The following is a 122,106-nucleotide window of genomic DNA, read 5'->3' as shown; positions in this document are numbered from 1 at the left end:
TTTCTCTGAGAACAAGTTTCAGCTCACCAGGTGAAGTCTCAAGTCCTTGGACTGAAATTTTTTAACTGGAAAAGAGAGTGGTATAATTTCTTTTCACTAAAGTCCAATGATAAGAGATTTTAACAGAAGGCTTTGTGATATTTTAATGATTAATGCAACACAGTTTGTAACTTTAAAAGGTTTCACCATGTCTTTTGATGATCCTGTCAGAAGGAAGTAACTAATTATGATGATTACCCAATATTTTTGTTGACATTAGAAGCTGAAGGGTTTAAATAAAACAGGATGCTTAAAAGATCCTTGTTGCTTTTCAAAGATACATAGCTATAAAGTGTGGAGCATATTAGGAAGATCATTGACTTTACAGAATCTTGACTTCACATGTAAGTTCATTCTGGGATACTATTTTTAAAGCAGATCTTATGAGGCATTAAAAACATGATTTAAGATTACTGCAGTAACAATTTATCCTTATTTGTTGGCCATCACTAGTTAAAAGATTATCTTTGAAAATACAGTGCTTTCTGCTGTGTGTGTTTGTGTGTTTTAATTGGCTGTTACTCCAAGACCAGAATCAGATATTCAGAAATAACTGTAAGTAAATATGCAGAGATATCTTTTGTTTGGTTTGGTTCTTATAATAGAGATTTGGTTAATGCCCCTAACCAGAAAAGTTTGGTTTTAGGAAAAATAACTTACTGAATTTGGAGACTGCAAAATCAGAAAGTTTATATTGACCACCTAACTGGTAAGTACTACTGCTTCTAGTTCTCTTAGGTGCCATTTAAAAATTCGATATGCATTGTGATAACTTTGTAAAGTCACCTTTATTCTATTACTCTAGTGAAAACTTTCAGAAGTTTTTGTCTGTGTCATGGCGAAGGTTTATCTGAATCTGGTGTAGGACCCGTGCAAAACTTGACCGACCGGGTCTTTTGATGGTTGGCTTCGTTTTTCTAGCTTATCCAGGACTTCTTTGTTATATGGCCTGTAGATTTTTGAGAACTGCTATATGGTTATTCACAATACATATAACTTTCAGGAAGGCATAAGGAAAGGCTTGTAAACAGCAAAATGGACAATACCTAGTCTTCATTGTGAGAGACATTATAAATTGGAGTAACTCTTTAACCACTACACTATTTAAGAGAGTCCAGAGAAGCACTAATCCAAGTGCACATCGCATGGCAGAGTTGTGCTGCCACCTAGTGGAAGTGAGATCTAATTGTTTTTATCAAGTTCACATTGGACCTGTGGCTTATTTCTGTGGTGCTCAGGTTCTAATTTTGAAAGCTAAGGAGATACAGACTTCTGCTTCTCAGATTCATTAGCTTAGTGTCACACCACCACACACATATTCTGACTCTTTGCACCTTTCATGCCTTTTATGCTCTTGGAAGAAGACCTAGGAATGTGGAGGTCAGGGTATAGTAGGTGAGCAAAAAGGTGGAAAGAATGTAAGATTGCAACAATAGTAAAGTGTTGACTTAGCAAGAAATTTAGATCACTGTCTCCAAACCTGATACTGTTTCTTTGTGAAAATATTTTTGAGCACGTATGTGTGATTATACCTGTATAGTAAACTATATACAGGTAACACTATATTAGGGCTTCCCAGGTGGTGCTAGTGGTGAAGAACCCACCTGCCATTGCGGGAGACACAAGAGACATGAATTTGATCCCTGGATAGGGAAGATACCCTGGAGAAGAAAGTAGCGATCCACTCTAGTATTCTTGCCTGGGAAAGCCCATAGACAGAGAAGACTGGCAGCCTGTGGTCCATGAGGTTACAAAGAGTTGGACACAACTGAAGCAAAGCAAGCAAGCACCATGTTAATATGAACATTATGAAACAATTTTTAAAACTCAAAAGTTTAGCGCTCTCCCCAAGCCCCAGTAAATTATCTAATATACTCTACTTTGGAAGCCCTTGCTTTAATATGGTAGTCGGCAGTATGTAGATCATTAATATTACTGTTGTATCCCTAAGGAAGTCCTGCCGTGGTATCCTACTTGATGTAAAAGGAAAAATTATTGTCTGTCTGGTAAATTGAAATCCTTTCTAATAGCTTGCAAATAAAAACAAAAGTTTGTGTACTTCATTCAGGATATTTACCCTACCCCAGACAGTCAACTAAATAGTTTGTGTACATTATCTTCATTTAATCCTTAATAGATATCAGTGTCATCCTTTCCATAGATGTGGAAACAGCTTTGGCGGCGGTTAGTGTGACTTATCCAGTAGAGGGGTGGTAACTGGTGAAGCTGGAATGTGAACTGGTCTTGGCAACAGCAGGACCTGTGTGCTTCAGTCTTACGCCATATGACCACCTGATGTGTGTGCCAGAAAACACTAAACACACTGACTAATCACCTCGCTTCAAACCCCTTCTGTGTAAATTAGGAATGTTACTTTTTGTTTCTGAATATTTGTTTCTTCAGCCCTAAAGTAAGGCTGAGATGCTGATTGCAGCCAGGAAATTAAAAGACGCTTACTCCTTGGAAGGAAAGTTGTGATAGCATATTAAAAAGCAGAGACATTGCTTTGCTGCCAACCAAGGTCAATCTAGTCAAGGCTATGTTTTTTCCCGTGGTCATGTATGGATGTGAGAGTTGGACTGTGAAGAAAGCTGATCGCCGAAGAATTGATGCTTTTGAACTGTGGTGCTGGAGAAGACTCTTGAGAGTCCCTTGGACTGCAAGGAGTTCCAACCAGTCCATTCTAGAGGAGATCAATCCTGGGTGTTCATTGGAAGGACTGATGCTAAAGCTGAAACTGCAATACTTTGGCCACCTCATGCGACGAGTTGACTCACTGGTAAAGAGTCTGATGCTGGAAGGGATTGGGGGTGGGAGGAGACGAGGATGACAGAGAATGAGATGGCTGGATGGCATCACCGACTCGATGGACATGAGTTTGAGTGAACTCCGGGAGTTGGTGATGGACAGGGAGGCCTGGCGTGCTGTGATTCATGGGGTCGCAAAGAGATGGACACGACTGAGCGACTGAACTGAAAGTAAGGCCCATACCTCCCTTGCTAATTCAGAGTGCCGATTACATTGTGACTGCACACGTGAAGGTGCCTGGACCTTGAGAGATTTTTCTTGAATTTTAAGAAATTCAGTGTAACTGAAAAACAGTTCAACACTTTCCTCTCCTCTCCTCCCAGAATGTTGATGGATGTGGTGATGCCAGGGTCATGACAAACCAAGAATATTGTTTTTTCCTACTTTTAGGTAAGTTTGCATGGAGCCGTGCTAAGCCTCCAGACGTGCTTCTTTGTACACAGATCCTTTTTGGAATTCCTAAATGAAGTATGTTTCAACAGTAGGGTACACCATAGAGATAAGCTGATTTTAGTTAAGAGCAGGTTTTCTACAGTGCTAGTAACAAGAGTTAAAAAATATGTCCTTCTTAGTAATGCTGAGCTGTTTTATCAGTATCATCTCTGATGAAAATATTGTTGCTTTTCAAGTGAACTTGGTTCCCATGATTTGGGATTAACGCATAGAATGTTCAGAGTTTACTGTCAGCCATTTTCAACAAAAAATAGGGACTGACAGTTTCCTGTGTTCTTTAGAAGAATTTGAAAGCTTCACAGGAAGAATGAAGACTATTCTTGGCCTGAACAATTTGCCCCATGGGGTGTTGGGCCCAGCCAAACAGCATTGTATTAGCAAAGGAGGGTCAAGTGAAAGGAGACCTTGTTCTGTGCCAGGCTCTCAAAGGGTAGCCTGAAACCACACTGGCCACCCAGACCCAGTTTTAGATGCAGTGTTTGTGGACCTGCTGAATCCTCATGCCATTCAGGCTTTTTAAAATCCTTTGGGATGGAGAGAGGGAGTAGTGGTTGACACCTCTGAGAACAAGGATCCGTGAGAACTTGGCAGAAGGGGAGACGCTAATTGGGGAAATGGTAAGACTCTGCCAACAAGTGTCTGTTTTTTGTTCTCTTCCTCTTCAAAATGAGTCCTTCATAGCTTACAGGTGTGTTGCAGGGAATAATGTCTCACCCTGGATGTTTATAAGGAAACAGCAGACCACGGAGGCCCCATGAGCTGGCTCTCATCCAAGTGTGGAGTACTGAACTAGGTCTAGCAAGGGCTTACAACTTTTTTTCCCCTCATTTAGTTCCATTGTATTTGAATTTCACTGTGGAGTCTTTCATATTTAAATGTATGCTCCAGGCCCAGAAAAGGTCTGTTTGGGATAAGCTAGTTATTTAAGCAACTTGGCAAATGGTAAGTGAAGTGATGGGTGCCATGACACAGACCCTGGGATTAATGTGAGTTTTCTTCCCTTGCTTTTTAGAAGTAAAGAGTATATATTTTGTCTGATTGGCAGTGGGGGAGCTGTTATTTTTTTTTGCTAGGAATAAGTCTCGTGATTATACAAATGTATAGCTTAACGTGGTTTGCTTTTCAGACAAAAAATGTAATTAATGGAACACAGTTCTTTCACTCAGACACCAAAATAAAATTCTCCTTAGACCTTTAGGTTGCTGGGTACAGGGATAAGAAACTCAAATTTGCACTTTCTTTCCCAAACCTCTACTTCATTAGTTCTTAATTAGACCTCATCCCTTGTAGTCATACTTGGAAAAGGAGTAGAGGCCACTGAGCAAGCTCACTTCTGTGGTGTCTGCATTCAGATGGGGTTGGCCCAGGTATAATCCATGTCCAGAAGAGGAGTTGGGCTTTCTCTCTAACTTGTGCTCTGAGGACTGATGAACTCACCCTACCAAGTGGGAGCATTTCAACATTATTCAACTGGGAAGAATTCCTACTTACCACAGGAGAAAAAACTCACTTGGAAATTGAGGCAAGGGAACAAAAATCTGCAAAAGGTGAAGCAACAAATGTTTGTTGAGTACCAACTATGTGCCAGATACAGACTTCACATAAATATCAAAGATCGGTAGAATTCTATGACATGGCCATTTTAACCCCTCATTAAAAACAAGCATACTGGAATGGATTAAGAAGTGTGGTATATGTTTATTCAATGGAATATTAGCCATAAAAAGGAATGAAAATGCCATTTGTAGCCACGTGGATGGACCTGAAGACAATCATACCAAGTGAAGTAAGTCATACAGGGAAAGACAAATATATCAATTCTATGTGGAACCTAAAAAAAAATGATAGAAATGAACATATTTATAAACCAGATTCATAGACATAGAAAGCAAACTTATGGTTACTAAGGGGGAAAGAAGGGGAAGAAATAGGAGTTTGTGATTAACAGATACACACTATATATAAAATAACAAGGACCTACTGTGTAGCTATGTTGAACTATATGGAATATCTTGTAATAAGCTGTAAAGGAAGAGTCTGAGAAATATATATAAAACTGAATCACTTTGCTGTATTCCTGAAACAAGCACAACATTGTGAATCTGTGCTTCAATAAAAGAAGGAAAAGCAAAAGACTAAAATTTCATTGTAAAATCTTATGTTGGTATTGTCTATTTGCTGTATACAAAGCGATAACTACCTGCTAACCTTAGTAACGATAACATTTATCGTTTATTACAGTTTAATAATAACATTTCTTAGTTTCTGCAGGTCAGACATTAGTTGGGTGGTTCTGGCTGGGGTCTGTCATTTAGATGTCCAGAGGGCTGCCGTTCAGGATGGCTTAGTTGGATCACCGGTACGTGGGTTTTCAGGAGGCCTCAGTCCTTTACTACGTGGACTTCTCCATAGGTCTCCTTGAATGTCCCTGTGACATGGTGAGTGTTTTTTTTCCCAGAACAAATGATCCAAAAGAGAGCAAGGTGTAAGCCACGATGCCTTTTATGATCTAGCTTGAAGGTCACATAATGCCCTTTCTGCAGTATGCCATTTATTGCTGATGCAGCTCAGCCCTGTTCATTGTGGGAGGCATCTGTACAAAAGCTGAATGCCAGGAGGCCACTGCTACATTATGTCTTCTTTTGTTTAATAAGTATTTTTTTTCAAATTTTAGTTTAATAAAATTATTTAAATATTGTAATAAACACTTTTACAAATAATGCTGTGAACATTTCTGTACACATCTTGCCCAAATATGGGAGTTTCTATAGGCTTACGCACCATGAACAAAGCCAGCAAATCTGTGCCTTTAGGTTCACAAGCCTCTGTCAAGTTTTCTGTGAGTCATCATGTAAAATGTTCTATCCACTGCCCCCATCCCCACTCAGATGTCCCCATAGACCCAACCCAGGGCCTTAGTTAACTCCATCTTTACAGTTTGAACCAGAAAAGAGAGCAGGAGTTCTCCTCTTGCCTGAAAGTGTGAAAAAGGGAAGATCTACAGCAGAGCCAGTAGGGTGGGTGGCCGAGCAGTGGTTACAGAGATAACTGTGAGCCACACAGCACTGCTCCCCCCCCAGACTTCTCCTCCTAGGGGTTATGGGTAAATGAGGTATAGATTCTTCAGCCAGCCTGGGCATTTGTGCTCAACCCATGCATACCCACACTCCAGTTCTGGGTCTTTGCCTGTGTTGGCTGTTGTGGGAGCTCCACCTGGCCTACAATCTTCTGACTCATACCCAGGGAGCCCCTGAACTTTGGCCCTCATGAGACTTCAACTCCCTTCCTCCTTACTGCCCACGCTGGGCCAGGATTTACATTGGTCCCTCCTCGGGTCATAGATGCACCCAAAGCCCACATTTCAGCGCTCCCCGCCTCACAGGGTTGGCTTCCTACTGGTACCTCCAGCAGAATCTCAAATAATTCTTCCCCATTTCTAGATTTTCAAGGAATTTTTCCTGCTGATTTTCAGTTTGGGCAAAAAGTACTTTTTTCTGAACCATTTTTGTATCATTTGCAGTCCTGTGCCCTTTAAGTTGTTAGCTGTGTATTTCCTCAAAACAAATCCTCATAATAATTAAAACTTTATGAAATTTAATGAGCTTTTAATAAAACTTAAAAACATAGATCTTCTTTGTCAGATTAATGACAAGTTGATGTCAGGAGGCCCCAGTTCCTTGCTACATGGACCTGCTTGTGTGTCCTTATCTTCAAATATATATATTTTTGTGTTCATACTATGTCCACTGCACTTTTCTTGGATGGGATCAAGTGGCCAGGTTGACACCTAAGTCTAGGTGTCACTTCTCTCTGCCACGTGGGATGGACTCATCCTCATTCATTCATTCTCATTCTCTCCGTCCGATCTCTGAGCCCGGACCAGCCAAGATTTCTCCCGCCCTGCAGCAAGACTTCCAACACAGGAATCCCCTGCCACCTGGAAGATTAAAGCAGTGCAAGTTGGTAGCCCCTGCACAGTTCGCCAGTGCTGTGGAAGGCAGGCTCCCTGCTGCCCCCTGGCGGCCGCAGACACCTGCACAGGGCCTGGCTCCTCAAGGCAGCACCGAGTCGATGCAGCCTCTTCCCTCTTGGGGGCTACGGTCTGTGGGCACAGCCCCTGCCTTTCTTCTCCCATTTGAGCATCAGCGGTGGATGGGGGCTGTTGGGACAGAAGGTGGCCGCATGCCCATGCACGCTGAGACCCGTGCCAGGAGGTGGCTTTCCAGAGCGCCTGGCGCCCCTAATTCCACACCACTCAATTGTTGGATTTTATATTGTTTTCAGAAATACTTCAAGACCTTTTATTATTTTTATTTGTTTAATGGGAAGAGTTTTAAGAATGTTATAAAAGTAACTCAGACTCTTGAACAAAACATTACAACCAAACATAAAGCATGAACAGTTTAAAAGGTTCCTTAAAATGTTAAATACGGAATTACCATTTGACCCAGAAATTCCACTTCTGGGTATATACCCAGAAGAGGTAAAAGCCGGGATGAGAGCAGATACTTGCACATTTGTGTTCACAGCAGCGTTATTCACAATAGCCACAAGGAAGCAACCTGAGTGTCCGTGGACAGATGTAAGGATAAACAGAACATGGTGTATATCAACACATACAGTGGACTGTAATCATCTACCATAAAAAGAAAGGAAATTCTGACATGGGCTACAATAGGGATGAACATGCTATATGAAAAAAAAGACACCAAACAATGAGACAAGTGTAATCCCATTTATATGAAATATCTAGAATAGGCAAATTATAAGGATAGAAAGACCAGGTGTTATTGGGCCCTTGGGGGTGGGGATATGGGAGTTACTGGTTAACGGGTGCAGAGTTTTGGTTTGGAGTATGGAAAATTTTTGAAAATGGTAGTGATGGCTGCACATTGTCAATGTAATTCATGTCACTGAATTGTACACTTAAAAATGGCTTCAATGGAAGTTCTAATTATATACATATATGTATTTTATGATTTAAAAGATAGTTAAGAGAAAAAAGAAAACATTGAATTTACCTCTCTACTGTTCTACCACTCTGAAGCAGGAGCAGTCAAGTAACTTAACGAGTTTGGAGTCATGTAAATGGAAGGGCTAGGGTTTGAACTGATTGCAAACCATGCAAGATTACAATGGACCACCTGTCTCTAAGCATCCAGCAGCCATGATAGGGTGCCTTCCGAAGCCTTGCATCTCATCTCCCTGGGAGCACCAGTTGGTGAGTCAGCACCACTTCATTCTCCTCCCTTGCTTTCCAGGGGGACTGACCTTGACCTGGACTTTTAGCATACTGGCTCCAAGTTTCCCCAAGACATAGAATGACCGAGACTGTTCTTGAACACAGTGTAGCCCATTCAAAGCCCAGATTAGCACAATGGGCAGGAGAACTTGGTGGCCTCCCAGAGACCCCTCTGTCCTCCTCAGGCCCCATGACTGGGGCTACCATAGCCACCTCATCTCTAGAGACCTTCCCCTCTCCTGCAGCTCCCTCCTCATGCCCTGTCCCTCTGAAATTTCAACTTCCCTCTCCCCATCCCACCACTGTCTCCACCCACCCCTGTTCTTACCTTAGAGGCTCCACACTCTGCCTCACTTCCCTCTCTCCCCAACTCTGTGTGCACTGCCCAACAGGTATGGCAAACTTGTGCTTATGTCTCCAAAAAGTTGGGGAGGGGAAAATTTTGAAGTGATATTTTTAAAAAAGCCATCAAATTACTTTTCATGGGAAATCAAGATTTTTTCAGAATCCTAAATTTTGTTGCACTGTTTACAGTTTTAAATAGTTTTTATTTTGAATTAGATAGATGAGTGGGAAGGGGGGACCATTAGGCTTTAAGGGTTTACAACCTCTACGTATCTTGATTTGGCCCTGCCCAGTCTGCCTGGTGGTGGGTCTTCTTTCTCTTGCTTAGTCTTATGGGGACCTGAGCATCACAAAGAGGCCAGATCTGAGAAGAGCTGGGAGAGCAGGAGGTGGAAGGAACCTTCAGCCTGTACCAGAGGAGTTTTGCTATCTTTGCGATGTGGTGTGGGGCAACTCGAGTGCCCAGTGGAAATGCTTAGGAGGAATGGGACTGGGCCAGAGAGAAGCTAGGCTCAGGGTAGGGTGATCAACCTAGGGGTGCCTGTTTGGGGTAGTGGTCAAGGACAGTAGGGCATCAGCTTTCTGGTGGCTGGGGAAGGGGAGACATTGACCTCTATTTAGAGTATCAGCTTGGCCATGTCAGAATGGACACAGGACTAGGCATCCCCAGTGGCCTTACCATGTTCTTGGTAGATGGAGGACCTCTCTGGAAAAGGAGTTGGACACACACTCATGTGCTTCTCCTGGGGTTGTGGCAGCACATAGTGGGCCCTCACGGGGTTATTTTGGCCACTTGAAAAGCCTCCTGACATTGGCTAGCAAGTGGTGAATTTATAGGAATGGATGTGTGGGTAGAGTCTGGTCTGCCCTCATCCGGTGCCCTGCCCACTTCTCTGGAGAAGATGAAGTAGGGAGCAAGTACGCGCCAGGATCCCCATCTAGGGAAAGCTGGGAATACTCCCAGTAGGCACCAGGGGGCAGCACTGCTCCAGCATCAGGCTCCTACCGAGTAACCTTTCCTGACCTCAGCAGCTGCAGTGGCACTAAGTTCTTGGGGCTATAATTATTATTTTTGGATTTTAAGAAACAAAAGGCATTTTAAGGGTCATAAACTTGGTGAGAGTGCTTATAGTAGTAGGTGGAAAAACTTAGTCTGAGGAAAAAAATATGAAACAGGTTCTGCTCTCTAGGTTTGATGAGAAACAAGCCCTTTGTCCTCTCTTTGCCTCAGTTTCTCCATCTGTCAGTCTCTTCTGCACCTACAGCTTAAGAAACTGTTGTGCTAAAGGGTGCAGCTGATGAGAAACGATTTCGCCATGCTTGAGGTAGCTGGCACACAGTCATGGGCATTCCTACAGTGAAGAAATGTGCCAGTGTCACACCTTTATAAGTAGATTCATGAGTCTGTCCTTTGGAATTAATTTTCCATAGTTGGAAACATGTGGCAGATGAATGATGCTTCCTGCTTCTGCAGTTGACATAACTAAGGGGCCACGGGTGGGCTGGGAGAGCCACAGACTTATTTGGCCTTAAAAGAAGGGAGAATCCACAAGGTTAAGGTCATACTTGGCCAGTGGAGACCTCACAGCAAGTGGAAGCCTCTCTTTGGGATGTGTGTTTGAGGGTTTGTGGTACCCACTATTGGACATCCAACTATAAGATCTTCCTTTTGCTGTCTTGTTTTTCCCCAGATACAAACAATCCCCCTGAAAATGAGAAGAGGGAGAATGAGTTGGAGGTCAGTTTCCTTGTGGCTGAACTTTGTGAAAGAGCCTGGCCCAGCTCATCCCAGGAAGGCAGTGAAGCCAGGACAGCATAAGACATGACAGGATGAATTTCTGTAGCTGGCAGAGCCCTGGACGGGGCAGGCAGAATGCACAGAAGCCAGCAAGTCATCCTTACCATTAGATAAAGGAAGGCTTAGCAGATGGTATGCAGTTTTCTAAAAGGCATCGAGTTTAAAAGTCTATTCAGATCAAAGTATTAACACAAATCTCAACTGTGAGCATCAGGTAGGTGCCAGTCCTGACTCGGCTACCTGACCCTGAACAAGTTCCCTGACATTTTTTTTAAGTCTCACATTCATCATTTGGAGAACAGAGACTTGTTTCTTCCTTGCTGCATTGCTGTGCAGATTAAATGAGCTTTCTTTTCTCAGAAGAGCATCCAGTGTGCAGTAAGTGTTCAGTAAATATCAATGTAGTAGGATTTGGAGTGAGAGGTTGAGAAATTTCGTTGTTCAGTTTCGTGGATATTTTGTTTAAGTATTTCTGTTCATCTTTGTGGGGTGGGGACTGAGTGGGCTTATGTCTAATTAGGAAGAAATGAAAGCTATGTTTCTCCTTCCAGGAAGAGAACCAGACTTTGCTGTTCTTAGGATCTTGACCTCTCCTTCCATCCAGAAAACATTTGTGGTTTTAAGGCTGATGTCCTGTCATAGTGCAAAAGGGTAGAATGCAAGTAATTTGGAGATTTGAAAAGGGGACAGTGGCTTGAATCTGCCTTCTGTCTCCCAGGGTCTGGGAAGAAGCACCTTGCACTCACCTGTGAGGGGGAGCTGGGTGCAGGGCATGGTGGGCCCTTGTCGGGAGCCCTGAGCAGGCCAGCAGAGAGATCATGGGGTTGCCCTGGGGACCCCTTCCTTTCAGGGTCCTACCAGAGGAAGACAGGAGGCCAGTGGGTGTGCTGTGGGGTGAGACAGCAGCAGTACCCAGAGGTGGGAGCCACCCTCACCTGGACTCCTAGGGGACCTCTCTGGGGTTATGGAACCCCGCCCCAGCTCCACCCAGAATCGTTGTGGGACCCAAAGGAGAAACCTGACTTTAAATGTCTTCTAGTCTTAGAGGGTGGTTTACAGTAAATCAGGTGAGGGGAAATCTGATATTATTTGCCTCTTGAGATTAATTCCTTGTGAGTGAAATCCAAAGCTAAAATGGATAACATTTGCTTGGGTCTTGGAATCTCAGCAAGTCAGCATCAGACAGAACTGCTGAAAAGTGTATTTTTCATCTGCTGGTTTTGGTTTTCTTGACATCAAACTGATAGAGGCCCGAGGAACAACAAACCATACAGACACAGCAACAATACAGGGCAGAGGGAGAAATATAAGAAATAGAGTCGGGTCTCAAGCCCACTACTACTCCTATTAACTAAAATACATGTGAACACATAATGGCACCGCATGTGTCATACATTCAAGGGTATGTCTCACAGTGGTAAGGGAGGTGCATGTGGGGACAGAGGGAATCCCTAGGTAAAGAAAATACATCAATAGAGGGCTGCCTGCACTGGCAGCGATGCCTGGGTCATGAGGCTGGGAGGGTGATTAGGACAGCTCTGCAGGGGCCACCCGACAAGGTGAGAGACAGGCAAAAATGATGGGCTTGAGCCTTGGGCGTCCTGCCACAGTTGCCATCAAGCTACAGACAATGCCTTGAGGCCTCAGGGCATCTGCTCGGCACACAGGCAGCTTTCCAGACCTGTGTCTGCCCTTCTGTTCATGTTAAGTGTCCGGCGTTTACTCACTCAGACCCTGACACCTGGGTGAATTCATATGGGCTCAACCATCAGTTTCTCGGGTTTCCATAAACACTATACACAGCCTACGTCTAACAGGAACTTCCCGTTTAATTCCTTTCAGGATTGACATTAAAAGTAAACTAGTCTACTTAAAGCATAGAATCTTAACACACCCCATTGGGAAAACTCTCCTTCTGTAGGCCAAAGCCTATCAGGCTTTTTGGATTTTATAGAAGAACCCGAACTGAGAGCCAGGCCACACCTGTCTGCTGACCCTGAAGTGATGGGAGTTGTCTCTGGATCGTCTTGGTTAGGGAGACGGGGGAGCCTGTAGCGCTGGTGACATAGACCGATGGCAGTGATACACGGCTTCCTCCAGGGAGGTCTGTTAGGAGCCGAGTGCCTGTGCCCCCACAGAGGTCCCGGCATCTTTCTGGAATCAATGATTAAACTTCAATTACGATACAATCAAACAATGTAATTTTTTAAAATATATTTATTTATTCCTTTGCCTGCTCCAGGTCTCAGCTGTGGCACGTGGGATCTAGTTCCTTGGCCAGGGAAGGAACCTGGGCCCCCTGGATTATGAGTGTGAAGAATCTTCACCACTGGGCCACCGGGGAAGTCCCGGACATTGTGGTATTTTGCTTGGATACAAATGCTACTTTTGAACCATTCTTATTGACATGGGAAAATATTACTGTCGCATCCATTCAAATAATAGGTGACTAAACCACAACAACACCACCTCTGTGGCAAAAGTTCAGCTGATTAGAGAGAGGAGCAGAAGCGGGAACAGGCCGCATAGAAATCTACTGGAAATAACTCTCTTTGGCAGGAAAAAAAAAAAGCTGTTTTCCATCGCATAGCTAATTGGCTTGCTTTTCAGACCTCTTGAGCCCTGATCACCCCAGGGTCATAAATTTCAGTGTTGCAGATCACAGGCACAGAAGAACAGCTTCAGCCCTGCAAACCACCGAGTGTTCTGGGGTCCCAGTGGTGTCCTGCTCTGGGGACCACAGGTGTTTCCCCAGCAGGGTGTGCCTGAGGACTGTACCTTCCTGCCTCCTCTTGCTGTAGTCCTAATGCCCAGGTGCAGTCTCAGGACCCTCGCTTGTGGGAAAGAGAATCAGGAAAACTAGACATTTGGATAGATGAAGAAGCCAAAAAATCCAAGTGCCCCCCGCAACTCATACACTCTTTCATAAATGCCATCCCCAGGAAAAATGCCACATCCTCTCGAGTAGGAAATGGCAACCCACTCCAGTATTTTTGCTTGGAAAATTCCATGGACAGAGGAGTCTGGTGGGCTACAGTCAATGGAGTTGCAAAGAGTGGGACATGACTAAGCACACATGTGCTGTGCTCAGCTCCTGTCCTGTCCTAAGGAAAGGATTGCAGAAATTAGTGTGTATGTAAAGAATCTATTTCTAGTGATCTTTTCATTGTGACTCCTCAAGTTGGGTCCACACCCTTGAATCAGTCTTCCTCTCTGCCAAGCCTTAAACAGGTCATGGGGGCCTGGCTGAGCCCAGGGCCACTCAGAGTGTACTCAGACTGCAGTCCTGAGGAAAAGTGAAATCAGATGAAGGTCATGCATTGAGGACTTCCTAAACATTCATTCCACTCCTGGGCCACCCATTGCACCCTCCGGGACATTGACTGTAAGTTGCCCTGATCAAATAAACAACCAAACATGTTTGTACAGAGATGTAGGGAAGAAGTGAACCACTGGGTTCAGCCAACAAATTCATGGCCAAGAAGTGTTCTGTAAGGAAGAAGTAGGTCAAATATTTTGTATGATGATCCCGAGTGGCAGGGTAGGGGACAAACAATTGAGACCCCAAAATAATCACAGTCCCCTGGCTTATTAGCATATCTGCTCTGGAATGCAGGGCTCCTCACAAGTGTGGTTTTAGTTCCAAATAATAGGGGTCAAAAGGCACACCTTTACAATAGGCAAACTTCTGTTCCCCATTCTTAGGACTTGAGTGGGTTTTGCTTATTTATATTGTTTATTTAAGATTTATTTTTAATTGGAGGATAATTGCTTTACAGTGTTATGCTGGTTTCTGCTGTACATCAACTGAATCAGCCGTAGGTATACATATGTTCCTTCCCTCTTGAAACTCCCTCCCACCCCCCACCCCATCCCAACCCTCTAGGCTGTCTCAGAGCACCAGGTTGAGCTCCCTGTGGTATACAGCAACTTCCCATTAGCTATTTATTTTACTTATGGTGGGTTGGGAAGATACCCTGGAGAAGAGAATGGCTACCACTCCAGTATTCTTGCCTGGAGTATTCCATGGACAGAGGAGCCTAGTGGCTACAGTCCATGGGTTCACAAAGAGTTGGATTCAACTGAGTGACTAACACACACACACGTTTACATATGGTAGTGTATATATTTCAGTGCTGCTTTCTCAATTTGTCCCATCCTCTAGCATAATTGTTCATTTCTCCTTAAATTTAACTTCACATCTCTTCTTTAATGCTGCTTTGTTGGCAGTGCTTTTTCACAAGGCTGTATGTATTCACATCAAGCACACATATCTGATGCTCCATCCAGAGGGTGACTTTTCCATTAGTGCCTCTCCTGAGCACTGATGATTTCAGAATTGCACTTCAGAGAAGAAATGAAAGTCTAAATCCTAGATTGAACTGAATTCAGAATAAGACAGCATGACTAGTCTATCAGCATAATCAATGTTTTCTACACCTAAGAGTTTCAGTCAGTCAGTCAGTTCAGTCGCTCAGTCGTGTCCGACTCTTTGAGACCCTATGAATCGCAGCACGCCAGGTCTCCTCATCCATCACCAACTCCCAGAGTTCACTCAAACTCATGTCCATCGAGTCAGTTATGCTATCCAGCCATCTCATCCTCTGTTGTCCCCTTCTCCTCCTGCCCCCAATCCCTCCCGGCATCAGGGTCTTTTCCAATGAGTCAACTCTTCGCTTGAGGTGGCCAAAGTATTGTAGTTTCAGCTTCAGCATCAGTCCCTCCAATGAACACCCAGGACTGATCTCCTTTAGGATGGACTGGTGGGATCTCCTTGCAGTCCAAGGGACTCTCAAGAGTCTTCTCCAACACCACAGTTCAAAAGAATCAATTCTTCAGCAATGAGCTTTCTTCACAGTCCAACTCTCATATCCATACATGACCACTGGGAAAACCATAGCCTTGACTAGACCAACCTTTGTTGGCAAAGTAATATCTCTGCTTTATAATATGCTATCTAGGTTGTTCATAACTTTCCTTCCAAGGAGTAAGCGTCTTTTAATTTTATGGCTGCAGTCACCATCTGCAGTGATTTTGGAGCTCCCAAAAATAAAGTCTGACACTGTTTCCCCATCTATTTGCCATGAAGTGATGGGACCAGATGCCATGATCTTTGTTTTCTGAATGTTGAGCTTCAAGCCAACCTTTTCACTCTCCTCTTTCACTTTCATCAAGAGGCCTTTGAGTTCCTCTTCACTTTCTGCCATAAGGGTGGTGTCATCTGCATATCTGAGGTTATTGATACTTCTCCAGGCAATCTTGATTCCAGCTTGTGCTTCTTCCAGCCCATTGTTTCTCATGATGTTCTCTGCATATAAGTTAAATAAGCAGGGTGACAATATACAGCCTTGACATACTCCTTTCTTATTTGGAACCAGTCTGTTGTTCCATGTCGAGTTCTAACTGTTGCTTCCTGACCTGTATATAGGTTTCTCAAGAGGCAGGTCAGGTGGTCTGGTATTCCCATCGCTTTCAGAATTTTCCACAGTTTATTTAGGAAACCTGAATTCATAGACCCAAACCCCTGTGACCATTTGCTGGCAGTTTCCTCATCTGTAAAATGTGGATGACTGTACCTGCCCAGCCACCCTCACAGATTATGGGAGGATCAAATAATGTCATGAGTGTGGAAGCACTTTTTGAGTCACATAGACAGACCTGGAATTGAGGTTTATTTCTATCATTTATTGACGATGGGACCTTTGAAATGTTACTTCACCTCATTGAGTCTTCAATATCTGTAAGGAAGGACACTGGTATCTGCCCACAGATAATCTGTAAAGATTAAGTGGGATTCAATGTATTTAAAGAATGTATGCTAACTGCTAAATAAATGATAGCTATTATTATTGTGATTATACCTAAGCTTAGAGCGGTTGCATCAACATTATCATGTTTCATCAGCATCATCCATAGACATGAAACAAAGAAGGATATTTTTGGAGCTGAGGACAGGAAAGTTTGGAAGATGTGAGGGAGGAAACTGATGGGTACAGGGGAAAGTTAGGAGAAAATGGTCTTTCTGGAGTGAAGTCCTGTGACAGAGAACCATGAGAAACAGTCCACAAAACCAGCAGAAGTCAGACAGTGAAGTCCTCTCACAGCTAGAATAAGACCTTTGATCTTGGTCCTGAGAATGTCAGGCCCTGAACTCTGTATTTAGTGCTGGCCAGAGTGACTGGATTCTTTCCTCCTGACCCAGTGCCAGGACCTCACAGCAGCAGAACTTCTGAGCAAATAGGGCAGTAGGAGGGGCCCACAGCAGAGAGGGGCCCTGGTTGGGTCACTTTGCTGAGGGCCCCTGTGGTCAGCCCCAGGGTCATTGGCTCCCTGGCCATGGTGCCAGCTGCGCTCACTCTCCCATTTGTTTATCAGTGACCTCACCTGATGCTCTGGCCATCAGGTCTTCAGATGTCATCTAATACCTCGACTATGTATTTTTTTTTAATGTGTTTATTTTAAAACCAGTTTTTAAAAAAGAAATAAATTATTATTATTTTGGAATATTCTCCAAATTACAAAGAAGACAATAAAAACAGTAATTCCATTTTTAGACCTGATTAGTGTCATTTTACTTTCACTATGTAGTTGTATCTTTTTTTTTTTTTAAGACTTTTTAAAAGAGTTGTTTAAGGGTCATGGAAAAATTGGGGGAAGGTGCAGATTACCCAAATACTCCCTGCACCCAATACATGCAGAGTTTCCCATGTTATCAACATCCCACACCAGAATGGGACATTTGTTACAATGGATGAGCTTACTTTGACATACTGTTATTGCCCGAAGTCCATAGTTTGTTTATATTATGGCTCACTCTTGGTATCCTAATACTTACGATTTTGTATGGTGACCTGTGTCCATCAATATGGAATCATTTACAGTATTTTCACTGCCCTAAAAACCTTTGCCTTCCACTTGGCATCCCTTCCGACCAACCCCATATCCTCTGGCAATCAATCACTGATGTTTTTACCATTTTTATAGTTTTGCCTTTTTTAGAATGTCATATAGTTGGAATGATATAGTATGTAGCCTTTTCACATGGGCTTCTTTCACTTAGAAATATTCATTGAAGTTTCGTCTATGTCATTTCATGACTGCATAGCTCATTACTCTTTAGTCCTGAGTAATATTTCATTATTTGATGTACCACACTTTATTTACTCATTCATCTACAATAGGGCATCTTGGTCATTTCCACATTTTGGCAATTATGAATCAAACTGCTATAAACTTATAGTTTTTAAATATAATTTTGTAATATGCTTCTTTCATTCAACAATAGATCATGAATGGGGTTTCCCTGGTGGTCCGGTGGTTAAGACTCTATGCTTCCACTGCAGGGGGCATGTGTTTGATCTCTGGTCAGATCCTGCAGCTGCACAGCCAAAACAAAAAAAGATAAGTATTCTTTACCCATAGGTATTCCTGTGCAGTCTTATTTTAAGGATCACTGTGTAATCCGTCACATGGATTAAATGAGTTAACACCAGTAAAGCCCTTGAAGCGATGAGTGGCATTTGGTAAGCATTCAATATTATACTGAATTATTATATATATAATCTTAACAATTATTATAATCTGGATATGTGTGCAAACTATATATAACTTAACCATCCCTTTCTTATTGGATTGAAGTTTGTTTTCACTGATACAAATAATGCTCCAGTGTGCATTCTTGTGAACAAACATGCGCTCATGGCTCTGATGATTTCCTCAGGATGTATTCTTAGTTGTAGAATGGCTGAGTCACAGAATATGTAACTTCTTTCCATTTATCAACACAGATTCCTTTACCAGTTTACATATGCTTAAGGCTGCTAAAACTTTTTTTCTCTCCCAATGAGTCTGGGTTTGGAGCTAGAGTCTCCTCTGAGAGTGAGGGGGTGCTATGGCGGATAAAAACACAACCACCCCCATTTTATGACAGGAGCTGGAAGGGATGATCCCAGAGGCTAAACAAGAGTGCATGTAACCAGAAATGAAGTCATGAGTAAAGTGCCTGACTTGGCTGCATCTCAATTTCTTGACCTGTAAAATGGCTTCAGCATCACCTGCAGCTCTTAAAATTTATGACAAGATTAAATGAAATGGCTGTCTCTAGTGTTGAGCACATTCATGAAGGACTCATACATGGCAGCAGTCACTAGCAGATATAGAAGCAATAAAATTAGTAGTGCCACTGCAGAAGCATTGGAGGCACTGTAAAGATTTATGAATGCTAAACTAATGAGCATAGACATTATTCCACAGAACATGAGGATCCATTGAAGGTTTTGGTCCAGGGACCAATATGCCCACAACAGGGCTGTGGAGACTGGACCCAGTAGATTGATGGGTGGACTGAGGCAGTGGCGCCTGGAGGCAGAGGCCAGTCCAGAGGTCACTGGAACTGTCCAGAAGTAGCAGGTCACATCAGAGATTTTTGCCTTATGAATATTAAAAACAATTATTTCCAACATTTGTTCTATGAACAGGAGAGATGACAAGCTCTAAAGCCCAGCATTTCTGTGTTGTTTTTATTTAAAATCCACTGGTCACTTAAGAATAGTGTATGCTCTTGCCCAACATGGGAATGTACTTAATACTCCTGAGTCAGTGTGAAAGTCGCTCAGTGGTGTTTGACTCTTTGCGACCCCATGGACTCAGTCCATGGATTCTCCAGGCCAGAATACTGGAGTGGGCACCCTTTCCCTTCTCCAGGGGATCTTCCCAACCCAGAGATCGAACCCAGGTCTCCAGCACTGCAGGCAAATTCTGTACCAGCTGAGCCACAAGGGAATTCCTAAGACCACTGAACACTTAAAATGGTTAAGATGTTAAACTTTATGTTATGTGCATTTTACTACAATTTTAAATAATTAAAAAAAATAAGTTAAAAACTCAGAGGGATTCGTAGTTAGAAAAAGGGTCAGGGCAGCAGGGAAAAAAAATATGGACACTATCTGATGGTGGGGAGGGCACATTAAGCCCTCTTTCAAAGGGTCTGCCTGCAGTGCAGGAGCCCTGGGTTTGATCCCTAGCTCAAGAAGATCCCCTGAGAAGGGAATGGCTACCCATTCCAGTATTCTTGCCTGGAGAATTCCATGGACAAGAGGAGCCTGGCAGGCTACAGTTCCATGGAGTCAAAAAGAATCAGGCAAGACTGAGCGACTAACACTTTCACTTGGGACAATAGCAGAAGGGCCATGGACGTTAACAGTAGCCTTATAGTCACAAGTCTTGGATTTAAATCATGGTTCTGAATTTAGCCTGTGAACTTGAACTAATCACTGTAACCATTATAAGCTTCAGTAACTTTCTCTGTGGAAGGGAGATAACAGTACCAGATCTCCTTGTTTACAGAATGAAGCAAAGATCAAACCAGACAGAGAAATCAAATAAGTAATAAGCTGTGAAGTTTTCTCCATTTTGTAAACTTTCAGTTCTACACCCCAAGCAGATTCAAGATGCTGCTAAATTAAGCTCCTACCATGAACTTGAAAACAAGTCCCAGCTTGGATCCTACCATGGGATTTCATCTCAGGGCTTGGGACATTTTACATCAAATCGTGGTGGGAGGAGATGCAGACATGGAAGGAAACAGCATCTGTCTGCACATTCCCTTTTCCCCTCCAACTTCCAGGTATTCAGTAAAGGCATCTGTTCCAAAAGGCCACCCAGTCTTGTTCTATTATAGCAGATCATGTCAGAAGTGGTTGTTCCATGCAGCAGCTGATAAATTGACATTTAATGGTTTTCCATGTCTTTTAAGAGTTTTATAATGGAAATATTAAGTAAATGTAATATATGGAAGTATATATATATATAAAAGAATAGTGTGTGCCTCTTTTGGAAGTTAAGTTTAAGAACATGATTTCTGTTACTGCTGGGTTGATATCAATAATGCTCTGCTTAAATCACGGCATGTGGTTTAGAAATAAGCATAAGGGATCCTTGACACAGGACGGATGGCTCTTGGTTACTTGGTAGCTGGTCAGCCCGTTTCCAGGTGATTATTTTTCTGTCCTCCTTCCATCTCTTTTTCTCAGCCAGTTCTCTCAGTTAACATACCCATCAAAGTGTAGGAAGGGAGCAAAGATGAAAAATCCTATCATGTTACAAGCATTATCTCCAGTGAGGGTTATATGATAGATACTATCTATGAATGTCAACTGTTTGTATTGTTCAGAGCCCCCATTCAGGCAGAAAATGCTGAGGTAGCCTCGGTCTTGACCTTGGCAATCTGGAAGGATGATGTTTCTCACAGCACACACCAGGGATGGCTAATGGTTCATGTGAACAAGCCAGGAATTAGTCTATTGCTATATTAATGATTATGACTTAGTTTTGGCTCAAATTAATAATTCGTTTATTATTGCTTGACCGTTTGAATGTAGCCGGTTCTCCAAGATTTGGCTTGCATACAGGTGTCTATTGCAGGGAGTTCCAGGGCCTGCTCCTGCACTGTCAGAGCTTTCCAGGGGACTCAGAGACCCCTGATTCACACTCTGCCTTCAGAGAGCTGAGTTGGGACCTCACTTTGGTGACTGGTTTAGGCTTTTGGTGACTGATGGATTGAATCTTTGGTTCTTTGAGTTCTGTGGATTTTGGTGACCTCTCCGATACGAGTTGTGAGATTTTCTCTGTCAACTCTGGCTCCACAGCTTCCTTCCAGACTCAGCTAAGTTTCCACCACCTCCATTTTCCCCAGCATCTGATGTATTTATGAGAAAGCAGATGTCATCTCATTAATACTTCACAAAAAGCTATGCCAGGCAACTCCTCATTGGAAAGATGTAGGGTGTTTAATTCATATGGTCTGTGTCTATGTGTCTGCTCAGTCATGTCCAACTGTTTGTGACCCCATGGATTGTAGCCCACCAGGTTCCTCTATCCATGGAATTTTCCAGGCAGGAATACTGGAGTGGGTTACCGTTTCCTCCTCTAAAGGATCTTCCCAACCCAGGGATTGAACTCACCTCTCTTACATCTCCTGCATTGGCAGGCAGATTCTTTTCCACTGTACCTACCACCTGGGAAGCTTTTTAATTCATATAGTATAACCCAGATATCAACTATAGTCTCAGGATCTATAAGCTTAATTCGAACCTTTTCCTGTTGGGTGTAGAAGTCTAAAGCCTTGCAAGATGCTTCTGAATTCTTGACATTTTTTTCATGATCAACTTCCCACTGAATTAATTTCTTTGCCTGGTTTTGTTCTCCTCTCTGCATCTTGGGGCTGGCTGTTCTTCATTTGTGTCACTCTTTTGACCCAAACTAGAGGCACAACACTTTCTTCTGTTTTCTTAGTTCCCTTAACACAATGGTGAAAGCAAATCATTGCATGTAGCAGAACTTTGGCTGCAACCATTTGAAATCCATGTTTGTCCTAAGAAATTCTCACTGGCTGCAGCACCCATAGCACTCCTACTCCTTGTCTCTTTCTGACTCATCTCGCTCTAATCTTTCCTTTCCTTTCCCTCTTTTTTGCTTTCCCCCTCCTACTCAGGAACAAAAATAACATTTATAACATCACTCACTTTTTGTTTGTTTGTTTCTACATGTATCTTTATAGACTCGCTTTCTGCCCCCCAAACAGCTTTTCTGTGGGGAAGCAGAGCGCTGAAGGGAGCCGAACTGCTTGGGTTCCAATCCCTGTGCTACCTTGTTCTCTGGATATTGCTCTGGGCAAGTCATTTCAATTCTCTGTGCCTCAGCTTCCTGTTCTGAGTTAAAGAATGAACAGAAAGTCCTCATATGATTGTAGAGAGGATCAAACAAGTTAATGTGCCATCTATGCTCCCCGTCCCTGGGATTCTCCAGGCAAGAACACTGGAGTGGGTTGCCATTTCCTTTTCCAATGTGTGAAAGTGAAAAGTGAAAGTGAAGTCACTCAGTCGTGTCCGACCCCTAGCGACCCCACGGACTGCAGCCTACCAGGCTCCTCCATCCATGGGATTTTCTAGGCAAGAGTACTGGAGTGGCTTGCCATTGCCTATGGAGAAGTAGATAAACAAATTGTGGTATGGTCACACAGTGGAATACTATTCAGTCATGAAAAAGGATTGCAATACTGCTTATCTGCTGTAACTGACTAACTCTCAAAAACATTATACTAAGTGAAAGAAGCCAGACAAAAATGTTACATATCATATGATTTCTTTTTTTTTTTTTTATGCTGCAAAAAGCTTTATTGTTTCCATTTGGTCCAAGGCTTGAGAGAGGGCTCCAGGATGTTAAAAAGCTGCCTAGTGGCTGCTGAGAGGGGCTTCAGGCAGCCCTGATGTTAGGTGGGTTCTTCAAAGGCCACTGGTCTCCAGGAGCTCCTAGTCATGCTTGAGGGTGAGCGTTTGGAAGAGATACTCGCCCAACCCAGCTTGGGGACCAGCCAGCCTGCGGAGGGTGGTCAGGTGGTCACCCTTGATGAGTTTTACTTCCTCATCTAGGAAGTGGTTCTCCAGGAAGTCACAGATGTGGGGTTCTCCGCGGGCAGAAGCCAGGCCATGCAGGTCCAACAGGGCTTGATTCAGGTTCTTCTCTACGAGAAGGGCAGCTTCCATAGCGTCCTGGGTTTTACCCCACTCATCTTGAGATGGCTTCTGCATGTCCAGGAAGAAGGCGCGGCCGCCACGCTGGTTTTGCAATTTCAAGAGACGCTCTGCGCCCTCGCGCTTCTCCTTGGCCAATTCGCGAAAAAAGTGACCCACACCCTCCAGGGCCACATCGTCGTGGTCGAAATAGAAGCCCAGAGAGAGGTAGGTGTAGGAGGCCCGCAGTTGCATGTTACCCAGGCGGTTGATGGAGGCCTCCACCTCCGTAGAACAATTCTGACGAATCTGGGAGCTGATGATTGGTCAGTAATAAGGAGTTAAAAAATGGTGGCTGGTCCCGGTGATTGCGGACAGTTGAGTGGCTGACTCCGGAGGTTGCGACTGGAAAAAAGGTTGGAGAGTGGTTGGAGGCTGGAGCAAGGGGCGTCCCTGGGTCTGTTACGTCCAAGCACTGTTGAAGCGAGAGACAGATCCGCGGGGCCGCTCAGCGCACTTCCTGATTTCTTTTTAAAGATGTATCCAGAATAGGTAAATTCATAGAGACAGAAGACAGATTGATGGTTACCAGGAGACAGTAAGGGTGGGGAGGAGGCAACAGAGAAGAATGACTGCTTAGTGGTATAAAATGTTCTTCTGGGGTGATTAAAAAGTTTTGAAGCTAGAAAGAAGTACAACATTTGTGAATGCATTAAATGTAACTGAATTATATGTTTTAAAATGGTTGATAGCAATGATGTGCTTTAAAAGCTGATTGATCTCAGCTTTTAAATAAATGTAAAGCATTTTGTATATTTCCTGGCATACAGTAAATAATCAAAATATTATTACTACCTAGCGCCCCGTTCAGCCAGCATGCTGCTGCTGCTGCTGTTGCTAAATCAGCATAGATGATTATTAATCTCAGCTATTTTCAAAATAAGGAAAAAATCATTAAATAGCAAGCAGTATAAGGGAGTCTCAGGCCCCAGGGAGAGAATTTTCCTGAGGCATGCCCACCCTGCTAAGATAATGTTTCATCTTATTATAAGAACAAATGGGATCCTGGGTTGTAAAGTCAGTAGTTCTTGGAGTCTTTTGTCTCATTAATGTGGTTCCAGGAATTGGAAGTTGGGAAAATATTCTATTGTTTAAATATTTCTGGCATCTACAATTTTCCTTACATCTTCCTTAGTGTCTTAGCCACACAGACTTGCTCTGCCATGCTGCCTCTCCCAAATCAGGCTTGTTAGAAAGACTGGATTATGCCACGGGAAGGTCTTCAGACATCACCAAAATCTCACTGAGGCCCTTCTGTAAGGACTGCGTCTTGTTCAGGACGTTCAGACCAGCCAGTTATGTGCCCCAGCTGACTGCAATGGCAGTCTTTCTAATTGCTGTACTAACTATATAGGACACCCTGTATGATGCAAGTAACACATCTTCATCACCATGGTGACCAGGCAACTTCTGCCTCCAAACACATTCCTTTGCAGCATATGTCTACCAGGGACTGAAGAGAGCCAGTGAAGCTGTGGGCCTGGAAAAGGGGGATCCCAACTAATTTCTGGTTCTAAGAGCTGAGTGGCCTGTGCTCTGCTCTTCGACTATACGTGGCAATTTTTGGCAAAACCAAACTCACAAATTTCTATCACTTAAAACTGGTTCAGGAAAAAAGCATTCAAGAGAAGGAGACTCAACATGACAGCTGGGAATCGGCTACATCAGAGGATGCAGGATTCACCAGGTCATCCAGAAGATGCAGACTCAGTACTGACAGAACCAATCCCAGAAGCACCCACAGAAATCCCTTTTGGGGGAGAGTCTCTTCAAGGATGGAGCTAAAAAAAAAAAAAAAAAATTGGTGCCTCAAGGGAGCCTCTTCCTTCCAAGGACATTGTAAGAACCATTTACCCTCCACTTACAAATGGAGCAGGATCAGACAAAAGTGAGTGGGTGTAGGCAGTTGGCAGGGGCTATCCCACTTGGAATGACTGTAGCATCACATGCAGTCCCCTGATTTTTCACCTGAGTGCTTTTGGGCCTTTTTTTTAATGTGACCCCTGCACTTGTCTTAATGCTGCTCCCTCCCAGCCCTTCTTAAGCACCAGTCAGTGCTGTTCTGAGCTCATGGTGGAGATTCATCACCTCAACCTCATGCTCAGAAGTAAGGAGCTACCTTCAGAGTTTCCGACTTGCTGACAGAAACCCAGCTCAAAAACTGGAGCCATTTTCCTCAGGTTGCTCTCATGGGGCCACCTGGCACAGAAAGCCATTTAAAGACCTGCTCATGGGCTGAGTGAAATCATTTTGTTTATTGTGGGAAGAAAGCTTTGGAGGCCTCCTCTGATATTTACTCCCAAACTCTGGTTTCTTTTGGAAAATTCAGTGCTTGTTCTAAAGAGTCAGTTTCTTCAGTTGCAGTGAGGGTGTGGATCTGCTCACCCATTTCCCACCTCTGAGCTGTGCCTGTCGGTGCAATGATGCTGGCCTCCCACCTTCCCTCACTGGCCAGGTGAAGGAGGATGGACAGCACATGTATGCACTTGGATCTCTGAACTGTTGCTGCTGAGACGTATCCCAGGGACTCAGCTGCCTGTGGAGAAGGTGGCCACATGTCCCAGTTTGCCAGGGACAAGCCGTGTGTGTATATCTGCTGTCTTAGAATGATTTTAAAAGGCCCCTTTCACTCTCAGAAGTGTCCTGTCACTTGATAAGATAGGTGATAAGATCCTTTATGCAACAGAATCTTGTGTCTCACTGCTGACAGCCTGAGCATTTGCATTGTTTTCCTTCAGTTCTAGGATTTTTCAGATTTACTGGATTCTTAGAGAGGTTGGTGGAAAGCAGGGCAATTTTCATGGCCTCGTTATGAATCCTAACTGGTTCTCTTTTAAACTCAAAGTAGTTATAAATATTCTGTCCAATATATTTGGCCCTCAGTATATTGGCTCTAGAGTGGCTCTAGTGGCTCTCAGAGTGCGTCCAAAGGACAGTGCTAAAGTCTTGAAATTTGCATTGAATGACAACAGCTGTGTCCCACAAGGAACCTGTAAGTCAGCAGATAGAATGGATTCAGGTTCAAGTTTTTTCCAAGTTTTTGTACACCTTTGGTAGATGATCCTGCTTGTCAGCTGGCAGATAAACAAATGCACAAGTGCTGAGTATGAACTTTTAAATGTTCAGAAAGTATTTAATGACATATTTTAATGAGATAAGAATACCTGGAACATGGTCATATTTTCACTAGGTAAAATTCATTTATGCAATGGAATTTAATATGTCAACAAGTTATAGCACGTCAGTATTAAATTCATATCTAACATTTGTTGTTTTAAAATGTGCCAGACAAGTGCCGAATGAGTCACATGCATAACCTGTTTGATCCTTGCGGCGGTCCGTGAGGTAGGTATTGTGGTCACCTATGTATTGTAAAAGGGGAAACTGGGAAGAGACTCCAGGTCTCACAACTTCCAGGTGCTCTGTCACCTAAACTCTTTTGAAATGCACTTTGAAACTTCCTAGCTAGCCAATATACTAAAAAAGCATCTGTCATTTGATTTTTGCCCTTAGGCCATGATTCCATAGCAATTAGAGAAGTTTCCTGAAGCTACAGTGAGATCTGAATTTTCCTTTTGACCCTGAAGAGACCCTGAAAAACCTCTTCATTTGCTATAGGTTTCTTTTTTTTCTATTTCCTTTTAAGAGAAGAGCAATGAATCTGGAAAAACTGAGGTCGTGTCATATTAAATATGATGCTGCTGGTTTTGCTCAGCACTTTTTGCTGTAATGCTGTATTACTTCCAGGCCCCCAACTTGAGTCCATCTCTCTCCATTATTCCCCCATGTTGGCTGAGATGGTAAAGAATCTGCTTGCAATGCAGAAGATCCGGGTTTGATCTCTGGTTTGGGAAGATTCTTTGAAGAAGGGAGTGGCTACCCACTCCAGTATTCTTGCCTGGAGAATTCCATGGACAGAGGAGTCTGGCGGGCAAAGAGTCCATGGTTTTGCAAAGAGTCGGACACGACTGAGCAATTAACACTTCTACACTTTTCACTTCACAAGGAGGGCATGCTGGTAGTTTAACCTGGTACAAAATAGATGCTCAGTAAACATTGGTTTTAAGAATGAATGCATTTTAAGTGAACGAAGCAATGACTCAACACCACTTTCACAAAGATTATGAGATGGAATCCTGCAGAAACTGCTGCATTTTGCCAAATCCCCTTTCTTAAGTCTCTGGATGACTGCCAGGAAATTAAATCTCTGCATTTCCTGGTTAATTAAATGTAAGAGATTGACTAGTGATGTAAATGATTCCCCTCGATCCTATGGCTTCATCAAAACCTTTGGGAAGTGGGGAAGAGAAAGATTACCTGTCTGTGCCTTGTTGACTGAACATGCCCTTCAGTCTGGGCTCTTCTAAACTCACCAGGGAGCCTTTCACTGCTGTGCGAGGGCGGTCATGCTTCCTTTGCCTCCCTCTGTGCCTTAGCTTTACTTTGGGACCTGACATGTCACTGTCCCCCGTGAACAGAGCCCTCTTATCCCACCCGCCACCCACCTATGCAGTTCTCCTTTCCCACCAGGCAGCCAGACCATGTTTCTGCTGTTTTCTTTTCAGTGGTTGGCAATAGGCCACCTGAGCCTGGAAAACCTTCCCTGCCTCCTGACTGTCGGCGGGGAGGACCCAGAGAGGCAACTGACCCAGCGGAGATGCTTGTCTTGTTCAAGCAGGGAGTGCACTTACTGCCAAAAGTGCTGAAGGCTTTTGTGTCCCCCAGTGCTTTCAGAGCCCGAACAAGCTTTGCATTCTAATGCTGTCCTTTCCTGGAAAGCTCTCTGTCTTTTCTCCATGGCTTCATCTCATTTCTGCTCAGCACCAGACAGAATTACCATGGGTGTATCTTCTGGCCTCTGGGCTTTCTTGGGTCCATAGAGTGTGGGTCATTTTTTCTTCATATAACTTTTAAAACAATTATTACAAAGTTAGTAAATATATTCATGGAAGGAAATTGAGAAATGCAGGAAACAAAAGTAAAATTATCTATTATTATCTTGTGCTAACATCTATTAACATTTTGCTATTGATGTGTGTAGTCTTTTTAATTTCAGTCTGTTTTCTTGATTATTAGGGGCAAAACAAATAGAATTATGCCAGCTTGAATATTTGCTTAACTCTTGATACATTTTTATGCATTCCCCTTATTGATTTTTAAAAATTTTTTGATAATTTTAGATTACAAAGAAGTGGCAAAGATAGTACAGAGAGTTCCCACGTACCCTTAATCCAACTTCCCATCATGTTAAAATCTTATATAACCATGGTTATTTGTCAAAAATAAGAAAGTCACACTGGTCTGATATTATTAACTACAGATTTTTTTTTTTTTAAGGAGTTTACCAGTTTTTCCTTGCTTTTCATGACCTTGGTACTTTTGAAGGGAACTGGTCAGGTATTTTGTAGGATATCCCTCAGTTTGTCTAATGTTTTTCTCATGATTAGATTTGGATTATAGACTTTGGGAAAGAAGACCACGGAGGTGTCTTTTCACTTCCTTCAGTTCAGTTCAGTTGCTCAGTCATGTCCGACTCTGCATCCTGATGAACTGCAGCACAGCAGGCTTACCTGTCCACACACCAACTTCTGGAGCTTGCTGAAACTCATGTCCATTGAGTTGGTGATGCCATCCAACCGTCTCATCCTCTGTTGTCCCCTTCTCCTCCCACCTTCAACCTTTCCCGGCATCAGTGTCTTTTCCAATGAATCAGTTCTTTGCATCAGGTGGCCAAAGTGTTGGAGCTTCAGCATCAATCCTTCCAATGAGTATTCAGGGCTGATTTCCTTTAAGATTAACTGGTTTGATCTCCTTGCAGTCCAAGGGACTCTCAAGAGTCTTCTCCAATACCGCAGTTCAAAAGCATCAATTCATTTCCTTATGTTTCCTATGAAATACACACTCTCAAGGTGGCACAGCTAGTAGAGAACCTGTCTGCCAATTCATTAGACACAAGAGATGAGAGTTCAATCCCTGGGTCAGGAATATCCCCTGGAGAAGGAAATGACAACTTGCTCCAGTGTTCTTGCCTGGGAAATCCCATAGACAGAGGAGCCTGGCAGGCTGTAGTCCATGGGGTCACAAAGAGTTGGACATGACTGAACACGCATGTACTTACTTATGCACACCTCGCCTAGAACTTCTGGATAAAAGAAGCAGTTAAAACTGTGATTTATTAGGCAGCCTCATGAAGTGTATCTTCAACTATTTCATGCCCAGTGCCTGGCCTGGGGCTGCCCCAAGTAGGTGCTTCCTTGGTGTTTGTTTCATGGTTGGCATTAGGGTCCAGGCCAGGACACTTCCTTCTGGGGAAATGATGGACTAGATGGTAGCTGCTTCGTTCACCTTGAGAGACAACAGAGAAAGAAAGATCACAATTAGAAGCAGAGATCACTGCATCACTATTTACAATAGCTAGAACATGAAAACAACCTAGATGTCCATTGACAGATGAATGGATAAAGAAACTGTGGTACATATATGTGATGGAATATTACTCAGTCATAAAAAGGAATGCATTTGAGTCAGTTCTAATGAGATGGACAAACCTAGAACCTATTATACAGAGTGAAGTAAATCAGAAAGAGAAAAGTATCATGTACTAACGCATATATATGGAATCTAGAAAGAAGATGTTGATGAATTTATTTTCAGGGTAGCAATGGAGAAACAGAGAACAGACTTATGGACACAGGGCGGGGGGAGGGGAGGAGGGGAGGGTGAGATGTGTGGAAAGGGTAACACGGAAAGTTACATTGCCATATGTAAAATAGAGAGCCAATGGAAATTTGCTGTATGACTCAGGGAACTCCAACAGGGACTCTGTGACAATCTAGAAGGGTGGGATGGGGAGGGAGATGGAGGGAGGTTCAAGAGGGAGGGGACATTTGTATACCTGTGGCTGATTCTTGTTGTTTGACAGAAAACAAAATTCTGTAAAGCAATTATCCGTCAATTAAAAAAAAAAAAAGCAGAGACCAGTTTGTGTTTAGAAGAAATGTATCATTTCCTTGAAAATAAAGACATAGATGTGAAAATAGACACAAGAAAAGATGAAGCTATTGAGGGAAGAAAGATATTAGAGCACAAAGTTCTGGAGACAGTTGTGTGTCCCAATTATCCCCAGATACCCAGGACCCTCAAGAAGGCAGGAACTGTGGCATAGGAAATGGGGAGGAGGCTGACTCTTACACAGAACCCTGTGCAGGCCTCTGCCTGACCACCTTTGGGCACCTTTTTGCTCCCTCTCTGCCATTGTAGTCCCCTGGCTTGTTCTAGAATATTCACACGGCCTTTCTTTTAGTGTCACTGGTTTTACTGAAGGTTTGGAGACAATGGTAGGTGATTAAGGCACAGGCCATGCATCTCTGTTCTCCAAGCTCACCTCCTGTCCCACAGAGGAGAGTCTCAGACTAGCTGACCTGCCTTTTCAGCCCAGGCCCTCTGCCAGGGTACTGATCCCCACTCTTGAGTCCCCTCTTCCCCTTCTACCATCCCCAGCCAACCTCCTCCCCACAAAGTCTGAGAGAAATTGGGAATCTCCTCCTTTTGCTCCCAACTTCTCACTCAAACTCTTCTTGGTTTCAGCTTTCACAACCGAAAGGACAGCCAATACTTCTTTTTAAACAGAGAAGACCTACTCAGCAGTCACCATCTTTGGCCACACACACACACACTGGCTGGCAGAAGCTTCAAAACGCCCAGGGAAGAGAGGAAGGGGTGTGATATCATCTTCCAGAGCCTGTGGTGGGAACATGACTCAAGCCATGGGTCTCTGAGGGGACTGGAGGGGCCGAGAGAACTTCGGACGCTGGGGGTGGGGTGGGGTGGGGGTGGGGCTTCCCTGGGTGGCCCTGGATCCTTTGGTTTATGAAACTCCAGGGCCATGCTAGAGAAGATCATAAATATCTAAGTAGAAACTCATCTTTTTCTTTCCCCAGCATTTTTATAGAATAATAATTTTTTAAAAATACCTTGCATTACAGTTTTTAAAGTCTTCTTGTAAGAACTTTCCATTCAGTCACATCAAGAGTTTACAATTGACAGTCACACTCTGGTTGTTCTTTCTGAGGAGGACTCTGCTGTTGGTCTCAGAGTTGCTTTCCCATAAGGAAATCTCTACAGCATTCACTATGGGCCTATCCAAGGGTTGCCATCTCCTTAGACCTTCAAGGTTGGATCACCCTGACCATGGGTTTACAGAGTTGTAAGTGAGTGCTTTTCTTTTGATCTCAAGTAAGTAGTCATGTATGGATTTGAGAGTTGGTCCATAAGGAAAGTTGAGTGCTGAAGAATTGATGCTTTTGAACCATGGTGTTGGAGAAGACTCTTGAGAGTCCCTTGACTGCAAGGAGATCAAATCAGTTAATCCTAAAGGAAATCAGTCCTGAATATTCATTGGAAGGACTAAAGCTGAAGTTCTAATACTTTCGCCATCTGATGCGGAGAACTGACTCATTGGAAAAGACCCTTATGCTGGAAAAGATTGAAGGCAGGAGGAGAAGGGGATGACAGCAGATGAGATGGTTGGATGGCATCACTGACTCGATGAACATGTTTGAGCAAGCTCTGGGAGTTGGTGATGGACAGGGAAGCCTGGCGTGCTGCAGTTCATGGGGTCGCAAAGAGTTGGACATAACTGAGGAACTGAACTGAAGAATAAAAGCATGATAGAAAAATACAGACTGTACACTTGACTTTAAGAAAAATGGCACTCAGGTAACACTGGCTTCTTTTATTGATTTCCCAGAAAGCTTTCTTTTCATGTATTTTTCGTTTTTGAGTTCAGTTTACCTGAGGACAAAGCTAGTGCAGAATTGTCTTGTCTTTGTGTCTGGTTATCTTTCAGTTCAGATCAGTTCAGTTCAGTCTCTCAGTCATGTCTGACTCTTTGCGACCCCATGAATCGCAGCATGCCAGGCCTCCCTGTCCATCACCAACTCCCGGAGTTCACTCAAACTCATGTGCATCGAGTTGGTGATGCCATCCAGCCATCTCATTCTCTGTCGACCCCTTCTCCTCCTGCCCGCAATCCCTCCCAGCATCAGAGTCTTTTCAAGTGAGTCAACTCGTTGCATGAGGAGGCCAAAGTATTGGAGTTTCAGTTTTAGCATCAGTCCTTCCAATGAACACCCAGGATTGATCTCCTTTAGAATGGACTGGTTGTATCTCCTTGCAGTCCAAGGGACTCTCAAGAGTCTTCTCCAGCACCACAGTTCAAAAGCATCAATTCTTTGGCTATCAGCTTTCTTCACAGTCCAACTCTCACATCCATACATGACCACGGGAAAAACCGTAGCCTTGACTAGGCGGACCTTGGTTGGCAAAGTCTGCTTTTTAATATGCTATCTAGGTTGGTCATAACTTTCCTTCCAAGGAGTACTGCTACTGGTAAGTCACTTCAGTCGTGTCCAACTCTGTGTGACCCCATAGACGGAAGCCCACCAGGCTCCCCCGTCCCTGGGATTCTCCAGGCAAGAACACTGGAGTGGGTTGCCACTTCCTTCTCCAATGTGTGAAAGTGAAAGTGAAGTCGCTCAGTCGTGTCCGACCCACAGCGACCCCACGGACTGCAGCCTACCAGGCTCCTCCATCCATGGGATTTTTTAGGCAAGAGTACTGGAGTGGCTTGCCATTGCCTTCTCCGTCCAAGGAGTAAGCATCTTTTAATTTCCTGGCTGGTTATCTTTAATAGGCCCCAAAAGTGTCTGCTAGCTGCCTAGGAAGATGGATTACTTGTGCTTCTGCTGGTTCTCCTGTTTCTGCTAGCTTGCTCTTCAAGAAGTTGTTTTTATTTTTTACTGCTGTCAAAGGGAGGTTAAAGCAGTAACAGCTCTTCGCTCCTCTCCCCTCTACCAGGCAAGAATGACCAAGTTAGGGCATAAGATATTCAGATGGCCTGTAAGACCCCCATGAGACTGCATCCCCCAGGCTTCCCAGAGCTGTGGGGATGAGACTGACAGGAGAACCAACAGTGCTGAAGCACTGGGTTCAAGACACTGATGTCATTGCCTAGATCAAGGTTACTTTGGTTGTAGCTAAGAGAAAGTCATCTCAAAACAGCTTTGACCAAGGTGGACCTTTATTATTAAAGAAAGAGATTTCAGAGCACCCTGGATACTCTTTATTTGCAGGCCTCTTTATTGCTCCCTCTTTCTCCAATCTTTCCTTTTCTCTCTCAAACAGGTTTCCACTGACTCATTCAAGCTAATCAGCCCAGGCCAAGACCCCTGTGTTTTTCCCAGCTCCAGGCTCCAAAGAGAGAATTGGATTGTCTTCATTTAAATGAACTGTGTCTGGGAGTGGAGTGGGGGTGAGGGAGTCATTGCTATGTAATAGAAAGATGGCTAAAACGGAGGGCTGAAAATATATCCTTAAGGTTACCTATTATTGAGCTTGTCCCTTCAAATTTCAGCTTCCTTCATGGTGACATCACTGTGGCTGTAATGATGGAATGGCTCAGACAACAAGAAATGGTATTCAGGTATTTTCCCTAGCCACCAGGGTTCTAGCTGATTCAACCACAAGTTGAAACACCTAGTATATGTCATATACTATCCTAGGCTCTGAAGACAGGAGTGTAAACCAGATACATATTGAGGCTCAGTATGACTCAGTTTATGTACTGAAACACATTTAAAGCCACAGAGTCCAAAATTAATTACACTTGTCAAGCCAAATTATATATTTTTGTTTTCCAAAAGAATTAAGAAATATTAATGGGGAAAAAAGTTATAACTCCTCAAAGCCGTTTAAAATCTCTTTTATCTCTTTTTCCAGCATACTATAGATGCTCCAGAACATCTTCCTTGTCAAATTGCCTTTGAACTCCTTCTGATGCCTAGTTTCCTCCTACAGCTCAGGGCCTGTTTTTCTCCACCCATGTTTCCAGGGTCATCCAAGCATTTTATAACTTGGTTTGTAAAGACTAAATTCTTTTTCAGGGAGTAAGGAAAAAGGAAAATCTGAGTAGGTAAAGACAAAAGTATCTTTAGTTGGTTAGGGATGGGTGGAGAGAGAGAAAATACTGAAATCCTGTGTAATCATTAGTCAAATTCATTTCACCTGTGACCTGCCTTCACTAATCAAGGTTGTTTTAATTGTTGCTACAAAAGACCTGTGTATCCTTGAAGTGGCATGTAGTCTAATAAGATGTTTACCAGAGCTGTTTTCTAGGAACTTGGAGTCAGCTATGTCTAGTTTGAGCTGAGTGGGTTAAGACCACTGACTCTCCAACTGTGTGAGTGGCTTGTGTGTCAGCTCAGTGACCTTTTGATGTCAGAGGACCGAAAACTCCATCCTCAGATCGTGCTAAGCGCCTCCATTTTGAGCGTGCAGAGGCCTGTAGCTTAGCTGCACCTGTGCAGAATGATGATTACTGCACATTTCTTCGCTTTCCCGCATGCTCCCCATGCTCCCTGAACCCCAGACCGCCCTGCTGCTATATTCTTTATCATATAAATACACCACACCTTGCAGGTAAACCCTCTTTTTTGCACAAACCGGACACGACTGAGTGAACTGAACTGAACAGCATCTTGATATCTCAGCTTGCAACGTCGGGCAAAATGAGCCTGGTTTGGCCACAATGCCTCCATCATACAGGGACAAAAGGAACCAGGTACTTGCCCTATTTGGTAAAGAGTCTGAAAGGAAGGCAGATCAGAGGCCAGAACGGCTTCTCTTGGGGTTTGGGGGGTTGTATCTGGCAAGGTCACACAAATGTTTGAGGGTTATATCAAGATGAGTGGGACTTTAAGAAGGGGTAGAATTGAATTCAACACACGGTGAAAGCATAATGACTTTGAGAGGTAGCTTTATCATTTCTGATTACAGATGAAAAAAATTAACTCAAGATAAACTGTAACTTGCACACCCATGATCACGCTATTGGTAGGTGGCAGAAGTAGAGCTGGAGTCCTTTTTGACTTGACAGACCACATCTTTAACCTTGAACCACACTACTGATCTTAACTGAAATATCTTTCTCCAAATTTTACCAGCTACATCCAGATCTTGGGTCTCAGACCACAGGACCTCACAATGTCACGTGGTGACATTGACCGTACTCTCACTTCAGTATATTGCTAGTTTCCATCTTACACACCTGGCTGTGCAAAATAGTAGAGATGTCTATCTTTCTCAAAAAACTAAACTAGAATTTGAAAGAGATTCATAGTGACTTGACAAGGAAACCCAACTCTCTCCTCACAGGACAGTTTCTCTGCCTTGCTGCCCAGAAGCAGCCTTGCCCAGGGACGCTTTACACTCTTCCCGCCCTCCAGGGCTGCCCCGAGAGAACCCTCCTCTGAACTGAGCTGCTGAATGTTGCAGACTGCTTCTGGGAAAAGCGTGTTCTGATGAGTGGAGAAAGAATGGGACAAAGTACATTTGAAGAATAGCTGTCAAAAGGCGTCCATGCATCCATATGTTTGCTCATGAACTTTACAGCTTCTGATTTTTCTGATTAACAGCTAGGAAGCTTGCATGTCAATGCTGCAGTGGGCACTCTGTTCCATCTCCAGTCTATAAATAAAAGCAGAGCTCCATTCCCTGCCAACACATTGCCTGGGACAATGGCCAGGTGCCTGGGGGTGGTAATGTTATTAGAGGCTCAATAAATATTTGTTGAATCTTGAATAAATTCACCCCCTGAAACCCACTAAGAAGTGGTAAATAGTCAGAGGTGAGAAAAAGTACCCTTCTCCCAGGAGATTGATTTGGTTATTATATTAGAAATAGAGTCACAAATTAGCATGTGCTTAGAGCTAGTTGGAAATCTGTCCATTAATTCAGATAAAATTAAACTTATTACAAATCTCTTCTTGCTATCCTTGAGTTAGGTTTTTAGGGGTTTTAATATATGTATCTACAGGAATTCCCAGTCCAATGGTTAGGACTCACTCTTTCGCTACTGTGGACTAAGGTTCAGTCTCTGGCAGTGGAACTAAGTTCCCACAAGCATCCTAGCAAGGCAAAATAATAATAATAGTGTATCTACAAAATGGAAAGCTACAAGAACTCCAAAGTCATCTAAGATTGATCTGAACAAGGAGACATGATATTGACCCTCAAGAGGTGCATATGAGAAGTGCCAGATCATCCCCATATATTACTGTAATAAAGAAAACCAGGCCAATGGGAATTTGGAGGAATGAGATAATTTTGACCCGAGGTGGTAAGGGAAGAATATGTAGGGAGTGGTCATCATTCTTTTGGGGAGGGCACACCCCACAGCACGTGGGATTTTAGTTCCCTGACTGGGGATTGAGATTGAACCCATGCCCCCTCCAGTGGAAGCACAAAGTCTTGACTACTGGACCACCAGGGAAGTCCCTCATTCTTTTTTAAAGAAATATTTCTGAGCATCACCCAAGCTAGGCACTGGTACTGGGATGAGCAAGATTCAGTTCCTGCCTCCAAGGAGCTTGTGGTACTGGAAGAGCTGACTCAGCCAGTGGTTATGGTAATGGTTGATGCTTCTTTGTGTGGTGTGCAGGCAGACCAGGTGGACAGGGGGAGGGACCCCCAACTGAACTAGCTAGACCACAGAGAAGGCTTTCTAGGGAACATGTCTCTAGACCTGGACCTTGAAGAATGAGCCAGACAAAGGTGAAGATGGATAATTTCAGGCAAGAGGAATAGCATGAAACTGCTTTGAAAAGAGAGAGGTTTGGTTTCCCTGCAGCAAGAGAGATCAGAGACGAGGCCGTAGTACCTGGAAGGGTCCATCACAGAGGATTTTGCTGCCAGAAACACCACCCAGAGGCTGGAGGCACCTGGCATAAGTGGAAAGTAATGAGGAGCAACTTGGCTTTACCATTGGAAAGGAATGAGACCAAGGAGAGACCTATGGATATTTTGGGTGGAATTTTCCACATGTTCATGAGGGCAATAAGTAGGTTCCAGTAGCTGGAAGTGATGGTGACTGATGCTGGATGCCAAGGGCTGGGAGGGGGTTGAGATTTTCCCTGCTTGCACATGAATGAGTTGGTCTGCCACAGTGCGTGGATGCTGACAGAAGTCATGTGGCTCCTGAGTCAGGACCATGAGTTGGGATCAAGAACCCTATTACTTGTAGCAATAGCAGAATCCAGAATGTCAGAACAGTCACATTGGTTCCAAGCCCCCAGGGGCTACACAAGTGTGTCTAGGTAGATACCCACAGCCACAGTGGGTGACACCCAGGAAAGGGTCCCTGGGCCTGGGGAGCCCACCACCTTACAGCAGCCTGCTCTTTGAGAGAGACAGACATTATCTCATCCCCTGCTGGAGCTTGCTGAAAACACAACCTGAAGAAACAACCCAGGAACAGCTAAAGAGAGCCCAAGGCAAGAGGTGCAGAGTGCTAGAGATCCTTGTGTCTTCCAACAGGGGAAAGGATGCTTTGTGTCAAATGTTGAAGGGCTGTGCATCCAAAATAAGCAATTTGGAATTCATGCTGTAGGTAAAGGGAAACCACTGTAACTTTTTTGGAATAACCAGGGACTGTTAAATTGGGGGACTTCATCTGGAAATGGGTGCAAGTCTGGAGCAAATTAAAGATATCCATACTTTCCCAGACACTCCTTTCCCAGGGAGGTAAGATCTTTCTTGACACTGAGCAGGCTTTGTGACTGATTTGATGGGAGTAACACCCTGCACTAGGAAATTGGCAGCTTCTATCTCCTCAATCTTGGGTCTCTCTCTGGGAGCCCCAAGCCATGTAAGACTACTATGGGATTGCCATGCTAGAAAGGCTATATCTAGGCCCTCCAGCTTCGAGCCAGCTCTGCTTAGTGCCAGATCTGTGGGTGAGGCTGTCTTGGACCCTCCAGAGGGGCCTATCTGCCAGCTGTGAACTCCTGAGTGACTTCAGTGGACATCACATGGAGAAGAAGAGTCACCCAGCTGAATCCTATTCGAATGCAAACACAGCCTTAAATGTAAAAAAATGATTGTTTGAAAAACTGGGTTTTATAGAAGAGGCATGCCTTGTTTTATTTGTTGCATTTTGTCATGCTTCACAGATACTGATTTTTTTATTTTAATTGAAGCTTTGTGGTAACTCTGCATTGAGCAAGTCTATCAGCACCATTTTTCCAACAGCATTTGCTCTCTTCATGTCTCTGTCACATTTTGTTAGTTTTCACAGTATTTTAGACTTTTTCATTATTATGCTCTGTGATCAGTGATCTTTGTTACTATTGAGAAAAGATTATGACTCTCTGAAAGCTCAGATGATGGCATTTCTTAGCAATAAAGTGTTTTAAATCAAAGTTTGTATTTTTGTAAAGAACACAATGCTAGTCACACTTGACTACAGTATAGTGTAAACATAACTTTTGTATGCACTAGGAAATGAAAAAAATTCATGTGACTTGCTTTATTGCCATATTCTTCTTATTGCAGTGGTCTGGAACCGAACACACTATATCTCTGAGGCTATGCCTGTAGCTGTTAAGCTGCAGATGAGATTGGAGGCAAGGAGTCCAATAGAGTCTATACTAAACTGGAAGGAGATAAGCAGGGCTTGCTTTAGAAAGCCAGTGGAAGCAAAAGTCCTTAAAGAGACACAGTGGAGGTGCTTAGTTGAGTAAGTGCCAAAACCTTCAACAGAGCCACGTCAGAGCACTAATCGCTCCTCCAATGAGGGTGCGACACACGCATCCCTGGGCCTTTGTTAATCTGTGTCCTTGGGTTTGGCAACCTTCTCTCCAGCTGCATCTTTTAAGACTTAGGTTAAAAGTCAATTCCTTTTGTGCAGTCATTTCCTGAAAAGGTATTTGTTGCTTCCTCCTCTTTCCCCAGATTCCCCAGGTGTGCCCCTGGTGTGGGACTCGCTGGCCACGGGATGTGAGCATCTCCCCCATGGACTGGTGTTCCTTCAGGTAAAATTCTGTGCTCTCTCATTTCCGTGTCCTCAGATGCTGGTTTCCGGTCTCAAGGCCTGGGTGTTCGAGGCGCAGAGTAGGTGATGAACACATGATTTGCAAACAAAATGTTGGCTGAGTTTCCAGAATAGGATGTAAAGTTCTATGGTTCTCTTGTTTCACGTTCAAGTTGAAGTTTTTGTTTCTGGACACTGTTTTCTTGTGAAAAATACTGATGTCTGGATCCTACTCTCAGGCTTCTGATACGATTGGTCTGGGTTGCAGGTCTGGGCTGCAGCTTGGGGAGTTTTAAAAGTTGCTCAGATGATTCCAGCGTGCATTCAGGGCTGAAATCATGATTGTGGTTCAATCTCCATTCCCGAGATCGCTCTTCGATCTCTTGGTCTCTCCTCTCACCAGGATGAACTGTGTGTTCTTCATTAAACCAGCTGGGGGAGGGCCTGCCCCAAGGGCAAGGGTCCAGAGGGAAATGCCTACAAGAACTTAAGGATAAAGACCCTGAGAGTGAGCATGTGTGTGTGTGTGTACATGTATATACATATATATACATATAGTGTACTCTCATGATAACAGCTGTAGCCCTGCGGCAAGACTTGGCCATGGATGGCTGGGAGGAAGGAGGGAGCATGGAGAGTGAAAGTGACCAGCTCTGGAAACTGGGGAGGTTGCTTGAGGCCTCTGTTCATCCGTGCCACCACCTGAGACCCCTCTTGAAAACATGAGTTCGAACAAGCTCCAGAAGTTGGTGATGGATAGGGTAGCCTGGCGTGCTGCAGTCCATGGGGTCACAAAGAGTTGGACACGACTGAGCAACTGAACAACAACAACATAATAAAGCAAATGCACTGAATCCCTGCCTTAGGCTCGTGGAAGAGTTCGGGAGCATGGCCTGTGGCTGACAGTCTGCATAGTTCTCTATTGAGGCTTCTCCTCAGACACTGTCAAGCCTTCACTCCATGCTGTGCGGCCTGACAGGGAACCTTTACTCTCAGGCCAGGAGCCTGGGTCTCTGATATGGGAAGGGGAATCAGATTCCTGCTGGAACAGGAAAGGCATTTAAATAACACTCAAACCATAAAGCACTCAGATTTCCATCTGGCGTCTCCAGGTCATATGTGTGTGTCGCCTGTGACCCTCTCTGCCCTGTGGAGTTGCTGCTCTGGGCTTTGTTGCTCTGCCCTCCCACTGGGCTGTGAGCATCCATGGGACAGGAACTGCAGCTGAGTGGTTTCTGTACCCCCCAGCACTCAGCATGGGCCTGCGTACAGTAGGTGTTCGGTAAACATTTGAGGAATTTGGAATGAAAAACACCAAAGATCACCAAAGGAAGCAGACAGCAGGGACCCACCAAGAGTTGGGCCTGCCAGGTAAGATGGAAGATTCCCAAAAGAAGCAGCCGTTAATCCCCAGGCAGAGTTACAATGCTGCGAGCTCCCTATAGGCTCTCGTTTAGCTCTTAAACCTACTGTGGCACATTTTACCATCTCCATTTTACTGGTGAGGTCATTGAGACTCAGAAAAGTAAGTAACTTGACCAATATAAGGAGTGGTGGAGTCAGATTTCAAGCCCTTGTCTGGCTGTAGTCTTTCCGTGATCACAGGATCTGAAATGACATCCTGGAGTTGCTCTTCTGGGAATCTGTATCCCTACTCATGCTTGAGCTAGAAAGGCCCAGCTGATGGCTGAATTGGAGGCAGCCTGCTAAGGTGACTGGGTGGAGGTGGAGAGGGAGTTTGGATATGAATCCACTCTTTTACTAGGGAACCACAGAGTTAGGAGCATCGCAGCATGGCTCCAAGGAGTCAGGCTTCAGAGGCCAGGCTGCTGTGATGGACTGTCCAGAAAAGGGTCCCACCAGGCCAGATGCCCGATTTGCTCAGACCTCCTGGCTCTGGGCAGGAGGGAGCCCCAGGCACTGAGCTATGTGAGTCTCCCTGGGCTCCATTTCTCATCCATCAAGAGAACAGGGTGACTGGAAGTTTTCTTCCAGTTCCAAGTCCCCAATTCTCAATCAGTGAAAGGTCTGATGTTTCCCATCCCTCTTTGCTCCTCTCTGTGTAAATCCTGGGCTGCCAACCAGTGATCAAGTCCTTCAGCCCAGCCAAGGCGACAGAAAGCCTGACTTTCTCAGCCCTGAAAAGAGCTGACAGGCTGTTCTCCAGGCGCCCCTCCACAGGGAGCATTGACAAGAGCTGGAAGAGGAGACTGGCACGGGAGCCTTCTCGAGTTGTTCCACAAAGGACCTCTTCTCTTTCCCAGGCATGATGACAAATACTGCTGGTCCCTCTGGCTGTAAGGGCCTGGGGGTGTAGACAAGGTTCCCATGCCTGGGCTCTTAGGAAAATTGCAAGCAAAGGAAAAAACAAAAAACAAAACTGCATGGACTTTTGGCTGTGCTTCTTGACTTGATGCCAAATAACCACTGGGTTCAAAATTACATCACTATTGACTATCTGAGTAATTTCTGTTTGACCATCTTGCAAGAATAGCTACCTTGGCAACAGATTATTATCAGTTTCTTAATGACTTGTGCAGAGGAGCAGTTTCCTTTATGCTAAAAACCGGTGGCCTTAAAGCTGGATCTGGCCAGCTGCCCCATCCTGGGTCTCTGAGTGGATTGCATAGTATTGAGAAATGGAGCTGGGTTTGGCAGCCTGCTTTGTCTGTTAAGTGGCCAGTGGGGCTGGGATTACCAATGTTACCCCCCTCACCCTCGGCATTGGATTTGGCTGAACCTCTGGGATGCTCAGCTCTGATATGACACACCCCTCAACCTCGTGCTGGCCCATCCTTCTGAAGCCACTGGGGGTCCTGTTCCTCCTACTTCCACTCTCCTTTGCCTTTTCCTCGGCTCACCAGACACCACTTGTTGGCCTCTGTGCTTCAGATGAATTAAGCAGAAAGTGGGAAGGAAGCTGAAGATAAAGAAATGATGTTCAGAAAGTTGAAGTGACAACACAGCTGCTAAGTGGTGAGGCTGGGATTTGAACCTAAGTCTGTCTCCCTGACCCCCGACCTTCTACAGGGGTCAGTGAGGCTGTCTCAGTGAGAGTTAGTAGAGCCCAGAATGTGCCTTAAAAACAGAAAAGGTGTGTAATAGCAACTGTTCACACACTTTCAATCACACAAAGGATCAGAAATATTGTGGAAGGAATGAGTGATGTTTGGGCATGTATTGTGAGTCTGAGGCCCTCTGACTCCAACGCGAGCTTTGAGGAACAGAGCTGCCCTGCTCTCATTTCCTGACTTTGATCTTGGGCTTCAGGGAAGAAAAAGCTTTCTGACTCTGGCAGACCTTCCTACAGTCTCCCAAGTAGACTGAAGTCTACTACCAGTCTTCTTTCAGGTAGTAGAAAGGCTACCCAGGACAACTTCCCCATCATCTATCTTTGAACAAAAGGAGGTTAAATACAACCCTCTAAGTTCAGGGGAAGAAGGTCAAAGGGGATTAGAATTATTGGAGGCTAGCTCTTTTGAGGAGTGCTACACTTTATACACATAATCTCATTTCTAATTTACCATGTCACCCATTTTGCAAATCAGAACATGGAGGTTCAAAGAAGGCAAAGAATGTAGGTTAAAATAATTAAACTTTTATTGTTTATAGCAGGCACCATTTTTGCTTAGATACCTTTATAAACACTTTGGGTAAGAAGTAAGGCCAGAAGGGCAGGAGCCTCAGCTAGGACAGCCAAGCAGAGGCTGAGCTCCCCTCCCTGGGGTAGGGGGCAGGGACTGAGTGGAGAGGAGGATGGCAAGAGGGTCAGCAAGATGCCGAGAGAGCCCGGGGATAAGTGACTCCAAGTGCCCAGGAAAAATCTCCAGTTATGACTGACTTTGTGGTGCTGCCCAAACCTGCTTGAAACCTTGCTAGGGAATTCTTCTTATGAGCGGGGTTTGTTTGCAGGAACTGTAGAAAATGGTGTATCCTTGTCTGCTCCCATGTGGTAAGGAGCAGGTTCAACCAGTGTGGAATCAGGACGCTAGAGCCCAAGGTGGCCCTGGGAATGGGAGATTGAAGCCCCTCCACGTGCCATACTGACGTCGGCAGGAATCCTGCAGGGGGCATGGCCTTCTCTCGATGGCGGGAGCGATCTAAGCAGACCTCAGGCTGGTGGTGCGCTGGGTGGCCTCACCTCAGAACATCCCTTCCCAGAACCCCGTTCAGTGGTCCATCTTACCTTCACATCTGCCGCGGCAGGAGGACTTGCACCATGGAAAATGGCAAATACTATAAATCAGGGCTTTTTTCTCTTTCGATAGCTTATTGTTGAACATTTACCAGAATACTCCCACTTCATGCAGATCAGCAGAGGTTTTGATCTGTTTATGTTCTCTTGCCAGGTTGTTCAAATGTTGAAGGAAGGTTAGAGGTTGCAAGTTCTGAAGGCAAGATTTGTGGACTGTTCTCATTTCTGAATTATGAGGGAGTTCTGACCAGAGTGGGGCCCTAGAACGAGAGCTTGTAGGTTTAAAAGAAGAGGAGGGGGAAACACTACAAATATTAATAATTGCCTTTTGCATGTAAGACTGAAATACTCCTCAGCAATAAAACAGAGTAAACTACGGATACATGCTGTAATTATGCAGAGCAAAGGAAGCCGGACAAAACATGACTGTACTCATATGAAATTCTAGAAAATGAAAGTAAATCTGTAGTGACAGAAAACAGATCAGAGGTTGCCTATGGGTCCATAGAGGTAGGGACGGATGGCTGGGTGGTGGGGAGGGATTACGAAAGTGTAGGAGGAAATTTGGAGGAAATGACAGATACAGTCACTGTCTGGCTTGTGGTGATGCTTTCATGGATGTGTGCATGTTGAGATTTACCAAATGCTTGTTTTTTGGAGGACCACTTTCATATCTTTTGTGTGTGTGAATTGTCTTTTCATATTCGTTCCCAGCTTTCTGGGTTTTGGTGTCTCAGTATTTAAAAGTAATTTATGTGTTAAGGTTAGTAACCCCTTGTCCCTTGTCTGTGTTATATGTTGCAAATCTGTCCTCCCAGTTTGTTAGTTGACTTTCAATTCTGTTCACAATGTATCTTGTCATGCAAACCTTTTTGTTTTTATGTCATCAAATTTATCAATCTTTTCTTGTCTCTGGATTTTAAACCATAGATAACTTTATTTCTGTGTCAAGGTTATAGAGAAATTCACCCATATTTTCTTCTAGTAATTGTATGGCTTCATTTTTTTTATGTTAAGGTCTTTCATTCATTTGGATTTTATTCTTGTGTGTGGTACATGATATGGTACTAATATGACTTTTCCCATATGGTTACCCACTTGTCCTAGCATTATTTCTTAAAAACTCTGTCTTGACTCCAGTGATTTGAGAGATGTCTCAACTCCATTTGAGGGAATAAAGTAATAAAACACTATTAACTGCTAACATTTTCCCCAGGATTTACTGTGTTAAGTAAACTATAAGCACTGTCTCTTTTAACCTTCACAATCCAATTAGGCAGTTAATATCAATAACCCAAATTTATAGATTAACAAACTGAGGCTCTAAAAGGTATGTGGTTTAACAAATGTCACAGAGCTGATGAATTCAAAACCCAGATCTGACTCTTACCCATCCTCTGGGAAGACTTAACCTGGAAGTTAGACCATCCTGCTCTTAACCTTGTGTATCTATATCAAAACCCATTTTTTGGAACTCATAGCTGTTTTCTCAGGCCATGAACATTTTAGCTAAGATCGTATTGTTGATCAGGTTGATTAGTGTATTCTTGAGATGAGTGAAGACAGCCCTCTTGTTTAGAACAGCAGACTATGAACCCCTCAGACCTACTAAGAGCTTGCCTATCAGTATGTTTATTCTAGCAGGGCAGGCTAGACAAAGACAAACAATAAAGTATCATGAATGATAAGTGCTTTAATGAAAATAAAACCAGGTGCTGTGATGGAGAGTGGCCAGGTGGCTCTTTAGATGAGTGATTGGGGAAAATCTCCCTGAGAAACTTGCATGTAAGCTGGAGTCTGAGAGACAAGAAAAGGCAGGCCATGGGCATATGTAAAGGAAGAGTGTCCCAGGCAGAGGGACAAGCAAATTCAAAGGCCCTGAGTCAGGACCAGACTTGATGCACTGGAAGAATAAAATGAAGGCCAGCATGGTTGGAATAAAGAGGAAGAGCCCATAATGAGAGAAATCAGAGCACAATCCATGTCATGCAGGGTGTTGTGGCCAGGATACAAAGTTTCTTTGTGTAATAGGAAACCTTGAGTGGCTTAAATCCAAGGAATGCCGTCAGTTCGGGTTTTTGTAGATACGACTCTGGAAGTTCTGTTGAGAATGGACTGTGTGAGGCTAGAACCTGGAGGGACAGTTAGGGCGTTTGTTGGAATCCAGGCTAGAGATGGTGAGAACCTGGGTTAGGGTGCTAGCAGTGGAGATGGGAAAATGTCTCAAGACTGAGTCAACAGGAATCCTTAAATGACTGGGTGTGAGGGGAGAGGGACAGTTAGTGGGTGGGTGATGGTGGCATGGGGTGGGCTGGAGGACAAGTATGTTTAGGGAGGGTGGGAAAATCAGTAGTTCAGTTTGAACTTGTCAAATCTGGCACGCTGACTGGATATCAAAGTGGGCAGATAGATATGAATTTGGATTTGGGAAAAGAGGAGGAGCTGCTGACGCAAATATGAGAGTTGCTGTCAAGAGTATTTAAAGTTATGAATTGAATGAGATTATCCCAAGCTATGACAAACCTCAGTCAGTCAGTCAGTTCAGTTGCTCAGTCGTGTCCGACTCTTTGTGACCCCACGGACTGCAGCACGTCAGGCTTCTCTGTCCATCACCAACTCCCAGAACTTGGACATGAGTTTGAGCAAATATGAAAGTTGCTGTCAAGAGTATTTAAAGTTATGAATTGAATGGGTTTATCCAAAGTGATGACAAACCTAGACAGCATATTAAAAAGCAGAGATATCACTTTGCTGACAAAGTCTGTGTAGTCAAAGCTATGGTTTTTCCAGTAGTCATGTACGGATGTGAGAGTTGGACCATAAAAAAGACTGAGCACCAAAGAATTAATGCATTTGAACTGTGGTGCTGGAGAAGACTCTTGAGAGTCCCTTGGACAGCAAGAAGATCAAACCAATCAATCCTAAAGGAAATCAACCCTGAATATTCATTGGAAGAACTGATGCTGAAGCTGAAGCTCCAATACATTGGCCACCTGATGTGAAGAGCCGACTCGTTGGAAAAGATCCCGATGCTGGGAAAGATTGAAGGCAGGAGGAGAATGGGTGACAGGGGATGAGATGGTTGGGTGGCATCACCGACTCGATGGACATGAGTTTGCGCAAACTCTGGGAAACAGTAAAGGACAGGAAAGCTTGACCGTGCTGCAGTCCATGGGGTCACAAAGAGTCAGACACGACTTAGTAACTGAACATCAACAAATCCAAGGGAGGCGTGTAGGTAAAAAGAGGACCCAGAACTCACAGCAAAGGCACAGAAACTGGGCTATACTTAGCTCACCCCAAGACTGAGGAGGCAGCCTGACTGGAGGAGAGGCCCTGTGTGGAGCAGTGGGAGGAAATCAATGGGAGATGCAGGAGGGTCAGTTAAGGATGACCCTGAAGCACTAGAGAGGTCGACCCACGTGGAGAAAAGTGGGACTCACTGTTGAATTTGAGGCTGGAAAAGGCCTGAAGCGAGGGCATCTGAGCAGGTGAGTCTGTGCCAGGGCTGCGGCAGCATCTCAGGAATGGGGCCAGGTAAGAGGATTGCCTTCAGAATGAGACACTTCAAAGGAAAATCTATAGAATTTGTGAATTAAAGACCTCTCTCTTTCAGTCCTCCATGGCTCTAGTAGTCCAGGACTAAAAGCAGTCCCTGCCCCAACCCCGGGTCTTCTCCATCTCCTTGTAGCAATGCCTTACTGCAAACCACCTGACCACAAAGGTATGTGCAGAGTGTGTATTTGAGTCTACACGGAAGGAGCCAGCTCTGCAAGCCACTGGGGCAGGAGCATTTCTGGCAGAGGGAATAACAACTGCAGGAAAATGAACATGTAGGGAAGGAGGCATTTTGGCTGCCGGACAGAGAATGCAATTTTAAACATTCAGTGGGGAAGCAGTGGCTAAATCTGCAGAGAGGAGTGTTGGCAGAAGGTGGGGACGGGAAATTCTGCTACTTTCAATACAGTCATTCAAATCTGGAGACTATCACTTCTGAAAAAGTAATTCATCTGTGCTTTCCTTATAAGAAGGCCAGTCTTTGGACACCAACCTCCAATGTCAGTGTAGCTCTGAGACCAAGAATGCTTTTTGTAGCCAGACCACCAGGGTGGGACTTCTGACCCTAAAAGTGTCCTGGATATGCAACCTTAAAGCAAGTCACCTATTCTCTCCAAACCTCAGTCTCCTTATCTATAGATTGGGGATAATAACAATCCCATCTCAGGATATAATGAGATAGTTAATATAAATATTATAATCACTTAATACATATTAGCTGGGCTTCTCAGGTGGCACCAGTGGTAAAGAACCTGTCTGCCAACGCAGGAGACATGAGACATGAGTTCAGTCCCTGGGTTGGGACATCTCCTGGAGGAGGGCATGGCAACCTACTCAAGTATTCTTGCCTAGAGAATCCCATGGACTGAGGAGTCTGGTGGGCTATAGTCCATAGGGTCATACAGAGTTGGACATGACTGAAGTGACTTAGCACACAGAATGGACACATTAGCTATTAGAATAATGATCCCATTGAGACATAAGTAGAAAGCTTCTACAGATAAGTAGAAAGCTTGTCCTGTGTGGTTTGTCTTAAATGGTTTGTCCCTGTACGTCCCAAATTGTTCAGTCTGCACAGATTCTGTGTTAGGCAAATTCTCAATGTTATGAGTAATCTCTAAACCCTTGTAATAGTGTGAGTGTTAGAAGTGAACTTTGTTATGGTAAAAAATTTCCCCTTGCTTTTAACTGCTTTAAAGGAAAAGATGACAGAGAAGGGCACGGGGAGCCAGGAGTGGGCAAAGGAGAGGGAGGAGGTGATTCTGAGCGAGTGTTGACTGTCGATGCCTCCACCAGCAATGGGGGATCAGAAATGACAGGCTGCTTCCCATGTGGCCTCAGTCCCATCACTGACCGGCAGCACTGCAAAACTCTGAAAAGGGTAATCAGTGGCCGTCAGGAAGGATTTTTGACAGAAGAGCTAATTCCTCGGCAGAATCTGAATTGTCAAAAGATGAAGGCACAACAGGAAGCAGTGAAGTGACCCTTGCGTTCAAACGAGAGAATATTCTGGCATCCCTGGGTTTCACATTAAGAAATCAGGCCTTTACCCCAGACTGCAATGAAAGTTGAGTAAAATGCAGCCTGCCGAAGAGTGTGATACACATAAACATAGGGCTACTCCATTTCTTTTTTTTTTAACTTTTTATTTTAAATTGGAGTATCAGTTCAGTTCAGTCGCTCAGTCGTGTCCAACTCTTTGTGACCCCATGAATTACAGGATGCCAGGCCTCCCTGTCCATCACCAACTCCCGGAGTTCACTCAAACTCATGTCCATCGAGTTGGCGATGCCATCCAGCCATGTCATCCTCTGTAGGCCCCTTCTCCTCCAGCCCCCAATCCCTCCCAGCATCAGAGTCTTTTCCAGTGAGTCAGCTCGTTGATTAATAATGCCGCTGTGTCAGGTATACAGCAAGGTGATTCAGTTATGCACTTATCTATTCTTTTTCAAACTCTTTTCCCATGTAGTTTAAGTTGTTATGTAATACTGAGCAGAGTACCCTGACAGCGCAAGCTTCTGATCGGCAATTTAAATCAGCAGTGGCCCAAACTCAAGTTTTGCAGGCTCTTGGTGGATGAACTTCTTATCATGCCCCCAGTTTTTGTATAAAATCATTCAGATCTCTGGGCTTCCAAAAAACCTTTACCCCTGTCAGATCTCCCAGTCATGGTTATGTAATGAGGTGGACAAATCTTATTTCTCAGACTTCTTCTTGGAGAAAATACTGTACATGTGGAAAGAAATGGTTTGCCCTGCCTCTTGGGAGGGAGGGTAAGACCCCGTGGACATGACCAAGTGCTGAAGGTTGTTGCTGAAGTCAGAGGGGCCAGAAGAGGAACACATTCCTCCTGAGAGGGGAGGGGAGGAGAATGAGGGCAGGAGTGGGCGTGGAAGTCAGTTCTTGCCCCACATACTTCAATATTTACTCAAGGGGCTAAGTTTAGGCCATGCTTGCTCCAAGTGGGCTACCAGTTTTACAGGGTAGAAGGTGGTGAAGGGGTTGAGCATTGTCCTGGATGATGCAGGCAAAACAGAGGAAGGGCAGACCCTGAGCTGGAGGGGCAGGAGGGGCAGGGAGGCCTTGCTGGAGTCTGGATTACAATTATCCACAGGTCACCCCACCACCACCACCACCATTGGCTCTCCTGTAAGCGTGTGAAGCCCAGCTCAAGAGTCTGAGCTTGCAGAGAGATGTTTAGACAGGCCTGGTTGCCTGGAGCCAGTTGTGGTGACTATAAGATTATCATCCTCTATTACCAAGAGGGTTTTGTACTTTCCCATGGCCCTTGGCTGATCAGAATCCTATTTGCTTCAAGTCAACACTCCCACTCAAAAGCAAACTTCCAGTGCACCCCAGAGCCGTGTAGAACATGCTGTTTGTGTTTGAATTAGGACTGGTGTCATTGATTCAGTGAGGTTTTCAGACCAACTTTCTTCTGAGGGCTTCCAAGGCGCTATCAACCTTTCGTTGGCTGTGCCTCCCCACAACATCAACTCAAAGTGCATCCTCCCGTTGCATCCAGGTAACCACCACCTGGTCCTAATCACTGATGTCAGTCAATGAGAATTTAGAATCCCAGCTTGGTCATGTATGTATATGTTTGTATTTGTAAAGTATTATTTACCTAATATAAATATTTATGAGTTTTTTAGTGCTTGCTTCTTTTTTCTAGTCATATTTCATACTTGAATCTCAGTGTTCACTTCACTTCAAATGAGGCAATGCAGTTCAAATGAGGGATGGCACTTGAGTGGCAACTAAGGAAGAAGCCACAATTTAGGGACACAGTTAGCCTTCTCCTTTGATCATTCCCATTTCCCCCAAATCCTTCCAGCAGGTAGGACATGGACAGCTGAAAAGAGAGATTCACGTTTGACACGAGTTTCTAATGTCAAGTGTGTGCATGCTTAGATTTGTCCAACATTTTGCGACCCCTTAGACTGTAGCCTGCCAGGCTCCTCTGTCCATGGGATTTCTCAGGAAAGAATACTGGAGTGGGTTGCCATTTCCTCCTCTAGGGGATGTTCCTGACCCAGGGGTTGAACCCACATCTCCTGCGTCTCCTGCTTTGACAAGGGGATTCTTTACCACTGGGCCACCTGAGAAACCCTAGAGGGGTTTCTAATACCCAGCTAGAAGTATGTGGAGGGAGCTGTTTTGGAATAAAGAGTCTTCTTGTTGAGTTTCCAGTTACATAGAAAGTCAGACTTGCTTGAGCCCCAGGCCTGGGGCAGAAGTGAAAAGACTAGAGAAGGAGGCACATCCTTTTGCAGGTCAGATATCACTATTCTGAGTTCTATGGACCTAGAAATAAAGGAAATCCACAGGTAGTTTCCAGAGGGCAGAAAGAGGAGCAAGACTCTAACCCAAGCTTATGGGATTGGTGGGAAAACTTGGTTTAAATATGATAGCATCTTCCTGAGGCTGAACATGGAAACAATTAGCATTTGAGGTAATCAGGTACCTGGTGGGTAGAAGCAATGTAATATGGTGCCAGGATAGGACCAAGAAGAGAGAGAGCCAGTAGGGGACCTTCTCATGGTTAGAATGTGGCTGACAGTCTCTAGGGACAATGGGTGGACTCTGGCCGTCAAGTTTTAAAGTTTTCTTTTTCTGCATTGTAATCCTCTTTGTTTTTGTAAATTAATTAATTTATTTTAATTGGAGGCTAACTACTTTACAATATTGTAGTGGCTTTTGCCATACATTGATGTGAGTCATCCATGGGTGTACATGTGTCCCCCATCCTGAACCCCCACCCCTCCCACCTCCCTCCCCATCCCATTCCTCAGGGTCGTCCCAGTGCACCAGCCCTGAGCACTGTCTCATGCACTGAACCTGGACTGGAAATCTATTTCACATATGGTAATTGTAAACCTCTTTTGTCACTCTAAATCTTCAGTAAAGTTTGCCGAACCCAAATGTCTTGTGTCGATTGTGTTTGAAAGAATAAAGAAAGGGACCTATTCCTTAGGCATATTCTTAGGGGTGGGGCTGACCTGGAAGATGGGCTCAGCGTGGAGGAGCCTAAATCGTCAGCAGATGTTTAGGGAGTCAGGGAGAGTGTGGAGCAGTGGTCCAGTGACAGAGGTGACAAGCAAACCTCAACCACAAACATTCCTGTTTTCCCTTTTGACTTTTCACTCCCTTTCCCCATCATCACATCCTCCTTGTCTCTTTTAATTTATACTCTGTTTTATTCTCCCCTTAAAGAAGGAAGATGCTAGATATTAGACCTGAAAGTAACTTTGACAAAATCTGGAAGCAAACTCTGGGCCCCCATTTCCCTACATGGTCTTGGTGATTGCCTTGCCGCTGAAACAGTCCAAGAGTCGATGCTGATTTTGCAAGAATAAATAGTTGTGGTTCAAATAAATCTCTTGCTCAATTTTTCAGATCTGGAGATTTTGCCACATAACTGTTCCGACGCCAGGAATTCATACCCCTGAGGCTTTCCTCTCATCATTTAAGATTTTTTAAGAAGATAATTTAGCTCAGTGCTGGTTGCCAGATTGACAGTCTTAAAAACAAGAGGTGAAATCCAATCTGAACAGAGCCTGTGCCCACTGTCTATATTTAGGGAAAAGATTACTCACCCATATGGTCAGCTAGGAATAGAGCATTACTGGGGCTGGGGGTGGGGTAGAGACTTAAAACAGCCTTGACCCTAAATCTCCTGCTCTCAGTTGGGGGTGAGGAGGGGCAGTGGTTGATGGCTGGAAGGGACAGGAATTGTTTTGGGTTTAGCAGGGTGTGCAATGCAAGAGTTTCCCAAAACCAATTCAGCATTTTGCAGTGTGATAAAAATAATCCTTCCTTCTAAAAATAGCCCTCTTAGAAACCAGAGGCCTGGATTTAATTTCAGTCACTTTATAGTGACCATGTACCAAGGTACCAAGGCCCAAGCTGGTTCTTTGCAATATTATCTGCTGTAACCCTGCTCCAACCCCATGAAGCAAGTATTTCTTCCCCCACAAAAATGAGCACATTAAAGGTCTGAGAAGAAGTTGAAAGCCAGCGCATCACTTAATCTCAATTGTTTACATTTTCTTAAAATCTCCTAGGCTGGAAGTTTCCAAACCTGGCTGCATATCAGAATAAATGAAGACACTAAAAAAAAAACACAACACACCATATTCCTGAGATTTACCCCAGTCCTGGTAAATCGTGGTTTTGGGCAGGGACAGTAAGTTCCCAAGGTGATTTGGTTGCACAGTCCCGCTGTCCAAGATTCAGATGGCGACAGGGCGATGCCAGGAGGGCTTGGGGGATTCCAGAGTGCCACCTCCATGCTCTTTCAGCCTAGAGCCCTACGTGTCCTCCTGCCACCCTAGACTTCTCTGAGTTCTTCCACTCAGCCTGATTCCCTCTAGCCTCAGAGCTTCCCCTCTGCTGGGATGCCTTCCTATCCCTGTCTGCCTCCTCCTTGAATCTCCATGTCACTGCCTCCTGGAGTCTGCCCCTTCCCCTGGGATGGGGTGATGTGCCTCTGCACTTTCTCTTAGAACGCATCACGTTTTGTAATTGCATATCGTGTGAATTTTAAAATTTAATATCAGTCTCACCTACTAGTTGGGAAGTGCCATACTGGCATGGGACTAAATTTGTTTCACTCCAAATCGTACCTCCTGGGCCTTATACGTTTGATGGAGGGAGGGAATGAATGAATGACCTGAGATGAGTGTGGAAGCAGGAATAGGAGAATGGGGTTCTAGTCCTGGTTTGGCGCCAGTTTGCTTCTGCACAACAATTTGGCAAGCTACTCCTTATTTCAGATTCTGTTTCCTTCCCTGATAAACAAGGGGGCTAGATTAGACCCATGGGTGCCGTGTGTCCATGCTAAATGGTTTCAGTTGTGTCTGACTCTTTGTGACCCTATGGACTGTAGCCCGCCAGGCTCCTCTATCCATGGGATTCTCTAGGCAAGAATACTGGAATGGGTAGCCATGCCCTCCTCCAGGGGATCTTCCCAACCCAGGGATCAAACCCATATCTCTTATGTCTCCTGCATTAACAGGAGTGTTCTTTACCACTAGCACTGCCTGGGAAGTCCCAGACCCACGGGTGTCACACTCCACTAAGTGTCAGAGTTGCTAGGGAGCTTCAGTCAAGTGGAGTCCATCTCTCCTTCGGCAGGTCTGGAGTGGGTCTGGGTCCACATTCTCAATGAGCCCCAGAGGTGCTGATGCAGGTGGGTCTCAGCAGTGGGATGGGGGACACATTTTGGTAACACTGGGTTGGGTGAATTCTGAGGTCTTTTCTAGCTATGACATTTTGTCATTTTTTCAGTTAGCAAACAGTTCTTGTGGTCTGTGCATGAGAAAGACAGAGAGAACTCAGAAAAATTGTGACTTCTCAGAACTTGCCTTCCTCACACAGCTGCCAGATCATGCCATCCATGAGAGGCAGAGTGGAGACCTTGGTTGCCATTTGCTTTGTAACTCACTATACTTGAAATCACCACTTCTTGATATAAGGAATTCACTGTAATGCACTCCATGTTAAAAAATATACTGGAAATCTGAACTGTTCTCAGAAGACTCCAGATAGTACTCAGGACATCCAAGTGTTCGAAACCATCCTTGCAATGAATGGAAATTCTGGGAGAGAGGGAAGGCCATTTAATTATGCCTGCTCCTCTCCTCCACTTTTAAAAAATTATAAAACAAAAATGGAAAGCCACATGAAATAAAGGTATAGGTTTGTGATTTCTTAATCACTGCTCACTTCAAGAAACAGCTTTGCCAGTCCCCCAGAAGCCCCTCTGCACCCTTTTAACTCTTTTCTGTCCCTTGAAAGTAAGTACTTCCTTGACTTTTAAAGTTATCACTTTCTGGTGTTTCTATCACCTGATTGTGTATTCCTGGTCTCTCTATATATATGAGATGAACTTGCCATTTGTTAAAAACATTGGTTACATCTTTAATGTCCCATTAGATTCGCAGTCCTAGCCCTGCTAAGACCAGCTTCCCTCATAGCTCAGTTGTTGGTAAAGAATCTGCCTGCAATGCAGGAGACCCAGATTTACCTGGATCAGGAAGATACCCTGGAGAATGGAATGGCTACCCATTCCAGTTTTCTTGCCTGGAGAATCCCATGGACAGAGGAGCTTGGTGGGCTACAGTCCAGGGGGTTGCAAGAATCAGACATGACTTAGTGACTGAACCACCACAGCCCTGTAAGATTGAGGGGCACATAGCCTGCAGAGTTTCTCATGGGCTGGATTTTGCTGATTGCACACTCATGGTGCAGTTCAACATGTTCCTCTGTACTTGGTATTTCCTGAAAGTTGGCAGCTGGAATCAGAGGTTTAATCAGTCTCATTTCCAATCCATTTGGCAAGACTATAGGCAGTGGTGTGTTCTTTCATCAGAAGGCACATAATGTCTGGTTTTCTCTCCCTTCTCCCCTCCTCCCTCCTCTCCCCACTTTTCTTCTCTTCCTCTGTCTTTTTCTCTCCCTCTCCCTCCCCCACTTCATGCTGTTGGCCACCATTGATGTTTGTGATCAGTGTCAGAAGCCATTAATTCATTAGGGATTGAAAAAATTGTGACAGTCTAATTCTATAATTTCTTACTTATTTAATTATTGAAAAACTGTAGGAAGTGATGCTTTCCCTCATCTACAATTTGGTTAGCTGGTGCTACCAAGGCAAGATGAATGAAACATTCTTTCCTTTATTTAGCACCTTTTAAAATAATGAATTATTTCTCTATCATACTCTCCAGGTGACCACCTACTTTAAAAATACATGAGCTCACATATAAAAGTATGTTAAATGAGTGTCAATCTTTTGAAATTATTATTCTTTCTGAATCTCAATTGCTTTATCTTTGGCCAGCGGGAACCTCTTCAAGTTGGCTAGGAGGGGTCCTTCTGCCTGAAGGGGCTCCCCTCTCTCCTCTAATCTGAATTTAAATCCTATTCTCCAATCCTTTTGCTCTTGGGACTATTGAGAACATATTTGAAGACATCCTTTCCCTTTTGCCCTATTTCCATCTCTGGCTGTGAACTTTCTAACAATGAAACATGTCAGTGGATCTCAAGGATGCATCCTTCTATTGCTGAAAGTATCTGGATTCACCTTGTGAAAAGTAGGAGTCAACCGTCACAACTAAGAGGAGCCTAACAATATATGACAACTAAACGTAATGTGGTATCCCAGATGGGTAAAACAACACTAGGTAAAAGCTAAGGAAATAGGAACAGAGTATGGACTTGGGTTACTAATAGCGTAACAATCATTAACTAATTGATTAACTAATAATGGAAGTACCATGTTATAAGATGTTAGATGTTAATTAGAGGGAGCTGGTTATGAGATATATAGGAACTCCTTGTACTATCTTTGGGCTTCCCTGATAGCTCAGTTGGTAAAGAATCTTCCTGTAATGCAGGAGACCCCGGTTTGATTCCTGGGTCAGAAAGATCGACTGGAGAAGGGATAGGCTACCCACTCCAGTATTCTTGGGCTTCCCTTGTGTCTCAGCTGGTAAAGAATCAGCCTGCAATGCAGGAGACCTAGGTTTGATCCCTTGGTTGGGAAGATCCATCCCCTGGAGAAGAGAATTCCATGTACTGGCCTGGGGAATTCCATGTACTCTATATAGTCCATGGGGGTCGCAAAGGGTTGAACACAACTGAACGACTTTCACTTTGTACTATCTTTGCAATTTTTCCATAAATCTAAAACTTCTCTAACATAAAAAATTTACTTTAAAAAAGGAGAAATGGGAGTCTAGGTAGCTTTGTAGGCATGTATCTATTGTAAACTCAGTAAACTCACCAACAGATTGAACATGCAGATCACAAAGAGATGCAAAGGAAACAGACTGATCAGCTGAGTGGCAAAATCTCCTAAAGGAGATGAATTATGAACCAAGTCTCTAATTTGAGGGTTAAGGAGGTAGGGTGTAAATTAACCAAGGCAAATCAAATATATATATTTATCTCTTCTTTTTTGGGGGGAAACCTTTTTAAATGACAATAAAGAATTTTTTAAGGGTAAACCCAAAGAACAGAAAAGGTGGAAGAGTAGAAGAACAGCAGAAAAAAATGAGATCAACCAAGTTTTGGAAGCTGAAGTTTTGTCAGTTGATTGGATGAGGGAAAATTGCTTCAACAGCACAGAGAAATTCAAACCTCAGTGTTGCTGAGGAGATGCTAGGAAAGGACTAAAGGAGAAAACCAAGAAAGAGTTAAGACATGGGCTCCAGAAAACAGAGGTACCAATGCAGGGCCGCGGGTGAGAGGAGTCCCCAGGGAGACTTCTGTTTAGCAGGCATGAGAGCCACCAGTGTGGATAGGAACAGGACACTGAGGGCTACAGGTGAGAATCCTGAAATTACAAAAAGAAGCATTTATTAACACTAGGAAAATATTTTTTAAGTACAAGAAAAGAAATGACTCTATTCTCTACTAGTCTCAGTAGTGAAAGAGGGTGAAAGTGTGAAGAAAGTGTAAGAGAAATCCGTTTTCACCTGGTAGAGTAAAAAGTCAACAGAGGATGCATAAAAGTGAAACATTATTTTCACTTAAAAAATTATGACCGTTAAAGAAAAAGGCAGGTGGAAGAGAAAGTTGAGGTTTATCAGTCCAAAGTTATGGGCTGAGTTGTGTCCCCCTCCAAAAATTCATAGGTTGAAGTCCTAACTCCCAGTACCTTAGAAATGACTGAGTTTGGGGACAGGACCTTTAAAGGAATAATTCAGTTAAAATGAGGTTATTGTTATGTTATTGTTCAGTCACTAAGTCTGGTCCAATTCTTTGTGACCCCATGGATCGTAGCACACCAGGCTTCCCCGTCCTCCACTATCTCCCGAAGTTTGCTTAAATTCATATTCATTGAGTCAGCGATGCTGTCTAATCATCTTAACCTCTGCTGTCCTCTTCTCCTTTTACCTTCAATCTTTCCCAGTATCAGGGTCTTTTCCAATGAGACAGCTCTTTGCATCAGGTGGCCAAAGTGTTGGAGCGTCAGCTTCAGCATCAGTCCTTCCAATGAATATTCAGGACTGATTTCCTTTAGGATTGACTAGTTTGATCTCATTGCAGTCCAAGGAACTCTGAAGAGTCTTTGCCAACACCACAGTTCAAAAGCATCAATTCTTCAGTGCTCAGCTATTTTATGTTCCAACTCTCACATCTGTATATGACTACTGGAAAAACCATAGCTTTGACTATATGGACCTTTGTTGTTGACATAGTGATGTCATTGCTGTTTTTTGGGGGGGCTCAATCAGAAGGACTTGGGCCCCCATCTTTGCTTTTTAACACGCTGTCTAAGTTTATCATAGCTTTTCTTCCAAGAAGCAAGCATCTTTTAATTTCATGGCTGCAATCACCATCTGCAGTGATTTTGGAGCCCAAGGAAAGATAATCTGTCACTGCCTCTATTTTTTCCCTTTCTATTTGCCATGAAGTGATGGGACCAGATGCCGTGATCTTTGTTTTTTGAATGTTGAGTTTTAAGTCAGCTCTTTCACTCTCCTCTTTTACCCTCATCAAGAGGTTTTTTAGTTCCTTTTTGCTTTCTGCCATTAGAGTGGTTGTTGATAAGGGATGGCTATTAGGATGGTTCTAATCCTCTGGTGGCCTTGTAAGAAATCAGGACACAGACATATACAAGACCATATGAAGACACAGAGAGAAGCCAACCTTCTTCAAGTCAAGGAGGGAGGCCTCAGAAGAAACCAACCTTGCCAACACTTTGGTTTCAGACTTCTGGCTTCTAGAACTGTGACACAGTAGCAGTGTTGTGTGAGCCACCAGTCTGCAGTCCTTGGTTATGGAGGCCCCAGCAGGCTAATGCACTCAGGCTCCAGATATGGAAGTGGATATTCCTGAAGCATAGTCCTGGGCCGTGGACTTGCATGCAGCCTCTGAGCTGGGCCCTGATTCTTCTGCCACATGAAAACCAACGTTTTCAGGGATGCTTCAGCTTACTGGAGCCTCTGGTCAGCTAAGACTGCCTGCAAAGGGCGACATTGTCCCTTGGCACAGCGAAGCTCCCTTACTGTGGCTCTCCCACTTGTTGACAGGACACGAGTGGGCTCCTCAGCGCTGCTTCCTTCAGCCCTTTGGGACAGACTGTTTGTTTTTGCCTTTGGGGCTTCCCTCTTTGGAAGTCACAGAGGCACAGTGTCCAGGAGAATTCCATGGAAAGCAAGCTGCCTTGTTTCCATTTTTTGGCAGATGCTGAAGTTGTCTTGCTGTTTGTACTACTGCTGCTGCTGCTGCTAAGTCACTTCAGTCGTGTCCGACTCTGTGTGACCCCATAGATGGAAGCCCACCAGGCTCCCCGGTCCCTGGGATTCTCCAGGCAAGAACACGAGTGGGCTGCCATTTCCTTCTCCACTGTGTGAAAGTGAAAAGTGAAAGTGAAGTCGCTCAGTCGTGTCCGACCCTTAGCGACCCTACGGACTGCAGCCTACAGAGATACTATAAATGTTCTTCTGAGTGAACCTCTGCATATTCCTGTAAAATTTTCTGATCTTCCATGTGAACAAACTGATAGTACAAACATTGATACTTAAGAAAAGAATTACTGAGACATATCATGTGAGCTTCAGTAACATTATGGAAATATGACCTTTCTCATGAGTCTATATATTGCAAACTAAAATGATAAGGAAACTTCCCCAACTTGAGTAGTAAAGCCATTTTTTCTTCTTTGTGATATTTTTGACAGTCTGCTAACAAGTACTTAGAGACTGACTCCCTGTTCTAGTTCAATTTTGTCTTCTCTGTATGAATTTGGGTATGAGTGTATGATAGTGCATCTTTAATGTTAATTATTGTTATAATGTTTCCAAATACTAATGGAGATAGAGCCACTCTTCCAAACTGCTTGCTCTTGTTTCAAGCACTAGAAGCGCTATCTTGGGAATCCTGTCAGGGCTGAAGATTCTCTAGAAGAAATAGTCTCTGGTTCTATTTGTCCTCTTGTCAATCCAAGTTCATGAGCATTAAGAGAAAAGTGGACCAAGGAAGTTGGTATATCCATGGCCTTTGGCTTTGTGGATCTAAAACTTCCTGCTGTGGCCAGTTTTAGAAGTTCCCAGGTGGCACTAGTGGTAAAGAACCCACCTGCCAATGCAGGAGATGTAAGAGACTCGGGTTGGATCCCTGGGTTGGGAAGATCCCCTGGAGGAGGGCATGACAACCCATTCCAGTATTCTTCCCTGGGGAATCCTGTGGAAAGAGAAGCCTGGCAGGCTACGGTCCATGAGGTTGCAAAGAGTCGGACATGACTGAAGCAACTTAGCGCATGCACAATGGCCAATTTTTTTGTTGTTATTTTTTACCTTATTATCCCAGATGTGAGGGCTTTACACTTTCTGCTAAAGTAGTGCGTATGTCTGTTTGCATTAGAGCCTGAGTTGTCATGGGTGGGATAGGCCTCCTCACTGCTGGTTGGGCCCATGCCTAGCTAGCCTTTCACAGCTGTGTTCACATAAGGGGCAACAGTCCTGGCTCTATTTTGCAAGTGCTATCTTTGTGCGTCTTCCTTTTTCTTTTGATGATTCTCCTGTGCCATTGTCATAACGGGAGACCAGTGGTTGTACCAGGCAGACTGTGTGCCTTCATCTGCAGCACACGGAATTGCAGTCAATGACAGCAGTGTGTTGTTCACCTTCATGGGGTCTTTCAGGAGGATGGAGTAACTAGCAGCTGTAAAGCAGCAAAAAGACTATCTCTGGCGATGTTCTGTAAAAAGCTAAAATGAAAATAATGTTCCAGAGCCTCATCTGCATAATAGTAGCAGAATTCAGTATAATGGTATATGGCGTAATAACAAAATTCCATTCTTTAAAATTCTAAAATACATTGTCTATACACTTGCTTTCTTCATTTTCGTAATGAATTACTTTGGAATATTCGTTTCACCACAAGTTCAGCAAGATCCTGACCACAGCCCATTAAGAGGGTCAACTTGCTTTACGTGTCTCAAGGAATTCAACTGATGAAATAGTTGGAACTAGTCAAGAAGTAAAATGCTAATGTTCTAAAGGTATCCTTTCACCTCTTTTTAAAAGATTGTACTATATTATGAAAATATATTCAGAAAATTATTAAATAACAGTATCATCTTATGGTATGAATTCATGCTGAGTCGCTTCAGTTGTGTCTAACTCTTTGTGACCCTATGGACTGTAACCTGCCAGGCTCCTCTATCAATGGGATTCTCTAGGCAAGAATACTGGAATAGGTTGCCATGTCCTCCTCCAGGGGATCTTCCCAACCCAGGGATCAAATCCAGGTCTCTTGCATTGGCAGGTGGGTTCTTTACCACTGGTGCCACCTGGGAAGCCCTACATCTTCTGGTCAGTTCAGTTCAGTTCAGTCACTCAGTTGTGTCCGACTCTTTGCGACCCCATGAACCACAGCACGCCAGGCCTCCCTGTCCATCACCAACTCCCGGAGTTCACTCAAACTCATGTCCATCCAGTCGGTGATGCCATCCAGCCATCTCATTCTCTGTCGTCCCCTTCTCCTCCTGCCCCCAATCCCTCCCAGCATCAGAGTCTTTCCCAGTGAGTCAACTCGTTGCATGAGGTGGCCAAAGTATTGGAGTTTCAGCTTTAGCATCAGTCCTTCCAATGAACACCTAGGACTGATCTCCTTTAGAATGGACTGGTTGGATCTCTTTGCAGTCAGGTATGGCCTACATTTTTTAGTTTTATGGAATACTGAAAACAAACATCATAGAAAAGCAGTTTAATTTAAGCATGTTCATGCAAATCTGGAGGAGCTTAGAGAGAAACTAATCCTTGAGACAAAGTATCTGGCTCATTTATCCTAAGTATACAGTATCGTCACTGTAGAAACTTTCACAGCACTGCATGGCTGGTGTCATAAATCTGTGACAACCCATGACAAGTCATATATTACACAGTTAAAAGTATTATGTTGCTGCAAATTTGGTTTTATAAAGCTCTGCATAATTTAGAGATTAAAAAGAAATGTTCACTTTTCAATTAAGTAATTTCCATGGTGAAATGGTTTAAATTGAAGTGACATAAAACAATTTTCATCTAAAAATGTATTATATCACAGCCATAATTCAAGTAGGCTTTAGAAAATGTTGCATTTTGTCTAATTAGCAATTAGCTTAGAGATCTGATGATTTCCCTGGGAAAGTTGTTCTAGTATTCAGAATAGAAGGTCACATTTCACACATCTGTCTGCCACACACACAAACGCATGCCTTCTGCCTCACATACCTTTGCTTTCTGTGTCACTCACCCTTTGAGGTTGATTTCCAGAGCTTTCCACTAGGGCAAAACGAACCTCCTCTTCTCTGAACATCAGCAGCCCATCCTCCCACCCTCTCTGCTGCAGGACTGGGGGAGGCGGGCTTTAGAAGACGGAAACTGAAGGCTCCACTTTGCAAATCCTCACAATCTCCAATTTCACATAAACATTACACCCCCAGGGAGACTGAACCAAGAGACTGAAGTCAGACATTTGTTTGAAATTACCAAGCAAAATCTAACATAAAGAGGAGTGTGACATGACAGCGGTGCAGAACATCAAAGACCAAATGTTTATTCTTCAGGACGTCAGCAGCCTTGAGAGAGCCATGGATCTGTCACCTGGGGAAGCCTAACTACACAGGTTAGCTCCCCAGGTGATCCTCAGGGGCGGGGGCTAACCTATCAGCTACTATTCCAGCTATTCCATGTCTTGTACATTTGATGCTTGTGGCTTAGACACATCTGTGTGTGTGTGTTAAGTCGCTTCAGTTGTATCTGACTTTCTGTGACCCTGTGGATTGTAGCCCACCTGGCTTTTCTGTCCATGGAATTCTCCAGGCAAGAATATCACGCCTTCCTCCAGGGTATCTTCTCCACCCAGGGATCAAACCCGCGTCTCTTTTGGCTCCTGCGTTGGCAGATGGGTTCTTTACCACTAGCACCACCTGGGAGGCCCTTAAGCATATCTGAAGTGCCTAATTAATGCCAGAGAACCCAAAGTGTTGTCACCACAAACACCAGTACACAGACCAGGCTATCCCAGTGTCATCTTTCATGATCTCTGATGTTGGGCTGCTCTTGTGCCTGTAATTATAGATTCAACCTTTGTTTCCTGGTAAAAAGCTGTCCTTACAGAGAGAGAAAGTGCTATGTTGGATCCTTCCTATATTTCAGAGCTTCCCTGCTGAGCTGAGGCATTGTATTCATGATCTCAAATACCTCATTGTCTTGCTGTCTATCAATCTGTCCTCAAACTATATCTTTACATTTCCTGATTCTTTTGAGTAATTCTGGTCCCAACATTAGGAAGACTGTTCAGCTAAGAGAAAAACTCCAAACCATGAAACAAATTAAAAAAAAGGAAACCCAAAACAATTAAAGCTTTAATTTTTTATGGCCCATATTTCTATCAATGTAAATGACTAATAAACATCATGAAATATTAACAGTGTTGGTAAGTCAGGGTTATTTATGATGTCAAGTCACTTCCCATTGTCAATGAAAAGCTCTCAGGCAGCAGTTTCTAAAAACAAACAGAAGCTTCCAAATGTCCCATCAGGGGAGTAAGAGCTCACTGGAGGCCACATTTTTCATAATGGAGGGAAAAACTTCACTGGACTCCAGGCAGGGCAGAAAAGAGAACTACATGGGAGGATGCAGGACAGACCTACAGGGAATTCACCGGAGGTTGTGACCTGATGCAGCGGGTGCTTTGGTGGAAGGGACACCTCATACCATGATTAAATTCAGGGCTCATGTATGTTTATGTATCAGGAGATTATATCAGAGGGGAGGCCCTGCTAGAGACTGAACTTGTTTTATTTCCTTTTCTTCAGCACAATAGATATGGGCCATGTCCTGGAGTAATGAATGCTGGGAATGGTCTTAGGGGCATAGCAGTGTCCTCCAGAAAGGGCATTAGGGGGCCCCTGGAAGTCACTGCCCATGGCCTGCTGTATTAGGCAGGCTATCCAGGGAGAAAGGAGAGCTCACCTAGAGGAAGAGGACCAGTGGCTCTGGGTCCCAACCACTTGGAACCAGCTTGAGCCCTGGGAAGAGATGAAGCACTTTGAGAGACACTGTGGGAGCAGGACTCAAGCATCCTTAGTTGTTTCAAAGCTTGGGAGCAGGCTTGTCTTCCCTAGAAGAAGCACGGCACCCTGCTTGGTCTTCCCAGCTAGCGAAAGGTCTTCTCAGCAGGGGATGGGCAGCATTGTTGTCAGGGAAACAGTCTTCCGCACAACACCATGTGTCAGGAGAACCACCAGAACTGAACAGACGCTCCCGTTAGCTCTTCTGTGGGTGTGAGAAGCTGGACCAATCCACTCTGAGTGGCACAAGGACAGTTGGGGGTGCCGGGGGAAGAGAGGCCTCAGTAGGGAGAGCCTTGTTTTCTGATAACAGAGTACATGGGATGGACAATATTTTGTGGCAAAAAACTGTTGTCTGCTAACCCAACAATCCTCTGGAAAAGCTTTTTCTGGAAGAACTCACCTCCCATGACAGAGACTTAAAATGCCGAGTACTCACTCTCTCAAACTGTCTTGGTATGTGGTCCAGTTTCTTTTATTTAATGTAGTTGAGTTACATTGTTGTGTTAATTACTACTGAACAGCAAAGTGACTCAGTTATAGATACACATTTTTCATATGCTTTTCTGTTATGGTTTATCACTGGATATTGATTGTAGCTCCTTGTGCTATACAATAGGACCTTATTGTTTATCCATTCTATATATGCCAATAATTATAGCATCTGCTAATCCAAAACTTCCAATCCAACCTTCCCCCATCTGCCTGCCCCTTGGCAGTCACCAGTCTATTCTCTCTGTCCCTGATTCTGGTTCATAGATATGTCTGCTTGTGTCATATTTTAGATTCCACATGTAAGTGATATATGGTATTTGTCTTTCTCCTTCTGACTTACTTCACTTGGCATGATAGGCTCAAGTTGCATCCATGTTGCTGCAAATGGCATTTCATTTTTTTAACGATTGAGCAATATTCCATTGTATATATGTACTGTGTCTTCTTTATCCATTCATCTGTCATGACCATTTAGATTGTTTCCATGGCTTGACTATTGTGAATAGTGCTTTTATGAGTATAGGGGTGTATGTATCTTCTTGAATTATAGTTTTGTCTGGATATATGCCCAAGACTGGGAGTGCTGAATCATATGGTAATTCTAATTTTATGGTATGTGGTCCACTTTTGATCAATGAGACCAAGGGATAGTTTCTTATGAGCTTGAGGGGAAATTGTTTTTCTCCTCGTAAATAGACAGGGATAGGCAAGAAAATTTGCCTCTTTCTTTCTTATCTTAAACATAACTTGAGTGTGGACATGACATTTGGAGCTGTGGCAGCAATATTGTGAACATGAGGAAAAGCCCAAGAGTATCATAAGTCAACTGAGAACTCTGATACTAAACAGCCACCAAACCAACCTTAGAATCACTTACTTCTTGTTAGGCAAGAAAATATCCCCTCCCTTTATAAGTTTATTTTAGTTGGGTATTCTATTAGTTGCCACTGAAAATGTTTCCATCAATTAGCAATGTAAATGACAGAAAACCCAACTAACCCGGGCTTGAATTATAGGGACATATATTATTTACTTAACAGAAAGACTAAAAGTAGATGATCCTGAGATTGGTTCATTGGCTCAGCCACGTCATCAAGAATGCAGACTTTCCTCATGCGTCAGCAATAGATTCTGATCTTTGGTTTTTGCCTCATGGTTGCAAAGTGGTTGCCAGCAGCTCCAAACATTCCATCGTGGCATAGGCTAGGGCGGAAAGAGGAGGGCAGAAAGGGATCCTCCTCCCCAGCTGCCTCTCTGTTATCAGGGAAGAACATCTTTTTTGACATAGTCCACTCACTGGCAAGAAGGAATGGGACAGCCATTGGTGATTTAAAGCAGGTTCTGCTTGGCATCTGCTCTTTTCTTCCTTATCTGCTCTTCTCCTTTCTTAGCCACTGCCCTTGCTGGTAACCCTCAAAGTCTCTCGGTGATGCTACATTCTTGGGGTTTCTTTTAAACAAAGCATGAGAGTAAAGCATGTTTGAGCTTTGCTCTGTCATTGGGGCCCCAAAGAGACTGCATGTTCCCTACTGTTATTGTCTGCAGGCCTTGCTTTCACTGCTTCCCCTCATAGAGGCAGACCTCAGGGGAGTAGTTCTTAATGAGGCATGATTCTGAACACATACCCCTACCGTCAATGGACATTTGGTAATGACTGGAGACCTTTCCAGTCTTATAACTGGGGAGGCGGTGGTGCTACTGGCCTCTAGTGGGTAGAGGCTAGGGAACCGGTACTAATCCTTCAATGCATGGAACAATGCCCCACACAAAAATTAACCATACCCATGTGTCAGCAGTGCCAGGGTTGAGAAACTTGGCCCTAGAGGATGGGACCAGGGCAGAAAGCCACCTTTCCTCCTTTTCTTAATGCCTCCTTGCTTTCGTCCCAGGCCCTGATAAATATGGAGAATGTCCATATTCTAAGTTCCCTTCCAAAGACAAGAACGTACCCCTGGACGGTAGCAATGACCAAGTAAACAACACAAAGGAGACACCAAGTACTTACTTATATCGGTTCACTGATTAAATAAACTAATGTTTTGAGTCTGTTGTCTTTGGAAAAACCGCAGCAATCACTGCATGACTTTTGTCTAAAACAGCAGTGTTGCAGCATTAGTAACCGTGTCTCCAGTGGCCATTGCAAAAGAGACAGGCACTATGGGAGGAATGTGGTCAATTCAATCCATTTCTGTTGATGAGCTTTGGAAGTGAGCGAAAGGTCAGCAGAGGAGCATTCTAAAATTAATCATGAACAGTTTGGATCTGGGCCTTGTCTTCCTACTCACCCCTGTCTGCCTTCACATTATTTCCACCAGGCTCAAGTGACAGTACCTTCTTTTTAGACTTGTCATTTCTTGGTTTTCTTTTTTTTTTTTTACAATATACCTCCTTATTCTTACTCCATTTTCATGCACAAAGAGAGACAGACCAACAAATGAGAGAAAGGAAAGAAATCCCCACACACTTAAGCAGGATTCTCTTCTTGTCACTGCTGGAGTTGGCTGTTTCCACGGACATTCAGAGTTCTCTCCTAAAATAATCATGCCACATGGAGACTGCAGAATTGAAGGTGCAGATATGGCTACATTATAAAGAGATCCTCACCCCCATCCATTGTCTAACAAAAGTTAGAAGTTTTTCACTTACATATCTTTGCTTTCTGAGTCATATCAAATCTGTTTAGGTGGTCTCAGGTCCGCAGGGTGATTCAGCTGTGTCTAGACCCAAGGCCGGAGAAGGCAATGGCAACCCACTCCAGTACTCTTGCCTGGAAAATCCCATGAACGGAGAAGCCTGGTGGGCTGCCGTTTATGGGGTCGCTAAGAGTTGGACACGACTGAGCGACTTCACTTTCATTTTTCACTTTCATGCATTGGAGAAGGAAAGGGCCACCCACTTCAGTGTTCTTGTCTGGAGAATCCCAGGGACAGGGGAGCCTGGTGGGCTGCCGTCTATGGGGTCGCACAGAGTCAGACATGACTAAAGTGACTTAGCAGCAGCAGCAGACCCCAGGCCACTTTGCTCCTCCAATCTCGGCATGCAGCTTCCACCTTATGGTCAAGGTTGGCTGCACCATCTCCCATTATCACAGCGCATATTCCAGCCAGCAGGAGTGGAGTACCCCCCCTACTTTTAGGGACATTACAAGCTGCCCTCATCCTTTCTGCTCAAACCCATTGACCAGAACCTGGTCACACGGCCACATCAAGCTACAGGGGTGCAAACTGGAAAATTGTGTTGGGAGGCCCAGTGTGCTATCTACAGTGTGAGAATTCTGTCACTAAAGTGCTTGCTAAGTGCCAGGCTCTGTGTTGGGTTTCACTTGGATTACTTCATGGAATCCTCACAACAAAAGCAGATGCTCTTCTAGTGTCCGTGTTACAAATGAGGAAGCTGAGGCACAGAAAGCCCACCCGCTACCAAAGCAGACCCTAATTTGTTAAGGAACTACCAGTGGGTGGATGGTAAATGGGGAGGGAAGCCAGCAAGGGCTCCATTTCAGGCAAAATCCCCACTTCCATCCCACCCCGCCCCACCCAACCCTGATCCTGCAGCATGTGCAATGCCATGAAAAGTACAAAAAAGCCAGGTCTGTGGGCCCAGAAGGTGCTGAATGAATGAGGGAGTGAGGAAATTAACAAAAGCTTGGTTATTCTCAGGAGGACAGGAGGTGGGCTGAAAATCATTTTGGGAAATAGATTTTCCTCCACACTACTTAATCATCTCCCTCTCCTCCTCCTGACCCCCCAGGAGGTTCTAACCCACCCTTCTATGCAGCAGCCTTGAATGAGAGCACCTGTTACCCTCAGGTGTGAGGTACAGAATCAGCACAGTCGGATGTTCTTTTTCCATCCTTGTCTGAACCTGACCAACCTGTAACTTGGCTGCAGCATTGCCTTGTGAAGTTGGGCATGTTTCTGGAAGCTTCACCTTTCTGATCTGAAACCAGGGAAATTAGAATAGTTTGTCCTTGTCTGAAAATCACTTTGAGACTTTCAGGCAGCAGATAGCCCTCCGAATAAAATATAATCTCCCCTCTGCCAGACCAAACATCCTCAAGGTCAGGTTCACAAATCCCACAAGAAGTATGAAGTTTATGGGTCGCCGAGGGAGGGACTGGCATCAGGGGCTTGGACTGAGAGGGGGTCTCCATTCCCCTGCACCTCCCACCGTTCCCTGAACAATGAAAGAGCCCAAAGTCTTCTTATTAATTAGGTAGATGAGGCCATCAGTTTAATGACAACAATATGACTTGAGGAAAAGATCCTACATTCTCAAATAGAATGAAAGGAGACCAGCTGAATAAGAGACAAGATTGCTTTTTCTCCCTCCAGCGTAATCTCCTAAGCCCCCTCTCTGAGTCAAGAGCATGTCTCCTGTGAAATTTCGCCCTGCAAATCCCCAGGGTCTTTAAATTTCACAGTTCCTATCTAATGTCATAGGGAAATGGCTTCATCCAGAGTCCCCTGGGGACTCACAGGGGGCACAAGGACACTTAAAAGAGGATCCCTCCTTTAACAGCTACTGGAAGTGGTCAGACGTGAGCCTTGGGCTGGCCTTTGCTGCCCTTGGTCTCGGTTCCCGTTTTTGTCCCCGGTTGTACCGGGTGAGTTTGGCAGAGTCTTTAAAGTCCTGGCATGAATCACTGGGAGGCACTTGGCAGATGCCAAGTGTGATTGTGACACCATCAGAATAATCTCCATTCCAGGTACCAAATAGTTGTTGCTAAGAATTGGAAAGAATATTATTTTCTTTCTGAGAATATGCAATTTGGCCGGCACTGGGGGGAGGGGGATTTCATTAAGGACTGGGTGGGTGGTGGGGGGTTCTATTTGTGGAGTTACTGTGTTTCTCCTCACCAAGCCTCACTGAGCACTCACACCCACACAGTCCTGCACAGCAGCTGCAGCTGCTCCCATCTTACAGATGTTTCTCAGATATTTATGCCTTAGGTGCAGCAGAGCCTTGAACCTCTGAGACTTGGATTCTCATCTGTATCTCTAACTTGAAAAATACCATTTTCCTACCTCCATGCTATCTTTGGGGCTTCCCTGATAGCTCAGCTGGTTAAGAATCCACCTGCAATGCAGGAAACCCTGGTTTGGTTCCTGGGTTGGGAAGATCCACTGGAGAAGGGATAGGCTACCCACACCAGTATTCTTGGGCTTCCCTTGTGGCTCAGCTGGTAAAGAATCTGCCTGCAATGCGGGAGACCTGGGTTCGATCCCTGGGTTGGGAAGAAAGAAAGGAAAGGCTACCCAATCTAGTATTCTGGCCTGGAGAATTCCAAGGACTCTATAGTCCATGGGGTAGCAAAGGGTCAGACACGACTGAGCGACTTTCACATACATATACTATCTTGAATTCAAATAGAAATTTTGTGGGTTTTTTTGAGAATTAAACATCTTCCCACACACCTGGAAGTGAGAGACTAGCTTGTCGCCTGTGGCCCACCCGTCTGTTCCTTCCCAGGTGGTTAGTCTTAGGAAAATTAGAAGAGGACCCCAATCTCTATCCCCAAATTCTTGGACCAGATGCATTTTTAAAATGTATGCAAGATTTTTCAGATTTTATAAAGGAATTATTGTATATGTGTCTTGTCTTACATAAGACCGGTAGGTCTGGGGCCACACCCTGAAGTGAATCACATCAGTGTTTCTCTTTTTTTTTAATTTATTTATTTTAATTGGAGGCTAATTACTTTACATTATTGTATTGGTTTTGCCATACATTGACATGAATCTGCCCCGGGTGTACATTTGTTCCCCATCTTGAACCCCACTCCCACCTCCCTCCCCATCTTATCCCTCTGGTTCATCCCAGTACACAAGCCCTGAGCATCCTGTATCATGCATCAAACCTGGACTGGCGATTCGTTTCACATATAATAATATACTTGTTTCAATGCCATTCTCCCAAATCATCCCACCCTCGCCCTCTCCCACAGAGTCCAAAAGACTGTTCTATACATCTGTGTCTCTTTTGCTGTCTCGCATACAGGGTTATTCTTATCATCTTATTAAATTCTATATATATGCATTAGTATACTGTATTGGTGTTTTTCTTTCTGGCTTATTTCACTCTGTATAATAAGCTCCAGTTTCATCTACCTCATTAGAACTGATTCAAATGTATTCTTTTTAATTGCTGAGTAATACTCCATTGTGTATATGTACCAAAGCTTTCTTATCCATTCGTCTGCAGATGGACATCTAGGTTGCTTCCATGTCCTCGCTATTATAAACAGTGCTGCAATGAACATTGGAGTACATGTGTCTCTTTCAATTCTGGTTTCCTCAGTATGTATGCCCAGGAGTGGGATTGCTGGGTCCTATGGCAGTTCTATTTCCAGTTTTTTAAGGAATCTCCACACTGTTCTCCATAGTGGTCGTACTAGTTTGCATTCCCACCAACAGTGTAAGAGGGTTCCCTTTTCTCCACACCTTCTCCAGCACTTATTGCTTGTAGACTTTTGGATAGCAGCCATTCTGACTGGCGTGAAATGGTACCTCATTGTGGTTTTGATTTGCATTTCTCTGATTATGAGGGATGTTAGCATCTTTTCATGTGTTTGTTAGCCATCTGTATGTCTTTGGAGAAATGTCTGTTTAGTTTAGTTCTTTGGCCCATTTTTTGATTGGGTCGTTTATTTTTCTAGAGTTGAACTGAAGGAGTTGCTTGTATATTTTTGAGATTAATTCTTTGTCAGTTGTTTCATTTGCTATTATTTTCTCCCATTCTGAAGGCTGTCTTTTCACCTTGCTTATAGTTTCCTTTGCTGTGCAGAAGCTTTTGATTTTAATTAGGTCCCATTTGTTTATTTTTGCTTTTATTTCCAATGTTCTAGGAGGTGGGTCATGGAGGATTCTGCTGTGATTTACGTCAGAGAGTGTTTTGCCTATGTTCTCCTCTAGGAGTTTTATAGTTTCTGGTCTTACATTTAGATCTTTAATCCATTTTGAGTTTATTTTGGTGTATGGTGTTAGGGAGTGTTCTAGTTTCATTCTTTTACAAGTGGTTGACCACTTTTCCCAGCACCACTTGTTAAAGAGATTGTCTTTTCTCCATTGAATATTCTTTCCTCCTTTGTCAAAGATAAGGTGTCCATAAGTGCATGGATTTATCTCTGGGCTTTCTATTTTGTTCCATTGATCTATATTTCTGTCTTTATGCCAGTACCATACTGTCTTGATGACTGTGGCTTTGTAGTAGAGCCTGAAGTCCAGCAGGTTGATTCCCCCAGTTCCATTCTTCTTTCTCAAGATTGCTTTGGCTATTCGAGTTTTTTTGTATTTCCATACAAATCGTGAAATTATTTGTTCTAGCTCTGTGAAAAATACTGTTGGTAGCTTGATAGGGATTGAATTGAACTTATAAATTACTTTGGGTAATGTATTCATCTGGCCAGTATTATTATTATAATTTTTTAAATTTACTTTATTTATAAATTTAAGTAACTTGTTTAAGCCTTTCTTCCCTGTTATATAAAAAATGTGTCTCACATTATACAATGAAACTATTAATACTGTTACCTATCCTTTGTTCTCTTTCTCACATCTACTCCACCTCCCAATCTCTTAATTGTACAATGTCAAGTTTCAAAAGATTTAAATGCATTGTAAATCACATCAACTCTTTCTTATGCTTTGTCTATGAAAAAAGTGAAAGTGAAGTTGCTCAGTCGCGTCCGACTCTTTGTGACCCCATGAACTGTGGCCCACCAGGATCCTCCGTCCATGGGATTCTTCTGGCAAGAATACTGGAGTGGGTTGCCATTTCCTTCTCCACACATCAGTATTTCTGCAGTGGAATATTCACAGCAGCGGGATAATAAAGATTATAAAGAGTCACATGGGAATTTAGGTCAGGTTTCTGCTACCAAATTAGATATGCCAAACATCAGGTTTTCAGAGTCTTAGGTATTTAGGAGTCACTGTAAGGCACGGTGGATCTGCAGGTGGTGCTTAAGGGCCCTTCTTCTCTAAATCTTCTTCAGAAGAGTCTGCTGGGGAAGAGTATGGGCAGCAGACACACTCCACAGAGAAGTGCCTTAGTTTGAAATTCTTTTAGCTGTGCCTGAAGAGGAAACCCCAGTCCCTGGGCATTTCCAGGACACAAAGACCAGGGAGCCAGACCTGCTGAGCTCTTTGACTGACTGCCATGGAGAGCTGTGTGTCCTTAGGGAAAGTGCTGAACCTCTCTGGTCTACTAAGTGAGGAGAGAACACAGGGGAAGCTCTGCTCTGGATTATCTCAGGGCAGTTGGCCCCGTGCAGCTCTGAGGCTGCAGTGAGGCTCTGCAGACCTCCAGACCAGGACTAAATCTCTGCACCCCTGGGCAGGCATTCCTCCCACCAGAGGCATCACCTTCCGGGGCTGTGGGTTTGGGGGTGTGAGGTTTAACTGCTTTGTAACAGAGTCTGCCCCACCAGCCACCAGCTTAGCTTGGACTTGATGACTTCCCAGTTTCTTTACCTGGATAATGAGCATAGTAACAATGGATCCCATAGCATAGAATGAGTGAGAAGATTCATGGAGCTAGTGCATGTTCAGCTCAGTGCCTGAAACAAACATAGCACTCACTGAATAAGAAACAGCTTGTACTACTCTCACTAGGGAGATCGGACCTATATCTATGGCATAACAAATGACCACAACCTACTGGTTTAAAACAACAGGATTGATTCGCTCACAGTTCTGGAGGCTCTAAGCCGGAAACCAAGGTGCAGGCAGGGTGGATTCCCTCTGGAGGTTCAGAGGGAGAATCTATTCCATGCCTTTCTTTACCTTCCAGTGGCTGCTGGCAATCCTCAGCATCCCTCGGCTTGTGGTCACATCATTCTGATCTGTCTCCATCTTCCTGTAGCTTCTGTGTGTCAAACCTTCCCATCTTTTCTCTTATAAGGACACTTGTTACTGGATTTAAGGCCCACCCTTAATCCAGAATGATCTCATCTTGGTATTCTTCCTTTAATTGCATCCACAAAGACCCTATGTCCAAATAAGATCACTTTCATTGGTACTAGTGGTTAGGATTTGTGCGTTTCTTCTGGAGGGAATACAAATCAATCCACTACAGGGCTGAACATTAAGTTCACAGGGTTGAAAGTGTAGTAAAGATAGCACCGCATGTGCTATCGAGTAGTTAGTTGACCCCTACAGGGGTCCCCTTTTGGGAACCATCATTACAGGAGCCACTCTGACAGTGTAAAGGGTATGGGTTTCAGGGTCTGGAAGATCAAGCCCTGAAACACTGGGCAGTTTTGCCTCACCAGAGTGAGGCTCAGTTTCCTTATCTCTGAAATGGACATGATAAGCCCTACCTCCAGGTGTTCTTGTGAGGAGTAAAGTCCATTAAATGCTCTGTAAGATGTCCTCTCCATAAAGTGATCCATAAACAGTTTCCTTCCTTGCCCCCACGTTCTTTTGTCTGGTAACATGAATGTGGTTGGGGCCCAGAATCCTCTCGGAAATCCAAACTGAAAGTCTGCAGTAAGGTACCTGCATCCCCATGGTTAGAGCACTACAGTGCTAGCCATGGCGGACGTTTCGTCAGTCAGAGGTCTTCTTTGATCAGCCAAGTGGTCTGCAGGGTCCAGGCCTACGTTTCCAGGGACAAGTGCCTGATCTCTGGGAGCCGATCCTGTGGAACCCACCCCAACCCCCACCCCCAGCCTTCCCAACGCTTGAGAGAATTTCAAACCCTGAAGAGCATTTCAAGGTTGTTGTGCATGCATGCATGCTCAGCTGTGTCTGACTCTTTGTGACCCCATGGGCTATAGCCCTCTAGTCTCCTCTGTCCATGGGATTTCCCAGGCAAGAATACTCGAATGGATTGCCATTTCCTCCTCTAGATCTTCCTCACCTTTCGACACAGGGATCGAAACTGTGTCTCCAGCTCTGCATTGGCAGGCAGATTCTTAACCACTGCATCTCAAGGGTGTTGTTATTGTTCAGTAGCCAAGTCATGTTCAACTCTTTCCAACCCCACGGACTGCAGCACGCCGGGCTTCCCTGTCTATCACCAACTCCCAGAATTTGCCAAAGTTCATGTCCACTGAAGCAGTGATGCCATTCAACCATCTCATCCCCTGCTACCTCCTTCTCCTGTTGCCCTCAATCTTTCCCAGCGTCAGGGTCTTTTCCAATGAGTCGGCTCTTTGCATCATGTGGCCAAAGTAATGGAGCTTCAGCTTTAGTATTATTCCTTCCAATAAACACTCAGGGTTGATTTCCTTTAGGATTCACTGGTTTGATCTCCTTGCAGTCCAAGGGACTCTTAAGAATCTTTTCCAGCATGACAGTTCAAAAGCATCAATTCTTCAGAACTCTGCCTTCTTTATGGTCCAGCTCCCACAGCCATACATGACTACTGGAAAAACCACAGCCCCAGTTATACAGACCTTTGTCAGCAAAGTAATGTCTTTGGTTTTAATACATTGTCTAGGTTTGTCATAAGGTTGCTATAAAACAAAACAGTGTCCGGGATGGGTTTCAAGGCACCAGCCTCTGTTCTTCTAAACCCTGTGTGGGACCTAGACACAGCTCACAGGAAAGCTGTGGCGCCCCTACCTGGCTTCTCCTGTCATTCTGAGGTGGGTTGAGAAGCCATGCTCTGTTTCTGTGGGATGGTTCTGGTGGGTCACTGATGCTGCTCCCAGAGCCTGTTTGTTCTCTTGGAACACATGTGCCTTTTTCTGATCGAGTTTTATGTCACAGGGTAGGATTTCAGTTTCTGTAGGAGGTGCTGGAGTATCTAGTCTGTGCACCAGGCAGGCCCAGCATTTTAATTCTTGAGCAAATAACTTAATTCTTCAGTAATAATACTGCCAGCCATAAGTTTTTGGATGTCATAGTTTTAGCTTTTGTCACCAAAACGCAGAAAACCCAGAGGGGCATGAACTTTTGCCATCTGTGGTGGGACAGGAAGGGGCTGGCGGGCTGACTGGCTCCCTCACACCTTGGGAATCCATTTCTACTCCTCCGTGGAAGGGAGTTCAGCCAGCAGGCTTTTGCTCCTGCACACCTCCTCTGCCCCACCCCCACCCCACATTTTGTTTTGGAGGATCCTCCCCAAACCAGTTGTTTCCAAAGGCAAAGGGCACCCTGACCCAGGAAGGTCCAAGTGTGGTTCCCTCTACCCGTCCTCTGGGCCCCCCAGGCTGTGTTCCTGGACCAGGCTCTTTATGACACAGGAAGGGCCCACTGCCCTTCTTGTCCTTCCACACAACTGTGCCGAGTGACCAGGGTGTGAATGATGGCATCAGGGTTTGATATCTGTGAGGTTCTGAGCAACATGTCTTCAAAGTATCACCCCTGGTAACACTTACCCCACTTTACCGATGAGGAAAATGAGCCCCAGAGAGGTCAAGAGTGGCTTCTCTGGGCTCCAAGGTGCTGGAATTACAATGGGGCCGATTAGAGGGAAACAGGCACTGGAGACTGAGGACCCATTTTGCTTATGGACGTGGGTGATTGAGCGGGGACTCAACAGGGGCATGGGAAAGGGAGGGACGCAGAAGCACAGCCCTGCAGGGCCCACACAGCCGTGGTGGGCAGAGGGCTGACGGGTAGCACTAGCAGATGAGGCTGGATGGAGCCTCAAGGGTTTGTCTGTCTGGCCCCAGCTGGTACATATCAATCAAGCCAGGGCATGGCTAGACATACTTCCACTGTCTGCTCTCCAAGCACGCACCCTCCCCCCCTAGACTCATCAACTTCTCTCTCATCTCAGCAATAAGGACCTAACCTAGGATGGCACTAGCAGAGTCTAGATGCCACCTTCAGTGGCCACCCAACTCCCATAATCCTGTCCATCCTCTGTCACCATAATGTCCCTTGACTCTCCTGATTGGCAATGCTCATCTCTTTAGTGGTTTGGTGGGACTGAACCTTACTGGGAAACCTAACCATCCATGATCACTGCATCTATCCATCAGTTCCCAGAGAGGTTTGTAATGCTTTCACATTGACTATTTCCCTTCCTTCCACTGGCTCTGTATTAATATAATAACAGGAGTGTGTGGATGGACCTGTGATCGATGCCACACCACCCCTGAGCTTTCCACCAGCTCCACACTTTCAACTTTCCTAGATGCAGGATTCCTGGGGTCAAAACTGGCCAGAATGTCCATTCATTGCTCTGGCCTCATCTGGTCTGTACTGGCCAATGGGCTGAAAAACACATTTCCTGTTCTCAGAGAGAGAGAAGACACTCAAAATGGGGCTGAGGGAAAACAGCCAGGTCTTTCCCTTTCCCCAGGGAATTCTGGAGCAACTTAATGACAGTGGAAATTCTTAAGGAGAGAACATCACTACCTATTAGTAATCATTATTGCTATTAATTATGAATGAGTCATGGGAATATCAGAATGACTTGGGAGCAGTTCCCCCATGGCAATGGAAATGCCTTTAATGGAAACACATTTCTAGTTTGCCCTCAGATCCTCAGTCAAGATCCTAACTGGGGGAAAGAAATGTACCAGGCACCCATGTGGGCAAAGGGAGGGCAAAACACCAGCAGCACCATGACCAACAACGGAAGCCTAGGTCTTTTGTGGACTGAGATTGAATCCTTAACAATGGGACACCTCTACTTGGTCTGCTAGTGCCCCCTATGGCCCCTCAATCCATCTTTCATGCAGCATCAGAGACCTGCCTGGACCGGCACTTCTCAAACTCCAAAGTGCCTCCACAGTCCTGAGGATCAGGTTATATTAATAAAATGCAGATCTCTCAGATCCTGTGTGTCTACCAAGCACAGGGAGCCCAAGACTGCTGGGCAGTTGAAAGGTACCTAAAGGCCAGCAGAAGAGTTAAATGTGTGCTCTCGGGCACTGTGACCTTTGGAACATCCCTCTGTCTGGCTCTGCTATCTCCTTCTCTGTAGAATGTGGCTGCAATAAAAATCACAGGGCTCAGTGGATGAAACACGCCAAGGCCAGCGTCTGGTTGCAGTGCAGGCGCGAGCCTGGGCCCTTATTGCTGCTTGTCCCTCCTCTGTTTCATCCCTACAGAGCACCCTCCCCTGCAGATCAACCAGCCTCACGCCCCACTCTTCTCCATACCTTTGCTTTTCCCTGTGTCTGGAATGGCCTTCTAAGGGATTCTTGCCCACAGTAGTAGATATAATGGAGTAGTAGATACAAAAGAGTCCGAAATGCAGCTCTCGGATGCAGTCTCAAAAACGACAGAATGATCTCTGTTCATTTCCAAGGCAAACCATTCAATGTCACAGTAATCCAAGTCTATACCCCGACCAGTAACGCTGAAGAAGCTGAACAGTTCTATGAAGACCTACAAGACTCTTCTAGAACTAACACCCAAAAAAGATGTCCTTTTCATTATAGGGGACTGGAGTGCAAAAGTAGGAAGTCAAGAAACACTGAAGTAACAGGTGAATTTGGCCTTGGAGCACGGAATGAAGCAGGGCAAAGGCTAATAGAGTTTTGCTGAGAGAATGCACTGGTCAGAACAAACACTCTCTTCCAACAATACAAGAGAAGACTCTACACATGGACATCACCAGATGGTCAACACCGAGATCAGATTGATTATATTCTTTGCACACAAAGATGAGAAGCTCTATACAGTCAGCAAAAACAAGACTGAGAGCTGATTGTGGCTCGGATCATGAACTCCTTATTGCCAAATTCAGACTAAAATTGAAGAAAGCAGGGGAAACCACTAGACCATTCAGATATGACTAAATCAAATCCCTTACAGTTATACACTTGAAGTGAAAAATAGATTCAAGGGATTAGATCTGATAGAGTGCCTGAAGAACTATAGACAGAGATTCGTGACACTGTACAGGAGACAGGGACCAAGACCATTCCCAAGAAAAAGAAATGCAAAAAAGCAAAATGACTGTCTGAGGAGGCCTTACAAATAGCTGTGAAAAGAAGAGAGGCAAAAAGGAAAGGAGAAAAGGAAAGATATACCCATTTGAATGCAGAGTTCCAAAGAATAGCAAGAAGAGATAAGGAAGCCTTCCTCAGTGATCAGTGCAAAGAAATAGAGGAAAACAACAGAATGGGAAAGACTAGAGATCTCTTCAAGAAAATTAGAGATACCAAGGGAACATTTCATGCAAAATGGACTCAATAAAGGAAAGAAATGGCATGGACCTAACAGAAGCAGAAGATATTAAGAAGAGGTGGCAAGAATACACAGAAGAACTGTACAAAAAAGATCTTCATGACCCAGATAATCAGGATGGTATGATCACTCACCTAGAGCCAGATATCCTGGATTGCAAAGTAAAGTGGGCCTTAGAAAGCATCACTATGAACAAAGCTAGTGGAGGTGATGGAATTGCAGGTGAGCTATTTCAAATCCTAAAAGATGATGCTGTGAAAGTGCTGCACTCAATATGCCAGCATTTTGGAAAACTCAACAGTGGCCACAGGACTGGAAAAGGTCAGTTTTCATTCCAGTCCCAAAGAAGGGTGATGCCAAAGAATGCTCAAACTAGCACAGAATTGCACTCATCTCACACACTAGTAAAATAATGCTCAAAATTCTCCAAGCCAGACTTCAACAATATATGAACCGTGATCTTCCAGATGTTCAAGTTGGATTTAGAAAAGGCAGAGGAACCAGAGATCAAATTGCCAACATCACTGGATCATCAAAAAAGCAAGAGAGTTCCAGGAAAACATCTATTTCTGCTTTGTTGACTACGCCAAAGCCTTTGACTACATGGATGACAACAAACTGTGGAAAATTCTGAAAGAGATGGGAATACCAGACCACCTGACCTGCCTCTTGAGAAACCTGTATGCAGGTCAGGAATCAACAGTTAGAACTGGACATGGAACAACAGACTGGTTCCAAATAGGAAAAGGAGTACGTCAAGGCTGTATATTGTCACCCTGCTTATTTAACTTATGTGCAGAGTACATCATGAGAAACGCTGGGCTGGAGGAAGCACAAGCTGGAATCAAGATGGCCGAGAGAAATATCAATAATCTCAGATATGCAGATGACACCACCCTTATGGCAGAAAGGGAAGAAGAACTAAAGAGCCTCTTGATGAAAGTGAAAGAGGAGAGTGAAAAAGTTGGTTTAAAGCTCAACATTCAGAAAACTAAGATCATGGCATCTGGTCCCATCACTTCATGGCAAATAGATGGGGAAACAGTGGAAACAGTGTCAGACTTTATTTTTGGGGGGCTCCAAAATCACTGTAAATGGTGATTGTGGCCATGAAATTAAAAGATGCTTACTCCTTGGACAAAAAGTCATGACCAACCTAGACAGCATATTAAAAAGCAGAGACATTACTTTGCCAACAAAGGTCCCTATGGTCAACGCTATGGTTTTTCCAGTGGTCATGTATGGATGTGAGAGTTGGACTCTAAAGAAAGCTGAGCACCGAAGAATTGATGCTTTTGAACTGTGGCGTTGGAGAAGTCTCTTGAGAGTCCCTTGGACTGCAAGGAGATTCTATCAGTCTATCCTAAAGGAGATCAGTCTTGAATATTCATTGGAAGGACTGAAGTTGAAGCTGAAACTCCAGTATACTCTTTGGCCACCTGATGTGAAGAACTGACTCATTTGGAAAGACCCTGATGCTGGAAAAGATATAAGGCCAGAGGAGAAGGGGCCAACAGAGGATGAGATGGTTGGATGGCATCACCGACTCAATGGACATGAGTTTGGGTAAACTCTGGGAGTTGGTGATGGACAGGGAGGCCTGGCATGCTGCAGTCCATGATGTCGCAAAGATTTGGACACGACTGAGCGACTGAACTGAACTTAACTGGAATGCCCTTTTCTCCCCAGTCACTGACAAAGTCCTCTTCATTCTTTCAGGCTCCCAGACCTGAGCCCACCCCCAAAGGAGACTGTTCACAGGGCTGAGTAGCCCCTTGACCGTGAGCTCCAGGGGGACAGGAAGTGTTTCTACCCTCTTGTATCCCCATCTGTACATCACTTGACACATAGTGGGTTTCAGTACATGATGTTGAGACAGCAATGGATGAGACAGCAAATGCTTCAGCTCTTTCTTCTATAACTTCTATGAGTCTGTGCTCTACTGAGAGAGGCTAAACCAGTATTTCTCCACCTTTATTGCACATCACCATTCCCTACAGTCTTTTTAAGAACCAGAAATTCCTGGGCCCCACTCCAGACCTACTTAAGACAACATTTCAGAGAGAGAATATCATGAGCATTCATTTATTTACTTACTTGTCTAGTTCTATGAGTACCGAATAGTTATAGTTAGGTATTTTTTTATTCAATGTCTTATAGGCCATTATTACTGCTTGTTTTATGCCAGATTGTTTCAGATTTAGCCTTCTGGCCGCATGTCCTCTTGATATGCTCTCATCACTCTTGGAGTAATTCCTTGCTTTCTTATGTACAAGACTTCCCAGATTCATTTTGTGATGTATTTCTGACAAAGCACAATAGGTGATTCTGATGCACATATGGGTTTTAGAAGCCATCATGTCAATCAGTAGCTTCAAATCACCAACAGGGTGGCTCTGATCGCTGGAACCCATAGCAACAGGCAGAGGAATATTCTTGGGCAGAAGCTAGTGAAGGAGGCTCAGTGTTCCCTAAGACTCCCAGGTTGCATCCCTGAGGATGGCTGGCTCACCACAGAAGACAGATGATTCAGGCAAGCTACCTGGCAGAGGTTCCCAGGTGCCACCTGCCCAGCCAGTTACAGATGGCAAATGCCTAGTGTGCCCAAGGCAACAACTGCGGGAAACAGGAAGGAGGCCGTACAGAGAAGGACTTTATGCAAAGAGTTGGACACGACTGAGTGACTGAACTGAACTGAATGTGTTTCCCAACAGGTAGAAGTCATATTAACTTTAGCTGCCTGCCTGGGGCAATAATTGTCATGAGGTCTGGGTCCTGCCCTCTGAGGAATCAGCCCCAGGGATTTCCCAGGGCTGGAAAAGGCTGGCAGCTCCCATAAAGGAGCCCTGTAGGGCATTCCTCTGGAGGAGGCCAGGAATCACAAATGCCTTGCACTAAACAGCACTTTTCTTCCCAAGAATGCAAAGCACTTTCACAGATGGCTCATTTGTTTTCAAATAATTTTTAATGTAAAATCATTTGTACAACCTGAACAGAGATTTAAAAAAAAAAGACTCACAATTCTGTACTGCCTTGACAAGTTTTCTGTAGATCTAATATTATGCCAAAATGAGTTTTAAAAATAAGACTCACAATTTACAACATCGTGGGAACCAGCATAATGCCCCTACCCGCAAGATGTTCACATCCTGAACCTGTGAATCTACTACCTTCCGTGACAGAAGGGAGTTCGCAGATGATTAGAGTAAGGTAAGCACCCTGAGGTGGAAAGTTTATCTAGAATCATCTGGGTGGGCCTGTTGTAATCACAAGAATATAAGGGCAGAGATATGATGATGGAAGCAGAGGTGAGAAGGATGGTGGGGGAGAGAGGGACTTGAATGTGCTACCCTGCTGGCTTTGAAGATGAAGAAAGGGTCCATAAGCTCATTTATAGAAACAAGAAAAGTAAGGAAGCAGATTCTATCTAGAACCTCCAGAAACATATGGGTTTTAGAAGCTGACACCTTACTTTTAAGAACCCTGCTGACACCTTACTTTTAAGAACCGTTTCAAACTTTTGACTTCCAAAACTGTAAAGGAATAAGTTTAGTTGTTGGCTTAACACAAATTTATGTATAATTTATTATAGCAGCAATGGAAACTAATACCAACACTGCCTTAAAATTTATTTTTAATGAATTAATTTTTATTGAAGTATAACTGATTTTCAATGTTGTTTTAGTTGTACAGCAAAGAGATTCGGTGATGCATATAGCACGTTGCTGTTGCGTCAGCCAGCTTGCTTTTTAGTCATAATCTCTTCACTTTGCCGTATCACATTTGGTAAACTCTTCCCATGAACATACAGCTGTAATCAAAAATATTCTTTCCATTTCTTTCTCCACGATCTGAACCCCTACTACACACCTTTCTGTGATTGCTAATGCTGCTGTTCTGCACCAAAAAGGCTTGTTTACCTGAAGTTTCCTATTCAACATTAGCCTTATACTCTTTTAATACCTCTGGAGTTTAATTGAGCATCTATTACTATCCTTTTCTTGAATGCATATGGAAATAGGAATTCAGGAGTGCAGGCGCCATAAACGTTCCCATATGCAGACTGTCAGCTGTCCACAAGGTAATCCTCTATAATTAGAGCGTGGATTCTCCCTCCCCTGCAGTAAGGCCCCCTCCTCTGCTGTGGGCAAAAGTTCCCTGAGATGAAATTACTGGCACCCCAAAGTTTACCTGGAAAATGATTCATGGTTCAAAATCCACTTCTCCCCTTCACACATGGTTACCTGGAAGCTGCAGCAATGACAGTGGTATGTCCAAAGCTCCTGGCAGGAATACCCAGCTGAGGCCAGTAGGTAGGCGCTCAATGTCCTGTTTTTTCTGCATTCTCGTGTCGTCCACAAATGACCCAACTTCCCATCTACCATCACAGGCCCAGAGACTTCCTGCCAATGAGAGTAATAGGCTTTAAAAGTAAGCAAATCTATATACAGAATAGCCAGAGAGAGTCTGTGGGGAGACAAAGGTGTCCTGTCGCAACTGAGGGGACAGAGGCTCCATTGAGAATCACCCAGGCCAGGGCCCCTCCTCATGTAGTTCAGATCACCCAGCCCCACCTTCCCCCCGGCTCCCACCGCTATGCTTCCTGTCCTGCTCCTTCACACTGGTGACCTGGCTAAAGTGTCTGCTTGCTTGTTTCCTTCCTCTTCTGGTTTAAGATGTGACTTAGTATGTTTACACACCTAGGCTTATGCCCAGCCACCTCCCACCAGAGCTCCTGGCCCAGCCCAGGCTCCCAGGCTCCTGCCTTGCTCTGGGCACCCACCTGCTCATCAGGAGACCCTGTGCAGTTTCCCTCACAATCTCAAGGACATCTTGATGAACCTGCAAAGCCTAAAAGATAGGAAGAGAGCAAAGGAGTTCTGATGAATGAAAAAAATGAATGTAAATTAAAAGCCTCATTTAATTATTGGTTTTCTCTTGCTCTGTGACCCCAAACTCTTTCCGAACGTGCTACTGAGTTGCTAAAATGATTGACGTGTTCTTCCCAGAGATGTGTAGCCAAGAAGGAAAGAAGAAATGAAGCAGGAGCTAGCTGTACACAGTAGTGGGGGGCTGATTGGCTGAAACCTTTCTGGATTAGAAACCAAAAATTTGAAAATACAGGTTAAGGAGGGACTGTGGAGTTTGCTGTAGGTTTCTGTCCTGGCCCTAGCTTTTGTTTTGAGTGATGGTTTTTCCAGTCCTTATTACATTAAAGAATAAAACAAAAAGCCTAAGGAAGTAATGGGAGGCCAGACATGGACCAATGACAACAGAGTGGCATGAACGAAAGATGGTGATTAATCCCTAATCCAATTCTGTGTACCTGAGATCCAGGAAATAGAACGCAGGAATAAATCACATCTCCAGTTGCCTCAGCAGGGATTCTGTTGAGGGGAGGGGAGTCAGGCTGCAACACTTCCTCCTGGACTACCCTGGCATCCAGAGTGGGCCTGGCAGGAGGTCGAGCTGAGCAGAGCTGACTGTGTCTAGCGAGAGGCTGCCACCTGCACCTATATGAGTCAACAGTTTCTGTTTTTAACACCCTCAGAAAATGGGAGGTCACCCTCTGCCTGTGAGAGCATGGACATAGAGGCCAATGTGACTGGCCCTTTGAAAATCAGCCCAGGTTTGCAGGGCTGGGGAGTTGGGGAGGGGGCCAGCAAAACGTGTTCAGACCTCCCGGCCGCCCATTCCTCACAGGGATCCACCCCTGGGGCACTCCAAGCCACGCAGTTATGACATCTCATTATCTCCTCCCCACCAGGTTTTGTGGCGCCCAAAGAGTAAACAATTTGGGGAGCCTTTAAGGAAAATGAACATAAATTTACTAAAGCAAAAAGCAGATACCAAAACAAAAATTCTAGATATTTATCTAGAAGTGAGGGCTACCTAGCTATTTAGCTTTGTTCTCTGGGCATAGGGATCATTACTCCCATTTAAAGGTCATGAAAAAAAAGTGGGTATATGTATATGTACAGGGCTTCCCTGGTGATTTAGCAGTAAAGACTCTGCCTGCCAATGCAGGAGACCTGGGTTTGATCCCTGGTAGGAAGATCCCCTGTAGAAAGAAATGGCAATTTGCTCCAGTATTCTTGCCTGGACAATCCCATGGACTGAGGAGCATGGTGGGCTATAGACCAGGGAGTCACAAGAAGTCAGACACGACTTAGCGACTAAAGCAACAACAAATATGTCTGTGTATAACTGATTCACTTTGCCGTACTGCAGAAACTAACACAACATTGTAAATCGACTATACTCCAATAAAATAATTTTTTTAAAAAAGGCACAAGATTGAGGCCCAGATCGGTGAAGTGACTTGCCCAAGGTCAAACACCAGGCAATGAGTTAACTAGGATTATAACCCAAATCAGTTCCATGTGACCCAACCGGGTGGCTTCCAATAACCACTCTGATGGTGGTACTTATGGGGGGAGGGGGAGTTGCCACTGTTCCAGAAAGACCAGTTATCTTATCTGCATCCTAAAATGATTCATGTCATCACGTTTTTCCAGGGCATATATATTTTTTTTGCTGGGGCAGTGCAGGGGCCTGGGAGTCAACAGGAGAGCAGTAATGGAGCCTCCTGCTCCCTAGGAGGCAAATAGAAAATGAATCCCACTACCACCAGCACTTCTGGTCATTGAGCACTGGTGTGGGAAAGAAGGTCACTGATCAAAACAGATATATTGTATTTTACTGGCTGTTCCTAAAGGCCTCAGGGAAGGAATCGTGTGTGTTTAGAACAATAATTCAATAAACCTTTGGAAGTAGAAGATAAGAGCCTGTGGGCTTGAGTTGGAAAAGGACTATGAAGGGGTGACTGCAGCACTTTAGGTTGGAACCAATACACTGCGGGGGCCAGAAAGGAGGAGGGAGAGCTAAGAGAGGCAGAAGAGTCAGAAATATTAAAAAAAAAAAAAAAAAAACCAACAACAAGCTTATCTGTACTAGGTTCAGTGCAACTGTGTTTTTACAATGTAAATCTCCACATGCCCAAGGTTTCAGTAAAGCTGGACCACACACGTGGGCTTCAGAGGATGATGAGCATGAGACTGGGAAAGTATGTGAGTATGTATGAGCATGTTTGTGTGTGTGTGTGTGTGTGCGTGTGCGCGAAGCTGAGTTCCACATCTGGATTAGATTAAAACCTAATGGAGGAAAATATGATGGAGTAGGAACAAGAAATCTGATGCCTGGGCTTTACTGGAAATCCTACGTTGGCTCTGGGCAGTTGGGCAGATGAGATCGTCTCTGGGTCTGAGGGGCAGGCGGGTCCCATCTGGCGCTGATGTTGTGAAAGGGAAGTCACACTGTTGAGTCCCCCTGTGCACCCAGTCCTGTGGGCCTGCCGTACACATTGTCTCACATAATCTTCCCGCAGTAAGAGATAGTTTGTCCGTCCTTACTTTGTAGATAAAGAACTCAAGGTTCAGACAGGTTAAACAACTTGCTGAGGGCAGTAACAACTATTAAGAACAGGTTTATCTGATGTCCCAGCCCTTCCTGATTCTGTGGCTCCCCTGGCCTGGCCGTGATGTTCCTTTCACTTTGGTCCATTTCTAGACACTGCTGCCAGGTTTCATCATAAGAGCTAATAGGGCATTGGACATGGACAAGTCCAAGGCAATTGGCTGACAACCACCAGGCCCCCACAAGGCAGGTGCCATGCTCTGTTTCCTCCCAGCTTCTCCTCTTCCTTCCCTCCCACCCCTCTCCCTGTTAGGTTTCTCATGGAAGCCAGTGGAGTATTACTGACCCAGTCACCCACTCCCACCTTTTCTGTGGGGACATTAATCCCCCCTGCTGCCCAGGTTGTCCCTGAATGATCCACCAAGTGTGTGGAAGCAGTTTTTTTTAATTATTATTTTATTTTAAAATTGATTTTTGGCTGTGCTGGGTCTTCGTTACTGCATGGGCTTTCTCTAGCTGCGGAGAGCAGGGGCTATTCTCTAGCTGCAGTGCGTGGGCTTCTCATTGCGGTGCTTTCTCTTGTTATGGAGCATGGCTCAGTAGTGTGGTGTAGGGGTTAAGTTGCTCCACAGCATGTGGGATCTTCCCGGACCAGGGATGGAACCCACATCTCCTGCATTGGCAGGCAGATTCTGTACCACTGAGATACTAGGGAAGCCCTGGAAGTTGTTTTTAAGTGTGACTTCTCACAAAGTGAAAATGCTAACAGCGAATGTGTATTATTTTGTGTGTTTGTATACATGCCTCTTCACAGAAATTGAGAGAAGAACTTATTACTGGAGTTATTTAAATAGATGAGGTCTTTCAAAACTTGACTGTAGGTAAAGTACTGAGTCATGCCAACTAATTTTAATGTGTTGACCATCTGACTGCCACCAGGACACAGCCGCTTGTTTTTTTCTTGGTCAAGTGTTAAATAGCTGTCAAGTCAGCTACTGAGTGATAATAAGCATCCAATTATCACTGAAAATGGAGTCTGGTCCCAGTATCCTGCCTGTGCTTGGAGATGCAAGGAGAGCTTCATTGCTGGTAGAGCTAGCCCCACACATCTAGGAAGGACAAAAAAAATGGTTCTTTACTGAGTGCCTCTTATGTACCAGTCACCAGGCAAAGCATGCTGCATCCATAATCTTGTCCCAGCTGCGTGGCAAAGTGGGAACCACTGTTATCCTCACATTCAGTCAGTTCAGTTCAGTTCAGTCGCTCAGTCGTGTCCGACTCTCCGCGACCCCATGAATCACAGCACGCCAGGCCTCCCTGTCCATCACCAACTCCCGGAGTACACTCAAACTCATGTCCACAGAGCCGGTGATGCCATCCAGCCATCTCATTCTCCGTCGTCCCCTTCTCCTCCCGCCCCCAACCTTTCCCAGCATCAGAGTCTTTTCCAGTGAGTCAACTCGTCTCATGAGGTGGCCAAAGTATTGGAGTTTCAGCTTTAGCATCAGTCCCTCCAATGAACATCCAGGATTGATCTCCTTTAGAATAGGAAATTAGTGCCTAGGGTTGCCAGCTTATCAATGTTGGGGGTCATGTTTAGGGCTCTTCACAAACAATCCCAATCCAGTTATTCAGTTCTTTTTCCCAAAGTAAGGGAGGGTTGTACTTCTCTACCCCCTCAATGTTGGTAACACATGTCCCTTCTGGGTTAGAAGTAGTTTCCTCATCTGCCACTGAGGAGAAATATCATCTATCCCATAACCTGCTGGGAGGTCAAATGTAGTAGTAAATGCAATAATGTATATAAAAATATATATTAATAGCATAGTGTATGGCACATTGTAAGGGTTTAATGATGTTAGCTGTTACTATTTTCATGATGATGATTACATGACATTCCTCCTTGAGAATCTTCAGCTTCTTCCTGTTATGTATTAAGTCACAGCCAGCTGTCTCAGCCAGGCATTCCAGGTGTCACTTCCTGATATTTCTGTGGCTCAGGAAGCTCGGAGGCCATCTTACTTGGCACCTAGACTGTATGAGGGAAGTTAGGGAGGTGAAGACAGGATTGGTTTGAGTAGTCCAGCCTCCGGAGCGCTCCATTTGCATAGCCCAGGTGGTTTTAGTAGTAAAGAACCCACCTGCCAATGCAGGAGACTTAGAGACATGGGTTCAATTCCTGGGTCGGGAAGATTCTCTGGAGAAGGAAATGGCAACCCACTCCAGTATTCTTGCCTGGAGAATCCCATGGACGGTGGAACCTGGAGGGCTATAGTCCATGGGGTCACAAAGAGTCTGATGCGACTGAGCATGCACATGTTAGCACAGTGGCTGCCTTGGCCAATCCCTGATATGGCTGGAAGGGCCAGTCCAGCAGGAAGAACACAGCTATTGGGGGCTAGGTAAAAGCAATCTTGGGAGTTAGTGTTGGACATAGTGCCTGCTGAGTTTTTTCAGTTCAGTTCAGTCTCTCAGTCATGTCTGACTCTTTGCGACCACATGAACCGCAGCACACCAGGCCTCCCTGTCTGTCACCAACTCCTGGAGTCCACCCAAACCCATTTCCATCGAGTTGGTGATGCCATCCAGCCATCTCATCCTCTGTCGTCCCCTTCTCCTCCTACCCTCAATGTTTCCCAGCATCAGGGTCTTTTCCAGTGAGTCAACTCTTTGCATGAGGTGGCCAAAGTATTGGAGTTTCAGCTTCAACATCAGTCCTTCCAATGAACACCCAGGACTGATCCCCTTTAGGATGGACTGGTTGGATCTCCTTGCAGTCCAAGGGATTCTTGAGTCTTCTCCAACACCACAGTTCAAAAGCATCAATTCTTCGGTGCTTGGCTTTCTTTATAGTCCAACACTGAGTTTTAAAAAAATATTTTATTTGTTTATGGCTGCAGTGGGTCTTCCTTGCGGCACACAGGCTTTTCTCTAGTTGGACTCCTGTCTCACTGCGATGTGCTTGCTTATTGTGGTGGCTGCTCTTGTGGAGCACAGACTCTAGAACATGCAAGCTTCAGTAGTTGTGGCTCATGGGCTTAGTTGCCCTGAGGCATGTGGAATCTTAGTTCCTGGAACAGAGATTGAACCTGTGTCCCCTGCATTAGCAGAGATTCTTTACCACTGGGCTACCACAGAAGTCCTGTGCCTGTTGTTGAAAGCAAGGTTTCTTTACTGTTTATAGCATTGCATACAAAATATATATTTGAATTCTCATTTTAGGCAAGATGCAGTAAGCACAATTCAACATGCCTCTCCCGCTGAATGTGACAATAATTCTCAGACCGAATTCGTGGAGCAGCTACTGGAGGACAATGAAAAGGAAACAGGAGCCGGTGGGTTGGGGAAGGAGATCAGAATTTCAAATACCACCAATAGCACTGTGAGTTCCTCTATTTCTCGCTTGGGCATCATCTGACCTCAACTCACATGCAGCCTGAAAACTGGAAGTAAGTGCCAGATGCAAACAGAAAGGACTGCAAAAGGGACACTTGTTATCTGGCCCGAGGAAGGGAAAGAGGGCTCCTAAGTGTCATAAAAAGTGAGGCAAGCCCCTGGTTGTTTTTCTCCAATCTCCCACCTTGACCCTCTGCTGATTCCGTGGTAGTAGCAGTGAATGTAGGACAAAATCCCACTGCTTTTTCCTGCCTGTCCTTCCATTGCTTGGTCCATATGCAGACACACTCAGAGGAGGTGCACAGATGCTCAGAGAAACTGAACCCCCAGCTTTCAGACCAGAGCGTCACAAGGGAGCTAAACGTTTCAGATCTCAGAAAGGCGAGAGCTTAGGAGCAAAGAGCTTCTGGGCTTATTTCTAAGCTCTGTGAGTTTTGAGGACTGGACTGTGGATTACAGAATCACCCAGACTCCCAAATGGCCACTGGGGAGCACACGGAGCAGATCCAAGTAGCACTTGCAAAGTCTTTGAAAACTGAACTGAAATTGAAACCACAGCCCATAGAGAAGGGTTAGGACTTGAGGCTGGAGCTTACCTGCTAGATGGATAACTTGCTAAAATAAAACGAAACAGAATTTATCATTCTCTTTAGGATTTAAATAGAGCATAGATTCTCAGAATGTAATATTCAAACGTCTAGGGTATAATTTGAAACTACTCAGCATATGCAGAGCCAGAAAAATATCAACTTATAAGGGAAAGGACAATCAAGAGATGACACAAACATTGAAATTATTGGATAAAGATGCTAAAGCAGTTATTGTAATTATACTTCAAGTAAGAGTGAATTCTCTTCAAGTGACTGGAAAGATAAAAGAATTTAAGCAAAGAGAGTGAAGATATAATGAAGAACTAAATAGAAATTTGGGGGAAACTTAAAAATGCAATAATTGAAATAAAACATTCATGAAAGAATCAATAGCAAAACAGAGAGGAGTTACATGATGATAGGTCAAAAAGAATTATCCAATCTGAACAAAGAGAAAAGAATTGAAAAAAAACAACAACAACATTGAGCAGAGTCCTGGGTACATGTGGAACAATACCAAAAAGTCTAACATTCGCATTATCAGAGTTTCAGAAGGAGAGAGAAGAGTATGGTGTAAAAATTTTACTTGAAGAGGCAACGTCCCTGGTGGTCCAATGGTTAAGACTCTGAGTAGAGGGCACAGATTTAATCCCTGGCCAGGGAACTAGGATATCATGTGATGCATCAAAAAAAAAATTTTGTTTTAAATTTTGTTTGAAGAAATAATGGGTAAATACTTCTCAGATTTGGTGAGAGACATAAACTTACTGATTCAAAAAGTTCAGTGAACTTTGAATAAGATAAACCCAAAGGAATCTATGCCCAGACACATTGTAATCAAGCGACTGAAAGCTAAGACAAAGAAAAAACTCTTAAAAGCAACTAGAGAAAAATAGTGCTTCATTTTGCACTATAGAGAAAGATTGGCTTGAGTCTTTGTGAATTTTTCATAGAAAACAGTGGAGGCCAGAGAAAATGGAGCAACATTTCTAAAATGCTGGCAGAAAAACTGTCAACCAAAATTCTTTGTCTGGTAAAAAAAAATTTTTTTTTTTCCCAAATAGTCTCAGTGAAGGAAAACTGAGAGATGCCCTAAGATAAATACTAAGGGAATGATTTCCCCCTGAGACTGGGAACATGACAAGGGTGTTCTAGAAAAAAAAAAAATTACAGTGATGAGGAATAAACAGTGGTTGCCAGAGATTAGGGGTGGGGGTATGTGGTTGCAAAGGAGAAACACAAGGAGTTTGGGGGGGTGACAGATTTTCTGTATCCTGTTGTGGTGATTGCACGAAACTATATATACAGGAAAATTCAGAACTGTTACATCAAAAAGTAAAAAGAAAAGGAACCTGGAAAAAGAACTGGGGTGGGACTGCTGCTGCTGCTGCTGCTAAGTCACTTCAGTCGTATCCGAGAGACAAAAGGAAAATGAACTGAAGCGTCCTCTCACCTCCGTGAAACTCGTTCAAATCCATCCACCAAAGTTCTGAAGACACCTCAACCTCCCATGAAGATCCTGCCCTTGAATTCCCATGAATTAGGCTCTTCCTTTTCTTATTACAAGAGATGAGTCCAGATGCTAAGAGCAAGCAGTGCAAGTCTCCTATTCATTCTTTCAAAAATGAGTTCTGGATCATCTACTGTATACCCAGTAGCCAAGGGTACAGATGTGAATAACAGAGGTTAGCTCCTAACCTTTATGAACTAATGTCTAAGCAGATAGGCAGCAGAGCATAGAAAATAAGCACATAGATCAGATGCTAATGAAACTAAACAGAGACTAAAATGGAGCAACGCAATAGGATTCTGGAATACGTTCACTCTCCACTTAGTAGGGGGCTGCTGTGGGCACCACGCCATGCCTTGGTGCCTCATCTGTAAAGTTTAGGTAATAATGGTAGCTACACACAGGGTGTGAGAATTCTGCCAAGTAATGTATATTCCATGGGATCGGTGTACTTCTTGAATATGGTATATGATCACTAAATGTTAGGTACTCTAATTATTACTAGTTTCAGAACTGTATTTAGAGTTGCTTCAAGCTTCAGTGAACTCCCCTGAGCAGGGAGAAATACTTCCCCCACCTCCCTACTGACTTTGTGTTCTTTACCCACGTATCAAGGAACTGGAGATTGCCTGCTAAGGCAGCCTCTTCATTAACTGAATATAACCCTTTAAAATCATGTCCTGAGGAGTGTAGAAAGCTCCTGGGATCAGAAAAAGCTGGGTTGAAGGCTGGTTCTGCTCATATTTGCTATGTGACCATGGGCAAGTGGCTTAAATTCTCTGATCCTCCTTTTTCCAAACCATAAAATGCTAATCGTACATGCTGTTCAGAGTTGAGATAAGGTCAGCCAAGAATGTTTCATTACGGTAATTATTTTTGTTATTATTAAATCATGTAATTTGTAATCTAGGCAAAGGTTAATTCTGGGATTTGAATTAAGCAAGCCATTGGAGCAAGCAGGATGCACAGCCCTGGGGTGGAAGTAATTGATGGGAAGAAAACCCCACCCCTATCCTGTCATTGTGCAGGACAGTGGGGTCCTCTGCCATGGGGTTACTGAGCGGTCAGAGCAGAAAGGATCCATAAATATCAGTGGCCTGACCACCTCACTTTCAGACAGGAAGGTGGACACAGTGGCTTGCCCCAGGCCACAGGGTCCCCTGAAAGCTCAGCTATGTCTCCTAAGATTAGGGATGTCACTGGACTTCTGTAAACAGGTGTGAATTCCCAACCAACAGTTACTGTGACTAAGGAAGGGGACAACAGCCACTCAAGTGATGGATAGACAGGGTGGGCACCAGTGAGCAGGGACAGCCTGGACATTCCTGAGAAAAAAGTCAAAACAAACCACAAAGATGCTCCCTTCTAGCAATAAGTTCCTTTTGCTATTTGTCATTTTATCACCACTTTGTGGGAACTTGCTATTATTATGGACTGAGTTCTTTGCATATTGTATTTTCCACATGTGTACATGTATGTATATGTACATACACACATGTATCTGTATATGCATACATGTGTTCGTGTATGCATGGGTTTCTCAGGTGGTACAGTGGTAAAGAACCCACCTGCCAATGCAGAAGATGCAAGAGACACGGGTTTGATCCCTGGGTCGGGAAGATCCCCTGTAGTAGGAAATAACAACCCACCCCAATATTCTTGCCTGGAAAATTCCATGGACAGAGGACCCTGGTGGGCTTCAGAGAGTCAGACATGACTGAACGACTGAGCATGCACAACATACGTGCTTGTGTGTGTGTGTATAATATGTATAAACATATTTTCTTCCTGTCTAAAGCTTGTTTTTATTTTCCGAAGCATACTTCTTGGTGAGAAGTTTCTAATATTGATGGAATATAATTTACCGATTTTTTCTTTCATATTTAGTTTTTCTTTGTTCTGTCTTAAACTTTGCCTCCCCCTAAGTAGAACATATTTTTCTGCTATGTTTTCTCCTAGAAAGCTTTCTAGTTTTAGTTTTTACATTAAGATCTATCACGTATCTTGAATTCTTTGTACGTGTGTGGCATGAAGTGATAGGTGGGATCAAGTTTCTTTTTTCTCTCAGGGTATGTTCAGTTGCTCCTGCACTGTCGCTGTCCTGAGCAAGGGCCTTGACCGCACCGAGGGTCTGTTTCAGGACTCTCTATCCTCTTTCATTCATGGGCTCAGCTGTCCTTACGTCAATACCATGCTGTTCTGGTTACTGTAACTTTACAGGAACCCTGGGAATCAGGGAGTGTTAAGGTGCGAAACTTTGACTTCTTTTCCTTTTTTTATTGTGGTGGTAAAAGTCACATAATATAAAATACACTGTTTTACCATATTTAACTGTATAGTTCAGTGGCACCAAGTACATTCACATTGCTATGCAACTCTCACCAACATCCATCTCCTGAATTTTCACTTTCCTAAACTGAAACTGTGCCCCCACTAAACACTAATTCTCCATGGCTCCTCCTCACCCCCACCCTCTCTGACCCCTGGCATCTACCAATGTACTTTCTGATTGTATGAATTTGACTATTCTAGGTAGCTTGTACAAGTGGAATCAAATAGTATTTGTCTGTACCTAGTGTACATTGAAATTAATTTTTAAGGTTAAATTAACACCTGTCCTACAAACAGATTGTACCGTCTTTTATTCCCTCGTGCTATACAGTAGGTTCTCATTCTTATCTGTTATACATAGTAGTTTCCTCCTGGACTAGGTCTCAGAAGGTAAAACCATCAGCTTGTAATACGGGAGACCTGGGTTCGATCCCTGGGTCGGGAAGATCCCCTGGAGAAAGAAATGGCAACCCACTCCAGTACTCTTGCCTGGAAAATTCCATGGATGGAGGAACCTCGTAGGTTACAGTCCATGGGCTCGCAAAGAGCTGGACACGACTGAGTAACTTGACTTTCCTATACATAGTAGTGTATATATGTCCATTTTGATCTCCCAGCTTATCTCCCCATACCTTCCCCCCTTGGTGTACATACATTTGTTCTGCATGTCTGTGTCTATATTTCTGCTTTGTAAATAACTTTATCTGTACCATTTTTCTAGTTTTCTTATCTATGCCTTGACAAATCTAGGTTCTTTGGGTTTCTACGTAAATTTTTGAAACTGCATGTCAATTTCTACACAAAGTCTTCTGGAATTTTTCTTCAATACTAGACTTGCTTTTTTAAAACAATTCTAAGTTAACATAGAAAATGAACAGAAAGTAGAGTCCCCATATACCCTCCCTCATCTAGTTTCCCCTTTGAATAAGTAGCAGTAATGTGGTACACCTGTTAAAGCTGATGAATCAATAATGGCTACCCTGGTGGCTCAGACAGTAAAGAATCTACCTGCAGTGCAGGAGACCTGGATTCATTTCCTAGGTCAGGAAGATCCCATGGAGAAGGGAATGGCAGCCCACTCTGGTATTCTTGTCCATGGACAGAGGAACCTAGCAGGCTACAGTCCATGGGATCACAAAGAGTATAGTCCATGGAGTCGCAAAGCGTTGGACATGACTGAGCAACAAAAACAATATTAATACACTGTAATTAAAGTTAATAGTTTACATAGAGTTCACTCTTTTGTGTTCTGCAGTCCATGCATCTTGACAAAGGCCTAGTATCGCGTATCCACCATTAAGAGAATCAGGCACAATAGTTTCATTACCCTAAAAATTCTGTGTACTCCTCTTATTCATCCCTCCCCATCCCCAACCACCGGCAATCACTGATCATTTTATGACCTCTATTGTTATGCCTTTTCTAGAGTCTCAGATAATTGGAATCATATACAACTTTTTCAGGTTGGTTTCTTTAACTTAGCATTGTGCATTTGTTTCCCCCATGTTTTTTTTTTAATTGGAGTATAATTGCTTTACAATGTTGTGTTAGTTTCTGCTGTATCCTCCATGATTTTTCAGTGGTTCAGAATTTCATTTTGTTTTATTGCTGAATAAAATCACAATCGAATGGGAAAGACTAGACATCTCCTCAAAAAAATTGGACTTATCAAGGGAATACTTCATGCAAGGATGGGCATGATAAAGAACAGAAATGGTAAGGACCTAACAGAAACAGAAGAGATTAGGAAGAAGTGGCAAGAATACACAGAAGAACTATACAAAAAAGGTCTTAATGACTTAGTGACCACAATTGTGTGGTCACTCATCTAGAGCCGACAATCTGGAGTGTGAAGTCAAGTGGGCCATAGGAAGCATTATTAAGAATAAAGCTAGTGGAGGTGATAGAATTCCAGCTGAGCTATTTTAAATCCTAAAAGATTATGCTGTTTAAAGTGCTGAACACAATATGTCAGCAAATTTGGAAAACTCAGCAGTGACCATAGGACTGAAAAAAGGTCAGTTTTCATTCTAATCCCAAAGAAGAGCAATGCCAAAGAATGTTCAAACTACTGTACAATTGAGCTCATTTCACATGCTAGCAACATTATGCTCAAAATCCTTCAAGCTAGGCTTTGGTAGTACATGAACCAAGAACTTCCAGATGTACAAGTTGAATTTAGAAAAGGCAGAGGAGCTAGAAATCAAATTGCCAACATTTGTTGGATCATGGAGAAAGGAAGAGAGTTCCAGAAAAACATCTACTTCTGCTTCATTGACTATGCTAAAGCCTTTGTGTGGATCACAACAAACTGTGGAATATTCTCAAAGAGATGGGAATACTAGACCACATTACCTGTATCCTGAGGAAGCTGTATGCAGGTCAAGAAGCAACTGGACATGAAACAACAGACTGGTTCCAAATAGGAAAAGGAGTACGACAAAACTGTATGTTATCATCCTGCTTATTTAACTTATATGCAGAGTTCAGTTCAGTTCAGTCGCTCAGTTGTGTCCGACTCTTTGCGACCCCATGAATCACAGCACACCAGGCCTCCCTGTCCATCACCAACTCCCGGAGTTCACTCAAACTCATGTCCATCGAGTCGGTAATGCCATCCAGCCATCTCATTCTCTGTCGTCCCCGTCTCCTCCCACCCCCAATCCCTCCCAGCATCAGACTCTTTTCCAGTGAGTCAACTCGTCGCATGAGGTGGCCAAAGTATTGGAGTTTCAGCTTTAGCATCAGTTCTTCCAATGAACACCCAGGACTGATCTCCTCTAGAATGGACTGGTTGGATCTACATCATGTGAAATGCCAGGCTGGATGAATCAGAAGCTGGAATCAAGATTGCCAGGAAAAATATCAACAATCTCAGATATCCAAATGATACCACTCTAATGGCAGAAAGTAAAGAGGAACAAAGTGGCTTGAAATTCAATATTCCAAAAACTAAGATTATAGCATCTGGTCACATCACTTCATGGCAAATAGATAGGGAAACAGTGGAAACAGTGACAGATTTTATTTTTCTGGGCTCCAAAATCACTACTGACAGTAATTGCAGCCATGAAATTAAAAGACATTTACTCCTTGGAAGAAAAGCTATGACAAACCTAGACAGCATGTTAAAATGCAGAGCATCACTTTGCCCACAGAGGTCTGTACAGTCAAAGCTATGGTTTTTCTAGTCATGTACAGATGTCAGGGTTAGACAGTGAAGAAAGCTGAGTGCTGAAGAATTGATGCTTTTGAACTGTCGTGCTGGAGAAGACTCTTGAGAGTCCCTTGGACTGCAAGGAGATCAAATCAATCAATCCTAAAGAAAGTCAACCCTGAATATTCATGGTTTTATGTATGATGTCAAAACTGATAGAATTGTACTCTTTAAATACATACAGTTTAGTGTACTTCACGGAGAAGACAATGGCATCCCACTCCAGTACTCTTGCCTGGAAAACCCTATGGACGGAGGAACCTGGTGGGCTGCAGTCCATGGGGTCACTAAGAGTCAGACACAACTGAGTGACTTCACTTTCACTTTTCACCTTCATGCATTGGAGGAGGAAATGGCAACCCACTCCAATGTTCTTGCCTGGAGAATCCCAGGGACGGGGGAGCCTGGTAGGCTGCCGTCTATGGGCTCGCACAGAGTCGGACACAACTGAAGCGACTTAGCTTCAGTGTACTTCAATTATACCTCAATAAGGCTGGAAAACTTTCTAAAAATAAAAAGTAAAATATAAACGAATGTTCTTAAAAAGCTTTAAGAAATGATAGATTGGAGAGGGGCGGTGTTTACATGAGGGGGCAGGTCATTGCAGTAGGTGAGCCAAGGTGGAGAATAAGATTGAGGGGAAAGACACGCGGTCAAGAAGTTGAATCTGGAGCTAACAGAAGAGAAAACCAGTGATCATTCCCCAGTTAGGGTGAGGGCCCCAAGAGAGGGTGTACCGAAGGACTTTAAGGCCAATGATGTCTGACAGCCACTCTTATCTGCCGTGCTATCCCCTGAATCTCTAACCAGAAATGTTATGGGCTTGGAAAGGTGTTGCTTGGGGGAAATAAAGGAACTAAGTCTCTCTGGGTGGATTTAGGATAGAAAGAAGGGGACAGCTAACTCATGCAAGTTGGGAGAAAGATCTGGGATTCATTGTAAGCACAAAATCACAGTCTAAGGTGACCTAGTAAAATATCTGACTTTCAAGAATCCCCACTGAAATTGGGAACTTGGCTGGAAATTACATGGGGAATGAATTCACAAAGGACAGGAAATTTTAAGGCCTGCTGACATCTGTGTTACACGAGTGTATCAAAGGGCAGGGGTCACATCATTCCAGCTGGATGCCACATCCTATAGCCACTGCTTCTTAACAGCAGAGTTCTCACCTGGGACCTCGCTCAGAGAGACAAAGGTCGCTGGCCTTCTGCTTCTCTGTCAGCAGTCAAAGGTAAATGGTAGTTCAGGCAAAGGGAGAGGTGGTGGAAGGTAAGAAGTGAAAATGGTGTTTTTCAGTTTCAATATCCATGATGCTGACAGCAGAGATACTTTGAGGGGTGTGACTGTACTTGCCAGTGATCTTGAGGAATGTGTGTTTCCTTATATGGACCTCTTCTTCAGCAGAGGTGGCCAAGCAGCCCTGCAGTGTTTTGGACTTATTGCTAACAATAGTAACTTACTAAATTAAAAAAGAAATAAATAAAAATGAGAAAAAAGTAATGAAAAAATGAGAAAAAGCACAAGGTGACAAAAATAAAAGAATAAAGTAAAAAAGAAAAATTAGGGGAAGATTAAAAGAAGAAAGAAAATTAAAACAAAAAGAAAAATAGAAAAAATAAGAAAAGGGGGAAAAGTAGAGGAAGAAGAAAAAATAACAAGCAAAACAGACTGTGATGTATGAAGAGAGATATATATATATATATATTATATATATATATATGATCTTTATCCCCAGTTCTTGGCACAGAGTTTCTAATTTCTAAAATCTTAGTAGAATTCCTGAGTGATGGGGTAAAAGGAATATAATATTTTATTCATAATAAGCCCTTTTCAAGCAGACCAAAATTTATGCTAATTAGGTGACTGGTAGCTAAGAGCCCCTAGGCAATCCCTAGATAGCATCCTAGGTAGCTGACATCCTAGGATGGGGAGGTTGCCATGGTAACCAACCATGTAATTAGTGGGTTGGAACTTTCAGCCCCATCTCACCATCAACTTCCAGAGAGGGAAAAGGGGCTGGGGATAATCACCAGTGGTTAATGATCTAATCTATCTTGCTGGTAAAAAAAAAACCTCCATAAAATGAAGGGGCTAGATCTTCTGGGTTGGTGAATGCATTCAGTTGCCAGGAGGGTGATACACTCCCAAACTCCATGCGGAAAGAGGCTCCTGTGTTTGGGAACCTTCTCATCTTGCCATATGTAACTCTTCATTTGCCTGTCCTTTATAACATCCTCCACAGCAAATCAGTAATACTGTTTCCCTGAGTTCTGTGAGTCATTATAGAAAATTACTGACCCTGAGAATATGGGAACCCCCAGTTTGTAGTTAAGTCAAACAGAGGTTGGGAAAAGCCTAGGGGTTCACTACTTGTAGTTGACATCTGAATGGAGGCAGTGTTGTGGAACTGAGCACTGATATGGTGCAGTTAGAATCAGAATTGAATAAAATCATAGAGGTGAGAGGGAGGTACGAGTGGGAGGGGATATATATACACATATGGCTAATTCACTTTGCTGTATAGCAGAAACTAACACAATATTATAAAGCAGCTATACCCCAACTAAAAAAATATATATAGGACACCCACTTGGTGTCCACAGATAACTGGAGAATTGCCTGATGTGGAAAATCTACACATTAGATGTCAGAAGTATTGTGACAGAAACAGTTCTCTTTCATAGACAAAAATTCAAGAAGAAAAAGAAGCTAAGGTTGGTGAAGTTCCCTCAGGTGACCAAAAGCCAGACTCCTGAGCTAGAAGGACCAAAACCCTAGGCCCAGCCAAAGACTTATTAGGTGCCTGGAATTCCATAACGATGGCTCCTTATAAAGTCAGAGTAAGAAATGGACCTGTCAGTGCTATGGATAAGCCAAAGTAGCTTTCTTATTTTTGGACTCAAAATCCTTTTACAACAAAGTGGGAGGAACCCCAAAGAGCTTCTCATTCTTCTGGATTGTAGTGACCTTGTTAGAAAATGCAACCTGTAAGATGCTTCAGTGACCTTCTTATTTCTAGTTCACAAAGCTATAATAATTTTTGACCTTTAAAGAGCTCATAATGTTGACACCTCAACTATTACATTTCCTTTTCTTTAATCTCTCAGTGATTGGTCTCAAAATGATGCCACAACTTAATTGGCATTGTGGTACTATATGAAGATGTTCTATTGGATAAGACGTGATAAAATACATTATTAACACCTATAAAGTTGAGGGGGTGACAGCTTTCACTGTAGTTCTTATTTACAGTGTGTTTTTGAGCAGATTCCTCCCTTATACAAGCCAGGGAACTCCTTATGCTATGGTTTTTCCCGTGGTCATGTATGGATGTGAGAGTTGGACTGTGAAGAAAGCTGATCGCCGAAGAATCGATGCTTTTGAACTGTGGTGTTGGAGAAGACTCTTGAGAGTCCCTTATACTGCAAGGAGATCCAACCAGTCCATTCTAGAGGAGATCAATCCTGGATGTTCATTGGAGGGACTGATGCTAAAGCTGAAGCTACAATACTTTGGCCACCTCATGCGACGAGTTGACTCACTGGAGAAGACTCTGATGCTGGGAAAGGTTGGGAGCGGGAGAAGAAGGGGACGATGGAGAATGAGATGGCTGGATGGCATCACCGACTCTGTGGACATGAGTTTGAGTGAACTCCGGGAGTTGGTGATGGACAGGGAGGCCTGGCGTGCTGTGATTCATGGGGTCGCGGAGAGTCGGACACGACTGAGCGACTGAACTGAACTGAACTGAACTGAACAGATGTAATAGATGCATCTGTAAGTCAAAAAAGCAAGAATTCTTTGTTTCTTGGAGTATTTAATAGACATTTAAAAAAATTTATTTATTGATTGATTGAAGGATAATTGCTTTACATAATTTTGTTGTTTTTTGCCAAATATCAATATGAATCAGCCATAGGTATACATATGTTCCCTCCTTCCAATCTCCCTCCCCATCCCAGCCCTCTAGGTTGTTACAGAGTTTGAGTTCCCTGAGCCATACAGCAAATTCCCACTGGCTATCTATTTTATATATGGTAACATAGGTTTCCGTGTTCCTCCCCCCACCCCATGTCCATTCAGTTCAGTTCAGTTCAGTAGCTCAGTCGTGTCTGACTCTAAGTCTGTTCTATATGTCTGTTTCTCCACTGCTGTCCTGCAAATAAATTCTTCTGTACCATCTTTCTAGATTCCATATATATGCACTAATATACGATATTTATCCTTCTCTTTCTGACTTACTTCACTCTGTATAATAAGCTCTAGGTTCATCCACCTCGTTAGAACTGACTCAAATAACAGACATTTTTAAGAACAATTTAGGTCCATAGAAAAACAGTAGAAGAAACAGAGATTTCCCATATATCCCCTGCCCCCATCAGGCACAGCCTCCCCCACTATTATCCCGCCAGACTGGCACATTAGTTGCAAATGATGAACCTACACTGACACACCATTATTACCCAAATGCCATGGTTTATATTACAACCCTTCATTCTTGGTATTGTACCTTCTATGGGTTTGGATGAATGTATAATGACACATATTCATCATTATAGTATCATACAGAGTAGTTTCACTGCCCTAAAAATCCTTGTGCTCCAGCTATTCATCCTTCTGTGCCCACAACCCCTGTCAACCACTGATCTTTTCACTGCCTGCACAGCTTTGCTTTTTCCAGAATGTCATATATTTAGAATTACACAGTATGTCACCTTTTCAGAGTGGCCGTCTTTCACTTAGTAATATGCATTTAAGGTTCCTCTCTGCCTTTTCATGACTTGATAGCTCATTTCTTTTTAACACTGAATTATATTCCTGGATGTACCAGAGTTTATTTATCTGTTCATCTATTGAAGGACATCTTGGTTGCTTCCAAGTTTTGGCAATCAAAAATAAAGCTACTCAAAACATCTGTGTGTAGTTTTTATGTGGATATATTTTCAACTCCTTTGGATAAATATCAAGGAGAATAATTACTTGATCATATGATAAGTGTGTGTTTAGTTTTGTAAGAAACTACCAAACTGTCTTCCAAAGTGGCTGTGCCATGTTGCATTTGCACCAGCATTTGGTGTTTTAGACTTTGACCATCTAATAGGTATTTAGTGTATCTGATGGTCTCTGTAATTTGTATACAATGTTTAACATCTTTCTGTATGCTTATTTGCCTCTGTATGTCTTCTTTGGTGAGGTGTTTGCTCAGGCCTTTTTGCACATTATTAAAATGGGTTTTTTGCTTTTCTGTTGTTGAATTGTAAGTGTTCTTTGTATATTTTGGATAACAGCCTTCTATTAGGTTCATCTTTTGCAAATAGTTTCTCCCAGTCTGTGGCTTGTCTTAATGGTATCAGTGTCTGTCACAGAGCAGACATTTTTAATTCTGCTGGGATTTTGACTGAGATTGCATTGAGCCTGTAGGTCAATTTGTGTTGACAACAGATTACCGAGGAGAAATTGCCAAGCATCAGGACAGCCCAGCATCCACAGGGAGTGGTGAAGGCTGGCATCCTGCTAGCCCAGGAGGAAGGGTTGAGTTTTATATTAATAGGTGCCGTCTCCTTTTCCGCCCACCCTCAGGCCTGAGTCATCGCGTCACGGTTGTACCTTTCCCAGTGTACCCTTGGTACAGCTGTGAACACACCTCTGCTGTGACACACTGTGGCCCACAGCTGAAGACACCGGTGGAGGCTTCCCAGGACGCACCCTTTTATGGCCTAAAGAGGTGCCAACCCAAGGAAAATGCAGGCAGTGTTCCGGCCCAGATCAACCACACTAATTAGTCCTTCTGCTGTGAAGGGAGAGACCTTGTTTTATGGCCATAAAGGCAGGCAGGACAAAAATAAGATACACATTCCAGAGACTGTGTCACCCTCTGCAGAGCTGGGTGAATACAGTAGCTGGGCGGTGGCATAAAATGCTGTCACTCAGACACACAGCGACCTTTTGTGGGTCTCACCCACTGGAAACCCTCCCCTGAGTCTCTTCTTCCAGCCCGTGCACTCTCCAGGGGTCTGGATTTACTGTTTTCTTCCAGCCTCTTCCCAAGCAAGGCTTCTGCACATTTTCTTCTAAATCCAAATTTCTCAAGGATAAAATTAGATCAGAGATCTGGGGTTGCCAGGAAGCTGCCTGGGGAGTGGGTGACTGTAAGCCATTAACTGTACTGATAAGTTAAAACAACACTAATAAAAATGATGTTTCTGCGAGAAGAAGCAGCCCTTGAGCCAATTATCTTGAGAACAGGTTATGTCCTCTGACCCAGGCCGAATGTCTTTCTGCTTTCCTAGTGGATTCTGCCCTTAAAATCACATTTGCCTTTAAATCAGAGACTCGATTTCCCCCACCTGGATGATCCCTGCCTTTGCTGCTACCGCTCCTGGAAAGTGATTCCTTGTCCTTCCCTCCAGTCATGGCCTCCGAGGGGCCTTCCTTTATGCCCCCAAGCCCGGTTATCCCCACACTCTAGTGCTCTCTACCTGCCCAGGGCAGGATGCTCTGCAGCCATTAGATTGCACTTCGTCCCTGGATCTCCTGCCACACCATATAGCGAAGCCCCCTCAGCAGCTGCCAGACACACTAGTCCCTGCATTTCACATAGTTGCACCCAATAAATATTGAGTCAGAGTTGGTGCTTTAAATGAAATCAAAGGCTAACACAGACGTGCCATCCTACAGAAACCCTACCGCTGGCAGGGAAACTCAGTGGACGTACCTCTTGGGGTATACTCAATACTGTATATGTATGTATGCATGTGTGTTCATGGGGATCTGTGAGGCCCCCTGCGATGAAGCTGTAACTCACTAAGCAAGAGACAAGGTCCCCTCGAAGAATCAAGGTTTGAGGTAGCAGTTGGCCTAGATAAGTTTTCAATGGGGTCACCAGTCTCAAACCATGGGATGTCAGATGGTTGCCCACTTCCTGCCCCAACTTTCTGGAAGATTTTACCTGAAGCCTAGCTAATGCTCTGGCTTTGGGGCAACGGGGCCTTCCCTGTCATTTCTCTGGGGTTTTCTCATTAGTCTCACACTCCCACATGTCTCACTTCGGTTCCGTCCATTTTTCACCATTTTCTATTAAGAAATCTCCTCACACTCAAGCACTTCATGAGCTGAAGAGATGTGTTGAGGTTTCTGGGATCTCAAGAGGGATCACATTGAGGTCCACATGTGACTTTTTGTCAGCTCTATGTTTCCACCCTCCTGTCCCTCAAACAGCAAATTATTAATCTCATCTGACACCAAATGGTTTACATCACATTCAGGCCCCCTTAAGATCTTACCTTCTAGCCCAAGATCCATTCGTTTTAATATCTGTGTTCTTACTAAGAAAATTTCCAGAGGAAAAAGTCTTCTTTTGAACTAAAAGTAACATCAAAGGTGGGTAAAGCAAGATGTTGGACCTAAGAAAGTTTTGCCTTCTCCTGCCACCAAGAATAATTTGGTGACGTTATTCTGAGCCTTGGTTTCCTCATCTGTAGAATGGGTGCAGTGATATCTATCAGTCTTACCAGGTCACTCAGGATTCATGGCATGTAATAGGTCCTCAGAAATGTTTATTTCTTTCCCTTCCCTGGTTAATACAAACCCCATGGTGTTGACAGGGAAGCCTGGAACGTAGTCCTAGCTCCATCATGAACATTTGTGCAAACCTGTGGGACATTGCTCTGCCTGTCTAGATATAAGATTTCTTCCTTGGAAATAAGAGGTGCAGAAAGACTGGTTTCTAGATGGATTTTATCTTACTATTAAAATTTTGAAAAGAAGTGTTTTCTGCCTAGGAATTTTAGTTTTAGTGTTGAAAGAGTCTCAAGAGAAGGGCATCAGGTTTTCAGGGGTGAATTTGTCCTCCTGGGATCTGCCAGGGAGTCCCTTAGCATTTTAGGAGTAACCTCTCCAGTGGTAGAACAGCAAGGAGGCAAGAGTTTCGTGAAGCAGTGGGGTCTTCTGATGCTGGATTCAAGGGAAAATGGGCCAAGGAGGAGAGTGTTAAAAGAAAATTAGAAGAGAAAATTAGGCAGATATTCTCTCCTGCCAAGTTGCTTTTACAGTCTCCAAATGGTGGAGCTAGAAGCAATCTTTTGAGAACTGCTGGTCAAATCTACCCCAACCTAGATGAGCAAATGGTAACTCCAAGGGCCTGAGGAATTTGCTCAGGTCTCCCCACCCTGAACTGGGTAATTCCTATCACACCATGTCCCTTCCGTGGAAGCCACTTCTATTTCAGTTAGTCGTGACTCCAAGAAGGGAAACTTCAGTGTGTATTTTGGCCTGAAGAAATGGCAGGACTAGTTTTCTTTAAAAAGCGTTCTTCAGGGCCACTGTTAGTCTCATGCAGTTTTAACAGAGGATGATGTTTATATTTCCCAGCACCGTTTCCCAGTTGCCATGTGTGCAAGCTTTCATTTTTAATGTAGCGTGATTCTCAGCCATGCTTGGGCTAAAAATAGAAGGACTTCTATTCTGGCAAGAATTATAAGACAAAAGTAATTGAGGGTAGGAAACAATCATTTCTAAAAAATAAATAAAAATAAATATTGATTAGACTTTCATTTACTTAAAAGTGTAGCCTAGCAGACCAGTTGTTGTTCCAATTACATTTCTCCACATTATTTTGAATATTTTTTTAATATTCTGAATGTTTTAGATGCTTCCCCTCTTTCTGCCTTCTAAACAGCCATGAGCACTTCCAAAGCTATGAGAAGAGAGGCCAAAAGACAGCTGTCAGTACAAGCCAGAGAATCCCTTTGGGAAGCATTTTGAGATAACAGATCTATTCCCTACCCACCCTCTGCCTGCCTGGGCCTTCCTTTGCCCTTCCCCATTCTTTTTCATTTGATTCTTAGCTGGTTCACTCCTCAGGTGTGGGGATCGCGCTCACAGGGTATCTAGCACAGACACAAGCACCATGGGGTCAGGAAGGAGGCTGAGGGGACGGGGTTCTCCAGGGACCCCCTAAAGACCACTGTGAAGACCTCTTGGTGCCCACTTGGAATTACGGTAAGACCTACATTTGCAGAGTGACGACATTATGATAAGTACATAATTACCCCAAGAGGATGAGACCATGGTTATTTTCCCCATTTAACAGATGAGAAAGCTGAGAGACAGAGTACTTAGGGAAGTCAGCCCAAGTCACACAGTAAGTACAAGGGCAGAGTCAGGTTGAGAACCCAGGTTGTCTGACTCCAGAGTCCATACTTTTAATCACCACCCAGACTGCCTCAAAATGATACATCCAAAGTGCAGGTAGGAGTGGAAATCAGTACATCCATGCTGGGGTCTTATAAAGTTAAACGGATAAAAGTCATATAATAGCAACTCCACTTCTAGTTATAAACCCAGGAGAAATGAGTACATATAGGTACCAAAAGACACACAAGAATGTCCACATGTTCACAGCACTATTCACCATAGCTGACATTGGAAATTACCTAAATGTCCCCAACAGTAATATATATCATTATTATATATATAATAATACCATGGGGTATAATAATATACCCCATGGTATATTCATCCAGTGGAGTACTTACTGTATAGCAACGAGAATAAACAAACTACATACAACACAAGGATCAATCTCACCACCAGTTCTGACAGAAAAAAGCCTGACCACAGAAAGTACACACTGTGTATGAAGTGAAGTGAAAGCCTTAGTCGATCAGTTGTGTCCTTGCCTCTTTGCAACCCCGTGGACTAGTAGCTCTCCAGGATCCTGTATGCATGAAATTCTCCAGGCAATAACACTGGAGTGGGTTGCCATTCCTTTCTCTGGGGATCTTCCCACCCAGGGACTGAACCCACATTGTAGGGAGGTTCCTTCCTGTTTGAGCCACCAGGGAAGCCCTCGTGCTGTGTGTCCATATATTTAAATTTCAAAACGCTCAAAGCCGATGCATACTGCTGAAGGTCAGAGTAGCACCTAGAAGAGGGCAACAGGAGACTTCTGGGGGTGCTGGCAAGATTCTGCTTCTTGATCTCAGTGATTGTTACATGGGTGTGTTGTCTTGATGAAAATTCATCAAGCTATATACACTTACAATCTGTACAGTTTTCATGTATGTTTTACTTGAATCGAAAGTTTACCTTTAAATACCTAGGACAGTGTCTGCCAATACAGAGGACTCAGCAGTGTGAGTCCATTCCTTCCCTCTCTTTTCTTTGCCAGCCTGCCAGTGTCTGGATGATCCTCACTGGTTTCACCTGTCCAGGCGTTGGCCTTCCAGTGATGTTACAGGGTCTGGGGTCAGGGATAGCTGGGTCATAATGGGATGTCCACAGTCTGAGACCTGGGGGCGGAGGGGCATCTAGGAGATTTCTGTGGGCCAAGGCCAAGAGAACATCTGTTACCTCAATGGGGCTACTCAGTGGGTTCACAGGGGGTTGCACCCTCTTTGCCCCTGTAGGGTCATTGTTGGCTGGTGTGTAGTGGGCTGAATTCATAGCCAGAAGCACATGGTTTGAATTTAGCTTCTGCTGGAAACTCGCTCTGCCACTGGGCAAGTCACTTAGCACAATGGAGACTCCACTTGCCCATCACAAAGCTCTTAGTGACCTAATGTAGGCAGTGTATGCTGCAAGTGTGATGTAAACACAGGACCTCCTGAATAATAATGAGTGAGAAGAGCACAGAGAAAGGACCCAGCACAGCTAGAACGGGGCACAGCCCTACAAAGAATGTACCATCATCTGCTTTCCTTATCTGAGAGTTCCGTGCTCCCTCCACTCACCTGGCTCTGCTTTAAAAAGGCTGGGGCTTAACTTCTTGTGGTTCGTGTCGTGGTCTGTGCAGTATCCCCGCAGACAAGGCGGCCGCCTGCAGAAGCTTCATGATTTGGGCTTCTTGCAAGCCCCTTCATGAATGCTGCTTCCTAGGATTTCTCCAGGTCTAAAAGCAGTACCAGCTGGTTGGTTTCATCAACAGTGATGGTCCTCTGTGAGCAGTCAGCTTTCGTACGAGAGGGTTCCCAAAGGACGGGGATGTCTTTCTTGTTGCAGAATCCCCTCAACAACCACCCCACACCCAATGAACTCGGGTCCTGCCTCTGTTTGAGAATCTCCAGTGACAGTGAACTTGCTGATTTCCACCTGCTGCCTTCCACAGAGAGACCTTGAAAAAGAGACTGTGGCCTCATCATGGGAGTAAGGCTTATAAATCTGAGGCTGTGCCCTTGTGTTCAGAGGAACAGGCACTGCGAGGGAAGGGTTTCGTAAGAACAGATCGTGCTGCCTATTGTTGAGCAGAGCCGGGTCCCTCTCAGCCTCCTTGCCCTGTGGAGCCAAGATGCCGCAGAAGGAGCCTGGGATGGGGCTGAGACAAGGCTTGGCAGAGCGTATCACTTGTTTCAGCACATCCACAGCAGGAAGAAGGCTGGAATATGAGTGGGAACAGGACCGAGTCCATCAAGCAGAAGATCCTGCCTAATGCAGCCAGTCTCAAATCTCCTGCTCCCAGGACTCTTAAAAGGATTGAAGACCCTAAAGAGCTTTCCTGGGTTTTATCCATTAATATTTAAAGTCAAAACACAAAATGTTCTTAACTATTCATTCAATAATTTGTTTAGAAGTGTCAAATTTCCTGGATTTGAATCCCGTTTCTGCCGCCCAGTAAGTGCTCAGTATGAGCTGTTAGTATTAGCACAGCAGGTACTCAATACAGGCTTGTTTGATTTTTATTTCTAAAGTGCAATATCTGGAATCTCCCACCATAGGATTCAAACCAGTGCCTCAATTTCAGCAAGGAGCTCTATATGTTAATATTATTGCTGTGTAAATATATGCCATGTTGTTTCACTCTTGCAAATAGATTGGAATAGTATGAATCCTGGTAACAGATTGGAACCTTGCAATAGTCAGAATGCCTTCTTGGCCAGAGGACACATGTCCCCCCATGCTGAGAGACCTTGGCCAGCTTTTTAGCCTCTCTGAGCTTTATTTTGCCTGTTCTGTAAAATGAGATTAGTAACAGTGCCTGCCTCATAGGTTTGCTGTGAGAATTAACTAATGTAAGGCCCTGCCCCACCCCCACCTGGCACATAGTTAGCACTCCCTAACTGTTACCTGGGCTTCCCTGGTGGCTCAGAGGTTAAAGCGTCTGCCTCCAATGCAGGAGACCCGGGTTCGATCCCTGGGTCGGGAAGATCCCCTGGAGGAGGAAACGGTAACCCACTCCAGTATTCTTACCTGGAGAATCCCATGGACGGAGAAGCCCGGTAGGTTACAGTCCACGGGGTCGCAAAGAGTCGGACACGACTGAGCGAGGGAACGGAACTGTTACCTATTATTAATTTAAACCAAAGATTTTCAGTAATCAGTCTGAATTACACCCCTCAGGCTCAACCTTCTAGAAATGCCACAAAAATGAGGTGAGCCAGTTTGTGGAATTTTAGATCAGAAATTGTTGAGTTATATTTCTAGTACTTTCTCTAGCTGTTGGGGTCATCAGAGACAAATCCCACAGCTGGTCAATGTTTAGGGTGTGTCTGCTCCTTGGACACTGGCTGCACCAGCAGACACATCGAGGTCCCCACTGGCTGAGTCACACATTTAGCATTTCCATCTCATCTGCCAACAGGAGCTCCATGATTGGCTCTGAAAGTGAAAGTCGCTCAGTCCTGTCCGACTCTTTGTGACCCCATAGACTATATTGTCCATGGAATTCTCCAGGCCAGGATCCTGGAGTGGGTAGCCTTTCCCTTCTCCAGGGGATCTTCCCAACCCAGGAATCAAACCAGGTTTTCCTGCATTGCAGGCAGATTCTTTACCAACTGAGCTATCAGGGAAGCTCTGGCTGTGCTCAAAAGTGTAGAAAGCCCCAAACCCTCACTGTGCCCAATGCTGGGAGCCCTTCTAGCTGGGGCTGGTGATGCTTTCCAGAGCTGAGGCTGATGGAATTTGCAGCAAAGACATAAAATTCCATTTCAGCAAAGCTCCAAATCACTCCCATTTTCCCCCTTTGTGATTTTACAGTCTAAATCCTTCCTGATAGTTATTGCATGTGTTTCCCCCCTGCTCTGAGAATCACTTATAGATAATTCCCAGATTAAAAGATATGTTTCTTCTGGTTCTGGAAATTCATTTTTACATCACAGCCCTGTGAACCTCTATCATATCTGCTTTGCAGACAAGTCATTGTTCTTCAGGGCTTCCCCAGTAGCTCAGTGGTAAGAATCTGTCTGCAATGCAGGAGCCACAAGACTCAGGTTTGATCCCTGGGTCAGGAAGATCTCCTGGAGGGGCGTGGCAACCCACTCCAGTATTCTTGCCTGGAGAATCCCATGAACAGAGGAGCCTGGTGGGTTATAGTCCACGGAGTCACAAAGAGTCGGACATGACTGAAGCAACTGAGCATGTACACATTGTTATTCAACAATGCCACAGGCATTTACTGACCTCCACCTGTTTGCCAAACATTGTGAATAGATACAAGGGTAAAAGGTGAACCACCTCTGAGCCAGCCCTGGGAGCAGTGTCTTGGGTGACATGGAGACAGCTGCACCAACAAAGGACTGCAGGGCAGAGGGAGGTGGGGGAGGGAAGGGCACCTGGCCAGGCTTCTGGAGGAAGAGGAGCATGGCGATGGGACATGCTTGCTCCAGGTTAGCAAGGACTATGTCCCACGGTGTGTCCCCACTGTCTTGCTGTCATGTCCTCCCCTCCAGTCCCTGCAAGGCTGGCTCCTCAGGTTCCATTTGAAATGATACCTCTGCAGAAAGATGCTCCTGTCCATCTGATTTGCAGTAGCCCCTCCTCCCAGCGCTCTTTCACACTGACATGTTTTATTTTGCTCACAGCACCTATCATTAAACATTTCATTTACCTGTTCACTTGGACATCATATGTTTCCCTGACCTAGTAAATACCCACTGAGCATTCATTTGCTGAATGACTGGCAGAGCCTCTGAGTGAAGATGAATGAATGAACAGCATACTCGTAGATGCTAAATCACTAGTTGACATCCCATGAACAATTTGGGAAAAGTTAAAAATAGTTAATGTAATAGATGTAATTACTCTCTTTAACATATTGGAACTTTTCAAGAGAATATTAGACTGGAGGCTTCCATGATTACAGGATAAAATGGACCAAAATTAATATAAGAGAAATTTTGTAGTGAGGTCCTACCAATTAGAAACATACATCTGAGTAAAGACTTTAGTTCTAGAGACTTCAGGGGGAAATGACTGTTAGTTTTAACAGTTTATTCCATTACTGGCCTGAACACAGGAAGCTCAACCAGATGTGGGAGGCTATTACAGGGTAACCAGCCAGCCAACCGTACCCCAGAGAATATTTCCAGGATCTTCCATTACACACCAATACATGCATATGTAACATTTTTATATGTAAATGCATATATTTTTGTATGTTTACGTATATATACACAAAGGAGTAATAAAATATGCGGAGACTGTTTAGCCAGTTCAGTCTGAGCTATACAGGCACCCCCAACAGGTCAGCTGTCCTATCTTTTAGGCACACTTGCAATGATGCATTCTGGAACATTCTTGGTACTATTAAATAGTGAGTTCATTATCTGGCAAAAGTGCCATGGACATTTGAAACATTCTTACAGGTTTGGGCCATATTTTTGTATTTCTGGAGAGTTAATCACCTAGGAAAGATATAGTATGTATAACTAAAAAGCCTCTTGATGAAAGAGGAGAGTGAAAAGTTTGGCTTGAAGCTCAACATTCAGAAAACGAAGATCATGGCATCTGGTCCCATCACCTCATGGGAAATAGATGGGGAAACAGTGGAAACAGTGTCAGACTTTATTTTTTTGGGCTCAAAAATCACTGCAGATGCTGATTGCAGCCATGAAATTAAAAGACGCTTACTCCTTGGAAGGAAAGTTATGAGCAACCTAGATAGCATATTAAAAAGCAGAGACATTACTTTGCCAACAAAGGTCCGTCTAGTCAAGGCTATGGTTTTTTCCGTGGTCATGTATGGATGTGAGAGTTGGACTGTGAAGAAAGCTGATCGCCGAAGAATTGATGCTTTTGAACTGTGGTGTTGGAGAAGACTCTTGAGAGTCCCTTGGACCGCAAGGAGATCCAACCAGTCCATTCTAAAGGAGATCAATCCTGGGTGTTCATTGGAAGGACTGATGCTAAAGCTGAAACTCCAAAACTTTGGCCACCTCATGCGAGTTGACTCACTGGAAAAAAGTCTGATGCTAGGAGGGATTAAGGGTGGGAGGAGACGGGGACGACAGAGAATGAGATGGCTGGATGGCATCACCGACTCTGTGGACATGAGTTTGAGTGAACTCTGGGAGTTGGTGATGGACAGGGAGGCCTGGCGTGCTGTGATTCATGGGGTCTCAAAGAGTCGGACACGACTGAGCAACTGAACTGAACTGAACTGAACACTATTTGAGGCCTCCCAGATGGTGCTAGTGGTGAAGAACCCACTTGCAAGTCCTGGTTAGACGTAAGAGATGCATGTTCGATCCCTGGCCCCAGAAGATCTGGAAGATCCCCTGGAGGAGGGCATGGCAACTCATTCCAGTATTCTTGCCTAGGGAATACCATGGACAGAGGAACCTGGTGAGTGGCAGTCCATAGGGTCACACAGAGTCAGACATGACTGAAACGACTTAGTACACACATGCATACACATAGCACTGTTTAGTGACACTATTTAGTGCCAGGCCCAGAGTAAGGAACCAAACATGCAGAAAACCTGAATGGACTAAGGATGGAAACAGATACGTATTAGCTGCTGTATGGAGCAGGCCTCCTGAAGTATACTCGGGAGTTAGGGGACCTATTAAAGGGATTGTCAATGAGGTTCCTAGAAGGCTTTCTGAAGGTGGTTTCAACAGCTAGAATATGATGGCCAAGTAGGGTCTTGCTGGATGTAGAATAGGAGGCACTGGGGCTCAGGGAGCAAGGATGGCCATGCCAGACTGAAGGAACATATGTATGAAAGCAGGAGAATAAAAATAGCCTGCAGCGTTGAAGATGCATAGACCCATGGGCAAGAATCAGATGAAGCTGCAGGAGCAAACAGGACCCTATCACTCAGATCACTAGGAATCTTGGATTTGAAACCAGGGAGTCTGAACCCTGTTCTGAAAGGTAAGGGCTGTTGTGGAAGGATTGCCACAGACCTGCCTTTTAGAAAGAAGCCTTTGGCAGCTATGAAGATGCACCAGGGAGTTCCCTGGAGGTCCAGTGGTTAGGACCACAATGCTTTCACTAATGTGGCACAGGTTCAATCCCTGATCGAGGAACTAGGATCACACAAGCCACATAAGGGAGCAAAAAAAAAATAGTTACATCAGATGGGAGGAAGCCCCCAGTTCTTAGCAATAACTCCAGGGAGTAGAGAACCAAGGAGCGGAGAGAGAGATTTGGAGAGAGTAAAAAGGAAGTGGCCTCAGGCTATGGGAGACAGAGGGGATGTGATGAAGAGAGGAGCGTGGAGGATGAGAACCGCTGTGCGCCAGGCCTTGTTCGAGGCGCCTGGGCTCCACAGTGGACAGGACAGAATGACAGCCCCACCTGATGGCTCTGGCATCTCGTAGGAGGAGCCAAACAGAAATAAGCAAGTCTGTAGGTAATAAACCAGAGCTGGAGGACAATAAAGATAGCAAGGAATTCCCCGGTGGTCCAGCAGTTAGGACTCTGCACTTCTACTGCAGAGGGCATGGGTTCTGGCCCTGATCAGGGGATCCCGAAGCATGGCCAAAAAAAAAAAAAATTAGCAGTCCTGTTAAACAGAATGGGCTGCTTGAAATTTTAGACAAGTGGCTTGTGAAGGCCTGCAGGACCTGAGGAAACCAGCCCAGTGGCTCTTCTGGGAAAAGCATTCCAGGAGGAGTGAACAGCAATGCAAAGGCCCTGGAGCGGAGTATGTCTGGCTTGTTCCAGGAACTTCAAAGTGCCTGTGTAGCTGGAAGGACCAGAAAGGAGAATAGCACTTGAGATAAGAGAGCTGCAGGGTGATGTGAGGGCAAGAAGGACTGTGAGGAAACTTACAGGCTGTTGTAAGAACTTTGCCTTTTACTCTGAGTGAGATGGAAACCAGTGAAGGGTTGTGAGCCGGCAGAGGGGGATGTGCTCAGACCTCGGTTGCTATAATCGACTCTGGTTTAGAGTAGAGAACAGACAGGAAGGGGCAAGGGCAGAAGCAAGGAGACCTCCTTTAGCTGGGGCAGCAGAGGTGGTGAAAGTCATCAGATCCTGGCTTTATTTTAAAGGCCAAGTCACCAGGTGTTGCTGATAGAGTAGATGTTTCTGAGGGAGAGAAGTCAAGGTGACTTTGAGAGTTTTGACCTGAGCAGCTACAAGATTGGAATTGCCATCTTCCAAGGTCAGAAGATCAGACGTGGAGCTGGTTTCCAAGTGGGGAAGAGGACAATCATGGGATTACTTAGGGAAGTGGGTTTGAGATGGCAAGAAATACTGTTCAACTAGCAGGGAATTATAGAGGCCTGGGTCTCACCTGGCCTTCAGATGGATCTGTGGGATGGGGCAGGTAGGAAGGCCAGATAGGCAGCACCTTGCAGTGTTCTAATGGGATCATCCTCTTGTCTCTTAGGGTGTTTGGAATTCTGTCTTTAATGTCACGATTCCTAATGTAGCATCTGTCATAATCACCAGGAAAATGAAAAGTGAAAGTGAAAAGTGAAAGCATTGCTCAGTCTTGTCCAACTCTTTGCAACCCCCTGGACTATATAGTCCAAGAAATTCTCCAGTCCAGAATACTGGAGTGGCTAGCCTTTCCCTTCTCCATGGGATCTTCCCAACCACCAGGTGGGCTTTTTAAAGGTACAGATACCTGGGTCTCACTTCAAATCTGTAGGACACTAATCTCAGAAGTGGGGACCAAAGCTTGAAAAACATTCAAAATCTGCATCAGATGATTGTAGTGAGCACCACTGCATAAGATTCCCCACATACAAGGGGCTTTCTTGGTTTTATTGCTGCTTTAAAACTAAGTGGGTCAAGACAATGAGAAGACAAGCTGCAGTCTTAGCTCGGGAAAGACTGTTTGCAGAAGACATATTCGGTAAAGGATTTTTATCCAAAATATGCAGAGAATTCTTAAAACTCAACAAGAGGACAAACCAATTAAAAAATGATCAAATACTTGAACAAGCATCTCACCAAAGAATATATACAGATGGCAAACGAACATGCAAAAAGATGTTCAACATCATATGTCATTGCTGCTGCTAAGTCACTTCAGTCGTGTCCAACTCTGTGCGATCTCATAGACAGCAGCCCACCAGGCTCCTCCGTCCCTGAGATTCTCCAGGCAAGAAGGAAATTGCAAATTAAAGCAACAGTAAGCTACCATCTGGCTCAGAGGTTAAAGCGTCTGCCTCCAATGCGGGAGACCCGGGTTCAATCCCTGGGTTGGGAAGATCCCCTGGAGAAAGAAATGGTAACCCACTCCAGTATTCTTGCCTGGAGAATCCCATGGACAGAGAAGCCTGGTAGGCTACAGTCCACGGGGTCGCAAAGAGTCGGACACGACTGAGCAACTGAAGCGAACCGAACCGAACCGAACCGAAGCTACCATCACCAGCTCGATGGACATGAGTTTGAGCGAACTCCGAGAGTTGGTGATGGACAGGGAGGCCTGGCATGCTGTGATTCATGGGGTCGCAAAGACTCGGACACGACTGAGCAACTGAACTGAACTGAAGCTACCATCACATACCTATTAGGCCAAAATCCAAAACACTGGACAACACCAAATGCTGGTGAGGGTATGGAGCATAAGGAACTCTCAGTCATTGCTCGTCGGAATGTAAAACAGTACAGCACTTGGGAAGAGAGTTAGGTAGTTTCTTGCAAAAGTAAACACATTTACCATACCATCCAACAGTCACACTCCTTGGTATTTACTCAAGGGTGTTGAAAACTAATGTCCGTACAAATACCTGCATACAGATGCTTATATTAGCTTTGTTCATAATTATAAAAAAAAATTGAAGAAACCAAGATGTTCTTCAGTAGGTGAATGGAATAAATAAATTGTGATGTATCTAGACAGTGGAATGTTATTCAGTGCTAAAATGAGCTATCAAGCTATGAAAAGGCATGGAGGAATCTCAAATGCATATTACATTGTTAAAGAAGTCAATCTGAAAAGGCAATGTACTGTATGATTCTAACCATATGACCTTCTGGAAAAGGCAAAACTACAGTGAGAATAAAAAAGGTCAGTGGTTGCCAGGGGTTGAGGGGAGGGATAAATACTCTGGGAACAGGGGAACTCTATGGCAGTGAAACCACTCTGTATGATACTGTAGTGGTGAATACACGCCAGTGTACATTTGTCAAAACCCATAGAATGGACAATACCAAGAGTAAACCCTAATGTAAGCTATTGACTCTGGTTGATAAAAAGCAAAACTAAGGGGGTGAAAATTTACAGACAGGACAGACAGAAGAACATAGAAGTCTGCCTTTTGTGCCAGGGACTCAGCAGGTGCTAGAAGTAGAGGAAGTGAACAGAACGGGGCAATCACAGCCCTTGTGGAGCTTATATTCTAGAAAGCCTGTTTGAAAAGCATAGAGGCAGGAAGGGAAAGCAAGAGTGCCTGGAAACTGTCCCTCAGACTGATCTTCGGTCTCTGCCTAGAGAGAGGTTCCCTGTGGTGCAGGGCTGGAGGGTAGCACGCCCAAAGCTCTGTGCCAGGGTAAGATCCCAAAGAGACGCTCTGTCATCATCCCACCTCCTTGGACCTCAGTGGAATGCTTACCACCCCAACCCTAGGCAGCCCCAGTTTCTTCCTGCCCACCCCTCTGCCCTCAACAGATGCCTTGACATTCAAAAGAATTGAAAATGGGATTGCAAAGGGATATTTGACACCTATGTTTACAAAAGCATTATTCAAAGAGCCAAAAATGAAAGCAGCCCAAGTGTCCACCAATGGATCGATGGATAAGCAAAATGTGATATGTACATACAGTGGAATATTATTCAGCTTTAGATGGGAAGTTCTGACACACAGTACAACATGAATGAATCTTGAGGACATTATGCTAAATGAAATGTCAGACATATTTTAAAAATATTTTATTGAAGCATAGTTTATTTGCGGTATTGTATTTATTTTCTCTATACAACAAAGTGACTCAATTATACATATATGTATTCCTGAAAAGTCAGCCATTAAAGGACAATTATTCTCAACAAAATGTTAGTTATAAAAGAACAATTCTCTTTCTTAATTAAACTTTTTTATTGAAGTATAGTTGATTTACAATGTTGTGCCAATCCCTGCTATACAGCAAAGGGACTCAATATACACATGCAGACATTCTTTTTTTATAATCTTTCCCATTACGGTTTATTACAGGATATTGAATATAGTTCCCTGTGCTATACAGTAGGATTTTGTTGTTTACCCATCCTATATGTAATAGCTTACATCTGCTAATCTCAGACTCCCAATCCTTCCCTTCCCCACCCCTCTCCCTCTTGGCAAACTCAAGTCTGGTATCCATGTCCATGAGTCTGTTTCTGTTTCATAGATAAGTTCATTTGTGTCATATTTTAGATTCCACATATAAGTGATATCATATGGTATTTGCCTTTCACTTTCTGACTTAGTATGATAATCTCTAGTGAAAGTGAAGTCGCTCAGTCGTGTCCGACTCTTAGCGACCCCATGGACTGCAGCCTACCAGGCTTCTCCGTCCATGGGATTTTCCAGGCAAGAGTACTGGAGTGGGGTGCCGTTGCCTTCTTGCACATAAAAGGGCAATTCTTGTATGAGGTACCTAGACGGGGAGTTAAATTCCTTGAAACAGAAGGTAGATTACCAGGAGTTCGAAGGAGGGGAGGGAATGAGGAGCTGTTGTTGAATGGGTAGAGCGTTTCAGTTTGGGAAAATTAAAAAGAAAAAGTTGCAGTGCTAAATAGTGGTGATGGTTGCATAACAGTGTGAATGTATTAATACTCAAATTCTGAACTGTGCACTTGAAATGGTAAATTTTATGTTAGGTGTAATTTACCACAATTTTATAAAAGGGAGTTGGGCCCTTTTTATAATTAATTAATTAATTAACTTTTGGCTGTGCTGGGTCTTCGTTTAGGTTTGGGCTTTCTCTGGCTGTGTTGAGAGGGGGCTACGCTCCAGTTGCAGCACGTGGGCTTCTCGTTGCCACGGCTTCTCCTGATGTGGAGCATGGGCTTCAGGCGTGGCAGCACGTGGGCTCGGCAGTTGTGGTTCTCCTTCTCTGCTGTGCTGGCCCCGGCCTCAGAGCTTCTGCTTCTGCTCTAGAAGCTGGCTCGCTCTCTCAGTTCCCTGGCTTGCACACGAGCGCACGGGGCGCTCCCTACCTCCCTCTCCAGAGAGCGTCTTTCATCTTCAGCTTCCCTGCTCACTGTCTCTTCCCTGTGGCCCCCAGTTCACATTTTCAAGAAATCAGGTTGGTCATCCCACCTGGGGGGCACAGGCACATTATAAGTGTCTGGCAAGTTTATGGGCTGGAACCCCTGCCCCAATCAGCTTTGCCAGATTAGTAGATAGCCTCCTGGGCAGTCCGTTCAGCAGGGCGCTGGCCACCCTACCCTCAATGGGCAGCAGGGATGGGGAGTCCTGAGGATGGGATTCACTGGAACAGCAGTGACCTAACTGGAACCCTTCAGCCTGACTGGTTCTCTATCTATCCCAAAGTCAGCCGTCTCTCCCTCCCTTCGCTGTTCCCAGAACTGCGCACCATTATTTGTTATTCTGTTGCTCATACACTCTGGAGACAATAAGTTATACATAAGGCAAGGCCTGCCTTATTCACGTTTATACACCCAAATCACCATATGGTAGCAGTCAAATGTTTGCTAATAAGCTAATTAATGGGCAGATGAAAACAGAGAGTTATGGATTTTTCTTTTTTAATATTTATTTTGATTTGGCTGCACCAGGTCTTAGCTGCAGCACTTGGGATCTTTGATCTTCTTTGTGACATGCAGGATCTTTAGCTGTGGCATGTGAACTCTTAGCTGTGCCATATGGAATCTAGTTCCCTGACCAGGGCTCAAACCCAAGCCCCTGCATTGGAAGCATGAAGTATCAGCCACTGGACCACCAGGGAAGTCCCAGAACCATGGATTTGGAATCAGAAGACCCCAGCTGAGTCACCCAAGGTTAACCTTTGTGACCTTTGAAAAAGTGTCTAATTTCTCTGGGCCTTGGCCTCAAATTCTGCAGCATAAATGGGCTAAAATCCACCAGTGGTCCAAAATGTGTTCCACTCCATCTTCCCAGAGGAGTTAAATTTCCAGCAGAATTTCTTAAAGTCTTTCACAGAACACTTCCCAAATGCGTTTGTCCCTATAGTCCTTTAAACTTGGACATCCTGTGTGGCTTGGGCAGTGAAGATGAAATATTTGTTTGGGTTGCACATAATTCTAAGGACTGATTTAGCCTCCAAGAATTTTGACTACGTATAAATCCATTTACTGCCTCCTGTCTATTCACCCAGGAGAAATTGCTTTGGGTTTTAGATTGGCTACCTTTAGTTGTTTCCTGTATATATCTGTCACTCATGGTTGTCTGAGGTTTGTTTTCCTCTGTGTGTTTACCCGTGAACTGAAGGTAACCAAGGCCACTGAGTCAGATTCTATGAAGTTGTTTCTCCTTATCTCGGGGTGACGTGGTACCTCCTATTTCCAAGAAAGATAAGGCATTGACACACCAGGCTACTGTGGCAGAAACACCACGCGAAGGCATCTGAGAGGGCAGCCGTGACCTAGGAAGTCCCCTGAGTTGTCATGGGGATGCTGCCAGATCAGTGTCTCGGCCATGTAATTAGTGGGAGGCATAATCTAACTTGTGGGTTTATCACTGGAAAGTTAAGTAGCTTTCGGGCTTCCCTTGTGGCTCAGCTGGTAAAGAGTCCACCTGCAATGCAGGAGACCTGGGTTTGATCCCTGAGTTGGGAAGATCCCCTGGAGAAGGGAAAGGCTACCCACTCTAGTATTCTGGCCTGGAGAATTCCATGGACAGTCCATGGGGTCGCAAAGAGGTGGACACTACTGAGCGACTTTTCACTTGCACTTACTTACACTTAAGTAGCTTTCATGACTTTGATTAATAGTCAGATAGTATAACTAGCTGGGGAACAAGATGCACTGTGAAATCAAAATATGGGGTGCTTGGGCTGCCAGAGCTGGGAAGTGCTCTCCTGTAGTAGCTTCTGGGGCTGTTCTCAGAAACCTGAAAACTGGGTGCCTTAAAACAACAGAGTTCTCTTCAGGCCAGAAGTCTGAAGTCAAGTTGTCAACAGTACCATATTCCTACAAAGCTCCTTGGGAAGGAGTCTTCCTTGGCTATTCCAGCTCCTGATAGCCCTACGTATTTTCCAGCTCTTGCCAGCATAGCTCCAATCTCTGCCTCCATCTTCACATGGCCTTCTTCCTTCTAGATCTGTGTCCAAATTTTCCTCTTCTTAAAAGGACACCAGTCATATTGAATTGGGGGCCACCCTCATCATTTCATCTTGAGTATATTGGCAATAGCCCTTTCTTCAAACAAGGTCACAGTCACAGGAACCAGAGACTAAGACTCCAGCATATCTCTTTGGGAATTTGTTATGAATATGTTATGATTCAAAACATAACACCCCTCATTTTAAGAAAAAACATGCTTTGGTCTTTTTTGAAAGTTGTGTAGCCTTTTAAAAAATATTTAAAAATTTTATTTATTTATTTGACTGTGTTGAGTCTTCATCGTGGCATGGGGAATCTACTTCCCTGACCAGGAATAGAATCTGGGCCTCCTGCATTGGGAGCATGGAGTCTTAGCCACTGGATCACCAGGGAAGTCCAAACAATAAGCATGTTTAGGGAATTCCCTGGTGGCCTAGTTGTTAGGTTTCCAGGTTTTCACTGCGGTAGCCTGAGTTCAAACCCTGGTCAGGAAACTGAGTTCCTGTAAGCTGTGTGGTGCAGCCAAAGGAAAAAACCATGTTTGGGTGCCAGCTGCATATGGTATGTTGCACTTGTCCCTCTGAGCCCTACCTGTGAACAATGACTATCTTATCTCTTCTTTTGGGCCTGTTTTTGGTTTTGAGAGAGGAGAGTCCAGAGTCTAGGCACCTTCAGCATGAAAGGTAGCATTTAGGGCCAAGTATGTAGAGAATACTTGAGACCATTTTTGCAGATGAGGGTATATCTCAAGTCACTGTAATGAGGGGCTTAGGAGCCAGCTGGGCTCTGGTTCGAATCCTGCATCCACCACTTGGTACCTTTGTGGCTCTGAGCATAGCTCTCTACTACTCTGAACTGTGGCGTCCTTACAGGGAGATGGGATTGATACCAATCCCATCCCAGTGGTTCTCATCTGAGGAAGATTTTGCCCCTTGGGAGATATGTGGCAATATCTGCAGATATTTTTGATTGTCACAATTGAGGAATGCTACTGGCATCCAAGGTCCGTCTAGTCAAGGCTATGGTTTTTCCCGTGGTCATGTATGGATGTGAGAGTTGGACTGTGAAGAAAGCTGATCGCCGAAGAATTGATGCTTTTGAACTGTGGTGCTGGACAAGACTCTTGAGAGTCCCTTGGACTGCAAGGAGATCCAACCAGTCCATTCTAAAGGAGATCAATCCTGGGTGTTCATTGGAAGGACTGATGCTAAAGCTGAAACTGCAATACTTTGGACACGTCATGCAATGACTTGACTCACTGGAAAAGAGTCTGATGCTGGGAGGGATTGGGGGCGGGAGGAGAAGGGGACGACAGAGAATGAGATGACTGGATGGCATCACCGACTCTGTGGACATGAGTTTGAGTGAACTCCGGGAGTTGGTGATGGACAGGGAGACCTTGCGTGCTGTTATTCATGGGGTCGCGGAGAGTCGGACACGACTGAGCGACTGAACTGAACTGAACGGAACTGGCGTCTAGTGAGTAGATGGAGGCCAGGGATGCTGCTAAACGTCCTTCAACGCACAGGACAGCCCCACAACCAAGAATTATCTGGCTTCAAATGTCGATAGTTAGAAGGTGGAGAAACCCTGTCCATCATATGGGGTTGGTAATAATCTTTGAAAATGAGGCAGGTAAGGTGCCCAGTACATGCCTGGCATTGTGTCAGTCCAATAAATGGTAGGTCTACATGTTGAACAGCAGAGAGTTTGTGACAATCTCATAAAAGTATGTGAACTCATTAGAATTTTCAGAGTAGGAATAGGAAAAAGGCTCTCAAACTCTGTGTTGTCCCTGAATTATGAATTCCCAAGAAACATAAGGAATGGAAAAAATACAATTGGCTAATGCGGGTAATGAGTCATATAGAAGGGATAAAAATATTAGTGGTGTGCTTGTTATGTCACATATGTTGGCCTCTTTTCCTGCGTCGCCTCATTTAATCTGTTTAGCAACATTAGGAGGTAAGAATCTTTATTCCCAATTTATAGGTGAAGAGACAGGCTCATAAGAGTTAAGATCCTATCCCTGGGTTACGTATCTATAAGTGGTAAAGTTGGTATTTGAATCCAAGTTTCTCTGTTACCAAGCCATGACTCTCTGTTGCCCTGCCCTGACTCATATGTAATCATTGCAACTGACAAACTTATTAGTCATGAACCCAGCAATGTGGATGCTGAGGAATGCAGCCAG

The 122,106-nt window shown here is 44.2% G+C and overlaps 1 pseudogene; it reads right to left on the bottom strand.

Annotated features, from left to right (window-relative positions):
* Positions 1-22,993: 22,993 nt before the first annotated feature.
* LOC129552071 (ferritin light chain pseudogene) lies at positions 22,994-110,082 on the bottom strand (annotated as a pseudogene).
* Positions 110,083-122,106: the final 12,024 nt, after the last annotated feature.

The sequence above is a fragment of the Moschus berezovskii genome, chromosome 3, assembly GCF_049115385.1.
Source record: "Moschus berezovskii isolate FMDL1 chromosome 3, NW_MosBer_1.0, whole genome shotgun sequence".
Classification (NCBI taxonomy): Eukaryota; Metazoa; Chordata; class Mammalia; order Artiodactyla; family Moschidae; genus Moschus; species Moschus berezovskii.
The sequence above is the reverse complement of the archived record's forward strand: the minus strand, read 5'-3'. Positions and strand labels throughout refer to the sequence as shown.